Source organism: Dermacentor variabilis, chromosome 3 (assembly GCF_050947875.1).
Source record: "Dermacentor variabilis isolate Ectoservices chromosome 3, ASM5094787v1, whole genome shotgun sequence".
NCBI classification, from domain to species: Eukaryota; Metazoa; Arthropoda; class Arachnida; order Ixodida; family Ixodidae; genus Dermacentor; species Dermacentor variabilis.
Genome location: NC_134570.1, coordinates 91,980,282 through 92,123,798, shown reverse-complemented (window position 1 = coordinate 92,123,798; position 143,517 = coordinate 91,980,282). Strand labels below are relative to the sequence as shown.

General features: G+C 46.4%; 6 protein-coding genes and 1 long non-coding RNA gene across 10 annotated transcripts in view; 4 read left to right on the top strand and 3 right to left on the bottom strand.

The window, feature by feature from the left end:
• LOC142574623 (retinal-specific phospholipid-transporting ATPase ABCA4-like) overlaps positions 1 to 6,604 on the bottom strand; it is an 18,709-nt gene extending 12,105 nt beyond the window's left edge. The window contains exons 1-4 of the mRNA XM_075683664.1: positions 6,442 to 6,604; positions 5,421 to 5,732; positions 1,168 to 1,442; positions 280 to 564 (exon numbers count right to left, since the gene is read on the bottom strand). Coding sequence (XP_075539779.1) covers positions 280 to 564; positions 1,168 to 1,442; positions 5,421 to 5,732; positions 6,442 to 6,604 — 1,035 coding nt within the window. The remainder of the gene's footprint in view (positions 1 to 279; positions 565 to 1,167; positions 1,443 to 5,420; positions 5,733 to 6,441) is intronic.
• A 1,796-nt stretch (positions 6,605 to 8,400) lies between these two features.
• Positions 8,401 to 12,065, top strand: LOC142576044 (uncharacterized). Of its 2 annotated transcripts, XR_012826761.1 has the most exons (3): positions 8,401 to 8,686; positions 9,227 to 9,300; positions 9,910 to 12,065. It is a non-coding gene; the product is annotated as an uncharacterized LOC142576044 (long non-coding RNA). The 2 variants fall into 2 exon arrangements; XR_012826760.1 differs by having other exon boundaries at positions 9,227 to 12,065.
• On the bottom strand, positions 11,788 to 16,057 carry LOC142576042 (uncharacterized). 3 transcript variants are annotated; one of them, XM_075685948.1, is made up of 5 exons: positions 15,733 to 16,057; positions 15,523 to 15,651; positions 15,116 to 15,211; positions 14,488 to 14,547; positions 11,788 to 14,430 (listed from the first exon to the last, which is right to left on the bottom strand). In XM_075685948.1, the coding sequence occupies exons 3-5, from the start codon at positions 15,167 to 15,169 to the stop codon at positions 14,371 to 14,373; spliced, it is 174 nt and encodes a 57-aa protein (XP_075542063.1). In that variant the 5' UTR covers positions 15,170 to 15,211; positions 15,523 to 15,651; positions 15,733 to 16,057; the 3' UTR covers positions 11,788 to 14,370. The 3 variants fall into 3 exon arrangements, with proteins under 3 accessions (XP_075542063.1, XP_075542062.1, XP_075542061.1); XM_075685947.1 differs by having other exon boundaries at positions 11,788 to 14,547; XM_075685946.1 differs by lacking the exon at positions 15,733 to 16,057 and having other exon boundaries at positions 15,523 to 15,725.
• Positions 16,058 to 16,389: 332 nt separating this feature from the next.
• On the bottom strand, positions 16,390 to 45,646 carry LOC142574622 (phospholipid-transporting ATPase ABCA3-like). The gene is made up of 14 exons (XM_075683663.1): positions 45,443 to 45,646; positions 42,650 to 42,898; positions 40,380 to 40,486; positions 37,873 to 38,001; positions 35,333 to 35,555; positions 32,337 to 32,701; positions 27,297 to 27,431; positions 25,449 to 25,892; positions 23,773 to 23,983; positions 22,267 to 22,516; positions 21,521 to 21,591; positions 19,819 to 20,037; positions 16,888 to 17,232; positions 16,390 to 16,421 (listed from the first exon to the last, which is right to left on the bottom strand). The coding sequence occupies exons 2-14, from the start codon at positions 42,894 to 42,896 to the stop codon at positions 16,390 to 16,392; spliced, it is 2,778 nt and encodes a 925-aa protein (XP_075539778.1). The 5' UTR covers positions 42,897 to 42,898; positions 45,443 to 45,646.
• A 36,438-nt stretch (positions 45,647 to 82,084) lies between these two features.
• LOC142574052 (protein D1-like) lies at positions 82,085 to 83,011 on the top strand. Its single transcript, XM_075683229.1, has one exon. It carries the CDS (start codon positions 82,178 to 82,180, stop codon positions 82,823 to 82,825), a length of 648 nt encoding a protein of 215 aa, XP_075539344.1. The 5' UTR covers positions 82,085 to 82,177; the 3' UTR covers positions 82,826 to 83,011.
• A 6,564-nt stretch (positions 83,012 to 89,575) lies between these two features.
• On the top strand, positions 89,576 to 93,465 carry LOC142574621 (solute carrier family 22 member 7-like). The gene is made up of 2 exons (XM_075683662.1): positions 89,576 to 89,896; positions 92,470 to 93,465. Exons 1-2 carry the CDS (start codon positions 89,576 to 89,578, stop codon positions 93,463 to 93,465), a joined length of 1,317 nt encoding a protein of 438 aa, XP_075539777.1.
• Positions 93,466 to 104,954: 11,489 nt separating this feature from the next.
• On the top strand, positions 104,955 to 142,885 carry LOC142576041 (switch-associated protein 70-like). The gene is made up of 10 exons (XM_075685945.1): positions 104,955 to 105,293; positions 106,876 to 107,042; positions 108,341 to 108,527; positions 109,332 to 109,535; positions 111,385 to 111,531; positions 115,045 to 115,156; positions 117,398 to 117,555; positions 118,544 to 118,689; positions 126,541 to 126,739; positions 140,618 to 142,885. Exons 1-10 carry the CDS (start codon positions 105,162 to 105,164, stop codon positions 140,765 to 140,767), a joined length of 1,602 nt encoding a protein of 533 aa, XP_075542060.1. The 5' UTR covers positions 104,955 to 105,161; the 3' UTR covers positions 140,768 to 142,885.
• Positions 142,886 to 143,517: the final 632 nt, after the last annotated feature.

Below are 143,517 nucleotides of genomic sequence, written 5' to 3'. Positions count from 1 at the left end.
GTTATAAATTACGCAAGCACACCCCTTGCTGCTTCACCACCAAGGCGACGCCACAAGGCGCGCCTCCCTTATGCATTACTTATATATATATATATATATATATATATATATATATATATATATATATATATATGTCTGACTAGCTATTTATCAATCTGTTTACGATCCATCTATACATCCATATATTCCATTCAGCCATTCGGCAATTCATCCCAATCAATCCTCATCTAATCCAATCTCGCCCCCAATCCAGTGCAATCCATCCATACATCCGTCTACCTCGGCTTTGTTAACGGTCGCCGAAGCTCCGTTGAACAGCAGCGTGCCCTTGGTGAGCGCCTCTTCTCCGGCGATGGCTGCCAAGAGGGAGGAACGGCCGGACCCCTCCATGCCGATGATGCCAAACACCTCGCCCTGCTCCACGTGGAACGACAGTGGACCCAAGTCGCCAGTCTTGAGGCATAGCTCGCTGACCAGTAGTCCCGTCACGTGGTGCGGATTGTCTCCCGTTTTTTCCTGCACCAGCAGCAACCGCTTGAAAGAGGCCGCACAAGTTCCGCGTTCCTAAGAGTACAATCTCAGGTTCACCTGGTGCCTGCATAAATCATATTTATTTTAATCAAGCAGACGCGAAATGCAAGAATTTTTGTTATTAGGCAGCGACTGAAAATTTTAATAAAACCCGTTACATTGAAAACAAAAGGTTAAAAAAAGGTGTGAACGAAATCCGGTGCATTTAAAAGAAAAGGTCAAATTGTAGTGAGCCATCGCCGTATAGAGTGATCGCCGTTTACTTCTATAATGGTTCTTCGCATTTACCATCCATCCATCCATCCATCCATCCATCCATCCATCCATCCATCCATCCATCCATCCATCCATCCATCCATCCATCCATCCGTCTGTCCGTCCGTCTGTCTGCCTGCCTAGCTAGTTACCAGTCTGTGTATATATTTATTTTTCTTCGTCGTCATCATCTTCACTATTATCATCATTATCGGCCTATTTTTTATGTCCCCTGCAGGACGAAGGCCTCGCTCAGCAATCTTCACTTACCCTTCTCTTGCGCTAGCCGATTCCAAGTTATGCCTGTGTAATTTACTATTCATCACTTATTCACTAATTGACTCGTCGACTGATTGGGTGGATCGATTCGCGTGTGCGCACCCCTGCGATCAGCTTCTTTACGATCCCAGCTTCCTCGGTGACGGACGGGTGGTGCGTTTGGACGTTGGCCAGCTGGGTCGGGGCGTGGTGCCTGAGGTGCGGCTCGGGCTTCAGGTAGTGGGGCAGACCCAGGTGCATCTCCAAGCTCACCGCTGCGGCCAAGTAGAGTATACCGCTCAGGAACATCATAAGCAGGTCCCAGCCCGAAGACAGCACGTTCCACGACGACCGAAGCGGCTCCATGGTGACGCACTCCGAACCATTGCGACAGTCGGCTGCGCAGCGACGGAGTATATGTAGGAGTGTAGACTGTTGGGCTAGTTGGTCGTCCACATTTGAAGTAGTAGCTTAGCGCGAAAAAAACCACGGACACAAGAAAGACGGACAAGGACAAGCGCTTGTCCTTCTCCGTCTTTCTTGTGTCCGTGGTTTTTCTTTTTTTTTTTTGCGCTAAGCTACTACTTCAAGTATATGTAGGGTTCGCGCGGAACGGCTGAAGACTGGTGCGGCGGCGTAGCCGCATACTGAAGCCAAACTGTTTATAATACAAACAAGGGGTAAGGCGTGCAGATATAAGAGAAGAGAAGTGGACAACACTAACGCCGACTATCGACTAAAGGAAGCCCTGAAGCGAAAGAAAAAAAGTTAGAAGACACAAAACTCATCTGCGCATGCTCTGGCATGGTAGCACCACGTGTCAATTGGGTACACGGTCTACGTGAGAAATAACTGTTAAGGTAATTGATCTCTTGCTTATGTAAGGTACTCGACGGCTGGCTTACGCACACACTTCCACCATTACTGATATCCCATGCCTCGACCATAAGACGCGTATCTTCATTCCTACGCCTGTACAATATCGCGCATTCATATAACGCAGGTGGGCACTTACAATCTTGGCAATGTAAGGAAAGATTAGAAGCCGATCCACCGGTTAACGACCTTTTATGTTCCATTAGCCTCTGACTGATACACCGCCCCGTTTGCCCTACGTAGAAAAGGCCACAGCTGAAGGGAACATTATACACCACACCCGTGCGACAGTCAGTAAAATTGTTGTTCTTGGTGTGCTTTACTGGACAAATATCTGTCCTTTTCTGCCTTTCACCTGCTCCTTTTTTCTCTGCACGGCAGCGCATATCCTACCTAGCTTATTGGGAGCAGTAAAAACAACATTAACACCGTATCTACTTGCAACTTGTTAAAGCCTGTGCTATACTTAATGAACGTAAAAAATAGCCGCTACTTTTTGCTAGCTATTACTGCTTTCTGTAATCGCGTCCTTCCCTGTGGCTGAACGCCTAAATAAGTCGATATCGACTCCGGGAGGCCAGGGCCGCCGCGCGCGCCCACCCGGGCCGCCGTATCTTGAAAGCCACCTGCGGCGGGGACTGAGTCCGCCGCGCGCTCTGTTTTCGCGGCTTATAGTTCGCGCTGATGCGAGACGAAGCACGAAGATCAATGCGCTCGCTGTTGCTGCCGCGGTTCCTCACTCCAGCGTTTTGAGAACGAGTTTCCGTGGTCATCGATTGAGATGTGTTCATGTTTTCTTGTGCGCGCATGACATCGTGCTTGTTAATTTAGTTAGTATGACTATGTTTGCAAGCTTATACGGCCGACAAAATTACTATCCTTACTTCGTATAGCTTACTGGTCACTCATTTGTTATCGTAATCGATGCTTCGCCTTTATGGCGAAACTGCGACTTTTTTTTATTGAGGTCTCAGAAAGCACTTCGGGGTTACTTTCAAGACGCTAGAGTAGCGATAATATGGATTATATTGCTGTAAAAAAAAATGAAGTGTGCATTCCGCCATACACCCATTGGGAGAAAGGGTGCAATTCTAAAAAATCCCCCTTTCATATGGGTCCATTTGTTTGACACTCAAACACCATTTTCTAAGGGCGTAAAGGGTTAAGTTAGAGGCACAAATACACCCTTAAGGGCGCAAATTTTCTTGGTGTGCAGTTATAGCCCATTAAAAGATACAAAAGGGCTTTTCGGTTACGAGAAGCATATCAATAGGAAAGTGGACGGAGCATCCTCTGTCAGGCGCTTTACCAATTCTTGTAACAACGTTTCTTCTTTGTTAATACATTTGATTTCACAGTATTAAGCTCACCTGACTACATCGAGAAGCACACTCGAGGTGGGTGCTTTCTTTTCGTTGTTGGCAAATTTTGCACTCGGTCCGTCGTTTCCGTTTTGTTTTACCACAAGTGCGGTCACTCGAGGTACGACTTGTTTATTCCTTTTGTTTCTTTATTCAACGCAGGAACTTGTGTCCTTTCTTCAGTCTGCTTTAGCTGAGAATAAGCATTCGTCTGTCTCTCTCGACCTTGCCTGAGCCTTTACAGCCGCCGACTCGGCTCAATTGCGATGCTATTATGCATGCGAGCACGAAGTTGAAGTCTCGATTACGTGCTACGAACGAGGTCGAATTTATACGGCGTAATTATGCGAAGACGCTCGTGTACAGAATTTTCAGTGCACTTTAAAGGATTACACGCAATCGAAACTATTAGGTAAACCTTGAGAGCCAACTCACGGCCGCTGCGTCACTACGGGTGTGTTAGAGTATCAGTATTTTGTACCGCCTCATTACGTAACTTTGCGATAGGATGACGCCCTGCCGATAGTCTTCATTTCGTTTATGTCTCGCAACCCTGCTTTGCAAACTGAGATTGTGCTATACAAATAGACAGGACACAAAGGAGCACAGACAACCTACACGGGCACTTTTTCTTTACGTCCTGCCAATTCGAAAGAACTAGGTTTTCAAGTACAATGCTCCAACTTGGCTACGAACTAATTATTTCGCAAGCGTTAATAAAAAACGTTTTCTTTGTGTTGCAGTCGAAAGACTTCTAAATAATGTCCGTGAAGTACCTGTGCAACGAAATGATGGTCTTGAAATTGAAGTTTAACTTACGGCTGCACAGACATTAAAACTATGGGAGATGCTGAAAATGTCAACCGCCGCTTTAAGCCACCTCGACACGCGACGCTATGTCGTATTGTTAAAACACTCGCTAGGAGGTTTCCTGGAGTTATCCGTGTAACGAATGTCTGAGTAATGTCTGCCGGTATTAGCTCCTGCAGTGTGTGTGAGGATTGTGGCCGTACGCTGGTCCTTTCAAGTGCATCCCACAGACGTTAATCATATGAACTACACGGGCCGTATAACGTAAAACTATTCCAATATCTTTTTGTTCCAATCTTCTGACGTCAAAATTGCGTAACCGCCGACGCAAGCATCGGGCGGTCATCCGCAGGGTTGTCTGAACTAACCAATCAAATGCTGCCCTCGTTCACAGGAGGTCACTTTTGTTTGCTTGAAAAACGAATAACATTGCCTGCACTGAGCGGCTTGTCTTATCTAATTGGCTCACAAGAGGCGAGGAGCATGCTCAAGTGGAGAGGGATTCGATGGGGTCGAGTCACTGCACCGAATATCGATAACCGGATGCAGAGGGTGGTGCCGACGTCTGCGATTGGTCCGCTTTCTCTTACTTAGCTTGCGGTGGCTCGTCGACAATAGCGGCGGCATGCAACGGAAGGTTAAGAATGAAGCTAAACCGGTTCCTCAGCAAAGAATAGTTGGCAGAACGAGGTCGTAAACGTGCCGAAAGTGCTCGAAAACGTTACACAGCCACGCAAAAAGCTTTATTACACGCAAGTAAACCCATGCTCTCCGGCAGGTGCGAGTAGCCAGTGCCTGGGCCATCGGCGGCAGCCATCTTTTATTCCTTTCGGAACGGGACAGCCTGCGGCTATGCAGAAGAAAATTCAGTTTTGTTCGGCATATTAATGCATCTTTAACGCGTACGCGTCACTTTGACGCCGTAAGTTTTTGCGGTTTTGGGACGTCGCGTGAGAGGCAGGTGAGGTCCATGGGTGCAGCCCGAAAACGTTTGACCAATAGCCGAGCGCTAATGGCAGAACGGCGTCGAGTCAGAAATAACTATTTTTCTTTTGTTTGGTCAAATTATGCATAATCAGTGTGTACACGTAATATGAGATGGGGAGCCATCGCGGTTTTCGTGACGTCGCGTGACAGACAGGTGAAGTGCGGGTGGTCCAAAAAAGGTTTCTGACCAATCGCGGTGGGATGATTGCAGAATTGGAATGCAAAAGTTTGGAATAGTTTTACGTTATGGGTGCCCCTGGTCTCCCACTGTCGTATCGCACGTGAAAACTGCGATGTCACCTGCAATCGTCATCGCACGTATTGTTTATTCTCTCCCTGCACACTTAGTGCGCATGGCGGACGCACCCTGGCAGCAGTACATTATGCGGCTGGCGAATGGCCGCTGCGCCTCTGGGTAGCTGGTCAGCGGCACGGTGCAGATGTACCACAGCAGCGCGCGATGCAGCCTGCAGCAGGCGGCGTGCTCTGAGAAGGCCGCCTGCACCTCGCCGGCGCCGTGGCCCACCGCGTACTGGGGCAGCAGGCGCAGGGGCACCATCAGCAGTTCGGCCATTTCCGAGGTCCAGCCCGAGGGTCGGAAGTTCGACACCGTGCCGGGCCCCACTATGTCCATGTAGCTGTTCGTCACCGAACCTGCGCGTAGCAAGCAACCGGTGCCCAGGACGCGTCGGGCGCTTGGCAGAGGCGGTTCCCAAGTTTGCCTCGAGGGGGAAAACGGGAGCAATGGCACACTTTCCGCTCTGCCATATTGCAGCAGCATTCCCCAAGTTCTACGATGGAGTACTCCTTGTGTCCGTTCAGACAAGATCACTGGGGGGGGGGGGGGGACGAATACTCTCGAAAATGGACTTAGATTTAGGATAAGCAACTACTCCCGCAGAAGGAGTTGCCTATAGCTCTTTTTGTTAGCACAGGGCTTCCATGCACAAGGCTTCCAAGTGCACTGTAACCTATATGAAGATTGAGAAGGATCCCTTTGGGTCTGCGTGTGGTATGATTGCCTCTGGGATATGTAGTCCTGCTAGAAAATAGCATCCGTTATAACTGTAATTACTTTGCAGAGCAGTCCGAAACAGCGACAACTTCTCACGTCCTCCCCCTCCTCCCCCATCTTTCCTTTTTTTCTTTCCCTTGTTTTTGCTAAAGCGCGACGTGTGCGAAGCGCGTGCGCACAACAGCTTGAAGACTCTTACGGTAGCGGTCAGCGACTAAATGCTTTCAGTATGCCGCTCCCGATCCATTCCGAATTTGTGAGCCTATAGCAACAGCTCAAAGCACTGATGCTGTAGGACCCCCTGCCTTCCCTTAATTGTTTCGGAGGTTATTCAACTCGGCCCCTCACCGAAGAAGAAGGCGCTGAACACGAGCATGACGTAGCCGGCGATCTTCTGGTCCGTCATGAAGCTGGTCAGGTAGGTCATCGGCACGAACGACCAGCCGAACATGAAGAAGAGCGAGAAGAAGGGCCCTGGGCACGCAGAGGTGAACGACACCACTTGACGCATCCAACAACCGTGCCTACACGAGTGTGGTTTGCTAACAGTCAACACGCACTGGTGCGGCGCAAGTTTTTGCAACTTGAACTCAGTGGGCTTTGAGGACAATTTACCCGCAAGGAAATATTTACCGCTTGAATCATCTTTCATGGGTTTTTCTCTTTATTTTGCCCGAACGACCAGCAATACGATTTTGAAATCACCTTAACGGCATAATGAGAAAAGTATAAAATTCAGAATACTTTTCGGTTAAGTATCCTCAGGGGCGTACGTTTCCCGTGTTTGATGCATCCGGTGACAGGCCGATCTAAATATTGCGCCCAGAAACGAAGCCGCGGGCACAGCAAGGAATACCGCCGGGCCACGATATGCACCCCCTACCGTACGTGGGGGTTGTAGGAAATTGCCGAGAAAGACAAGCTGCGTATTATTAGCTCGTCACAATCGTATAGTGTGTCCTGTGTAAACGGTTCGGACTAGTTAAATGTAAACCACGTGACGAGGAGAACGCAAATGTAGGGTTATATATTGACAAGTGTTTCGCGGATATCCTTAGATCGGTCAACGATATGGTGGCGCTGCAGAACAAAGGTTGGCACTTAAAAAGCGCAATAAAAAAGCTACACAGAGCACAGAAAATGACACACAGACTTCCTTGTCGTTGCAGTCATTTACCTAGTCCTTGCGCCGTTTATACATCATTATACATACCTAAAAACCCACCCAGCTTTCGTCCATCCACGAAAACGACTAAAGCAAACTACCTTTCAACCAAATGTACATTGTTATGTCTCATTTCATCAATAAGTAGCCTGAAGTAGAGAAGCAGACGTTATTGTGATGCAGAACATGTATATAAAAATGAAACAAAAGCTTCTGCCCGGGCCAGGTAATACAAGAACGGACTTCAAAGGATATTTATAACTTCTGCAAAATGACAAATTTCGAGCTTAATAAATTAGATACAACGTTCTGCCTATTCCTTTTTTTATTAATAATAATATAGTGATTAACTAACACATAAATGTGGTGTACTAAGTGCAATAAAATGACGTTCGATTTCTTGTTTGAGGTTTTCGTTTGCGTGTCATATTTTTTTTTCATATATCGCATTTTATGGTGATTGTAAAAAAGCGCTAAAAAAAGACGAGCCTAAGGAAAGGTAGACCATTACCTTTTTTTTTATCCTCGTCTTTCTTAAACGGTGTTTTACAGTGACTTTACCAACCCTGTCCAACTTGATACCAAAATCAAAACCTTAAGATCGTTTGTATTTCTTGACAATGCTTGCGGTAAAGGACAATGCGTTATACTCATGGTTATTTTATAGTCAAATACAATTGTACAGTCGCAATAAATGTGGGTCACCTGCTGAACAAAGCGGGCCCCTGGACAGCTAGATGAGACTCACGGTAGAAATACAGATAGATTATTGGATTCCGCGAGCGATCCTTCGTACTACCGCATCCAGCAAGTTTATAATAACACGCTTGAACAGTCGGAGCAGCCTTCTTTCAGCTTTGTCTCACGTCGTATCAGACGTTGTACCATACCATATGTAAGTGGGAAACGCATATGCATAATGACCATCAGATCTAGTGTAGCCACGAGCAAAACTCGGGAGATCAGGAATTTCTGTTTCATTCGCAGTCTAGGCACGCAGGCTGAACTCACGTTCAGCTTGTTCCACCAAAGTAACGCATTGAGATAAATTCACGTTGCGTGGATGTGCGAGCAGAAATTTCATCTTTATTCGCACTTTCCAGCGACTATAGGGGGCGCGGAGAACGTTTCAATATGGCGGGGATAGAGGTGATGGAGCCGACACGAAAGCGTGCGCGTCTACAGGTGCAGGCGGCTCACGGGCCTCTAGTATCTCTAAGCGCGATCCTTGATCTTGCAAAGGAAACGCAGAGATGTGTTGTAGAAGGAGAGGCTGCGTTTAACGCTGGCCATATAATATGCTGCGGTATACGAGCGACGACAAGCGCGGCTGTCGAGGTCGAGTCACTATGCCTGCAGACAAGCGCCGTGAGAGGCCCCCCGCATACTATAAAAGTTCAAGTCTGCAATGAAACCGGCGCCGTAAAGGTCAGTATTTCACCTTACGTTTTTTTTAAAGATATACGTGATGTACGAGAATTGACACCAAGCAGTTAATTGGTGGCGCTCGGATGTAAACAAAGCGCAGTACCCCTCATGCCGCTGCATAATATAAACGTTGTGTGCATTGATGACGTTATGTGCATTCATGGCTCCCTGCAATGGCTTATTTGTGGAATGCTTGTTAAAAATGCCAGGTAACACGGAAACATTTCAGTAGTGCCGATTTAGAAGCTATGAGCGAGACAATGAGGTGTGCCAGCGCGCCCCGTTTCCAGCATGATTAGCGTTTTCGCGTGCTGTACGGCGATTTCGCCAAAGTGCAACGCGTTAAATGCAATTATTTTTTTACTTACTTCTCGGGCTTAAACGCGCAATTTCGTCGTTCTAGTGTCATAAAAGCACCAATGTGTTGTTTTCGGCTTCCAGAATTCAATGTGCATGTGGGAGCCTACGCATTTGCCCTGTAAATAATTAGCGCGGTTTTAAGGTCGTTTGCGTGCTTAACATTGGTTTGATTGTTTTCAGGGAGAATGCACGTGCAAGGCCGGTCTCTCTGGTCAATGCAAACATTTGTTTGCCACTTTGATATATTTGAACAGGTAAAACTTTATACATCATGTGTTTATTTATTTTCATTAGTTGGCTTGCCTGTAATGTGCATCAAGTGACAGTGAATATGTTTACCTTATGTCGAACTAAGAGCCACATTGTAAAAGGCGAACATAGAAGTCAGTGGCAATGATGCCTTTTCAATGCCATCTGGGGCTTGTTGTTGCACTAGGAACAGAGTTTCAAGAACATGCACACAGCAATCAATTGAGTATGTGTTGCTTCAGTCACTTCAGGTGGGCACAGGCTGTATTAATAACCACAGAATGCCCAGAAATGTTTTAAACGTTCTGGGCTTTTTTATTTGTTTACTGTAGGATTTTGATTCTGAATCTGCTGTAAAATATTGTTGATGTAACTTACTAACACGGAAACAAAGGATGAAACAAAATGGAACCAATGTACACAAGCGCTAACTCAAAACTGAAATGGTTCCCGTCTGTCTCATTTTTTTTTCCGCACTACCAAGTTGCATCATAGAATTCCAACTAGCCCCATCGCGACACTGTTAGGAAACATTTTCTTGAATCATATGAAAGATGCAGAAAAAAGCCAATACACAGAGTATTTCAGCAAGGTATGTTTATTTTGATGTACAGGACAAGTGCCACTTCCCTGGATGCATTGTCATGCACGGATGTGCAACAACAGTGGGGACGTGCCAGTGCCGCCAGCATCTACAAACCAAGGCCAATTAGTTTGTTTTGCCACGTCGAGCAGCTTCAACCAATAAGTGTCCCTGAAGATGTTCAAGCCCTGATTAGGAAAGAACTTATCGATGCAGTACCAAATTCTGCACTGGCAAAACACAAAACTCGTGCAAGAAAGTCAATCCCTTTCACTAGCAATTTGAACATAGTCCGCGCCATCGACACAATTTTCACACAAGGTTGCTACTTGAGAGAGCACACAAAATTTTCATTTTTTGAATCGGTGCTAGATGGTGAAAAAACAGTACTGAAAAGGTTTACTCTTGAACATCTCAATGAAAATGAAAAGAGTTTCTATCTTCAAAATGTGTGCCTCTCCTATGCCAAAGCTAGGGAAATATGCCGCGAGACAACTGATCAGTCATCCACTCTGTGGCACAGCGAAAGAAAAAAAAGAATTACTGGAAGCATCTGCAGAGAACTCTACACGTTTGAAGAAAGAGGTACACGCAGTTGGGAAGCAAAGCTGGACAGGCTGTACTGCAGGGAGCCTTTCAAGGGAAATGAAGCCACAATGTATGGAAAAGACAACGAGCCTCTTGCACTTGAAGAGTACGAGAAGACTCATAACGAAAGCGTGAGCAAGCTGGGACTCGTCGTCATTCCAGATGTTCCTTGGCTTGGCTACAGCCCGGATGGAATAAGTGAGCAGAGGGGAACGAACATCTTGCTGGAAGTGAAGTGTCCTGTTCTAGGCAAGCACTCTAGCATACAAGACCTTGTAAATGCTAAGAAGCTGGCATTTATTGTGTGTGATGGAGAAAATTATGCATTGAGACGTGCTCACAAGTATTATTCCCAGGTTCAACTGGGCATGCTCCTCCTTAACATGAATCTGTGTCATTTTATAGTATATTCGAAAGTTGAGAGCCTTGTCATTCATGTGCCGAGAGACACCGAGCATATTCAGGCACTTGTAGACAGGCTGCAGTATGTCTACTTCAAAAGGGTACTACCTAAGCTTGTGCAGATTAGCAAGGCTTGAAAGTATGTTGGTGTTCATAGGTTTTTTTCGTTGTTGATCACTTCCATTCAGTGGGAGGGGGGATACTTAGAAGAAAAGCTATTCAGTACTTTGTAATATTTACGAATTGCAATATATTAAAAAATTAAATTATGGGGTTTTACGTGTCAAAACCACTTTCTGATTACGAGGCACGCCGTAGTGGAGGACTCCGGAAATTTCAACCACCTGGGGTTCTTTAACGTGCACGAAAATCTAAGTACACGGGTGCTTTCGCATTTCGCTTCCATCGAAATGCGGCCGCCGTGAATTGCAATATATGTAGCAGCAATTAAGCAATTGTTAATTATATTTACTGTTCAATGTCTGCTAAGGAAAGTATAGCAAATTGTGAGAACTGAAATGGCAAGAGTTTTTGAAGCATCGAAGAAGCAAAATGAGGAGTTCAAGTTTGGTTCTAGGTTTTGCAGCATATGCATAAATGGCCAGCTGCAAATTTTGCTTGTATTCTGTCATTTAGTGCTTTTGGATGTCTAGTCATGGAGTTTCATTTTTTACTCTACAACCTGTGATGTTTTCTCTGCAAATGACACCTTTACAAGTGTCTACAGTGCACATGTTGCAAAAAAGAGAAGAAAGCTGTTGATCCTTTTTTTAAGCAACTATTTATTTTGCATTCTTCGAAAAGCTAGTCACACAGCAGCTCATAATTCCTGAAGAGCTTGTTTGCAGTCACTCTAAAGTACTTGAGCGAATACAAGTAGTTTTTTACTTGAAAATTAGTGCTTCTGTGTTTATAACTGGTCCTTTGTACCTGATATACTTGGCTGCTTTTTTTTTTTACTTGTCAGTACACGTATCACACCTATAAACATACCACAATAAACATTCCTCCTGTAAATGTGTGTCTGCGTTTTGCTATGTGATATTCAATATTTACTATTTGTTAGAAAATGTTGATATTCGCCCTCCTCTCAACTTTCATATGTCTCTTAACTGAATGTGTACACATCACTTCCATTTGTATAGGTTGTCTGCAAATAAATGTATGCCACATGCGAGGCTCTCGCATGCTCGTATATTTGCCACCTGCTCTCGGTTCACATTCTTCACGTCTTTGTGGTTGCAATGCCCACAAGTTCACAGCTGTACTTAGTCACACATTGCAATGTACACGACAAAGTGATGAAAAAATAAAAAAAAAATAACCATCACGCCTATTTGACCCAACAGCGCATACTATAGACAGTATGTATAATTGAACAGCTGATGATGTCGCACAAATTAAGTGGAAAATACACCAAAAGAGATTGTTCTGTTAAAGTAACATTAACATTCGCCAGTTTGTGTTCCGTTAACCATAGCAATATGTGTCTGATCAACACTGATAGGTTAGTGAGGGCTAGGATTCACCTCAATTTGAACAGGGAAAGATTAAAATTGGTCAAGAAGAAACAAGCCAATCTAGATGCAGTAAGGGTAAAAGCAGACCAATTCAGGCTGGTAGTTGCAAACAAATATGCAGCCTTAGAACAGAGATGAAGATGACATAGAGCTAATGAATGAAACCGTTACGAGGATGGCTTCAGAGGCAGCAATTGAAGTGGGAGGCAAGGCACCAAGGCAACCAGTAGGCAAGCTCTCCCAAGTAACAAAGGACCTAATAAAGAAGCGACAAAGAATGAAAGTGTCCAACTCAAGAGATAAGATAGAATTTGCGAAACTGTCAAAACTGATCAACAAGGCGAAAATAATTGATTCGAAATTATAACGCGATAAAGACTGAAAAAAGCCGTAAAAGATGGACGCAGCATGAAATCGGTGAAGGAAGCTTGGCGTAGGTCAAACCAAGATGTATGCACTAAAAGATAAGCAGGGTAATGGCACCAGCAATCTCGAAGTTATAGTAAAAGCAGCAAAAGAATACAAATGGGTTGGAGCACATGCCAGATCCTGGCTGGAAGCTTACCATTATCATTAAAAAGAAAGGTATACAATCAGCGCATTCTACCGGTGCTAACATATGGGCAGAAACGTGAAGACTGACAAAGAAGCTTGCGAACAAGTTGAGGAACGCGCAAAGAGCGATGGAACGAAGAATGTTAGGCATATAGTTAAGAGACAGGAAGATAGTGGTGTGGATCAGAGAGCAAACAAAGATACCGAATATACTTATTGACATTATTAGAAAAATTTGAGCTGGGCACATCATGTAATGCGTAGGTTAGAAAACCGGTAGACCATTAGGGTTGCAGAATGGGTGCGAAGAGAAAGGAAGCTCAGTCGAGTACGGGAGAAGTATAGCTGGGGTGATGAAATTAAGAAATTCGCAGGCACTAGTTGAAATCGGCTGGCACAGGACAGGGATAATTGAAAAGTCGCAGGGATAGACCTTCGTCCTGCAGTGGACATAAAATAGGATTGCAATGATGAGGATGAATTGTGTCAGCTTTGCAAGCGTGCTTACTGAAATTTATCATCAGCCAGTATTGGTGCGCACAAGTTAGTTAGCCCACACGCAACTGTGAACAGCTCATTGATATAAGGCAGCATTTCCCAGGACAGAGTTGAGTTGAAGAGCTTAAATATTTTAACTCGTTGTATTGCTCGTTCTACATGAACCCGTGCCCTAGCAATATCAGCTGTCCTAAGGGCATCATTGCGGTCAAACTGGCAGTCCTTTTTAGCAAAAGGTGGCCGAATTACGCCAATTGCACGGGCAGTGCACAAGTCATCAATGAAAAAACCCCTATCGACCATAATGTCATCTGTGAATGACTCGAACTTCTCCAGTATTGCACACTCAGCTGTAATGGCTTTGTCTGAGGCTCGTCCACCAAATGCTTCACTGATGAATGTTATTGTGCCAGCTGGACTTACACATATGAGAAATTTTACAGTGTAAGTCGACTTGTATTGTGAATATGTCAGTAGCTGACATTTCACACAGCGAGATCTTTCAACTGGGATTTCTGTGCAATCTACAACACCTCGCACTCTCGGATACTGTTTAAAGTGCGAAGGCATATTGTTTAAAATTTCCTCCTTTGAAGGCCACTCAATGGCAGCTTTCAGCACTGCAGCAGCAAGAGGCAGTGTGTGCACAAAATATCTGTGTATGGACGAAATGCTGCATTGAAAAAGTACACTGAGACAGGAAAATGACATAGCCTGTTTCAGAACTATGAACACCAAAATAACTCTGTCCCTCACAGAAGCTTCCATCCTATTTGCCGCCTCATACTTCTCTACGAGTGAAACAATCTTGTTTAGAAGTGCATGAGAAGGTACGCCAGTCAAAGTGTTTAGGTGAGCATCAGAAAGAAGCACGTCCGAAATCCTAAATTTTTGTGTGAAGTCCAGTGAGTTCACTTGAACGGATTTGTTTAGCTCAGGTGTGTGGCCCAGCTCTTGAAGTTCAACAAGTGCCCTTGCAGCGTCTCGTTCTGTAACGCAAGAAAAAATTTAGAGCGAAATTGGTACAGTTTTAAGCAAAAAGTTACCTGCTGTTGTTCGTGAGCAAGAGCTTGAAAGGGGGGGAAGCCAATCCTGCACAGGTGGGTCTGCAATACAATGATGGTGAACTAAATCCTTCATAAAACCATGTGAAGTGTCCTACAACACGGTGTATTCAGTCCTACGGCAAAATAAAACAAGATGCATTGCACTGGCTTGCCTTTGCTCTAAAATTCAAGAGCAGAGAGAGAAAGTATCAGATGCGAAAGGCGGGGAGGTTGGCAGGGAGGTTACCTGGAAGGTAAACATCCACTTTGCTAACCTGGTGCACAGGTGAAAGGGTAAGGGGGGTGCCGAAATATTACAAAGAAAAGCACAAAAAGTGAGAAAGATCATAGAAAAAAACACATTCACACACACAGAACACTATTGCATCAGAGTCACTCCAGTAGGTTACTTGCCTAAGGTGACATTAGAAAAGCCTTAGTCTCTTAATAGTAGAACGTGTATTTATCTAGGTGCCCAAAATCTTTCGGCGATACCACTCTCGATATATTGCCCTTTGCAGTTGCACAACCGGACTCGCCTTGTTTGGTGAAACGGCAAACTTAAACATGCGGTAACGCCTATGCATCATCAAAACTTGGGTGCGAAGGTCGGAAAAAAAATTCTCACCATTGTATTCACTTTCTTCCAAATTATCAGGAAGCTCGCATGCGCAATCTTCATTAATGACGACTTCAGATACGTCGTCCTGTTGGCCCTCGTTTCCTGCAACATTGTTAGGTCAATAGAAGAGATGCTTTAAGACCAAGCAAAACAAATACAAGATCACAAACGCTTGCGCAGTACCTCCGATCGGTACACAACTTTCACTACAGCCAAAAAAAGTAGCGAACGCCTTGCACATTGACCGCCTGTTTGATTTTCACACAGAACGACTAAGAACAGATGCAGAATACGTTCGCTAGTGTGAAATGCTCACTACGCAGCGTCAGGCACCGTCGAGGAATATTTACCGAAACAGCGCGAGTGCAGGCAGAACATTTAATAAACGGTGACACTTGCGTACTTAAACTTACCTTGAGAATCTGTGGGGGGCTTTCTTCGGGGAACCCTAGGCCTCACACTTGCTTCGTGGGAGCGCATAGGGATCTTTTGCGAAGGCACGGCGTTTCTTTTCAGCCGCTTTCGTAAGGGCTTCAACCCGTCTTTAAGGCAAAATTTCACAATCAGCTCACCACAAGAATAAAATGAAATCATTGAGAGCATCGCAACAGTCAATTACTCACCAAGGTGGCCCCAAAAGAAGTCGTCTTTGTTAAAATGATCGCTACATACGACCATTTCTTCGCTCACTTGCTTCCCGATGCGGAGCTTGATCGCCCACAACTTCCTCCGTTTTTTATCTTTTGGAAAGTGGTGCAGGCTCACTTTTCCGGAAATTGCACGATTTGTGCATTGCGGCACACTGCACATGCGGTTGCTCTTCGCTCGTCGACTGTTTTCTTCCATAACGAAGAGCACAAGTACGCCAACGCAGCTGCAGAAACCGCGTGAGCGAGAAATCCATCACCCCCTCCCGGCTTCCGAAAAGATCCGCGCGGCGGCGCTAGCGTTTCTGGAAAGCGCGAATAGAATGCAGCTCTTAGGCGCCCGTTCCTGCGTCGAGAGTAGACCTCCTCGTTCTACGTCGTAACCGAGCGAACGAGCACAGCGAAACCTGACAGCGAACGCAGAGTGCAGCGGGAGATGAAAAGAAGCGGTGGGAGCAAGGAGTGGGAGCGCCTTGTCCTGTCGTCTTTCTTGTGTCTGTCTTTTTGCGCTTAACAAATGTATTCATGGGAGCAAAGAGGGCGCGCGAGGAGGAATGCGGAGCAGGAGGGTGTGGCGAAAGCGTGAGAAGGAAATCGTAGTACCGCTCACGAGGGGCTTCGTGGTGACGACGGCTACGAGATGCCGCCAGAGGAGCGCGTGTCGTCTGTATGGAAACAAAGCGTTGCATTCGCGGAGGTTGTCCGCGCGGCGCCTGCTGTGAATCGCGACCACGCGCCACCCACGCGCTTCCTCTCGCTATCTCCCGAAGAAGGAGGCAGTCGCGCCACGCTTAGCTCCGTTTGCAACCTGCCGCGTGAGACAGATTGTCCGCACGCCAGCCAATATATAGTGAAATGAAAACACGTATACAGCGTGCGCTCAAATTTTGCATCGGGAAAGCATTTTTTTTTCTTTTGCTTCTGATGCCGTGGTCTCTGGACATTTTCCCCCGGACTGTACTTTACGCGTGATTCTTGCGCCTGGGCTTTACGCGTGATGGCTATTCGAAGCAAGGGAACCTGTTGGAAGATTAGTGGGTGCGGTCGTTGATACGATCGATCGGGCGCGTTGAACGGAGTTTATACCCAGACGCGTCTCGCACATTGCCAATCCGGTCTCGCCGCACCTACCCATGTAGGTGAACGTCTGACACACGGTGTCGCTGCGTGCTGGTATGAAGAAGGGCGTAAGCAGAAGCAGGGTGGTGAGCACGTGGAACACCATGTCGATGAGGAAAGTGATGGTCCAGTAGCGCGCCGGACTCAGGCCCGTCATCAACTGCAGGTGCTTGGCTTCTGACTTGCGCTCCTGCAGCGGCAGCAAAAGCCGCAGCGCAGTCGACAGGGACATGGCCACGGGCAACAACGCGCCGATCATCAGTCGCACCTTGAGGATCACGGCATGCATCTCCTGGCTCAGCCGATCAAAGTCCAGCGCGAGGAAGTACGCGCGGCCTTTAGGCGCCGATATCACGCCTGCGACAGTGTCGACGCCGAGCACGTAGTGGTCAGATCGATACAACAACGCAAAAAAACATTTCAGACTCATTAGAGAGACGCGCAGTCGTCATGGCATCGTTTGACAACTTTTCCCGCTGGAACACGGCCGACATATAAGCGCTGAATACGGGATAGGGGGGGGGGGAAGGGAAGGGGTTGCTAAGAGACCCGAGCCCCTCTCCCTCACCAACGATGCCAAAGCCTATACCTTCTCACCCCCCACACAGAGACACACCTAAACTGTCATTATCAAAGTTTTGTCACCCACATATTTTTAGGTTTCTTTTTACTTAATTGCCTCGACCTGCTCACTTAAACATTTTTTACTGCTAATAGCTTACTGCATGATTGTTGGCGCGGGCGTGCACGGCTTTTAATTCATAATTTCATTTTATTTCTGCAAATCCTGAAAATAGGAGGACACGCGCATTAGAAGCACTAGCGGAGGCTCCTCACCGGAATTTTCTCAGTTCAACATTGTTTTAAATTTACGCTGTAAACACCATGCACATACACAATATATTTAAATATACACACAGGACAAAGTTTATTATATTTTTGAAAGAGAAGGAGGTCGCCAATTAAAAAATATTTCTAAAGGTACATATAGTCTATGCCTAGAGAATGAATATGTTGCTGTATGTTCACCTGGCTTCAAATTGTTTTCCGTGTTTTTTTTTTTTACCCTAAAGAAAACCTGCAGACTTCAGTGACCCCTTAGGCAGAGACTTTTATCCACGGCGTGTGGAATGCACGTGAGTGATATGTCTCCGTATTGCTTCTCTTTCCAGTAAGCAATGCTAACGGCTCATAAAAAAACACTTCTAATAATCTACAAGATTTATTTAGTGATGGAAACATCGTCCCTTGCACGCAGAGGTCAGCGTGTCCTAATTAACTACACTGTAAAAACGTTTACACCATTAAGGTTTTTTTTTTTTTGTCGCACTGGTAACACCCTCAGCTTTAGGAACTTAAAAAATTTATAGAGGACGACAACGGAGCTCTAAGTAGACGTGCGATGACAAAAGACGTAGTTGAGAACTATGTAATCATTCTGACAGTCTTGGGCGCACAGAAATATCTGGCAGGAGAGTTTCATATCTCGCCCTGTGAAATTCTCTTCTCGGAAGCTGATTGGGTTCATCCTGCCGCTCGCCCCTCTCCGCCCCCCCCCCCCCCCACCTACCCATCAGCAAAATTAAAACTTTCCGCCCATGGGCCGAAATATCCGAAAGAGGACTTATTAAATGTTAATATTTAATATTTTTGTTATATCCTAAATATATATTAAGTTTAAGATATCTTTCTATACTTGTACCGTTACTTTTATGAAAATAACTTCAGACGTTTGGAAGTTATCGAAAGAAAAAAAAAGCGTTATGCAGGATAGATGGTTGAAGTAGTCGGTATTTCGTCATTGAGAAATCAGAACGTTGGGAAGACAACACACGTGTTTCTTACGTCCCAGAGCACTATAGTTTCCCATTTAAGAAATACATGATGACCCAACCCCAAATTTCAGTTTGTCACCCCTACTAAAAGCTTCCCATGCATATTCTAAGGAGCCCTATGTATCTCTATGGATATATTTATTTTATTTTATTTTGTTTGCTTTACATTTTTCCTAACCGCTTAAAAGTTACGAATCATCTACATTCACATTATCATAACAATTAAATGCCTTGACTTTGCAATTGACGCATTTTTGTGCAGATACAAGGCATTACACTTTTCGCATGACAGGGCTGTGGAGCTCGCTAAAGAATGTTTACACATTAAAAAGCTCTAGTTTCGGGCCTCTCTCCCCGCGTAGCTTCCTCGCGCCTGTTCATAAAGAGCAAAGCAATGGCATGTCATTGTTATACGTGCGACTTCAGACGCCCGAAAAAACCCATGATTCACTTTGAGCTTTATCGTCGACCGGGTGCTATCAGGAACTGTTCTCAGTTGCTCTTAACGTCGCAGACCTAAAGTATCCATGTCTTGATGGGTTTTTCTACAGCCTGTCCTTGTTCAGTCGCTGGAATTTGCCCACCTATGCGACAGGATTGCTTGAGTGCGTCCATTCACCCACTGAAATCCGGCGTTAGCCCTTTCCTAGACTATCCTTAAGCTGACATTAGCAATTCCTTTGAGTATTTCTGAGCCAACATTAGCACTTCCCTAGAGTATCCTTAAACCTATATTAGCACTTCCCTATAAGGTATCCCTCAGCAGACACTGGCACTTAAGAGTATCCATTTACATATGAGAGTTCCTCCTGAAAACATATTACAAGGATCTGAAGGAATAAGGAACAGACACATTCCAGAAAGCAGAACGGAGCTACGAAGCAAACAAACTGACACTATCTTCTCATGAAACTATTAGCGATTTGCTTCGCGATTTCTGCAGCAAAGCTAATTCCTCAGCCGTTTTCTATATAGGTAGCTTCGTGACATTCTTGGGTGGGCGCCAACTATACCGCTATTGAAGCTTCGACCATAATTGAATGTTTCTAGGGAACACAATCGATTTACAACGGTCTGTAGAAGAGAGAGGTTTCCGGACATTGCGTACGTATTTTATCGAGAGCGCTGCCGACCGTGCCCAGGCGATGCATCTGGACGAAAGGGTACTGGGAGGAGAGGTAGGCGACCATGGATGCCACAATGATGAGCTGTGCGGCCACCAAGGCCACGTGCGCGCCCAGAATGCGGCGCCCGCTGGCGAACTTCTTTCTCGCCAGGGCATCCACTTGGCGTATGAACAGTGTCGAGGCAACGGCCTGCGTCCGACCTGCACGATCCAGGCACACCATCGGCTTTGCGGTGAGCGTATGAGCAGCTTACTCGCCACCACGGCTGATCAGCGCCCCCTTCGTTGTTTTTCGCATCCCCAAAAAGTGGGGGCCTGGCCCTATCTCGATGCACAGCCGCCCGGTATATGGCGGCGGCTTTACGGTGCGTCTTCTCATGACGCCAGAAATGAAAAGTTGCCCGCTCGCGGGATATTTTTGAGGATGAACAGTTGGCCTCATGGGTGAGAGCGCCGGTCTAAGGGGAGAATATAAAAGGCTAACCATTTGTAACGTTCCGCAAGAGAATGTGTATAAAGAGCGACTGTTGGTATCCTCGAGAAAAACTGCAGGGCGCTAGCTAGCTCCTACGCTTAGTTCCTGAGACGAATAGCTTGATTCACTAAAAACTATTCACTAGAGACTAATCCCTACCATTTTAGTCCTTTTACAGCGTAGTTCTTTATGACTAAAAACTATTCACTAGAGACTAATCCCCACCATTTTAGTTCTATTACAGCGTAGTTCTTTATGGCTAGGTTCTGGCGGATCTCGTCTCCGTGGGCATAGGCAAACAATATTTTAGACGTGAGCCGATCCCAAAGATAGTCAAATGCCGGGTCTACCCGCGGCGGAGGTGAAGCAGGCATTAAGCACTACCCATACGTGGGACGATCCCACAGATAGTGCAATTCCTGGCCGACACGTGGCGTAGGTGAAGCAGGCGTTAAGCACTCCCCATACGTGGGCCAATCCCGAAGACAGTGCATTATCAGGCCAACCCACGGCGGTGGTGAAACCCGCCATTAAGGGGCCCACATTCACAGCTTCGTTGGTCATCTTTCTTAACAGAGTGGAAGGACACTGAATTTTTGTATTAGGGTATGCGATGATCCGTTAAAATAATCATATTGCCCAAGAATGTAGTGCTTTTTTTACCACATAGCTGGAATTTGCTAAAGGTGTTTCTCAATGGGTGTTATCATATATCAATCAAGTCCAAATTGATAAGTACGTTTTCTTTAGGATGAAGCAGCCAGTCGGTGTAATTTTCTGTTCTGGCGGCCTCATTTCCTTTACTTACTTTTATTAATTTATTTATGAGTCGACGAACACTTATGCTACATTATTAGAGCGCATTGCGCATCAGGGAGTAACCATAAAATAAGCAAGGTTGATCGACTAGCCAGATATAAAATACAGAAACCAAAGCAAACAGCAATGTTGTCCCTGAACCAGAAATCTACTCTCCACAACGGCGTCCGTCATAGCCCTAGACGTTACGTTGAACAGAGCCAGCCCAATCAATCAATCAATCAATCAATCAATCAATCAATCAATCAATCAATCAATCAATCAATCAATCAATCAATCAATCAATCAATCAATCAATCAATCAATCAATCAATCAATCAATACCTGTGTGCAAAGAACGATAAAGAAAGTGGCGTCCGTTAGTTTATGTGCATCTCATTATTCACTCACCTTGCATATCAAGCCTGCTGATGGTTGAATGCGCGACATCACTCAAGAATTCTGACTGCTCGCTGTGGACCCTGCGCGGACGAAGCAATGTTTGTGTTGCCCTAGGGATTCAATATACATGTTATTAAAAAGTAAACTAAAGAAAATACAACGTGGCTACATTTTTTTCTTTTTCTCGCTCCCAATTAGGCCAAGCTCTTCCTAAGGGGTGTGGTGTCATAAGGGTGCCTTAACAAAAACTTTCGAGCTCTTCTTTGGGGACAAATTTACACCCTTAAGGACGTCTATATGTTTTCTGTGATGTATACTCATCTACACCGCGTGGGGCGGCGCGGTTGGTGGCACGCTCGCTGGGAGTCAAAACTGTGGCCGAATCGCTGTCACACTGCATTGATAGTTACTCACGAGTTTAAAAAGAATTAAAATTATGGGGTTTTACGGGCCAAAACCACAATCTGATTATGAGGCACAACATAGTCAGAGACGCCGGAATAATTTGGACCACCTGGAGTTATTTAACGTGACGGGTGTTCTCCCATTTCGCCCCCGTCCAAATACGGCCGCCGTGGCCGGGACTTCATCCCGCGACCTCGTGCTCAGCAGCCCAACACCGTACGTGTTAACTAAGCAATAACGGCGGCTTACTGATAAGTTACAGTAACGCGATCGCGACGTCCGAGACGGCCGTCAAGCAAGCTTGCCAAAGCGGCCCCTGTATAGCTTTAACGAAGTCTCCCGAACGGGACCTGAGCATGACGTCTTCGAGCGAGGCCGTGTTGACGCCGATGCGCGTGATGCCCAGCTTCTTCTGGTTCGCCTCGAGCTCGCGCAGTAGGTCGATGAGGGACGGGGTGCCCGGGTAGCCGATGGTGTAGACCACCGCGCGACGCCGCTCCATGTATAGCTTGGCCGATGGACGGAGGCGCTGAATGAAGGCCGTCAGCTCGGCCACGTCGCTGTCTTCGTCCACCAGCATGGGGAACCGGTAGCCGGAGCCTGCGCTCCGGCGAGCGCCTCGGCTCCATTACAAACTCTCAACGACAAATGCACATCCAAAACACGTTGTGGGATCTATGTGAAGCGAAGCGATCAGTTAAGTACTACCACAAAAAAAAAAAAAAAACTAAGTGTTGATGCGTACGATTGTCTCTATCGCCATCCTATGCAGCGTGAAATCTCATGCAATGCTTGTGTCTACTCGTCGCGTAGGTCGCAAACATTAATGGAGCGCAATCTTCACATTTGCGCATTACATCGTTTACAAGCTATGCCCAAATGCAAAATGCGATTCATACGTCACAGCAAGGTGAAGACTTGGATGTGATCAGCAGTGGTCGACCAAGCAATGCCTCTGAAACCAGATTTTTGGCGAGGTGAGCGACGGCGACAAGTCTCCTTGTGAAAATGTCGGCTCCGGCGACATCCTTTGCTCGCCCATTGTTGATCACTTCGGGAAATTGGGAGTGACAAAAATGAAAAGATGGACGCAAGTGTCATTTCCTAGCCCGTGGTCAACATACTATGCGGGATCATATTATTTATTTACCCTCAGGACAAAACCGCATTACAGAGATGACGTTTCAGTCAGTACCATAAAGAACGTGCAAATAAAAGACAGTAAAAGAAATAGTGTGTACAGTAAAACTGCTTCGTTATACAGTGTTAGCTAAGCAATCCTTGCAAGTGTTCTTGTCCGCTCTACGTGAAAGCGCTCGGAGGGGCTCTCAAGTTCAAGACAAGAGAGCGATCGAACGTGGTCAAAATTGTGGTCACGCGGCTCCTCCGATTGCTATGGAGCATCAAAACGTCCGCCTTGGGCAGGCATTGTGTGTTTACAATGTCGAGCTGGCTTCGCATCGCTGAAAACCGAGTCAGACCGTGGTTGAAGACGGTCAAATGTATCATACTGGCATCTTCATCACATATTTGACGACTCAAGTTCAAACATCCTTTATTTTTACCTATAAGCACTGGACAGTTGTTAAAGGCCTCTCATATACAGTATATTACCGCATGCAGTCATAGGCTCGCTTTCGTTGATCGTAAAAAGCAATAGCTATTTAAATGCGCACGTGCCTGGTTGGCTCCTTCGTGCGAGCTCGCGAAAGGTAGCCAACGGCGCTCGCATATTTCTATTACATCAATGGTCCTTAAAAGTGCGCGTGTAAGCGCCTACGGGAAACAGCGGACGCATCGTCGACTGACAACAACGAGCCCGAGAATCCTGCAGCGCTCGAGGAACGCATCGATACCGTGACGCTTGCGCAGGTAAATCGAAGAGCCGCAGCAGGCGACGGCGCCATGCGAGATGATCGCGATGCGGTCGCCCAGTAGTTCGGCTTCTTCGATGGAGTTTGTGACGAGCAGGATGCCGCAACGCTGCCGCGCCTTTAGGATTATCTCCCACAAGCTGTGCTTCGTCTCCAGGTCCACGCCCACTGTCGGTTCGTCCAGCAGGAGGTACTGTGCGGAAAGCAGAGCACATGCTGGAAGATGGGCGCGAAAATGCAAACAAGAAGTAGAACGAAAACAAGCAAGTCGACACGGGTAGCGCTCCCTTATACAATTATAGCTTGTACTCTGGAAGGCACACAAGTTTGCACACCTTGCTATTCTGACACGCGCAGAAGCCAGTGCTGGATGGTCAGTGCATGTCTGTTTCGAAGTGTTGTTTAATCGGACCACATTCACTTTTTTTTTTTTTACAGCTTAACAGATATGTGGCAAATGCATTCTGAACCACTTCGTCGAAAGTGATAGTTCGTGAACTGCTTGAGGACTATCACATTCGACGAAGTGTATAGACTTGAAGTTTGAAGTTCATTCTGATAAAAAGCATGGTTCATAAAGCGTTATATAGCGAAACATCTGCTAGTCCGATCAATTGTTTGCTTCCGCGCATGTCAGAACGGCAAGACGTATATAGTTATGCACCTACAAAAAAAACTATAGTTGTAAGTGAGCAATCGTTCTGTCGCACTTTCGCTTTTTCATCCTACTTCGTGCTCGTCTTTTCGTATTCATGAACATGTAGCACCAGCTCGCCCAACAACTTACCTTGCAGATACCGAGAACATCTATAGTGCGCCCCAACGGCAGCACGAGATTGTGTTCACATCGGGATCTGACGTCACGGCAATGACGTGCATGCACTACGGGATGCAATGCCGCGCGGTCTCTAATCGTTTAAGCTGGCGAATGTAGCGCATTACATCACTCCTTAGCACAGATTACTGTGAAGCAGTGCTCACGGACTGATTCACAGATGTTACATTAGCGAAATATGGAAGCCAAAGTGCCTTACTCAGACATCTCTGCAGGACTGATTAATGTCTCCTCTGGCCGGGTTACCCTTCAGCATAACATATCATTGGTAGACTAACTCGGACAATGAGCAAGACGCTATCTAGAGATTGAGAGAACGAAGTGCAGTCTGAAAGCGCCCACTTCTTCTCTACAAAGGTCTTGCGCTTTCCCCACTGGCAAAAACAAAAGAAAGAAAGAAGGATTTTCACTCCCCGATAACGCATCTCTTTTAGTGGAGCCATTTGACTTCCGCGTGTTCACGCTATCCTAAGCGAGAAGACTTTTATCCTTTAGGGTGTTTTGATAACGTATTTCGATTTCAAACCGTTATTATGGACACTGTCCGCGTGACAGAAATATAAGGCTGGTGACGATGATAGAAATATAACAAAAAATTGCCTACGTCGCACGACTGTCAGTTGCTTTTTTGCTTCTGTTAGGAAGGAGGCGAACGCCCGCGACTCTCAGCCTCTTAGGCAAAACAGTCTTTCTGAGAAGACCACAGCCAACCTACAGGGTGCTTAGGTTTACACTTTGTGTAAAGACAGTGATCCCCAGCTGCCGAGCACCTCCAACATCCCTTTGGATCTCGTCAGACGCTCCGGCGGAGGCTTCGACTCACCGCGGGCGACCCGACCATGGCTATGGCGAGCTGCAGGCGGCGTCTGTCGCTGAAGTTGAGGCTTCTCACCCTCTCCTTGCGCCGGTTGAATAGCTGGAACTCGTAGAGCGAGATCTGCGCCTCGCTGGCTGCCTTGCGCCTGCCCATGCGGCGCAGGCGCGCGAAGAAGAACAGGTTCTCCTCGATGCTGAGCTCGTCCAGCAGCGCGTCGGTTTGCGGGCAGTAGCCCAGCAGGTGGCGGACGTGCCACAAGTCCTGGCGCACGTCGTAGCCGCTGCCCACGTACACACTGCCCCCGCTGGGCCTCGACAGACCGCTGACGATCTTCAGGATGAGCGACTTGCCACTGCCGTTGGTTCCCAGGAGCACGGTGACGTGTTCGGCGTACAACTTTATGCTCACCGTATTCAGGACCGTCACCGACCGGAACAGCGTGACGATGTTCTGCGGGGAAACGGAGTGGCGTGGAAGCCAGAAGAGATGGGTTGCACTTTTCGATAAATTGTCTGAGATTAACTGATCGAGCGCAAGGGAAAATGCCGCTTTTGTGATGCCGCTTGCACTTGCTCTGCGCAACCGGTTCCCTGCCCGCGTGCGAGGCCTTGGAAATAGCGCAAGGTAAAAGACATCAGGTAAGGTGGCATCGTGTCTCTCTGCTTTACACCTGTCCATAGGACGCGACTGATTTGTAGATGGATTTGTTGATTGTTTGATTGTAATTAAGCCATGAGAGTCCCACGCCATCTTGGCAAAATTGCGACGCGTCTTTCGGATTTGGCCCAGTATGTTGCGTGCCCACTCGAACACGTTTTACCACAGTAGCATTCTATGGATCATTACGGGTTTTCAGCAGGAGAGAATGCCATCGAGCTTCCCCGGTGGGTGCCACGCCCGTTGAAGTAAGGAAGAGAAACAGTCGAAAATTTCCAGAGGAATGGAGCGCCGCGACTAGGTGGCCCGAGCGCTGAGGTGCCTTGCTTTCGTTGTCAAGGTGCGAAGGTTAAGTGACAGCGTCGGCAGCAACAGGCACGCAAGGACAGCTCGCCCGCGCTACCGCATGCATCTCACTCAAGTGTAACATAAAAATCCCCTCTACCTCCCAATTTTTTTTTCAATGAAATCTGTTCGGAAGATTGCTGATATTAGTTTTTATACATACACACTTTTTCCTGTAACATTATTTCGACGAAATTCCTCGTGATCGGGATTCGCTCCGCTCGCTATATACACTGAGCAGGCACGGGCGGTGGTATTTCTCCCACCTTATTTACTCAGCATATATAGTAGGTCTATACCACATAATGCGGTAGCTGCAAATAAGCAATGTATTTCCCATCTGGGCATCCGCAGCCAACATCGAGTAACGCACCGAGTTGGTAGCTATATACAACTCCAGATGGCAGCTAGCAAAAATTTTCCCACTTAAAGAACAGCTTTCCTTAAAAACGAAAACATAAAAAATGCGATTTAATGTTCCGACAACGGCATAGTGGTGGTTTATCAATTTTGACCACCTGTGTTGGTTGACGCACACTTAAATCGAACTGCTCGGGCGTTTTTTGCCGCGCCAATCAAAATGAGGCAGCTCAGGCCGGAAACCGAACCCGCGTTGTAACCCTGCACTCAGCTGCACGGGCCACCGAAGTGGCCTTAACAAAAAAAAACTTAATAACGAAGGCGTGTCCTACAAATTTTGAGTGTCCATTTGAACAAGACCGCGCGAGTCCGCAAATGTTCTGCGAAGCTTAGATTCCTTTGGTGAAGCGGCAAATCCAGCTCGACCCACTCCTGTGCGACTGGACATTCACCTAACGTACGCGGTACTAAAGTGGCGGTCACGATGCTCACTTTGGTCAGCTTGTTGACAACCACGAAAGGCTGCAAATCCAGTGGCACTGGTTCCGTGGTGTACATCTCGGCGCACATACGCCGGACCCGCGGCGTAGAACCGAACAGATGGTACTTGATGCCCCAATAGTCGGGCTACCTCGGAAAACATAATACCGCAAGATAAGAGTCCAGCACAATAAGATAAGAGTCGCACTGTATATAAAAGTCGCACTGTAGAAAAAAAGGACGAATAAACGGGCGCAGGCGGGTATTCCGAAATAATAAGTTGGAACGAAGGGCAGCTCTCTGTCTGGTTTCTTCTCGTCTCGTTAGTTTCCTACATTTTGGTGCCGAAAAGTACTGCGATGCAGATTCGACAGCGTTACTGGGTTATAGGTGCTACGAAGAGGCATAAGGTGACGGAGGCATATGGTAGAATTTATAACAAAATAGAATCGGTAAAAAGATATCGATGCATACAAGGATTCAAATATTGGCACAACACGAAGAAATTTGCATATTACAGAAACCAAAGAGATGTCAGAAAAAGAAGAAAAAGGAATGAACGGATAAGCATTGCATAAAAGCAGCAAGGAGTTGCATAAGATAACAGCAATAACAGCAAGAAGAATTGCATAAAAGCATCAAGTTACATTGCGTTGGGACGTTATACAAAGAGTAATATTCTTGTTTGCTTTAAGTACCCATGTACTAACTGAACCTTACGCGCAGCGTGCAGAAAAATATGTTTGGCCAAATTACTGCAAAAGGCGTCATTATTTCTGAGCGAAGCAATGCTATACGGAAGGTTGCTCCAGAGACGGATAGCCCGAGCAGTATTGAAAAGTTAAAAGCTTGCGTCACGCCATGTATGCGGCCATAGGTGAAATTATTTCGCAATGTGCGCTATGTAAAGACGCGGTGTTTCAATCATGGCACAGGGACGATCCGTCAGATGGAATAAATTTACGAAATAATGACGTCAATGCAACACCACGGCGAGTGCTCAACGTCTGCAACGATAGTTCGGCTTTGATCTGCGTTATGCTAGACTGGGCGCTGCAATTATAAGTAAGAAAGCGACTTGCCATATTCTGAATTATTTCCGGCGCTTCAATTAGGCATTTATGATGCGGTGACCAAATGGGAGACGCGTACTCAAGCTGGGGTTGCACGAATGTTAAATAAGCCAGTTTACGAAAGGCAGATGGAACAGTGCTGAAGTTCCGGCGCGAAGACCCTAATGATTTGGATGCATTGGCAGAGGCACGCGTAATGTTCTTAGACCATGATAGATTAGGTTTAAGGCGCACGCCCAGATACTTATATTGTGCAGTCGGGGATATATTACTATTGTTAATGTGGTAGATAAAAAGCGAATTAAGAGATTGACGGGTGAAAGACATTGTTTTGCACTTTGACACGTTGATATGAATGGGATCTCTACAAGCGCCTTTTTCCTAGCGTTCCGTAAGCTTTTGGCTCGTAGAAGAGTGCCCGTAACATTGTACTCTGATTACGCTCTCGCATTTAGGAGAGCATCGCGAGACCCATGGGACATTTGGAACACCATGAAGAGCTCTCCATATGCAACTTTGCTCTTGACGCATCGCATAGTGCGGAAGATTATTATGCCAGGTGCGCCTTTGTGGGGTGGCTGGTGGGAGAGACTAATGCGATCAGTCATCTCCACGCAAAGTGCTGGGAAAAAGCAAGCTCAACAGCGAACAAACTGAGACTGTGCTGCTAGAGGTAGAAGCGGTTATCAGTTCAACGCCGCTAACCCATACGCATACGGGCGATAGAGAGCCCTCTCCAATGTGTCCTGCTCATTTTCTGGTCGGACGTTCTTTTTTTTTTGCCTCTCCAGAGCGAACCAACTGTGCAGCTCAAAGTGCTCAGGCTACTCCACGTGACCTCAGCAAGAAGTAGCGATACCGCCAGAAGCTCGTCGAACCACACACAAGTGGACGGAAGCATCAACCGGCCAGCAGTTGAGATCAGCAAGAGACGTTTAGAGCTTGGGTGAAAAAAAAAATAAGCTGGGAAGAAATGGATACGACCGGATCCGTTACAGGCATAAGTATGGTACAACGTATATAGAGAAGTTTTGAGGAAGAGAAAAAAAGATTAGAGATGTATACAAAAATTTTACCATGAAGAGAATGTATAGCATACCTGAGAAACTTAAGCAATCTAAGTTACTATTTGACACCGCCCCGTTTCAAAGGGGATGACAACAAATCATCATCATCGTCATTCAGATTGAATGACTGATGCGATTAACGTTCTTAAACAGCACACTGGGGATTAGAGACCCCGTTGTGGAAGGATTTATTTGATATGCAATAACGGGACGATCGTTTTAGCATTCCACTTTTATCGGAGGGTGGTCTGTGCGATGGATGGGTGGATGGATGGATGGATGGATCTTATGAGCGTCCCCTTTGGAACGGGGCGGTGGGTTGCGCCACCAAGCTCTTGCTGTTATACTGCCTAATGTCCTATACCTAGGTAAAACAATAAAATAAGAAAGAAAACACTATGGACTCCCACAACCAAATTTTCTGATCCCCTATTGCGAGTGCGACGCAAGGCCGCCACCTGGTGTTCGACAGCGAAGCGCCACAGCCACGCACATGTACACCATAGCTGAGAACCCTGCGATCAGGAACTAAGCTCCTGCACAGACTACCTCGCAAATAGAAAATACTGCTCATGCGTTGCGAGAGCCGAACCAACCGTCTGCTCCAATCAGTGTCCGAAGTTATGAACAGCGCTTCAATTCGTTAAAACGATTCCCAGCTGTCCAGGTCCGTTTCGCTGGCCTAGCTCAGCAGCCAATGGCAGGAATGTACCGGTCCCGGTAACCTGTGCTTTTGAAACCACTGCTTGCTATTTTGGAGACTGCCAAATTTATCCATATTGCAGAATTCGCCCTCTTGTCAGCCCTTATTAGCTGCAGGGTATGATGATATAAGCCATCTCTCATTGGTTCAAAACTCCAACACGTTGGAACTTGACAATATGGCGAAATTCGAGACTGCGTCCGGAAGGACAAACCAGGAAAAAAAGGCGTCTGCGAATTCACTCCCTTCACTCACTCACGACTGTCTTATCCGTAGTGCTTTCACAACCACTGCACACCGTTCTAAGAGACAAGTACATGCAATGAACCTACTGCGCTGCATCGCCCGGGGTCCCAGCGTCTATTGCACAACGCGCGCATACTATGCGCTTTTACCGCGACTGATATGCGTACAGGAAATATTCCGGTTTCAACATCCCATACGAAGCAGATTGGGGCCGGTGTTGTGCGATTATCGAGCGGTGCGGTACAATAATCGCGATGAAGTGGATGAGATGATACGGTGAAGTGGATGAGCTGATGTCGTTTTAGTCCCCAAGCTGGAAATGCGTCTGAAGCACCTATCGTGTCGTTACCGCTTTGGAGAGACGAATTGTGCACTTCGTTCTTGGCAACTACGGTCATAAGTGCAGACCAGCAAAATAGCTGCTTGTTTCCTGTGTAGAGTTCCCCACAAAAAAAATTCCTATATAGCGAACGCTGGGCATGGCTTTGTGACTTTGCAAATTGATCATATTCAACAAAAAATATTGGGTTATAAATGCATCGATTAAGTTTGTTTACGCGCGTCGGTAAAGGTTAATTGCATTGCCGTGTTTAGAAAACTGCAAGAGCTTGAATATTTCGAACATAAAGCGGCATGAATAACGCGGCACGAAAGTTTGTAGGCACAAGCGTAGATTAGACAGATATCGTAGTAACCATAATTCTCGTGGTAGCTGAATAATAGTAGCGCCATCTGGTAATTTTTACAGGAAAAGCCATGGTTTCCAGTAGTGCGTTCGGAAACTACAGCTGCAAGTCATGGTCCCTTCCTTGGGGCCATCTAGCACCAATCGTCCTGTGTTTTGTTAAATTTATTACATTTATTGGAATAGGGACGAGAGGTGGTACAACATTAAAGCAACTATTATTGTTTCTAACGTTCAGCACGCAAGGATATGTGTTGTACACGTGGTTGAAATATGTATAGAGAAACACGAAATAAAGTGACGCATGTTCTTTATTAACAGGCATAAAAAACTTGTATACAAACATGAGAATACCATTATTGAACTAGGCAATTTGAGTTAGGTGGAGGATAATGAATTTAAAAGTGCGCTATCTCGTAGCCTATGCTTTAACCGCAGTGTTTTTTTACGATTTTTTTTTTGTAGATTCCTCAAAATCGGCGTACACAACAACAATTTACAGATAACGCTACCTATACACTTCTACCGCTTCTGTAAACAACTTGAGCAGTACTGCAAGCGTCTTGAAAATGACTCCTAACTTGCGATATCCTATGGTAGTGGCATGTCATATTGCCAGAATTGTCATGTCAAATCACGCAGTTTCCGGACATCCAATGCCGGAAGTGACATCACACAGGCTACTGGAGCAACGCTGCACATTTGTGATTACCCGGAAGTGCCTGATGCGTCCTCGTCTTGCAAGTGTTCAGGGCGGGGTCGAATAGCCCCCTCCCAAGAAAGAGCTATGCCAGATTTTAAGAATCGAAGGGTGTCGAGTTCACGTAGGGCCAGGTTACCTTTTACTCAAACACTTTTTCTGATATACAAACTCCAAGACGTCGCGTAAAAGGAAAAGTGGAAACTTTATTTCGCTCTTCCTTGAAGACGAAGCTCACCCCCCCCCCCCTTGCTGCCTTGTAAATTAGTCAGGACACTTAAAGCTTCTATCGCACACCAGCACGTTTCTTGGTCTGGGAGTAGCAGGTATATAAGAGCGACATAGTAAAATTAAGCGTAAGTTTCCGTGAGGATTGTCTGAATGACATATTTAGAACCTAAGCACGCTAACTGTACAACCAGTTTTCCCGAGACGTCAACGGGCAGGTACACCTGTTGAAAATGAAGAGGCCTCTCTTGAAATACGGAAGCGCGAGCTTATATATCTGCCCGCGGGACGGCGCTGTCTTCGAAACCCGCAGAACTGTTCATCCGCCCCGCAGCGGTGCATGCACTCACGTCGGCGAAGAACAGCGGCCTCTCGGGCAAGCTCTCTCCGCCGGGCCAGACCCTGTCGACGTACATGGTGAGCACGAGGCAGCCGCCCAGGGTGGCCACCATGGCGTGCACCATCTTGTAGAGCGACACGTCGCGCAGCATGAAGTTCCTCATGTTTTCGAGCGTTATGAAGTGGCCTCCCAGCTCCTTGTTGATGTGCATCATGGTGAAGGCGTACGTCAGGGCCACGTCCGGGATGAGGCAGCTCAGCAGTTGCAGCAAGCGCGTCATGTTGATGTACTCGACCGAGTAGCCCACCAGGGACACCACGGGCAGCAGGGTCGTCGTCAGCGTCATCACCACCACCGACAAGGCGGCCACGCCGGCTGCGAACGGGAACTTACGTATACGCTACGAAAATGGTTTACACCCCTAAGGATGTTGGGCTTGTCCCACGGCTACGCTCTAAGAAAAGTTTACACCCTTTGAGTCATATCTTTCCACACAACAATAAACGTCGTCTGTCTTGTCCGCGTTTCCTTTCGTTAACGCTGCGAGCCCGGCACTTCCCAGTAACGAGCGGCGTGCGCGTTATGAACATGACATAGCATTCCCGACAGGAAAGTATCGGGCGGGGCGTTTTCAAGAAAGGAAACGCAAGCAAGGCAGATGACGATTATCGTTGTGTGGCAGATATACACCGCCAAAGGATGTATCCTCTTTTTAGAGTGTAAAACATCCTTACACTCTTAGAACGGTTGCACCCTTTGGGGTGTGTATTTGTCCCACAACAATAATCGTCATCTGCCTTGCTGGCGTTTCCGTTCTTGAAAACTCGGCTCTGGCTACTTTCCTGTCGAGAATGCTGCGTCACACTGATAACGCGCATGCCGTTCGTGACTGGGAAGTACCGGGCTCGCAGCGTTAAAGAAAGGAAACGCGGGCAAGACAGATGGCGATTATTGTTGTGGGACAAGATACGCCCCAAAGGGTGTAAATTTTTCTAAGAGTGTACCTTTACACTATTAAAGAAGTTTAACCCTTTGGAGTTTATCTTGTGCCGCAACAATAATCGTCATCTGCCTTGCTTGCGTTTCCTATCTTGAAAACTCGACGCTGGCTACTCGAAAACGCTATCTCACGCTGATAACGAGCGCGCCGTTCGTGACTTGGAAGTACCGGGCTCGCAGCCTTAAAGAAAAGGAATGCGGGCAAGACAGACGACGCTTGTTGTTGTGGGCCAAAATGCGACCCAAAGGGTGTAAACTCTTTTTAAGAGTGTAGAGTTGTAAAAAAGAAATATATTGCACATGACAGCGAGCACTATAACTACACGAGCGATGTGAAAGAAAGGGGAGCGCGGAGATACCTGACACAACAGTTCGACATCTATTAGCGGCGAAAGCTTATTTATAGCCCTTTTCGAGTCGTCTGTCGCGGCTATCGCCATTCTTACTCGCCACAAAAAGTACACGAGAAAACTTGAAAGGAATCCGCCAACGACTCGATCTTACTCCTTAAATGTATGACGATGAGCAAAACGTGAACAAGGTGAATGCAGGAGCCAGCGTTTCGACAAGTGGACTTGTCTTCTTCAAGGCGACGTACGCGACGACCTTAAATGTATGTTAGCCGTACACTCTAAGAAAAGTTTGCACCCTTTGGAGTGTATGTCTGCCACACAACAATAATCGTCGTCTGCCTTGATGCGTTTCCTCTCTTGAAGATGCTGCGCCCGCTACTTTCCTGTCGGAAATGCTGTGTCATGCTGATGACGCGCATGCCGTTCAGTACTGGAAAGTACCGGGCTCGCAGCGTTAAAGAAAGGAAACGCAAGGCAGACGACGATTATTGTTGTGTGGCAGATATACACCCCAAAGGGTGCAAAGTTTCTTTAGAGTGTATGGGACAACGAGGCACCCTTCGCACACCTATAAGGGTGTTAAATGCTTAGTGCGTAAGTGCCACGATCATCTCGGGCTCCAGCTGTACCACCCGCGATGGCAAAATTGATTCGCACGTTAGTGCTTTGCGTAGGTTGCGAATCGCGTCAGCGTAATTATCTACGAGGAAATGCGATAAGATGGCTGCACTTCCAACGAAGCCGAGAACGGTTGACAGTCGCGTTATTCACGTTGCAAGAGAATATTTGCATCTGTTTTCTGCACGAGGGGACAGGTATACAGCCTGGTGAAGAAGCAAAGTCGCCTGTCTCACAAGAAATTACGGAACGATGTCTACCAAGGCGACAATAGTGAGCCCAGCGGGCTCACGCTGGCGCGTGTCTCGTAGGTTCAAACCTGCACTCGTCGCGAGATGCGGCAGACGCAGGTCGCGCTGGCTCGAGGTTTCGCGAGCCGGCAAGCGTACGAGTAGTTCGGCCTCATAGCCTTGGCTGCATTGTGTCGCACAGAGCCCACACCTCGAACAAGCACTGAAATGTGACAAGGGGAGCTTGCACCTCACTCCGAAGGCTTCTGAATTTGCGCACCTCACAGGGCCAACTACGGACATCACAAAATCGGTTGTGGGCGTGAATTAAGTGGCTTCGTTTCTTTTCACAAAGGATGGAAGTTGGTGCATACAGGGGCGCTCGTTGAGCAGCGTGACGGATGTGGCGATGAGCATGAGCATGCGCTCTTGAACGTCGTCGTTCTTTCAAGAAAGGCTGTGCCCGTCGAATCTGTCTGGATGAGTGTACGCGTGCACTAACAGTGTGACTATTGTGGCGCGTTGTAAAATTTGCGCCGCGAGCGCCTCTAGGAGGTTCAAACGAGGCATTCTAACATGCGGCCAAACATATTGGAGCAAACGACTACCGACCGCTCATCCCGTTTCGCCTCCGCCGAGTTGTTCGTTTTGATGTCGCCAGTTCGCCTCCACAAACTGTTAGGTCATCGTCAATGCATGTCTGTGCTGCATGTCTGCTCGCCTGTCGGCGTTCCACCGTACACCAAAGCGACAATATTGTCATACATGCGCATGAAGAGGGGAAAGGGGGCTATGAAGGTTCTCACGCCTCGTAGCGAAGCTTGCGATCAGCAGGCAGAGAGCGAGCGACGAGGCAAAGAAGAACGCGAGGAGGAGGAGCTGCACGTTCGCAGCGGTGCCCTTGAACAGCTCCGTGTAGCTCCAGAGGAACGTGAGAGACACGGCGATGAGCATCAGCTTGACCAGCTCCACCAGCAGGTTGCCCAGCCAGTAGACGCCGCTGCTGACGCCGTAAGCCTCCATCAGCTCCTGTAACGAGGCGGGATCAGTTGTCACCCTTCAAGATTCATCTTTCGTCAAAATCGGTGCTCGAAGAAGTCGGGAAAATTCAAGAAGTGCAAATGAGTTTAGAATAAGCAAAGCGGCCTCCAGTAGACTTCCGGTTAAACACTCCGAAGTAACGGAAGTTATAATAGCCTAAAAAATTACAGGACCCTACATCTGGCACCAGTTTTGCTGCAGAGTAGGAGTGTTTGACAAGCGAACTGCCGTGTTAAATGCAACAAAAAACGCCTATACAAGAGCTCGACATGCGGCGCACGTGTTTTATATCTGAAAACATCAAGAATATGTGCCTACATTATATTATGTGACAAAATACTTTTTCTTTTTGGCTAACTGGACTGTCGAAAATGGCTGACCGGAAGTTCTGTGGGCTCATGAACGCACTGCTGCCACATCGCGGATGAAACAGCCCATCTTGCAAGTTGTTTATATTTATGAATTGCCTTCCGGGATTTTTCGCTCATGGCCAACGCCGCCGACACCGGCTTTTCTGCGACACGAGCTCCTTAACGCTGTCGCGTTAGAAGGTCTATACGGGCCCGTATACGTGTTGTAAGTAAGGGCAACGCGAACTTGCCGTCTCGCTCAGCGTTTCAACAAAACGGTTAAGCGTGAAAACTCTTAGCTAAAAACGGGCGCTCCACTCTCCGCCTGTAATCGCCTTGCGCGTGATCGACGATTGATCAGCTGTTGATCGCCGTGAAGCTTGCGCTCGAGCGCAAGCTTCACGGACGGACGGATCAGCGCCGCACAATGGGCGACCTCCGCTATTTCCTCAGAACCGGCTGTCGTTACTGATCATCTCACAACACTGATCTGCTGAGCACAACTTTCTTTTTACAAGATTACCGTCGTACTCGATCACTGTATACTGACTTGCGATTCAATGCCACGGTATCACGGCTGGGTTGGTCAGCCTCTCCCAAAGCATCATACTGCAATACTTGATCGTTGTATACGTTACAGAAAAAAAAATGTAACCGATTACGACTACAATTACTTCCTCAAATAATGTAATTGATTGCCGTTACGAATAACTCCCCAACTAAAGTAATTGATAAATTAAGCAATAGTAATCGATTACGTTACTTTCCTCGGAATTCTTAACATTGCATACATAGGTACTAGTAAACAGAACGAGCTGGCCTGACTCTTTCAGTGTGTCCTCCGCAGCCCTTCATACATTACTTATCTGCGCTAACAGTTGCTTTTTATAAAATTTCGCCTGTCATCGTCCCTTGTTTTTGTTGAGCAAACATCAGCCGCAACACCGAAAACTGGCTCGAGGAGGAAGAAGAGGGAAAGACGGGAAGCTTAGCCAGTTCGCTCTATGTGTGCGCGGCGGAGAAGGGGCGATGTCGTAACGCATACGAGTCTGGCGCAAAACACCTGTGGTTGCTCAGCACCTGAGTCCTCTATGAGGCGCAGCGCATCATTGTTGCTGGGACGTGGAGAAAACGCTCGCGCTTGGGCAAATGAAAAGCTGAAAAAAAAAACACTTATGCATGCGATTTTCTGGTGTTAACGTCCGAAGTGGCCTTCACTGTTGAGACATATAGCAGTAACTGTTCGATTCGTCGGTCAACATCTGATGGAGCGTTAAGCTCAGGAAACAAGTACGGATAAAAAGCGCTTCAAATTATGACGTTCAGCGAGACAGCCGAATGCCGCGATTTATGCAATGCGTATATTTCTGGGTGCTTCAATATCGCCCAAAAAGCAGGGACGCAGAAATATTTGCCTCTGTGACATTTTATGGTGCGCTTGTTGACAACGTGTTCACAAGCGTGTCCAAACCCGACGTTCCACTCCAAGACTACCACGCTGCCAGCTCGGATTAATAACGTTCTTCGGGCGTATAATAGAACCCAAAACCGCTTGATTACAAAATTTCTGCTGAGCGATCTCCAAGGAGCGATACCCTATGACTTCATTCGAGAGGCGTCGTTGCCCTGCCACTCGAATGATTCGAGCCCTTTCATCATCCCCTATGACACGGTCTCCTCAATAGGGAGATTTAGAAATAGGGGCCACACTATATCGATCGGCCGTATATACAAAAGGTCGCAAATATAGAGTACCAAGAGAACGAGCCGGGTCCAAAAAGTAATTTAGGTTTTTGGAGTATATGAAAGGCCGCGCGGGAAAGCTATTTCTAAGGTCTCCTGACGTTCCTAAAACTCAGGCGCTATGTGCAAGAATGGCCTCCGAAATCTCGTGGCGCGAGCTTCGCCCGCGGGTCTCGGAGGTTATGGTGCGTCGAAAGGGTGCACCCGCATACCTTGACGCCGCTGTTGAGCTCCATGGAGACCCTGTACGCGAAACCCGGCAGAGGCATTCCCAGCACCAGCACGAAGGGCAGAGAGGCGAGCACGTGGCCGGAAAGACCTTCCTTGTACAGCAGGTTCACCTGCGACCGTAAACGAGGGCGGCGAGCTACCTTTTTAGTCCTAGCCAACCTCTCCTCCTTTCTATCACTATAGAAGCCGCTCTCGGCGCCTTAGTATGTGGAATTGGTCAACTTGGAGGATAACTATATATAATGAGAACCTAAGTTGCGTCAGCGCAGGGACGTTATCAAGACGTTAAAGATAACCTTTTAAGTAAGTGCGTCTTCGTAAACTCCGATTGTCGGCTTCGATGTGTTTGTGCGTGGGCGTGTTTACACTCATGTGTTCGTGCGCATGCGCGCAGTGTATGTGGTGGGCGTACGGATTCCAGTCTATGTAAGCGTGTGCGAAAAATATGCGCAATGTAATTTCGCTTTGTGCTCGTGTGGGTGCGCTGATGCGTCTTCCTGCGTTCGATGGTATTAATCAAGACCGCGAGCAACAAGTATGTGCCGCTTGACACATTCATAAAGTTGAAAACGTCAGCATCATTTCTTTCTTTTCTTTTGTGCCAGATGTACACCCTGTTTCTATGCATTTAAATTATGTTTGCAATGTAACGTCCCCAAACAGGGCACAGTTGGTTAGGGAGGGGCGCTTTATAGCAGAACACTTCCGATTAATTTTGGCCACCACGTTTTAATCTGTGACATGCACCAGAAGCACGGTACATGAGCACTTTCACATCCCATCCTCGCCGGAATGTGTCCACTGCGATCGGGACTCGAACCCGCGACCTCGCGCTCAGCAGTGCAAAGCCATACAGTCACTGAGCCACCCAGGCCGGTGCATTTTTAAATTTAAGTAAGTCAAACATTATACCCAATACATTCTAATTTCTGCTGGCCTCACGACGTGCGAAGGAGGACTCGGAAAATACACAGAGATGAGCACGCGATTGCTTGTATATATATATATATATATATATATATATATATATATATATATATATATATATATATATATATATATATATATATATATATATATATATATATATATATATATATATATATAGTTATCAGGGGTGCCTCAAGCTTTAGGCCCAAATTTGTCACTGCACTCTATATGCACCGCTTGTGGACTATAGCGCGGGAAATACGGTGGAATTAAATAAGTCATTTACCTCACAAAGTGTCCGAAACACAAATTAAAACTGCTTCTAAACGTCCAGTTATGAATGCTTCTGTGAACTGCTACCCAACTCCGTTTCCTTAAGCGTCCCGAATGTGACTGCCTTCCTGAATTCAAGTATACCCCTTATTAAATAACATTAACCTTAATTGCCGACTAAGGAAGTTCTTAGCGTGCGTAGAATAATTGCGCTCTGGAGCAATGAAGGAGGCGTATAGACCTGTCTTATCCGTATTGTGGCAGTAGTGCACTTATGACGCCGCAAAACTTCCGGCCACGTGCTTCCTTTTCTTTTGTACCCGAATTTTCTAAGAGAAATAAAGTATTCAGTCCTTTGAATTCAGGTGTTTTACCTGCCAAAACCACTATTTTATTATGATGCACGCATTAGAGGGGGACTCCGGACTAATTTTGACCACCAGGGGATCTCTACCGCGTCCCCAATGCACGGGACTACACGCGTTTTTGCATTTCGCCCCCCATCGATCATGCGGCCGCCGCAGGAGAGATTTGATCCCGTCACCTCGCGCTTGGCAGCACAACACCATATCCGCTAAGCCAACGCCGCGAGGAGTATTCCAGTCCCGTAATCAACTACAGGTAGGCCTTGATGTGTACGCATACAGAAGAAACGCACCTTGTGCATCGAACTCACGCATATATAGGTATGGCTTTGCAGAATGGTCGAAAACTGCAGCTTGCGGGTGCATACCTACGAGAGTACTCGGGAACAGTGCGATAAGATTAGACAACACGGATCCAGCGTTGTCTAATGTTGTCTTATCTAATCTACGATCGTGTTGTTAAATCGTGTCCCGTCTCTTTTTTTTTTTTTTTTTTTTTTTGCTGTTCACAAGCATTCTATAGTAAGCAGATTTCTTGTGTGTTTCGCATCAAAATTTATATATATCACACAGTTTAAATAGCGTAAAAGATCGGCGCCATCTGTTGCTGCCTATATATTTGCAGGCTGCTGGAACTTTTCTAGTTACCTGCTAAATTTAGCTAGCTATTCCAGAGGATAGTGGAAGGCTAAAGCGCGAGAACCGACGGAGACAAAGGAAGCGCACAAAGTACACAAATACAGCGCTGTGTCTGTTTACTTTGAGTGCCTCCTTTGTATCCGTCGGTTCTCGCGCTGTAGCCTTCCACCATGTTCAACCAACAAGCCCAACTAGTTACTCTGCTCAACTTTATTCCAGAGGGTTAAGCCGGAACTAATTTGTGACCTGTGGTGTGCGAACAATATGTAAGGGTGAAAAACCTTCTCGTCCGTCGTGTTCTGGCTCGGCGCTGGAGGCTTGGGAGCTGCCTCGGTCTTCTGGATCATATCGGCGGGAAAGTAAGGCTCCGGAGCAGACGACCAGTACACTGCGAAAATGAAAGCGAAGGAACCGTGGCGCGTCAAGTTAATCGCGCTGGGATAAGAAACGAGTAGCGATTGAAGAAAGTGCGAGACGTGTTAGCGCGACCTGCGTGCGCGTAAACTATACTGACGAGCACCATTTGACTGTAACGATATCGTACGCGCATCTTCGCGTGTTGTCCTCCTTGCCTGCCGTTTCGAAGATTACAGACACCAGTACTGGCTTTCTCGTATGCTATGGACAAACGACAGAAGTGCACGTGCATTGAAAGCGTTGTGTTCTAACACCTCTGACGGTGTTCTAACTATACGCGGCAAATCAGTTCTGGGAGAAGCCCGCAACGAGGAGGAAGGATCATGAATGAAAAATGAAGTTATGAAAGGGTATTTTCCCCCTTTCATAATTATACAAAGGTGCGACATGTTGGGGCGACACCAGCACGGAAGGCAGCTCCTGCTGGGAAGAAGGAACAGCGCCCCAACAGCTACCGGGCGTCTCATAACGCTGGCGGGATGATCACCGCCAAGGGGGCGTTGCAGGCATCGCGCGTCTAGTGCATATTCGATTTGCCGGCTCTATGCAAAGGCCCAGCCATATCTGACCGCGATCATCACCGACGGTGCCCGAGATGAGACCGGCGGGATACCTTGAGCGTTAGTGAGCTCTCAGTGAGATGATACATAGCTAACCTTAGCTTGGCGTTTACTTCTCAGACCAGAGAATACACACAGCAGCTCGGCAAGAATGCTATATGTAGCGGGCAACTTCTTCTGGCGATGAAGCTGGCGCACCCAAGCATATAAAGGTGCTCTTGAATCTATAGCCCCACGTTCAAACACACACACGCACGCGCGCGTGCGTGTGTGTGTTTCCGAAATATTTGGCGCAGTAACACGCGTGCGGAAGCTCCGCCCGCACAGCTTCCCATTCGCTGCCACAACGCTCGTGCCAACGGCGGAATGCGGGACGCTGACCTTGTTCCTCCGCCGAGGTGATTGAGCGTATATATAGTGTTGACGGCACGTCCACTTCGCTTCGTCGTTTTAGCAGTCAGACGCACTCTGCGTTTCCGGAGACCCTTCAATCCTGTGCGCGTGAGCCGCGTATGCGCCGTCAATGGGGCGGCATGACGTATACGCAGCGCTGACGGCCTGAATGCGCTTCGAGCGTTCGAACAATTGCTGTCGAAACAAGGAAGCTTGAGGAAACTATGGCGCTAGCGTCTATAGGTAGTTGAGTGAGCGTGGAAATGATGGTTATACGTGGATTTGCCTAAACTTACTCGTTGTTGCTTCAATCGACTTTGTGATTTTGCAAATCGATCGTCTAGGACAGAAAGAAAAAAAATCAGTGGAGATTTAGCGGTAAATGCGACAGAAATGCGTTAGAATTACGTCCCGCCTCTTGGAAGCCCCTGATCCTGGATTTAAACCGCGTTCACCACATTGCAAACCGTTGTTCAGGAGCTCACTCGACACACGTCCTGGCTCTTCGAAGAGCGAAGTGCAAATAACTGACCATGGTTCGGAGCAGTACACCGTAAGTTGCGATATATATATATATATATATATATATATATATATATATATATATATATATATATATATATATATATATATACAGATAACTTCAATTCCCTGCACCTCTCACTGTGCCTGCAGCACAAGATGGTTGAAGGCACCATATATACAAACCTATGCATAGTCACCCTCGTCGATTAGAGTTAAGAAAATTCCATTCAGTGAACCTGCGTATTTGTTTTAATGGTCTTCATAGACTTATCACGGCCGTTCTAGAGCGCCCTTAACCACGCAGGACCAGTGACGATGTCTAGGCGACCAAAAAATAGAAGATAAAATCAAGTAAAGAGAAAACAAGCAACAGGAAGTAACAACGTATTCGAATGAGAATGTCAAAGTAACTTAATGAATGTCTCGTAAGCGCTCAGGCCTTCGCCTTCACCCTCTTTAGCCAAAGTGATTAACTTTTTTGCAAAATTTTTTGAGAGTGTGCGGCTCTCTCACGCTTGCCAAAGTTATTTTTTATGTATGTTGTAGAGGGGCTTATGATATTCATTCAAAGCAAAAGAATGACAATCCTAAATTTTCGTGTCGGTACCCTTTTAAAGCGCACTCGATCGGCCAGAGTCAGACACGTCCGCGCGTACCGAGGAAGGCGTCCCGGAGCGTCCGCCGTCGCGTACCGTCCTCCTTGGCGGGCAACGCGTTCGAGAAGTCCAGCTCGAGAACGCCGTACAAGTACGACAGCAGTAACGGCAGCAGCAGCTCGACCGCCGTGACGACGTAGTGGTGGCAGAGCTGCGTCACCAGCAGGTTCTTCCACAGCAGCAGGTGCAGCTGCCACACCACGTGCGCCGGAGCCTCGCCCCAACGTGGCGGTAGTGCCGAACTCATCCCTGCGGGAATGCCGCACCACTCGGCTTCGTCAGCAGCACGCGCCTTCTTCCGGCGACCAGGGACCCGGGGAGCGGCCGCTTATGATAAACGTCCAAAATGTTACGTTGGCATGTCGTGTATTGGTGCCAACACTTCCCTACACTTGAAAGGTACTGTACCAGTACACGCTCGTCTGCCTTTCGGTGTGACGTCCGCGCCTTCGATTTTCCAAAGAAAAACGATGTTTTCTGCAAAGTCGGACTCATGTCGTTGCATATTTCGATTACATCCTCGTGACTTGATTCGACGACTAAGGTCACTTATCCAACTTGAATAGAGTTCTTGAGGCGGTTAAAGGAAGCTGGAATCGAACTTAAGCTGGAATAACTGCAAGTTCCTGACACGGACAAAGCAAAATAGCTAGGATAGCACATTGCGGCAGCAGAAGTTCAGCCTAACTCAGCATAGATCGAAACAGCCGCTCAGTGTTTCGGAACCTACGGACGTGAAGCCGCGGCAGCATCGCTTTGGTATCCAACTTTTATGGTCGGTTCCTTGCCTAACCTATCGACTGCTACACCCACTGAATCAACTTATCGTAACTAAGGTGCCTTGGACATGGCATGCTGTACAAGAGAACGGTTTTCAACTCAGTAAAAAATCATTGCAGTTTGCTGTAGTATTAGCACTTTATGACCCCAAAAAGCCGTTGGTCCTTGGTTGCAGTGTGCCACCATATATGGCCTTCGAACTGGCTTGGCACATTAGGCATGATCTGGTGTTGGATGACCATTTGCGTCTCAACCAATATAGCACCAAAAGAAGGACTGGCCGTAATATTTGGTGTGGCTTAGTCTCACCCATACCTGCAACCCGTGATTCCTTGGCAACTCCCAGAGAAGTCATCGTCTCGTTTACATCTGGACTTTGGTGGACCGCTGAGAGGGTGAGCGTTTTATGTTTAATATTGTGTGCACCTATTGCGAATGGATTGAAGCTGTACCTGTGACCAGCCCTCCAACAGAAGCAATAATCACATGCCGGCGAGTCACCTTTTCGATTTATGAATGCGGTGTGCCCCGACGTGAACGCGGCCCCGCAAATACCCAACACCACACCCGAGCAGTGGGAGGCCTAGCTGACTATTTCGGACCCTCGTAACCTGCAGCAACTGGTGCGGCGAGCCCGGGAGACAGCAAGAGCCGCAGGAGTCCTAGACTAAGGGCGCCTCCCGCACAAGCAGAAAGACACCTGCTTGTCCTTTGCTTTTTTTTTAAATAAATGTTTCGCCTTCTCCTCCTCCCCGATCGCGTCGCTTTCTTTTACGACTTTTTACTATGGAACGATATCAAGTACCATATCACCTTGCAGATCCATTTGCAGAGAGGGCAGTGCAGACTTGCAAGTCTATGGGCTGAAGAAAGCGGTAGATTGTAGCTTTTACTGGTCCTGGGATTCTATTGAAATACAGTAAAATTCCCCATGAATCAATACGATGCGCACTTGCTGAGATGCGTATCAGACGTAAGCTGAAAACTGCATTTTCATTCCCCATCCCAACCTAAGGTGAGCCGTTGTTTTAAAGCAACCAAAGCAGAAGAAATCATACGAAGAAAACGGGCATAAAACCAGAGAAACCGTAGCTTTCTCAAGATCATCACCAAGATCACCACCATGCAAGTACACCAAGGCTTAAGTAGGCGCGTCCACGTTGTCCAATGGGAGCCTGTACAACATTAATTCGAAAACACCCGTGTACTTAGATTTAGGTGCACGTTAAATAACCCCAGGTGGTCGAAATTTCCGGAGTCCCCCACTACGGCGTGCCTCACAATCAGAAAGTGGTTTTGGCACGTAAAACCCCATAAAGAACATCAATCACCAGCTAGCACACCCTTACGGAAGAGTAGCTGCATTCTCAAGCCACCTGGCTGGTTTTCTCCCTGAGCTACTGAAAGCATTGACTGCTGTGATATTTCCGTTGTGGGCTGTAACAGTGTGAATTCTTTGTTAGTGAGAGGAAGAATAAGCGGCGCCACAAACATATCAACTTTCGCTACATTTTTCGGATGCATCCACTTGTATTGAAAACGTAAAAATATTCACCTTGGCTGCTTTATATTCACACTGTTTGAAGCTACGCATTTACGCGATTCAAAATTTTGCTGCACTTGAGAGGAACTGCACTGCTGCGGATAATGTTACGGTCTCAATTAAGAGAGACACGAATGGGTCATCTTCGCGGGAATTCTTTCGTTATCACGCCGATCGCTGTCATGTCTGGTGGGCGCTCGAACACTAGCTAACAAGTAAGTGCTCTTACGTAAGACAAGATTTGCGAATACGGGCCTTGATCTACGCTTGAGTCATTCTGCTGCAGAGTAAAGGTCATCGACACTGGGCTAGCTCTCCGTAGGTAAAACAGGTACTCGTTGGCGCGTGAGATCGGGAAATTAGTGAATTCATCACTTCGTGCACGTCGCTACACCTGCGGGAAAGGTCTAGCTTCACGCGTACCGGTGCCTCAATAAACGTAGTTATGGCAGCGGCCAAATATGTCTTACCCCGTGATTGCAACGACCTTGCTTGCTTGCTCCGTGCTTGATGTGATGCTGCGACTCGGCCGTGCTTCCCTCCCGCTTTGATCCGACGACGGCGGTAGACTGCTGCGTTCTGACGTTGCGGAACTGGTAGCAATGATCTCAACTTATGTACTTTATAAAAGAGCTATGTTAAAGCCGCTGCTTGCGAGATCAAGACTCGAACGACAGCACGTGCAAGGCTAATTCTTCTTCTTCTTCTTCGCCAGCTGGCACGTGCCCACGAACGGCGACTGCAAATTGCTGATGTTGATACCCTTTCAACGAAGCATGCGCTGACCAGAATCAGACCTTCGTTTACTTTTTACATATAAAGATAGGAAAACAAGCGAATAGAGAGAGAGAGAGTGAGATCGCCTTGTATGCTCTTTGGAAGAGTGGATAACCAAATCAGCTGTGATGACTCGCGCCTCAGTCAGGTCGCTGTGATCCTTCGCCCTAAAAACTGGCATCTACCGAGAGACGTAGAATACGTCCCTACTATCCCTTCCCAGAACAGGCCATAGTGTCAGCCCTTCTAGCAAATTTACATTAGTTATAGTTCATATTGATTGTATGCAGAGACCGTGCGAGACAGATGTTCTCATGAAAATGGAGGCTTTAGCTGATTAACTATGGTTGAGCAAGAAATCGCGCTGTAGCCAACGTTTCGACAAGGGAACTCGTTTTCGTCAGGGTGAGAACTGCTTTTCTTAGCAGCATTTATGCACACGCAGCTTACTCTCCCCCCTCTAAATGGGGAAGGAGGAGGAGGATAAGCTGCTGCAAGAATAAGTTGTGGTCCTTTGCTCAGAAGACAGGCATCCAGCGCGAGTTTTGAACTCTACCCTACCCTTATCCTCCTTTTACCCGACTAAACTCAAGCGTCAACCTCTATCAATAACATTCATTGCTTTAAAAATGCTTCATGTCATGGAACTTAACTCGGTTGACATGGCCGACTCGACCCCCGACCCTGTCGCCGGGGGTCAAGGCACAATTGCTTATTCTTCTTAATATCCACATTGCAGTGGAAGCTTTTGAAGTTGTATGTTCAATATGATGGTGCCAATTAAGATTGCCATCATAAATAATTCCAAGGTACTTGACTTTTTCCACTTGTGGAATAGGGGAATGGCGGTATGAAAGAGATATTATAACTGGATCTTGTAGAGGAAAGACCAGAATGTCACTCTTACTTACATTTAGGGACAAGCGAATACTGTCCAGCCATGCTTCTAGCTCGCATAAATAATCCTGTAAGCACTCGTATAAGGACTGAATATCACTTGCTGAAGCAAAAAAACGCTATATCACCAACGTAAACGTACGTGCTTACATTCTGATGATAAGGAATGGAGCTGAGTAGGATGTTAAACAATATCGGGGATAAAACTGCGCCTTGAGGAACCCCGCCCGTTTGTCCGAATTTTCCCGATGAAATTCCACTTTGTGAGCTGTAAAGCTCCCTGCCCTGCAAGAACTCAGCAGTCCATGTCACGAAGTATTCAGGCAATCCAATATCCTGCATCATCTTTATTAATATAGGATATTCCACGCTATCGTATGCTTTAGAGATGTTTAGAAAACTAGAGCTGCATGTTGTTTTTGGTAGCGAGTCAACTGAATTCGGCTCTCCAGGTCGACATGTGCGCACCAAAATGACATCCCTAGTCTAAATCCAATTTAGCAGGGGCTCAATAATGCTCTTGTGGTCACAAATTTAACCATACGTGCGTTTATTAATCTTTCTATTAATTTTACAAAACTTTATGCTAGAGAAATAGTCCGAATATTGTCTAGAACATACCCTTTTGTTTGGTCTTTCAGCAAAGGTATCACCTTCGCAATTCTCCACAAAGGAGGGATCCATGCATATTGTATTGAGTAGTTTACGGCATCTAACAGCCGTTATAAGCGACTTAAAAGAGAAGTTTAATCCTCTTAGTAGTGAGTCCATCGGGGCCTGGGGTTGCAGCTGGTTAACAGGAAACTGCTTGGGTCAATTCTGACATAGAAAACTCGTCGAATTGTCCAAGGGATGTTTCTTGTTGTTGTTGTCATCGTTGTCGTCATCGTCGTCGTTCTTGTTGTTGTTGAGCGATCGAAGGGGGGATAAACTTTTATTGTAGAACCAGCACTTTATGATGACCGGGCCTAAGCCTCCCATGAGGGGACGTCGAGGGCTTGCCTCGCAGCCGCCTCACGAGCCTGCTGGGTAGCCCAGGTTTGGTCGTCGAGGGCGGAGCTCCGCAAAGCCTCATGCAACCTCGAAGAAAAGGACGTTGTGTTAATGTGTGTGTACTGTGCTGGGCACTCCCACAGCATATTATTTTTTCTTTATTGCCGACTTCGACGTTGTAAATCAATGTTTACAAAGGCTAAAACGTGTGAACCACATTTTGACTGACACGGTACTAAAATCTTTTCAACAATGCTAATTCATCAAATACAGAGATCCATTGTGCTGGATCAGGCAGTGCTTTGAAAGCATCTCTACACACACAACACCCTCAATGAAGTTTTCCCGAGCAGGTCGAACAACAATTTCTCCGTTTTAAAATTGCAGTCTAGTTTTCCACATAGCGTGGAGACTCAGGATCATAATAAGGTCATACGGGACATTCTCGGTGTTGTCAATCGGTAAGAAGCGTATTCAGTATGGGTCAAGGGGTAAGTGTTTCTTCAAAGTTCTCTACAGAACATCCCAGTAAAAGATGGCGTCCCAGCAATCAAGGAATGCATGTTCTATTGTTTCCGGTTTTTTACATAATAAGCAGCCGGTACTCCAGGGGATGAAAATACCCTTTTCATGAAGCCAGGTATTAACGAGAAGTATGTTTATAATTTGAAGAAGAAATATTTTGCTGACGGCCGTATTGGCACTTTTTCACTCTCTTTAGAACGTATTGTCCTGCGCCTCCACGGTGGGGAAAACGGTACAAAGGTGCAGGGAACATCGTGCCCACGATATCTCTGTATGATTTTTTCTTTGTAACGATGGACAGGTATTGCTGTGCAAAACGTACATTGAACATCCTATATGACCATACCACTTCACGCAGGTAGTCACGGCTCCTGGCATACTGTGAACCGTTGAAACAACGAATCCTGGAAATTGTCTTCACATCCGTAGCTGTGTGCACTCCCACAGCACATGCGGAAGCGTAGCCAGGTGAATACCACAGCACTGGCAGTTGGGGGTAGTGTAAATGTCTGGGAATATAAGGTGGTGGCGGGCGGGTGAAGGGGGGAAATAAAATTTATATATCTTATTCAAATACCCAGAAATGTTTGAATGACAGTTTGCAGAACACAAGCACCCCTACAAGAGTTCTCAAAGAAAAAAAAAGCGAAATTGCGAGGAACTCTCGCACTCCTATAGCCTTTAGCCACGGGGGTCGACGCGCTGCAGCTCCGCTGAGCTTACCCACCACTGCTATTGAAAGCACCTGCCGCACCTAACTGGTAGCTCTCTGAGGTGCGGAGCGGGGTTCCGGCCCTGACCTGATTCCACAGGCCAACCTGGGTCATGGGGCCACAATTTCCTCCCGCGGTTAGAAATCACGGATGTGCCGACATGGGCCAAGTGTCCTAAACAATCCGCCACGATGTCGGTGCTTACCATATACATACTGAATCTGTTGCGTTGGTACTCCGGGCCACAACACGATGTCCTGACATCACGCAGTAAATATAATATTCAACATTCAGAACGCCCCTTTTTATTGCACTAACGCGGCAGGAAGTAGGACGCCTCAAGCCTCAGGCTTGAGTAACGCTGTAGTTTCCGACCGAAGAGAATCGGCGATGCCGTCTCGGGATCCCTGTCGAATGAAGATGGTCGCGGACGCCGAGCTGCGGCTGTTTCTAGGGGTGCGTAGCCACATTCGGGGCTGAATAAGAGCGGTAACGTGCGAGCGCAGCTTCACGTAGCCCGTGATGCCTGTTGGGATCTACCGGCGCAAGCTCGGTCTCCTGGAACAGCGTGGGGAAGAGGACTTGCCTTACGCGCTCGCACATTGCCAGAGAGGCGGGGAGACTCCATGAATACAGTATCCGCTTGCCGCTGACCACGCTGGCAGAAAAAAAAGCGTTGGAGCGGCTATACTCATGGATTTTAAATTCGTCGCACCTGTTGTTCCACGGCCCCGGGCTGTAGCGGCAACTTGACCAACTGGTCAATCAAGGAAATGAAATAGGGCGGCTCCACAGCCGCATGCTTTGCTTTTGTTATCATTGTTGCAAGCTAAACCTACATGTCACTTACTCTGCATGCTGACATGGTGGTGGTGGTTGTGGTGGTAGTGATGATGATGACCTCGAACTTGGGCGCATATCCACTAAGGTACACTTGCCAAGAATCGAGTGGAGCAGGCAACTCGATTAATGCATGAATTGAATAGACCATGAAAGTTCGATAGATTAACTGGTCAGCGCCGAAAATAAGACGTTATGAAATTCAGACCCGGACAAAGTAATTTCTGTGATGATGCTTCCAGCGATGGCCGCGTACTGTAGCGAAGCTTCTAAGGCCTTACTTTATTTTATGACCTTTTACGTGCAAAAACCACTTTGATTCAGCCACCTGGGGTTCTTTAACGTGCGCTTAAATCAAAGTACACGGGCGTTTTCGCATTTCGCCCCCATCGAAATGCGGCCGCCTTGACCGGGATTCCATCGCGCGACCTCGTGCTTAGCAGCCTAACACCATAGCCACTAAGCAACCACGGCGGGTCGCCTTACTTCCGCTGGCATTTGCTAAAGATGCCACGCACGCAACAAGAGGGTGTACAGGCCGGGAAGCGGGTGACAGACTTAAACTAAAGGAGAGATGCAGGGAAAACAAAACCAAGTGGTTTCACGTGAGGAACACCATTAAAAACAGAAGATTTCAACTGGCAGATTAAGGCACCGAAAAAAAAAGATGTTGAAAACTTATTAGCCAACGCGCAACGCTGTCTTATTGTTCTCTGTTACATCGGCCTCGTTAAATGTGTCTGGCCGTAGTGCCTTGTGCGATTATGCTGCACCGTAGCCTGAACCGGGCGCAACCGTAGCACGTATATGCTGCGGTAGATAATGCTCCGTAATCGCCCTTGAGCAGAAGGCGGGGCACTAGGGCGCGTCCCAGTGCTTTCGGGTGTCTAGAACGATCTAAGTCCAGTTTACAAAGTCGCCCTTTCTGCATTTATGTAGGTTCTCGGTCTTCCTTTTCCTATACAGATCTGAAATTGCAGAGACCGAATTGTGAGCGGGATATGCTGGCTTTTCCGCAGCGGTACGCCCTACGAGTGGGCCAGCTCTGTCCAGCCGACTTCTTTCCTTTTGTGCATCGCATTCAGCGCGGCTCTTTCTTTAAATTAGCAGGCGCTCTCAACTTTACTATTCCTTCACATTTTATGAAAGTGTACCTGCTTCCTCACCGTCACTACTTCGCCCCGTAATGTAACAATTGTCAAGGAAAAGAACAAACAGAAATCCACCTGGCCTATGTCAAAGCGTGCACCACATCACTTGCAACGTTCTGCGGTGTTGCCTTGGAAAGCAGAAGGCTCATTTATTTTTCTTCGTTGCCCTAGAGAAACAGTTGCCTCATCAACAAGCTAGCGATTGGAAACGTTGGTTGCGCTTTTTAGACAATCACAAGGAAGGGAGACAGGACAGGGACAGGCGCCTGTCCTGTCTCCCTTCCTTGTGATTGTCTAAAAAGCGCAACCAACGTTTCCAATTACAATGAACCAACTTGCCCAACAACGCATTCTGTTAAGCTAGCGATCGCGCAACCTGTGCTTCTGTAATTTACGAAATCGCGAGCGCAAGTCTGAAAATTTTCATGGTGCAATAGCCATCTTGTCTGGTCATATTCATGCACGCAAAACAGTGATGAGAGCCTTACACCGTGCCCTAGTGCGAAAAGCACGTCACGTGACGATTTTAGCCGTCATAGAGAGTGCGAATAAGATGCGAATTGCCTCATAAATAATTGCTCTATGGCGAAAAACTTGTATATTTAGGTCTAATGCAGATTGAGTTCTGCTCATGTTTCCCAAGTTACCGGCTAGCGGGACAAACAGTACATGGCAATCTGTTCAGAACCACTACTTCAGGCAGACGGAATTCACTATCATTTATATTAGCTGAATTCTATAGTGCTGTTTTTAATACTTTTGGAGAGTATTGATGGTGGGACTCAGCTTCTTCGCCCGCGCGCTTTACACTCACACTGAGGGAGCCACGCCTTTTTGAGCCAGCTCTTCCAGCGTTTGTAGCTGCAGCGTCAATTTGGTCATCTAGTCTGAATAAGTTCTTTGCAGCTTATGAATGTTCAGATTAAAAACAGGAACAGCGCCACACAGGACGAGCGAGTAAAGACCACAGGACAGAGCGCTGACTAGCAACCAAATGCTCTATTTGCAGAAGCAGCCTATAAGAGACACCAGTCAATGTGACATAAAGAAAAAGAGGGATAAGAAGCATCTAAGCGTCAGCCTTGTAAATAATCCAGTATTTTGTTGAGAGCTTGAGGGACGCAGAACTGAAGCACGCGCCGCCACGTGTGAATATGCAAATGCCTCAAAGATTTCACGCGCGCCTTTTTCACTTATCTGCCAATTATTTCGCACTTAAACAACACGTGTTACAGTGGGCAGCCAGATGACTGTACGGGTTTCCTTTTAGTGAAGCGGCACGCTCGCGCAGGCCATCATTAATGCACCTCCCCGTTTTCCCTATACAGCAACGTTTACAACCGAGCGCCATTTTATAGACGACATGCGTTGTACAGTCAGTGAAGCCGCGAACATCCTTCTTATCGCAACTTTTGCGCGCGACGGAATCTACCCCGTTGACTAAATTGAAAAACCCGCTAAGTTTATAAGGGGTATTTCACACCACCCTCACTCCTGCTTTGGCTGCAATATTCATATCGTTATGGGAAACGCGGTGTAAATAAGGAATGACGCCAAGCCTATGACTCAGCCTTATTCTGTTCAGCCATACGGCTGCCATTCCGTATGGCAGCCAATCAGCCATACGGACGGGAAGGGGAATGTACACTGCTGGCTGACAGGAAAATGAGGGAAGACGATGTCTTGCGTGCACTGATGCCTTGAGTATGAAAGATATTACCCGTATCTTTGCTGTAACAAGCATGCAGGGTTGCCAGTAGGAAAGACTAGAAATTGCTTGAAAAATGCCATTGCAAATGCCCTCGTCGTTCTCAATTTCTTATTTATGAAAATACACTGGCCCATACCCGCTTTGAGGATTGTTGTTGTTGTTGTTGTTACCTCAAAAGATGGCTCGTTCCCACGAGGGGGATTCGCCACGCTGTATAGAATGAAATGAATAACCAAGAAAATAGAAAAAGGGCTAAAGGGGACAATTTAGTACGAATCATTTGGCAATTAGCTGACAAAAGCGATCTTGTGAGTATATATATATATATATATATAAATAAGCAAGAAAGAAATTAAACTGAGAAGCTGAGGAAAAATAATAAAAATAAAATGGAATGTACCACGGTCGGTACCCTAGCAGCGTAACCTTACGGATGCTTCAATGAACTTCTGCAGAGCACTAATCAACGAACCATGGCTTGTGCCTAATTCGCAGGCAACAAAAAACTATGTGGTTGGTGCTGTAAATGCTAAACCTAGTATTCTAGTTGGAAAAATCAACATATTGCCGAAGAAGGAGAAGGGGCGCCAAGAAATGAAGAAATGGTCAATACTTTCTGGTTCGTTGCAAAAAGAACAGAAGTTAGTTACGGATAGACCAGATCTATGAAGGTAAAAATTTAGGCGGGGATCTCGACAGTGGAAACTTGCCAACGTCACCTCGCATTGGCGTGAAAAGCATTTGCTCGTGTTTCACTCTAATTTTAGATGTTCAAAATTATGTGCAGAAAGCATGGATGATTCATCACAAGTCAACAATAAAAGGCGTTTGAAGCTGGCTCCAGTTATAAAAGAGAAATCAGGAAGGACATTTAAGACCGGACCATTCAGCGATAACCATGAGAGCGAGTCGGCTGATTCATTTAAAAAGATTCCCCTATTTCCGGAGACCCAGACAAAGTGGAGTTCAGACAAATTGTCTGGGACAAGAGTCGAAAATATAATCAACAGATGTGACTGATTAGTGGAAGTTGAATATGTAATGACCAAAAGCACGGGTGTAACCACTATTATCTTAGATATCTGTGGACCTAATTTTCGGATGGCCAGAATTATCGCCAGGAATTCAGCAAGGAATTTTGGAGTGTAATCGGCGAGACAGAGAGCAAAAGACCAGTTAAGCTGAATTGAAAAGATTACAACACCGGCCTTCGCTAAATTTTGGGATGCGTCCGTTGAAATTATTAAGTGAGACGGAAATTGATTAAGATGATATTGAAGGAGACCTTCAAGTATGCGCCGGAAGAAGTTTTGCGTGTTTTCGGGAAATATCATATATTTCCAGGTTTTACCTGGAACGAAATTGATTTGGGAGAAATTAGGTTCGGCAGACGAACTTGAACCTTCGACAACAACCCCTGAAGAAAAAGAACTTGTGGCTGTTGGTAACGCTGCCAACCTGTTGTGAAAAATAATTCGGGAGAATTGATAAAAGCGGCTTGCAAATGAAGGAGGGACGGATCTTAAAGCTTCAGGAAGGTCAGGATAGTAAGTTGCTTAAATCTGGATTCAAGCGGAATAATTCCAGACTCCAACTAATGTACATCGTTAGCCACGAAACATGGTAGCCCAAGTCAGAGGCGTAGCGCTTGCCTTTCTATTCAAGGTCGTAGTTTGTATGCTGCACATCCTGTAAAAAGAAGACAGCCAAATTCGAGAATAGGGCGGCCGTAAAGTTTATAAATCATAAGCTACGTAGCTCTAAGCATCCCTGTGTTTTTATTACTGAACCAGCGCAACAATGGCATTGCACGTTGCCCTTTTCTAGCATTTGTTTCGATTTGTTGCTCCCAGTTGAGCTTACCATCGTAATTTAACCCTCAGTACTTCAAAGCTGCAACTTGCGGTATCGGTTCATTTCGGTGATGAAGAGAAATAAAAACGGGATTTGACAATGGAAACACAACTAACTAACATTTCTTGATGTTAAGCAAAAAAGACAGTCCATCCAGCCAGGACTCTAGTTCAGACAAATATGATTGCAAAATTTGGTATGACTTATTTATATCCCATGATGCGCAGAAAAATGCAATGTCATCAGCATTGAGATAGAGTTGCACATATTGATGAACTAGGACAAAAGCTAACAAAATATTACACAAAAGTGGTGAAAGAACTGTTCACGGTGGAACGCCTCTCGTCTGTTTATAGGTACCCGATGTCACTCCATCCTTGGCACAAAATAATTCTCTATCCCAAACTAACTAAACTCCAGGCCACTAAGTAGACTGGAAGAGCGCATCTTACTAATCTAGAAATTAAAATTCCATGTTGGACACTGTCATATGCTTTGTCAATATCTAAAGTTACCAATGCTGATACATATCCTGATAGCCCTGCGAGTCGAATGCGGCTTTCTAAATCAACGTGAGCTGACCATATGTAACGTTGAGGCCTAAATCCTATTTGTCTCAAGCTCACAATGCCCTGAGAAGAAGGGAAGTAATCGAGGCGGACATGGATTGCTTTTTCAACAATTTTGACTATATTCGAAGTAAGGGCAATTGGCCGAATGTTGTCCAATATATATGCGAGGCTTTGTTTTTTAAGTAATACCCCGATTTTGCAATCTTCTAAGAGGTCGAGGTCCATGTATAATGTAGGTAACAGTTAATGATATTTAAGAGTTAATTTGGGAAAGAGTTAAGTAATACTTTAATCATAGCAGTTGTGATGCCGTCTGGTCCAGGAGCTGATTGATATGTAGTTAAGATGGCATCGGATAATTCTGACATGCAAACTTTTACAAACTCAGATGCCAAACCTTTAAACCTCGTTGGTCTGGGACACTGTGAATAAAAGCGTGTTTCAAGCCCTTTCGCAATCTCATTTAGTGAATCCGCTGCTTCTTTGGGTGAAAGAATAGAATAGTACCATACGGACTGTTAAACAAATTTTTTGTTTCGTAAAAACCTAAAAAGTGCGGATCTTCTTTCTGGCTTCGACAAAGTGGAATGTAGCGCATTTTTGTTCTTTTTAGCTATATCGCCACAGTCCTTTTGAACAAAGATGCATAGAATTTATTGTCCATCAAATTTTTCGTTGAATGATTGTATTGCAGAATTTTCTAGGCTATTTTTCTTCATCTATAATCCCGTGTGCAAGCTTCATTCCACCAAGATGAGGTTGACGGCAAGCTGCCAGACATAACCACAAACTCAGTGGGCTGAACAGCAGAATTCAAAAGTGATACCACAGTCAGCTCTCCGTTGCTCATCACAAATGGTCAGCGCTGATAAACCTGCATTTATAGCGGATTCGTAAGTTTTATATTTCATGAGCCGTCTTTGCCATACAATAGGAGCCTGAGGTGAAAGCAAAATTTCAAAAGTAATGAGCAAGTGATCGCTACTTGTTTCGTTATCAAAGGTGTCCCAAGATGAAATAGACATATGAGCAGAAGAGAAAGTAAAATCTAACGACGAAGAGAACAGCCCCACGTAGAAAATAATTCAACCTGAATTATGACATTGAAAATTGTTGTCATGCATGCAATTCCACAATCTCTTTCCACAAGCATCCACTTTAAGTCCCCGAGAATAATGATGCGAATTAAAGTCTCCTGCCAGGAGCATTGGATTAGAACATTTTCGGCACAGCGTGTCCAGGTGATCAGTGCCTCGACTCTGTTCGGGAAATAAGCATTAGCCACTGTAAACGCAACCCAACCAGGGCGTAAGAAATCTAATCCTAAAATTTCGCAGTCTGGACAGATGTTCAAAAGTGACAGTTACCTTATGGTACATTTTTGATGAGATTAATGCTAGCAGCCCACCGCCTCTATCTGGGCGATCTAAACAGAATGTTCGAAAATTATTAGTAGAAAATCTTTGGTGTGACAAAAGCCATGCTTCTCGAAGTAAAATAACATCTGGAATTGGTTTGTGTGCTAGATAAAGAAGGTCAAAGTAACCGGAGGATACAGAACGGCGATTCCATTGAAAGACTTTTAATGAAGCTATGGCGATTCTAAAATGGATTACTCTACAGCACAACGCAACGCGTCCCGCTCTTGGTGATCACTGTTTTTTTCCTTTTTCGGCATAGAATAATGAGAATCAGTGGGAGAAAGTGGGAGAAAGTGGGGAAATCTTACGTCGACTGCTGATGGTGCCAATCGTAATGTGCCCAAATGAATGGCTACATCCCGCAGATAATGGTAGTGGAGAACACACGGAGATATGATATGAAACTTCTGCCAGACTATCAAAGTTTGTTTCGTTTGAATGTTGCGCAGTAATACTAGCTGAAAGGGGCGGGCTGCAGTGGCAAGGTGTTATTGGAGGAGGCAGTTGTATGTGGCACTCATGATCTCGGTTATAACTTCGACAAAGGTGTTAAAAAGTCGCTCCATAGCTAATAGGATTGCCTTGTCAATAGCTGCTGCCACTGCGGCAGAAACTGTGACTTCTAGTCATGTGGACTGACGGGATGCAGCGGCTGCGTAACCCACTTCACGCTCTTTAGTCGCTGCTTTCGCTTTCGCGCGTTAACGGTGAAGTTTCGCCGTGATCTCAAGCACCTGCATTTCGTGGCCACGCGCGGGTCAGGTAGCATCCGTAGCACCATGAGAACCATCGCATAAGCAACACCTCGGAGCATCTACATCGCAGGCTCACGTGGAGTGCGAGCGGCCACAATTACAGCATCTCACTGAAGATCTACAGGCATAAGCAATGCGCGCAAATTTCGAACAGTTTCGGCACTGAAGTGGTTTAGCAGTCAAAGGCTCCACGCGGAGCAAGTACGGCCGAGCCTTCACTTCAGACGGGCGTGTTAAACAGGCGAACGAAACGATAACGCTTTCAATTGCAACTTGGTGGTCATCTACTGACCTATTGCATCTGTGAACCGAAACAACACCGGAGACAGCATATTCAAGAAGGCCTCAGGGCCCTCGAACAATGCCCTTCACGCATGCGAGATGTGGAAGCACGAAAGCACGAACCGCAGCTTTAGCGAATCTCGTGCAGGTAAGCAAGTCACCGAGGCACTGAACATTAGATGGAGTTACACAGAATGCCATTCTTGCCAAAACGCCTTGCCTCCGAGATGTCAATGAAGTGTTCGGTTATACCGCGCAGCTCCTCCTGGAAAACTTCTGATGCGGTCAACCGAATGAATCGATCGTCTGTGGGAACAATCGCCACGGGCAAGTAATTGAATCCGTTGCGAAGAAAACACTCCAGGGGCAACGACTCAGAAGGACGACCAGCCAACCATGGCGAACCCTGGCCGGGACCAGAGATTGTCATTCACGGTCCCTGAAAAAAAAACGCACCTATATAAGAAACCAAACACTACAAGCACTTAAGTGTGACCAATCCCCTTTCGGATATGAGACGAGAGGCTTGGAAGCCTGGCCGTGGATATCGAACCGCCCTGTGAGGATTGTCTCGTCTCGTCTCGTCACCCAAACAATGGCGCACACCCACTATGGGGGTTGTCCAAGGATTGTTCTTCTCGTTGGTGTTGTCGTTGATGTCGTTGTCATCTTTGTTGTTTGGTGAATAGAAGTTGGTGAAACAAAAACGATATATTTTTATTATATCACCAGAAATGTTTTAATGACAGTTTGCCAAATCCAATCACACCTTCAAGAGTTATCAAAGAAGAAAAATGCAAAATTGTGGCGAACCCTCACTTTCCTATAGCCTTTAGCCACGGGGGTCGAGCCCCCACAACTCCCCTGAGATTACCCACCCCGGCTACTGAAAGCATCCGCCGCACCCAAATGGTAGCTCTCTGAGGTGCGGAGCCGGGTTCCGGCCCTGACCTGATGCCACAGGCCAACCTGGGTCGTGATACCACAATTTCCACCCGCGGTTAGAAACCACGGATGTGCCGACACGGGCCAAGTGTTCTAAACACTCGGCTACGATGTCGGTGCTTACCTGATGGTTTTGGGAAGTTATATACCTACTGAATCTGCTGCGTCGGTACTATGGGTCATGACACGATTTCGTGATATCGCGCAATAAATGTTATATTCAGGATTCAGAACGGCCTTTTTATTGCGCTGAGGCGGCTGCAAGCTGGACGCCTCAGGTTCCGTGGTCTTGAGTAACGCTGGAGTTTCCGACTGAAGAGAGACGGCGACGCCGTCTCGTGGTCCCTGTCGAAGGAATGTGGTCGCTGACGCCGAGCTGCGGCTGTTTTTAGGGGTGTGTAGCGACAATCGGGGCTGCAATCGGGGCTGTAACGTACGAGTGCAGCTTCGCGTAGCCCGTGGTACCTGTAGGTATTTACCGGCGCAAGCTCGGTCTTCTGGAACGGCGTGGGGAAGAGGACTTGCCTTGCAGGCTCGCACATTGTCATAGTGGCGGGGAGACGCCATGAAAACAGTATCCGCTTGCCGCGGACCGAGCTGGAAGAAAAAAAAAGCGTTGGAGCGACTATACTCATGGATTTTAAATTCATCGCGCCTGTTCCACGGCCCCGTGCTGTGGTGGCAGCATGTCCGACTGGTCGATCGGGTGAACGACGTTGGGCGGGCCGAATGCTTTGCTTTCATTATCATTGTTGTAAGCTAAACCTACACGGAGCTTACTCTGCGTGCCGACATGGTGGTGGCGGTGGTAATGATGATGACGACTTTAGCTGTGGCGCATACCCACAAAGGCAGACTTGCCAAGAATCGAGTGGAGCAGGCGCATCTATTAATCCATGAATTAAATAGGCGTTGAAAGTTCACTAGGTTAACTGAAAAGATGTCAAAGTGAGGCGCTCAATCATTTAGACGCTGACGAAGTAATTTCCATGATGATGCCTCCAGCGCAGGCCGCGTACTGTAGCGAAGCTTCCACAGCCCGACTTCTGCTGCTCTTTGCTAAAAATGCCACGCACCCAACAAGAGGATGTACAGGCCGGAAAGCGGATGACAGACGTAAAATAAAACAGAGATGCAGTACAAAATAATTATAGTGGTTTCACGTGAAGAGCACCATTAAAACAGAAGATTTCAACTGTCGGATTAAGGCACGAAAGAAAAATGTGTTTGAAAACTTATTAGCCAACTCGCAAAGTTAACTTATCTGTTACCCTGTTAGGTAGGGTTTGTTCTGCCCCTAGCGCCTTGTGCGATTATATGCCACCGTAGCCTGAATCGGGCGCAACAGGGGACAGTTTTAGTACTGCGTTATGACGATACGTAGGCAGCACGCAAGTGTGCTACGGGACGTAGCAGCGCCTGTCGTGTTAGGGCTTTTAGTACTCAGAAATGCCTACGTACGTAAGCGGGCGAGCGTTAGACGCCGGGCGCGTCGGAACGCATTGGTCGCGTCCGCCAGTACGTCGAACCGTCAGTCGAACTAGACGCTGTTGATCTCGCTAACGTGATGTAACGTGTGGGCGCTTTCCCGCTTCGTCGAACTATATATTTACGCCTTTGAGAGACTCTACTTTTAATACGGATGAACTATACGAAGTATATCGAGAAAAATAAAACCGAGTACTTGCCTTCTGAGCCACGCACGGTCATTTGCGAGGAACAGCTCCAAAAGCAGGGCGAGCCTTTCGAGGCAACAGCACGCGCTGAACACTTTTTAAAAAACAAAGTTCATATTTTTGCTATGCATTCCCACCGTGCAGGATCCGGAAATGGCTTCTGCGCGTTCACTTCACGGAGCAAAGCCAAATCGTTTAGCCATTGAAAAGTACAGCCTTCCGCTGGTCGCCTTTAATGGTGCCATTTTGGGAAACTCTTTTGTCTCGCGCTCTCCCGAGAAAACGAGAACCACGAGAGTAGCACGCAAAGCTCCCTCTATATGTACGCACGCAAGAATCGGATGCGTGCGTATGCAGCGGCCGCGCGCGCATCACGCATCACGTCGCGTTCTGCACATGCGCACTTTGCAGAACGTAGGGATCTTACGTACGCAACGCCGCTGCGTACGCTACGTGCGCAGTACTAAAACTGTGTAGTAGGACGTAATGCTGCGGTATATAATACGTAATTGCCCTTGAGCAGAACGCAGGCCACTAGGGCGCGTCCCAGTGCTTCCGGGTGTGGTTAACTAGCTAATCTCAGTATACGAAGTCGCCTTTTCTGCATTTACGTAGGTTCTCTGTCTTCCTTCTTTATATTAAGGTCTGAAATTGCAGAGAGAGAGTTGTGAATGGGATATTGTGGCTTTGACGCACCGGTACGCCGTACGAGTGGGCCAGCTCTGTCCAACCGACTTCTTTTCTTTTGTGCATAGCATTCAGCGCGGCTCTTTCTTCAAATTAGCAGGCGCTCTCAACTTTACTATTCCTTCACATTTTATGAAAGCGTACCTGCTTCCTCACCGTCACTACTTCGCCCCGTAATGCAACAATTGTCAAGGAAAAGAACAAACAGAAATCCACCTGGCCTATGTCAAGCGTGCACCACATCACATGCAACGTTCTGCTGTGTTGCCTTGGAAAGCAGAAGGCTCATTTATTTTTCTTCGTTGCCCTAGAGAAACAGTTGCCTGATCAACAAGCTAGCGATTGGATACGTTGGTTGCGCTTTTTAGACAATCACAAGGAAGGGAGACAGGACAGGGACAGGCGCCTGTCCTGTCTCCCTTCCTTGTGATTGTCTAAAAAGCGCAACCAACGTTTCCAATTACAATGAACCAACTTGCCCAACAACGCATTCTGCTAAGCTAGCGATCGCACAACCTGTGCTTCTGTAATTTACGAAATCGCGAGCGCAAGTCTGAAAATTTTCATGGTGCAATAGCCATCTTGTCTGGTCATATTCATGCACGCAAAACAGTGATGAGCGCCTTACACTGTGCCCTAGTGCGAAACGCACGTCACGCGACGATTTTAGCCGTCACAGAGAGTGCGAATGAGATGTAAATTGCCTCATAAATAATTGCTCTATGGCGAAACACTTGTAAATTTAGACATAATGTAGATATAGTTGTGCTGATAATGTTTACCAAATTACAGGCGAGCGGGACAAACTACGTGGCGACCTGTTTGAGAACCACTGCTTCAGACTGACGGAATTCGCTATCCTTTATATTAGCTGAATTCTATAGTGCTGTATTTAATACATTTGGAGAGTATTCATGATGGAACTCACCTTCTGCGACAGCACGCTTTACACTCACATTGAGGGAGCCATGCCTTTTTGAGCCAGCTCTTCCAGCGTTTGTAGCTGCAGCGTCAATTTGGTCAATCTAGTCTGAATAAGTTCTTTGCGGCTTATAAATGTTAAGATTAAAATCAGGAACAGCGCCACACAGGACGAGCGAGTAAAGAGCACAGGACCGAGCGCCGACTAGCAACCAAATGCTCTATTTGCAGAAGCAGCATATAAAGACACCAGTAAATGTGACAAAGAAAAGAAAAAGAGGGATAAGAAGGGTAAGCGTCAGCCATGGAAATAATCCGGCATTTTATTGAGAGCTTGAAGGACGCAGAACTGACGCATGCGTCGACACTTGTGAATATTCAAAATGCCTCAAAGATTTCCCACGCGCGTTTTTCACTATATCTGCCAATTATTTCGTACTTAACGATCGAGGTGCAATCACACCTGTTACAGTGGGCAGCCAGATGGCTGTACGGGTTTCCTTTTAGTGAATCGGCATGCTTGCGCAGGCCATCATTAATGCACTTCCCCGTTTGCCCGATATAGCAACGTTTACAATCGAGCAGCATTTTATAGACGACATGCGTTGTACAGTCAATGAAGCCGCGAACATGATTCTTATCGCAACTTTTGCGTGCAACAGAATCTACCCCGTTGAATAATTTGAAGAACCCGCTAAGCTTAAAAGGGGCATTGCACACCACCCTCACTCCTGCCTTGGCTGCAATATTCATCTCATTGTGGTAAACATGGTTTACATAAGGTATGACGGCAAGCCTATGACTCCATGAAAGTGGTTTCAAAACCACTTTCACGGAATCAACCATACGGACGTGAAGGGGAATGTACACCGCTCGCTGACTTGAAATAGAGGCAACACGATGTCTTGCGTGCACTGATGCCTTGAGAACGAAAGACGTTACCCGTATCTTTTCTGTAACAAACATACAGCGTTGCCAATAGGAACGACTAGAAACTGCTTGAAATATAGAAATAGAATACACTGGCCCATACCCGTTGTGAGGATTCTTATTCTTGTTGCGTCAAAAGATGGCTCGTACCCACGAGTGGGATTGGCCACACTGTACAGAATGAAAAGAGCACCCAACAACGTACCAAAAGGGCTAAAGGGGGACATTTATTACGAATCATTTGGCAATTAGCTGACAACACCGATTTTGTGAGTACCTATATGTAAGAAAATAGAAAAAAAACTAATCTGAGAAGCTAAGGAAATATAATAACAATAAAATGGAATGTCCCATGGTTGGTACCTTAGGAGCGTAACCTTCCGGAGGCTTTAATGAACTTGTGCAGAGGACTAATCATCGAACCATGGCTTGTGCCTGATTCACAGGCAACAAAAGACTAAATGCTTGGTGCTGTAAGTGGTAAACCTAGTTTTCTAGTTGGAAAAATGAACATATTGCCAAAGGAGGAGAACGGGCGGCAGGAAATGAAGAAAAGAAGATCAATACTTTCTGGTTAGTTGCAAAAATAACAGAGGTTAGTTATGAATAGACCACGTATATGAAGGTAAAAATTTAGGCGGGGATCTCGACCGTGGAAACTTGCCAACATCACCTCGCATTTGCATGAAAAGCATTTGCTCGTATTCCACTGGAATTTTAGATGTTGAAAATTAAGTGCAGAAAGTATGAATGACTCATCACAAGTCATCAATAAAAGGCGTTTGAAGCTGGCTCCTGTTATAAAAGAGAAATCAGGAAGAACATTTTATACTGGACAATTGAGCGATGACCATGAGAGGGAGTCGGCTGATTCATATAAAAAGATTCCCCTATTTGCGGGGACCCAGACAAAGTGGACTTGAGACAAATTGTCTGGCACAATAGTCGAAAATATACTCAACAGATGTGACCAATTAGTCTAAGTTGAATATCTACAGACCAAAAGCGCGTCTGTAACCACTATTAGCTTAGATATCTATGGGCGGAATTTTTGTATGGCCAGAATTATCGCCAGGAATTCAGCAAGGAATTTTGGAGTGTAATCGGCGAGACAGAGAGCAAAAGACCAGTTAAGTTGAATTGAAAAGATTACAACACCGGCCTTCTCTAAATTTTGGGATGCGTCCGTTGAAATTATTAAGTGAGACGGAAATTGATTAAAATGATCTTGAAGGAGACCTTCAAGTATGCGCGCCGGAAGAAGTTTTGCGTGTTTTCGGGAAATATCATATATTTCCAGGTTTTCCCTGGAACGAAATTGATTTGGGAGAAATTAGGTTCGGCAGACGAACTTGAACCTTCGACAACAACCCCTGAAGAAAAAGAACTTGTGGCTGTTGGTAACGCTGCCAACCTGTTGTGAAAGATAATTCGGGAGAATTGATAAAAACGGCTTGCAAATGAAGGAGGGACGGACCTTAAAGCTTCAGGAAGGTCAGGATAGTAAGTTGCTTAAATCTGGATTCAAGCGAAATAATTCCAGACTTCAACTAATGTACATTGTTAGCCACGAAACATGGTAGCCCAAGTCAGAGGCGTAGCTCTTGCCTTTCTATTCAAGGTCGTAGTTTGTATGCTGCACATCCTGTAAAAAGAAGACAGCCAAATTCGAGAATAGGGCGGCCGTAAAGTTTATAAGTCATAAACTACGTAGCTCTAAGCATCCCTGTGTTTTTATTACTGAACCAGCGCAACAATGGCATTGCACGTTGCCCTTTTCTAGCATTTGTTTCGATTTGTTGCTCCCAGCTGAGCTTACCATCGTAATTTAACCCTAAGTACTTCAAAGCTGCAACTTGCGGTATAGGTTCATTTCGGTGATGAAGAGGAATAAAAACGGGATTTGACAATGGAAACACAACTAACTAACATTTCTTGACGTTAAGCAAAAAGGACAGTCCATCCAGCCAGGACTCTAGTTCAGACAAATATGATTGCGAAATTTGGTATAACTTATTTATATCCTATGATGCGCAGAAAAATGCAATGTCATCAGCATTGAGATAGAGTTGCACATATTGATGAACTATGACAGAAGCTAACAAAATATTACACAAAAGTGGTGAAAGAACTGTTCACTGTGGTACGCCTCTCGTCGGTTTATAGGTACCCGATGTCACTCCATCCTTGGCACAAAATAATTCTCTACCCCAAACTAACTAAACTCCAGGCCACTAAATAGTCTGGAAGAGCGCATCTTACTAATCTAGAAATTAAAATTCCATGTTCGACACTGTCATATGCTTTGTCAATATCTAAAGTTACCAATGCTGATACATCTCCTGATAGCCCTGTGAGTCGAATGCGGCTTTCTAAATCAACGTGAGCTGACCATATGGAACCATGGGGCCTAAATCCTATTTGTCTCGAACTCACACTGCCCTGAGAAGAAGGGAAGTAATTGAGGCGGACATGGATCACTTTTTCTACAATGTTGACTAGATTCAAAGTAAGGGCAACTGGCCGAATGTTGTCCAATATATATGCGCTGTTTTGCTCTTTAAGTAATATTAAGATTTTCAATTTTCCAAGAAGTTGAGGTCCATGTATATTGTAGGTTACAGTTAATTATACTCAAGAGTTCATCTGGGAAAGAGTTAAGCAATAATTTAATCATAGCAGTTGTGATACCGCCTGGACCTGTGCCTGATTGATGTGTCGTTAAGATGACATTGAATAATTATGACATGAAAACTTTTAAAAACCCAGATGCCGAACCTTTAAATCTCCTACGTCATGGACACTGTGAAGAAAGGCGTGCTTCAAGCCCTTCCGCCATCTCATTTAGTGAATCCGCCCCTGCTTTGGGTGATAGAATAGAAGAATGGGACCATACGGACTCTTGAACAGATTTTTGTTTCCTAAAAACCTAAAGGTGCCGATCTTTTTTCTGGCTTCGACAAAGTTTAATGTAGCGCATTTTTTTGTTCGCCTTTAGCTATCGCCACAGTTTTTTTTAACACAACTGCAAAGAATTTATTGTCCATCCAATTTTTCGTTGAATGATTATGTTGGAGACTTTTCCGTGCTACATTTCTTCGTCTATATTCCCCTGTGAAAGCTTCATTATACACCAAGATGAGAATGACGGCTAGCTGCCAGAGATCTGCTGTGCAAGTTCTTTTCTTCGAAGGTTCAGACGGTTCACTGAGCCTAGGCCTATGAGAATCCAATTGAGGACATAGCCGTTTGTTTAAAAACACACACACACATCTTTTAATAAAACTATAATCAGGATGAAAAGCCATAAAATAAACACTCAAGGAGATAACATGGCAGGAAACGCGTTTAGGGCTAGGATGGTATTAACAGTACGCTAGTCCGGGCTGACTACGACTGTGAGGGCGCATAGTAGTCTCGACGTGAAGAAGCGGACTCAGGATGACGAGAGAAGTGGTGTCTGTCTCACCAAAGGTCGTCGTGTTGGGCCATTGACCAAGCGACCAGAGAGCGGCAGCTTTGGCTTGGAGACGGAAGGCATGCGGCTTGGCGGCACGAGCAGTTGGCGGCGGCGTTCTGGCCAAGCAGCTGGGCGTAGAACTCGGGCCCGTAGCCCAACTGCTTTCGTTCTTCCCACGGGCGTAGAAGCGCTCCGGCCTTGGGCAGCAGTTCACGATCGAGTAGAATGGCGACGCACATGAACGGGTTGGCAGGAGGCCCCGGTCGGGTGAAGTCCTGGAGCTCGGGTCTGGAACCGGACGGCCTGTCTTCAACTGCTGGCCCGGTTGCCGACCTTTTTCTGACGTCGCTTCCTGGAACTCTCTCCCCCTTCTGCCAGCGTGCCTCGCTTTTCTGTCGCTCTGGCCGATTCGTCGTATGCTCACTGGTTGCTTGAAGCTCTGCGGTTTCTTCTGATTCTATTGGCTTTCTTTATTTTAGTTTCTTTTCTTTCGCCGCGTGCTCACGTGTGGAACGCACATCCAGCACGAAATTCGCCTCGGCGCACGCACTACCTGTCTTGTTCTTGTCCTCTCCAACCACCGCACCGTGTCGCGCACTACGCCCATCACAGACGCAAACTCAGCGGGCTGAACAGCAGAATTCAAAAGTGATACCACAGAGTCAGCTCTCCGTTGCTCATCACAAGTGTTCAGCGCTGATGAACATGCATTTATAGCACATTTATAAGTTTTATCAATAATAAGCCATCTTTGTCATACAATAGGAGCCTGGCGTGAAAGCAAAATTTTAAAAAGTAATAAGTAAGTTATTGCTACTTGTTCCATTATCAAAGGCGTCCAAGATGAAATACACATATGAGCTGAAGAGAAAGTCAAGACTAATGAAGGAGAGAATCGCCCACGTAGAATATAATTCGACTTGAATTGTGACATCGAAAATTGTTGTCATGCATCCAGTTCCACAAGCATCCGCTTTAAGTCCCCGAGAAGTAGGATGCAATTAAAGTCTCATGCCAGGAGCATTGCATTAGAACATTTTCGGCACAGCGACTCCAGGTGATCAGTGCCCTCGACTCCATTCGGGGAATACGCATTAGCCGCCGTAAACGCAGCACAACCACGCCGTAAGAAATCTAATCCTAAAATTTCGCATTCTGGACACATATTAAAAAGTGACAGTTACTTTATCGTACATTTTTGGATGAGATTAAAGCTAGCAGCCCACCGCCTCTACCTGGGCGATCTAAACGAAATATTCGGAAATATTATTAGTAAATCTTTGGTGTGACGAAAGCCATGATTCTCGAAGTAAAATAACATCTGAAATTGGTTTGTGTGCTAGATATAGAAGGTCAAAGTAACCGGAGGATACAAAGCGGCAATTCCATTGAAGGACGTTTAATGAAGCTATGGCGATCCTAAAATGGATGACTCCACAGCAGAACAAAACGGGTCCCGCTCGTGGTGATCACTGTTTTTCCATTTTTCGGTCTAGATTAATGAGAATCAGTGGGAGAAAGTGGGGAAATCTTACGTCGACTGCTGATGGTCCCAAGCCTCATATGCCCAAATGAATGGCTACGTCCAGCAGATACTGATAGTGGAGAACACACGGAGATATGATATGCAACTTCTACCTGACTATCAGAGTTTGTTTTGTTTGGTTGTTGCGCAGTAATAGTAGCTGAAAGGTTGGGGGCTGCAGCAGCAAAGTGCGATTGGAGGAGGCAGTCGAATTTGACACTCATGATCTCGGTTATAACTTCGGCAAAGGTGTTAAACGTCGCTCCATAACTAATGGGATCGCCTTGTCAATAGCTGCTGCTACTGCGGCTGAAACTATGGCTTCTAATGATGTGGACTGACTGGATGCTGCGGCTGTGTAACCGAATTCCCGCTCTTTAACCGCTGCTATCGCTTTCGCGTGTCAACAATGAAGTTTCGCCGTGATCTCGAGCACCTGCATCTCGTGGCCTCGCGCTGGTCAGGTAGCATCCGTAGAACCATGACAGCCGTCGCATAAGCAACACCTCCGAGCATCTACATCGCAGGCTAAGGTGGAGTGAGAGCTGCCACAATTGCAGCATCTCACTGAAGATCTGCAGGCATTAGCAATGCGCCGAAATTTCCAGCAGTTTCGGCACTGAAGTGGTTCGCGAGTCAAGGCCTCCACGCGGAACAAGTACGGCCAAACCTCCATTTCAGACGGGCGTGTTGAACAGGCGAACGAAACAATAACTCTTTCAATTGTAACTCGGTCATCACCTACTGACCTATTGCATCTGTGAACCGAAACAACACCAGTCGGAGAGGGCATATTCGAGAAGGCCTCAGGGGTGATATCGGTGGGGGGCCCTTGAACAATGCCCTTCACGCATGCGAGATGTGTAGGCACGAAAGCATGAACCGCAGTGCTAGCGAATCTCGTGCAGTTAAAAAAATCGTCGAGGTGCTGAACATTAGATGAGTTACACAGAATGCCATTATTGCCAAAACGCCTTGCCTCGGAGATGTCAATGAAGTGTTCGGTTATACCGCGCAGCTCCTCCTGGAAAACTTCTGATGCGGTCAACGGAATGAATCCATCATCTGTGGGAACAATCGCCACGGCAAGTAATTGACTCCGTTACGAAGAAAACACTCCGGGGGCAACGACTCAGAGGGACGACCAGCCAACCATGGCGAACCCTGGCCGGCACCAGAGCTTGTCATTCACGGTCCCTGAAAAAAAAAACACGCCTATATAAGAAACCAAACACTACAAGCACTTAAAATGTGACCAATCCCCTTTCGGATACGAGACGAGAGGCTTGGAAGCCTGGCCGTGGATATCGAACCGCCCTGTGAGGATTGTCTCCTCTCGTCTCGTCTCCCAAACAATGGCGCATACCCACTATCGGGGATTGTCCAAGGATTGTTCTTGTCGTTGATGTTGTCGTTGATGCCGTCATCATCCTTGTTGTTGTTGTTGTTGTTGTTGAGGAATAGAAGCTGTTGAAACAATAACTACATATTTTTATTAGATCAACAGAAACGTTTTAATGACAGTTTGCCAAACCGAATCACCCCTACAAGAATTATCAAAGAAAAAAAAAAGAAAAATTGTGGCGAACCCTCACTTTCCAATAGCCTTTACCCATGGGGGTCGAGCCCCCACAGCTCCGCTGAGATTACCCACCGCGGCTATTGAAAGCATCCGCCGCACCCAAATGGTGGCTCTCTGAGGTGCGGAGCCGGGTTCCGGCCCTGACCTGATGCCACAGGCCAACCTGGGTCGTGATACCACAATTTCCACCCGCAGTTCAGAAACCACGGATGTGCCGACACGGGTCAAGTGTCCTAAACACTCGGCCACGATGTCGGTGCTTACCTTATAGATTGGGGACGCTATATACCTACTGACTCCGCTACGTTGGTACTCCGGGCCACAGCATGATTCTGACTTCGCGCAGTAAATATTATATCCAGGATTCAGAACGACCTTTTTTATTGCACTGACGCGGCAGGAAGCTGGTCGTCACAGGTTCCGTGGTCTTGAGTAGGACACGAGTTTCCGACCGATGAGAGAGAAGGAGACTGTCTCGGGGTCACGGTCGAATGAAGGTGGTCGCGGACGCCGAGCTGCGGCTGTTCTTCGGGGTGCGTAGCGACATTCGGGGCTGTAATCGTGACTGTAACGAGCGAGTACACCTTCGAGTAGCCCGTGATGCCTATTGGGATCTACCGGCGCACGCTCGCTCATCTGGAACGGCGTGGCGAACAGGACTTGCCTTACACGCTCGCACATTGCCACAGAGGCGGGGAGATGTCATGAATGCAGTATCCGCTTGCCGCTGACCGAGCTGGAACAAATCAAAAAACGTCGGAGCGACTATGGATTTTAAATTCGTCGCACCTGCTCCAAGGCCCCGGGCTGCAGCGGCAGTATGTCTGTCTGGTCGATCGGGTGAATGACGTAGGGCGCCTGGGCAGCCGAATGCTTTGCTTTTGTTATCATTGTTGTAATCTAAACCTATATGGCACTTACTTCGCGTGCTGACATGTTGTTGGTGGTGGTAATAATGATAATAACCTCGAGCTCTGGTGCATGCCCACTAAGGTAGACTTGCAAAGAGTCGAGTGGAGGAGGCAACTCGGTTAGTGCATGGATTGAATGGAGCTCGAAAGTTATTTTCTCTGATCATGCCTCCAGCGCCGTCCGCTTACTGTAGCGAAGCTTCCACAGCATGACTTTTGCTCTGTTCTGCTAAAAATGCCGCGCACCCAACAAAAGGGTGTACAGGCCGGGAAGAGCGGGTGACATACGTAAAATAAAAGAGAGAAACAGTAAAAAAAAATGAAGTGGTTTCTCGTAAAGGATACCATTAAAAACAGAAGATTTCAAATGGCGGATTAAGGCAACGATTAAAAAGATGTTGTTGAAAACTTATTAGCCAACGCGCAATGCTGTCTAATTGTTCTCTGTTACATCATCCTTGTTTGATCTGGCTGCGCGTAGTGCCTTTTGCGATTATGCTGCTCCGTAGCCTCAACCAGGCACAACCGTAGCACGTAATGATATGGTGCATAATGCAACGTAATCGCCCTTGAGTAGACGTCGGGTAACTAGCGCGCGTACGCTTTAATCAGGTAAGCAGGTACACGTTATGAAAGCGTACCTGCTTCCTCACCGTCGCGACTCCGCCACCTAACGCTACAAACATCAAGGAAAAGAACTAACAGAACTTGGCCTATGTCAAGCGCGCACAACAGACCATGCAACGTTCTACGGTGTTGCCTTGGAAAGGGGAAGGCTTATTTAATTTCTTCGTTGCTCTAGAAGCAGTTGCATATCAACAAGCTAGCGGTCACACAACCGATATTTGTGAAATTTACGTAATCCCGAGAGCATGTCTGCAAGTTTTGATGGTGCAATAGCCATCTTTTTTGGTCATATTCATGCAAGAGAAACAGTGATGAGCGCCTTACGTCGTATCCTAGTGTGAAGGGCACGTCACGTGACGTTTTCTTTAATCGTCAGAGTGACTGCGAATGAGATGTAAATTGCCCCAGAAATAATTACTCTATGGCGAAAAACTTGTAAATTTAGATATAATGTAGGTTGAGTTGTACTCATAATGTTTCCCAAATTACCAGCTAAAGCAGGACAAGGAGTACCTGGCAACCAATGTTTGAGAACCACTGCATCAGGCTAACGGAATTCGCTATCGTTTATATTAGCTGAATTCTATACCTCTGATTTTAATACTTTTGGATTGTATTCATGATGGAACTCACCTTTTACGCCTGCACTTTACACTCTCACTGAGGCAGCCACGCCTTTTTTGAGCGAGCTCTTCCAGCGATTGTAGCTGCATCTTCAATTAGCCAATCTAGTCTGAATAAGTGTCTTGTGGCTAATAAATGTTTCAAAACAACTTAAACAAAATTATCCATATTTACGTGACGGGAAATGTACATTACTGGCTTACTTGAAAATGAGGGAAGACGATGTCGTGCGTGCACTCATGCCTCGAGGAAGGACATTAACCGTATCTTCGCTGTAAAAATCATGCAGCTTTGCTAATAGGAATGACAAGAAAGTGCGTGAATCAAACCATTGCACAGGCCCGCGTCGTTTTCAATTTCTTATTTCTGAGACTATTCTGGCCCATACATACCCACTGTGAGAATTGCCCTAAGTATGTTTCTTTGTTTTGTTGTCTCAAAACATGGCTCGTAAACACTAGAGGGATTGACTACAAATGATGGATTGGAACATACGGTCCCGGGTTCGAGTCCCGGACCAGGACGAATTTTTCTTCAACTCTGAGGTTTTTCTTTCGAGGAACCCGTATGGGTTTCCTTTGTAGCAATTGCTACGAACGGCTGGACGTCTGATTTTCCCTGTATAATTACGCCCCACAACATACGAAAAGGGCCAAAGGCGAACATTCAGAACGAAGCATTCGGCGATTCACTGGTAACACAAGAGTTTGAAAGTACCTACACATAACCTAAATAAATAAAAATAAGCTAATGAACTAAAAAGTACAAATAAAATGTCCTATGGTCGGTACCTTAGCAGAGTAACCTCCCAGATGCTTTAATGAACACAAAACATCAAACATTTTGTCTTCTGGTGCCTAATTGAGAGGTACCAGAAGACAAAATGTTTGGTGTTGCATGTGCTCAACCCAGTTTACTAGTTGGAAATATGAGGAACATTCTGCGAAGGGAGGAGAAGCGACGGCATGAAAGAAAGAAATGCCCAGTAGTTTCTTATTCATTAGAGAAAGTGCATAGATTAGTTATGAATAAACCAGATCTAGGAAGATGAAAACATAGGCGGGGAACTCTACAGTGCAAGCACGATAACGTCACCTCGCATTGGCGTGAAATGCATTTGCTGGTGTTCCACCGAAATTTGTATGTCGATAAACATCTGCGGAAAGTATGGATGATTGATTACAATTCAGCAATAAAGGTGTTTAAATCTAGCTCCTGTTAATTAAGAAGAATCAGGAGAAACATATAGCGATGATAATGCGAGCGAGTCAGCTGATTCATGTAAAACATTTATTGCAGTCGTCGTCGTCGTGCTTGTTGTTGTTGAATGACCGAACGCGGTGGAACAACAACTGTATTTAATTGGATTCATAGAAATGTTTTAATTCCATCATTTAATGACGCTTTGCACAACCCAAAAACCACAACAGAAGCTATAAAAAAAAATGTGGGGAACCCTCACTTTCGAATAGCCTTTAGCCTGGGGGTCGATACCCCACAGCTCCGATGAGTGTACCCACCGCGGCTATTGAAAGCACCCGCCGCACCTAACTACTGGCTTTCTGAGGTGCGGAGCCGGGTCCCGGCCCTGACCTGATGCCACAGGCCAAACTGGGTCGTGATACCACAATTTCCACCCGCGGTTAGAAACCACGGATGTGCCGATACGGGCAAGTGTCCTAAACACTCGGCCACGATGTCGGTGCTTACCTTATGGTTTTAGGACGCTATATACCTACTGAATCTGCTACGTCGGTACTCCGGGCCACAGCACGATGTCCTGGCATCGCGTAATAAATATTGTATTCAGGATTCAGAACGGCCTTTTTTTGTTTGACTGCTGAGCACAAGGTCGCGGGATCGGATCCCTCCCATGGCGGCCGCATTTCTATGGAGGCGAAATGCGAAAACACCCGTGGTACTTAGGTTTAGGTTCACGTTAAAGATCCCCATGTGGTGGAAATTTCCGGAGACCTCCACTACGGCGCACCTCATAATCGGAAAGCGCTTTTGGCATGTAAAACCCCATAGTATATATTTTTTTTAATTAACGGCCTTTTTATTGGACTGACGCAGCAGGAAGCTGGACGCATCAGGTAACGTGGTCTTGAGTAACGCTGGAGTTTCCGACCGAAGAGAGACGGCGACGCCTCCTCGGGGTCCGTGTCGAATGAAGGTGGTCGCGGACGCCGAGCTGCGGCTGTTTCTAAAGATGCGCAGCGGCATTCGGGGCTGTATTCGGGGCTGTAACGTGCGAGTGCAGCTTCGCGGAGCCCGTGGTGCCTGTTGGGATCTACCGGCGCAAGGTCGGTCTTCTGGAACGGTGTGGGGAAGAGGACTTGCCTTGCAGGCTCGCACATTGCCAAAGAGGCGGTGAGACGCCATGAATACAGGATCTGCTTACCTGCGGCATTAGTGCACGTCGATTACATAGAATGGGGGCGAACAAAGTTGTATTGCCGCGCTCCAAGAAGCCCCTGACCGAGCTGCGAAAAAAAAAACGGCGGATCCACTACATGGATTTTAAATTCGTAGCGCGTGTTCCAAGGCCCAGAGCTGTATCGGCAGCGTGTCCGACTGGTAGATCGGGTAAACGACGTAGGCCGGCTGGAGAGTCGAATGCTTTGCTTTTGTTGTTATTGTAGACTAAACGTACATGGCACTTACTCCGTGTGCTGACGTGGTGGTGCTGGTGGTAATGATGATGATGACCTCGAACTGTGGCGCATACCCACTATGGTGTAGACTTGCCAAGAATCGAGTGGAGCAGGCAACTTGATTAATTTATGACTTCAATAGACCTTAATAGTTCAATAAGTTAACTATTAAGAGCCGAAAATAAAACTCAAATATTTAGACGCTGACGAAGTAATTTCTCTGACGACTCCTCCAGAGCTGGCCGCGTACTGTAGCAAAACTTCCCAGCCTGACTTCTGCTGCTGTATTCTAAAATTTCCACGCACGCGACAAGAGGATGTACAGACCGGGAAACAGGTGACAGACGTAAAGTAAAATAGAGATGCCGTAAAAAAATTCAGGAGGTTTCACAGGAACAACGCCATTAAAGACGAAAATTTTCAACTGTCGGATTAAGAGGAAGCTTTAGTTCGGGTGCTCCTATCTAAATGCATTTGAAAGGAGAATTTGTTTTTCTGATCTACATCTTTGCCATATCTGACGAGCTTTGTCGCATCTAAAGGAAAAACTTGAGATCTAGTGACTGTTTGTTTCGTATTCTTGATTTCAGTCGTCAATTTAGAACTCTGTAACACAGCAATGAAAAATGATATCATAATTATGTTAATTGCATCTAACAGTACATCTAAAGCGGACCAAATCGATATGTTACATATGAATGTCAAAAAATTTAGTAATATGGAAATACAGCTTTTGCAGAACCCTCGTACACAACATAAGAAATTCACCTAAGATATAAAGTGGCGTACCAAATGTGTCCGATTTCAATGATCTAGTGCATGCCGTTTACAAAACCGTGATATGTGTTCTTGATGCAGAGCTGTTAACTTGTAAACTTCGTGCTTCTATTTTTTTCAGACTTTCGCATTTTTAAAAATCTTTTTAACAAAATTCACGCCCTAAATCGAAGTTCCACTTCGAACAGTCACTAGAATTAAATTTTCTCTACCAAATGCAACTAATTTCATTAAAATCGGTCGAGAGGCTACTTCAGAAAAACGTTGTTGCATTTTACATGTATTTGAATAGGCCGCTTTGGAGTTGGGCCCGAAATAAGGCTTCCTCTTAAGGTGTAAAAAAAATGTTTTTGAAGACCTATTAGCCAACGCTCAATGTTATTGTTCTCTGTTACATCGGGCTTGGTAAATTTGGCTTCCTTTGGTGCCTTGTGTGATTATGCTGCACCGTAGCCTGAACCAGGCACAACCGGAGCATGCAATGCTACGTAATAGCCCTTAAGCAGTAGCCTGGCAACTAGCGCGCGTTCCAGTGCTTTCTTGGTGTCGATAACTATTTAAGTCCAGTATACAAAGTCACATTTTCTGCATTTAAGTAGGTTCTCTGTCTCCCTTTTTTATATGCAGGTCTGAACTGGCAGAGACAGAGCTGTGAGTGGGATATTCTGCTTTGACGCAGCGGTACGGCCCACGAGGGGGCCAGCTCTGTCCAGCCGACTTCTTTTCTTTTGTGCATTGAATTCACCGCGGCTCTCCTTCTTCAATTTAGCAGGTGCGTTCTACGTTACTATTTATTCCCACTTTATGAAAGTGTACCTGCCTAATCACCGGTAGTACTTCGCCACGTAATGCAACAAATGTCAAGGAAAAGATCTAACAGAAGTCCATCAGCCCTATGTCATGCGCGCCCCAAATTCATTGCAGCGTTCTGCGGTGTTGCTTTGGAAACCAGAAGGCTCTATTAACGTCTTCATTGCTCTAGAAACATTTGCCTGATCAACAAGCTAGCGATCACACAACCTATATTTGTAAAGGTTACGAAAACACGAGCGCATGTCTGCAAATTTTGATGGTGCAACAGCCATCTACTTTTGTCACACTCATGCAAGCAAAACTGTGATGAGCGCCTTACGGCGTGCCCTATTGTGAAAGGCACGTCACGCCATGTTTTTTAACCGTCACAGAGAGTATGAATGAGACACAAATTGCCTAAGAAATAATTTCTCTATGGCGCAATACTTGTAATTTAGCCATAATGTAGATTGAGGTGTACTCATAATGTTTCCCAAATAACCAGCTAGCGGGACAAGCGACCTACGCTTGAGAACCACCGCTTCCGGCTGGCTGACTTTGCTATGATTTATGTTAGCTGGATTAAATGGTGCTGTTTTTAATACTTTTGGATAGTATTCATGGTGGAACTCACCTTCTGCGGCAGCACGCTTTACACTCACACTGAGGTAGCCACGTCTTTAAGAGCGCAGCTCTTTGGCGTCCGTTCCTGGGTTTCGCGTCGTCGTCGGCGTTGTCGTCGGCCTCGTAACCAGCTCCGCCCCCCTTTCATCCCCCCAGCGCTAGCAGCGACCGACTGATACCGCTGGATGCCGCTGACGCCGCTAGAGAGTCAAGATAACGTGACTGCATAGAACACCGTCGCCGCCATGCAGAAAGAGGAGGAAAGGGTCCCCCCCCCCTGTTCTTGTGTGGCGGATAGGGTGCTCTTCAGTTGCCGACGCGCCGGTTATTTCACGTAGGCCCCGGCACGTCGACGAATACGTGACCACCTTCCCACGGCTAGACCTGGTTCTTAGCGCTGCGGAAGCGAGGGTATCATATTGTTTGTGTCGGCATCGGCGGCGTTGTCCCTGAAACCAACTCCGCAGCTGGGGTTGACTCACTATCGGCGTCAGCGGCATCAGTCAGTCGCTGCTATCTCTTCCCTCCTCCCTTTATCGTGTTGTCCGCTTGCTGCGCGCGCTTCTGCCCCCATCGTTTGCCGCTGGGTGTACACGCCGCCCCTCTCCCCCCTCTTCCTGCGAGTCTCCGGTTGTCAAAGCGCCGGCTCGAACTTAATTCCTTTCTTCGCTCCTCCTCCAATGCAACCCCTGTGCGGTGGCAATCAGAGAGCCAGATCGGTGGCGGCGGATCTGTATATGTGCACCGCCCGAGCCGAAATTGCCGCTGCCGTTCGCCCTGTGCGGTGGCAATCAGAGAGCCAGATCGGTGGCGGCGGATCGGTATATGTGCACCGCCAGAGCCGAAATTGCCGCTGCCGTTCGCCACTGCGAAATTATCTGCCAGTTCTTTCTGAGCCATGAGCGAGACGACCGATGGAAGTCCTCCGTCTGCTGCTGCTGCTGCTGCTGCTGCTGCTGCTAAACGAGCTGCCAGAGCAGAGGCCCAGCGCCGTCGCCGTCCAGAGGTGCGTGCCGCCGAAGCAGAAGCTTACCTAGTGGAGTCTTTGTTAAAGGAATACGTGTGAAAAATAAAAAAAAAATTCTGTGATAGCGCATACATGTGTTGCTCGATTTCTTTGCCTCAATCTATCGAAAAGGTGAAACAGCTTATTTGCTGCGCTCAAATTTCGCATTAGGAAGTAACGTAATCGTCGGTAATTTTTTGAGCAAGCTCTGCCAGCGCTTGTTGCGGCAGCTCCAACTTGGTCATTCTAGTCTTGATTAGTTCTTTGCGGCTTATAAATGTTCCAGACCACTTTCACGAAATTAGCCATACGGATGTGAAGGAAATCGTACATTGCTGGCTGACTTGAAAATGAGGGAAGACGATGTCTTGCGCGCACTGATGCCTTGAGGATGAAATACATTACACGGATCTTCGCTGTAGCAAGCATGCAACGTTGCCAATAGGAACAACTAGAAACTGCCTGAAATATGCCATTGGACGGGCCCGCGTCATTTTCAATTTCCTTTTTAAATGAGAATACACTAACCCATACCCACGATGATGATGATGATGACGACGACGACGACGACGACGACGACGACGACGACGACGACGACGACGACGGTTCTGATGAGTTTGGCGCATACCCACTCGCGGGGATTGGTCAAGAGTCGTGCAGATTTTGCTTATGTGCTCAGGTATTGAATTTAAAAATCTATAATATTGTTGCATAAATTGAAGCTAGGAAAAATTCAAAACGGTTCAGTAGACTGTCATTCCATGAGGAGAAAAGAAATTATATATATAATATAAATGAGGCAATAAAGGAGGAATGAAAAGAATAATACGGTCAACAATGAAATCGGTTTGATTCGAGAATGAATTTTTCTAAGGCGATGCACACATTCCTTTGTGAGTGCCTTAGCAAAGACGCTCCAAAAGACAGCAGTACCGGAGTGTTCAATGGCAGGCTCAGCTGTCGCACTGTAATTTCTAATGTCATTTTCCTCATGGAGGAGAAACGCCGGCATTCCAGTAAGTAGTGCTCAATAGTCTCTACTGAGTTGCAAAAGTGGCACAATGGGGATATTGCCAGACCAGATCGGTGCATGTAAAAAATTTAGAGATGGGACTCGACGACGCAGTCTCGGTAATGTCACTTCCGTTTGTCTTGTTTTGCAAACTCTCCTGCTCCTAGGGAATTGTAAGTGGTGTAGTTCCGAGGATGATTTAAGATTTGATTTTGCTGTTAAAAGGATGTATCTTCTGAACCTGACAGACGTGATAAAACCCATTGTTGGAAGAAGGGTAAGCCCCGAGCCGCTGATAGAAGCCTTGGCCAAGTTGTCTGCCACTTCATTCATAAATATACCTTTGTGCCCAGGTACCCATAATAATCGTAAACTCCGCAAATGACTTGCAGCGAGTGAGTATAAAGTTTTTTATATATGCGACTCGCCGAGGGCAGTAAGTGAGGCGCACAGCGACAAAGAATCTGTGATGATTACCGCGGTTGTCCTGGAAGATTGTAGCTTACGTAAGGCTAGGACAACAGCTAGGAATTCCGCTAGATATATTGGATTGAAGTCGGGAAACCGAATGGAAAAAGACCAATCCAGTGATGATGAAAAAATTCCAACTCCTGTCTTTTCGTCACTCTGTGAAGCATCTGTTGCTATAATTACGCTAGTGTGAAGCTGATTCAAGTGATCCTGGAGTAAGCCGTTAAGAATGTGCGAGGGAAGTTGCTTTGCATTATTTGGGTATAAATCACCATAAGTAATAACCAATGAATTTGAGATGCTCTTTGCCGTGATTACATCATTTATATTTACATCTGGGACCTTTTTAGTGGGGATCCATAGAGCCTTATGAATGTTTGAACGGTTAGTATCTTAAATCTCATTTCAAGGGAAGGTAATCGTGATTCTTTGTATAGCACAGCGTTGGCTACAAACTTTGGTAGCCCCAGACATAAGCGAGGCGTTTCCCCTTCCAGCAAAACTAGTGAGCGTAGCTTGTAAGCCGCGGCGCCGGAGAATAACACACAGCCGAACTCTAGTATAGGTCGGATATGCATGCGGTAAATCATTATGAGTGTGTCTCTGCGCACGCCCCATCGATTAGTGTCTGCTGATTAGCAGGGTGTCTACCAACCGGGAAAACCGGGAATTCTCGGGGATTTTGAGTTGTCGGGAAAAACTAAGGGAAACTCAGGGAATCTGCACCTCTATCAGGGAAAATTAGCTGTAACTTTATTGAAAGGGTCGAAAGTCGCGGTAATGCTGGCTCGAGTAACAGGTATGAATCGTAATGAATCGTATTTGACGTCCTGTCGTCGGCAGGAGGAGTCGCCAGTGTACAGTCAACAGCCGACTTTCCACATTGCCGATAATTTGGACGGCTTCGCGGCACCACCACGTACGCCATATAGTCAATGTATCAGAACGTCTGAAATTTCGGATGCAAGAACTCTTCGACGTGCCATTTTCCGGACGTTTTGCCGTGACCGCAGGTACGAAACGGCATTAATCAAAGCCACCACTGCTGCCATTTTAATTACCTCGCCGCCTCAAACCGGCGCTCTCACACGCAGATCCGCGGGCAGCCGTAACTGCGGCAACGCTAGGCCTAGCTGCTTCGACGTTCGCTATGAAGCTTCTTGCCGTTGGGTGCCGTGTTTTTTATTGAAAGAATTCGCTGCTCTCCGCAATGGCACGGACTCCGCCTTTGCGGTCCTCGCGATTGGCTTAGAAGCTTGGAAAGCACGGTGCGTTGCATAATGCCGGTTCCCGAAAGTCAGCTTCACCTCCGTACATTAATTTTACTTGGTGAAGCATACGCAAAATTATTACAGTGAAGGATAACATGCGTGGGAAGGGACTATTGCCACGGAACAGAGTATGTATTCCTTAATTATACACGCGTGCACCCGGTATTTCCTGTCACAGTACGAGCACCGATATGCCTAATACGTGTACCGACAGGCTTTCAGAGCGTTTTCGAATGTGCCTGTGGCGGTTTCAGCCCTTAAGGGCAATAAATGACGTACATTTATTTTTTTCCAACTGGCCAATATTTCGGACGTTTTCGCGGCCCCTAAGGAGTTCGAAAACTCGGACATGAACTATGCAACGACCAAGAAGATGCTTCAAATGGTCCGTGAGGCGAACGAGTGGCGGAAGGAGTACAAGAACAGAAAGGACCTAGGCATTGAGGAATGAACAGGAAAGGAAGCGTACTGCCGCCGTTTTGAAGGAGCTTGAGCTCAAAAAACAAAGTGTTGGTTGATACCGAGATGCAAGTGTCCCTCATCCAAACCAAAATAAACTCTTTAAAGCAGTGAAACACAACACTGAGGCATCGTGCGCGGGCTGAGAGTATGTCAGGACAGTTGAGGTTGACTTACGAGCTTTTGAGAGAGAATTTCAATTGTGACACAGTTCGGGCCTCATACTACTGAGCTTGCTAAGAGTTGATGGAAATAGCTCAGATTCGAAAATATTTGCTTTTGTATGCATCTCCTTTTTTATTAGTATTTGAGAATGTCCGAGTCGATTGGCAATTGTTTTCGAAGACATCTTATTTGCTGTGCATTTTACTAACCCCTCCCTTCTATTCTCTTTTTGAATAACATAAACACTACTCTAGTCTTCAAATTGGATTAAGTCGTTTTTTTATTTTTATTTCATATGCTTACTAGAGAGTGACAGCATCGGGTGATATTTTTTCAGCTCGTTTTGAAATAAAACATAGTTCTGCATCACTCAGGTAATTTTGCGAAGGCACTTAGGGAAAACCTGGAAAACTCAGGGAATTTGGAAATGTCAACTTGGTAGACACCCTGAACTTATATCTTCACTGAATGTCGTCAGCCGAAGGGCTGACTACAGCCAGTGAAGATAGGGGCCCACTCTAGGTCTTTCTTTCGATGTCAGGGTTGCCGACCATGTAGCTTCCATTGCTCTCAACTGCACTCCCATAAATTAGTGCCGTACATTATGCTAGCACATCATTCGATCCTCGCTACTTCAGCGAAGAATGCTGCCAACGCTAAGCACCAACATTTCATACCCCGCGTAGCCCGTCATGCCAATGTCTTTGTACCATTATTTATTATGCCGAGAAGACTATAACAGTCGCACATGAACAAGCGCTGCTAGTAGTAATATGCGAATTTCTTCAGATGATGCTCCACTCAAACGTCGGTGTTGTCACAAGGCCGGTATAGCGAGACATCGAAGTGTACTCGCTGAAAGACACCCAGGTAGGTTTAAGTTACTCCGTAATCAACCACCGCTACGTGCCTCTGATAGCCTTTGTGATAGTTTTGGGAAACAAGCGAGTTAGGCAGCGATTACCATTCATGCAGAGTCTACAGCACGCGTGCGCCTCGAGCGATGACGAAAGCAGATATTCGTCATAATGTCTTCTTTCACCGCTTCTTAAGGTGGCAAAAGCGATGAAAGACGCCGTTCCCGGAAGACTCGGACCACGAGAGCCTGTAAAAAACGGAAAAGCTAATCAAAATCGCCGATTCGCAACAAGCGAGCACCTCGGCAGTCCAAAGACGTCGGCAAAGACCCACCATACAAAACACGAGTGGCCCGGCGCGAGGGTGCCGGCGCCGCGTCGCCGACGCAGCTGTTCTTTGAAAAGCCTCGGAGGAAACAAAAAACCGTACGAACTAATACAGCGAATAGCAAAGCATGCGGCACGCGCAACGGAAGGCTGGCTTCGTTTGCAACGGCTGTTGCGAGAAAGCAGGCAGTGTGTGTGTGTGTGTGTGTGTGTGTGTGTGTGTGTGTGTGTGTGTGTGTGTGTGTGTGTGTGTGTGTGTGTGTGTGTGTGTGTGTGTGTGTGTGTGTGTGTGTGTGTGTAGATATATATATGAACGGCTGCTCCACAGCAGAGGGACGTGCGCCCGAAACTCGCCTCACAGAGGGCGAGTTCAGAAGCCGAGCAACGCCGATCGCGAGAGCAGGACCGATGACGTTCGTCCAGCTGTCGTCGGCGTCGCTTTTTTTCCTTACGCTCTGGAGCTGCAGACAAGGAGGAGCGTACGCCGCGCCAGAGTCATCGCCGCCCTCCGGACAACGACGGCCGACGGATCCGTGGACGGCCGCGGGACTGGTGAACGACCTCTCCCTAGGCGATGCCCCGGCAGGCTTGCTAAAAGTCGATTACGGAAAGGATTCGGTGACGATTAACGGCTCGCTGACGCCGGAGCAGACCTCCAGCGCTCCTAAGGTTGCCCTGGCTGGTGCCGTCAACTGCACGCCGCCGTTCTCTCTGGTCATGCTTGACCCCGACGCGCCGAGCCGCAGCGGTGCGACGGAACGCAGCTGGTTGCACTGGATGGTGGTCAACGCCAAGAGCACGACGAAGCTGCACGAGGGCGAGCAGCTGATGCCGTACGAAGGTCCCACTCCGCCCCGGGGTACAGGGCTGCATCGATACGTCTTTCTGGCCTACTGCCAAGGCGGGTCAAGCTTGAACAGCGCGAAACTGAAGCCCACGCACAGGAACAAGTTCCAATTGAAAGACTTCCGGAAGAAAGTGGGTGGCATGGTGCCGTTTGCAGGCACCTTCTTTTACGCCGAGAACACTGCGAAGACGAAGGGTACTCCGCCGTAGCATCTCAAGGAGGTATTGGCCATGCACTCGGAATGAAAAAAAGTTCAAGCAAGGAATCAATTCTCCGGCCGCTTCAGGCTTATTGTTGCTGCTGTTCCAATTACCAAGGCTTATTTCTTTGTACGATAATGACGCCGTGTTTTCGGACGAGATACTTCTGACAATAAAGTTTCTCTCTTTCCTGAAGTGATGACAATTAGGCGCTACGGCGGGCTGGCAATTAGAGGAGCCAGTGATAAGCGGGAACAAAAAGATGACAGCTGAAAACCCAAACAAGTGAAAGTGACAAAGCTTATATCTTAAGCAAACTATAACGCAGAAACTTGCAACAGTAAAATGAAACGATCGCATTTCAGGAGGCAAAATTTTATCATTCAAACAATTTCGACGGGAAATGTCTTTAAAATCGGTCACTTGCTAAAACCCGTCGCTTGCCAAAACCGCATGTAACGAAGACATGTTACAGCACTACAGACAATATCTTTGCTGCTGTACTTCCCACGCGCCTTATACTTTGGTAACGTTCTGTAGAAAAAAGAAGACATCGCTCGATCACGTGTGAGTCGTCTTCACAGATGACGCCGTTATCGTACCAAGCATGGCGCAATCGGAGCTAAATTTAGCCTCACGCGAGGCTGTGAGAGAGGCGCCCTGTCCCGTTCTCTTCTCTTGTGTGTGTCTCTTTATTTGGCGTCTTCATATCTTATAATGAACAGCTACCAATTAGCCCAACAAGAAGTGCTTTTATGCGAGAGAGGCACAGCTTGGCAGTACGTTTGTCAAACCGAGTTGGAGCGGTCGTGTTTGAGAGAGCTCACTAGGATAGGTATAGTCTATCGAACTCAAACCTTTGCTAATCAGCAATTATGCGGCCTACAAGTGGACGATTGGTTGCAGAAATTTCGTGCTTGCTGGGCCATGGCCCCCCTGCGTTCGGCACGTAGGGTCCAGAAATGACGTGGAGAGACTCGGGCAGAAAGACAGGGGGATACCTAACCCCTTTGACAACGACGGATGATGTCCGTCTCCACAGGAAGTACGAGCACAGGAGACTGAGGAAAGCGCGGGGAGCTCCGACCTTCTACGAGTGAGCGGGCTCGAGCTGGGCAGGGCAGTCTCTGGAGCCACCAGTAGGGGGTTCGTTTCTTTACTCGTCCCTTTACCCTCTGCAGAACAAACCGGCCCATGCACTCCGAATAGGGTGCAAGCATGATTACAAAATTAGACCGTAAGACTCTCACATAACTGTAACATGACATAGGCATGTAATCTTTCTAATGCGTGAACAAATGTAACTTGCGCATTTGGTTACGCACGTCATTTCTGTAGCTTTGTGCCTATATGCACCCTTACAGCAGACACAAGGCGTTTCACGTGCCCCACTACGGCTGCGTCCCTGACACAGCCTACCCGAATTTTTCTTTTTGTGCACAAGTTGAACATCTTGAAAATTGTCAAATTAGTAGTTTCAAGAGATTATCATCGCAATCTTCTCGCGCTATGGTCATAAATACCCATGTAACATTTCCTGTAGCTGAAGTTGAACGCCGAGACTTCGAAAGAACTTAAGAGAAGTCGAACTTATGGAAAGTTAAACATAAGGAAAGACAAAGTTGACATAGCGCCGCAGTGGATTCTTCCATACTTTACAAACCATGCGGCGCAACAGAAAAAGAAATGTTGTGGACTCACGGTTCATTGCGGACACGGCAAAAAGGAGGTGCCGCCAGACTACCCCCGCTGAAATAAAAATATGATGGTGCAATAAGGAAGCTCAACTTTGTGAAAGTTCTAGCTGAAAATCATTGCCACAAGAGAAAGGCACATGACAAGAGTGCTGCATTCGCAGCCTCACAAAGCAACTGAGCCAACAACCTATCCGACTGTCACGAATTTCAGCGCTCCAGAGAAAGACAGGAGATAACGTGGACGTGACAGAAAAGCATTTATTACAAAAGACGAGAAAGAAGACACAACAAAGAAATACTACAAAAAATATCATTCTATAAACAAAGCTGAATCTCGATCATAGCTACTCAGACGCAACAAGCCAACTCTTAAGCTTATAGTCTCTCAGTTCATAATAAGCTAACGAACAGTCTGTCCCTCACGAGGTGGGAGGAATCGATCCGACGTGACGCAGACATCAGCTTCCATAGCTGTCGCTTGACGGGGCTGGTTTCCACAGCAGCAGCAATAAACCCGTGTATCACGTGGCACAGGACGTGGTCGTAGTCGCTAGTCCGCCGGGTCGCGGACGTGAACATTACCTCCATGGCACCGGACGGTGGCAGGTGACAGCTTCACGGGGCTGGACCGAGACCATGGAGAATTGTCACGGCGCCGTAGACGGAGCTCGGGAGCTCGGACTGTCACCGGTCAACTCACTACGTTAAGTCAAACACAAACTACATTAATGACAAGTCAATAGCCTAACACATTTTATATGGCTGCAATACATTCATTCATGACATGACGTGAGGAATGGGATCGGCTAATTGCCGCAAGTGTTACCGGCAACCTGTGGCGTCGAACAATTGCCATCGATTCAGGAATACGTTAGACTGAATCCTTGACAGCAAGCTCTCGGTGACGCAGCTCCTTTCCTCTGCATCATCAATGTCCAGTGAGCCCACCCGTCTGGCCCTAATCATATGCTGGCGCTATTCGTTTTGAAAAGTAAGCCACAATGTCTAATGCAGACGGGAACAAACCTCTACTATATCGAGGCAAGGCCTTTCTCTGTGCCAGCCAGACAATTTTGATTTTGAGAACGTGCCTGCCTCAGAGGTGGCGCAGGCTACACATTCGCTTTCGGTCCTAATGTCTCAGCAAAGAACCTGGAATAACATGCATGGGACTAGGCAGGCAGGTGGCAACACCTTGTACAGGACAACAATAAAGTTTTTTCCTCCTCCTCCTCCATAATTCAAGTCCCATCAGTACAGTTCAAGTATATCTCACGTGCGAAGGAGAACAAAGGAGAACGGAAGAAGATCAAAGAAAGAACAAGATGCATGAAGTGGTTCTTATATGCATAAAGTGACACCCAGTCTGGAAAAAAAAAAAAGATAACGAGCGGGCTCGGTGCTAGGGGGGGGGGGGGGAGGGGGCGATGATGTACTCGGCACGTAACAAGCTTGCGAAGTTGTGCCCTCACATCAGTGCAAGTGATTAACTGGCTGCAAGACGCTACCAGAAAAATCATGTGAGGCCCCATGACCGTTTAGCGTGACTTCGGCGTGGTATGCTAAATATCCTTCACATGCGGTGGGAGCTATATCGGACAACAATTCGGTGGTCCCTTGTTCGAGTCCCTGACGAGGACAAATTTTTCTTCAACTGCGAGGTTATTCTTTCGAGGGACCCGTATGGGTTTCCTTTGTAGCAACTGCTACGATTGAGTAGATGTCTCACTTTCCCTTTATTAATTACTTCTCTCCATCTTGCGTGTTTCCGCCGAACTATTATGTCAAATAAGAGGGGGACGTTTATCCCTGCATGGTATAAGGAGATAATCGGGCGGAGCAAATGCCGACATGCCTTTGCAAGGCTAAATCAGCCCGTAGCTTGCGTCCGCGTGCTCCTCCTATTCTCATAAGAGCTTTTCCACTACTTTCTGGCATTCGAACACGGCCCAACAGCTAAGCCACTTGGTTTACACCATAGCATGGGTTCAAGTTCTCAAGCTCGCAGGTTTCAGAATGGATGAATGCCTGTAATGTTCCTTAGCCGAACTCCTTACTGCACTATCACGATAAGTAATCAGACCAATGCTAAAATTGGTGTGCCTAATGCATGGGTAGAAAGAGAGAAAGAGAGGGGGATAGGTAAATGTAAAGGAAAGACAGGGAGGTTAACCAGAAGATGTCTCCAGTTGGCTACCACATACTGGGAAAGGGGAAATGGTACAAAAGATGAGAGAACAGCCGCACTTTCGCTTGAAAGCCGAGACATTGGTAGCAACAGCAATGTATTAGACACCTACACGAAGTGAGGTTTGCAGTCTTATCGGCCCCCGTGTGAATTCTAGTAAACATTCATTTTCTAGTTAAATTTACAAGCATGGCGTCATGCATGAACAGGTAAACATGCACAGATCTCCCTTTATGACCATAAACACTCGCTGTCACAACGCTGGCGTGATGAAGAGCGCAAACAGAGGGGGCCTCTCGCTTCTGCTGCCTCTGGCTGCAACCCTTTTCCGAAACTTAATATTGAGTGACCTCCAGCACTAGGTGCACTCGGGAAGACTGTGCACATATAGCCACCAGCCATCATGGCTCGCCAATCTTTGCACCCCTCGCACATTACCTCCAATGTAGGGCGACCAGGTCGTTTATACTCTCAGCCACGCGGGCAATCATATGCAGCCACGGCCGGAATAGCGGAGGAGACGCACGCTCACCTGCTCCTCCTCCTCGCGCTGCCTCGATCACTGTACCTCGCCTGTAGGTTCCCCTTCATTGCCACAGAAAGTCTGCCATGAATATAGTACTCTGCAGGCTCTCTCGTGTAACTGTACTTGCGAAAGGTACAGCTGAAGGAATTCCTGCAGTTCTTTCTCTTTTTTTTTGCTATCATTTATTTAAGGCACTACCACTATCGATTTCTACCACTTCCCCACATTGTCTCCTGTTTTTTGAAAATTTAAGTGGCATCACAGTTACCTCTTTAAAGCTACCCCACCTGCTAGGGAAACTGAACATGTTCTATACTCTCTGCGAGAAATACTTTTCTTCCATCTGAACTGAGTTCTTTGCAGATCTCGTACTCGTCTGCATGCTGGGCGATGTTTTAACTTTGTTCACATTCTGTCTGCCCAACGCTTATTTTCACTGCATGAGAAATGGTGTGGAAATAATATTGCGCAAGTATATCATAACATTGTCGCCGCTCACGCGTGTGAGTCGGCATTCTTTAGACCCTCGATGAAGTTTGTGTTCCAAACGTAAGACGCATCCGTGTGATTCACGCTGTTCGCCTTTATTCAATTCTCTGAAGCGCCGCTAACACGCCTACTCGAAACCCCACCCCCTTTATTTCCCGGTGCCGATTTTTTTTCCGCAAAGGTGGGCACTCTAGGTAAAACTATGGCAATCGCACCGGAGAAGCGCTAGTCCCATGTCTGATCGCAGTGTCAAAACAAAATTTTCTTCGAGCGGCGAAGCTTTAATGTTGAGAAGACCGTATGGGTTTCTGTTGTAGCTTCTTGCTACTGTCGGGCAGATCACTTTTTTTTCAGGCTTACGACAGTGATCCAATTCTCACCTATGCTCAAACATCGTTGGATTTGCAGCTGTTCTTCTGCTTCTCTCCAGGTTAATTTCCTTATGTATAAGGACAGGTGTGTGTGCTAATGCGCCTCTTAAATGGAACACAAAACATCTTGATGTGGCACTTGAGAAGGTTTGTACGATTTTTTCGCAGGCAGATAGGAGACACAGGCACAGAAAGTCAATTTACGACCTCAAATGTGCAGTGCGTACACGCGGAAGAAAATCCAACATCGCATAAATAGGCTGCTAGCTGGACCAACGGAGGAACACGTTTTGCGAATCGCTCGACCATTGCAAACCACTGATCCCTCATGTGGATGATAGTGCGTGGCGTTGGTTTTTGCCCTAAAGAACGACATCCATTCTGCGCTTTGGTCTTCCACCGAGGTCGTTCCGTGGTCGATGTGGCAGAAGACATCTGTGCAAAGTTTGCGGGCGATGTGGTGACGAAATGTGAGACGAAAACGAGTGACGAAATTCTGAGCAGCATCGCCGTGATGCGCGTCCCTCGAATGGATGTGCCTGTATCCCTCGAGAAAATGGGCTCAGGCTGCTCTGCTAGGCCTGTAGGCGTTCGTCGTCACAGGAGCCGGGAGGGCGTCACACCCACCTGTCAAGATGCCCGCGGCGAGCGTGTCAACTACATTCACGCGTGCACGGCACACGCGTGTGTGGCGGTTCCGACAATTTCCCCGACAAACATCAAACATCGCCTTCGTCCTCGTTACATTCACTGCCGTCGACGTCTCACAATACGCATCCACATGAACTGATGCTTTCATTTCGGTGTAGCTTGGTGTAGTGCATTAGGATAAAAGGACATGACATTTAAGTTGCGACGTGTACGGTGCACAAACGTAAAGACTGCTTGAGATTACGCGTTGCATAGAATTACAACAAAGACAATTGAACGCACCACATTTAGCTTTATGACATTTGATTAACCACTTCATGAAAGCTTCGTTTCACATAGATGCCAACGTTTGCGTTTCATCTACATAATATTTCTGAAGCGTGGAGGGAGTGTCCTTTCCTGCATTCATGACTTATCATTTACTATAGCTTTATAGCCATTCAGGCATTGTTTAATTTTTAGGAGCATACGTTCGGAACTTGGGATTTCACAGGAACTCTCCGCTATAGGCTTCTCCTTTCATTTGTCCTCATCATCATCATCATCTTTAATTCCCTCTTCTTTTTTCCCCATAGCGCAGAGTAGCTGGCTACATGTCGTTACGTAACAAATATCGCGACTCGCTCAAGGCTGTAAGGAAAATTTTATTTTATTCGGATATCATTTTCTTCATCGCCATCATCGTTAACAGAGTGGGGCCAATTTGCAGGTCCTTTTCTCACGAGCAGAAGAAGAAGAAGGAGAATCCATCGAAAAAGCTCTCGAACGCCTCCGTGTCTTGTCAGGGGACGTCTGGATAAACCAGCCACTCAGGGGATGAACAAGCTACCACGCGTCATGAATACGGCGTCCCCCACTGTGGGCGCCTGCGCTGCCACCGGGCAGAGTCACTCGTACAGCGTCTGCCCCCTGTCCAACGTGACGATCCAAGTGCACGAAGTCATTAGCGGCCTGCACGATGTGATAGGTCATGGTGCCTTCCAGTGGCGCGTGCTCCTGTTCGGCATTCTGTCCACACTGGTGCTGCTGTGCCACGCGCTCTCGTACCGGCTGGTCGCCCGACCCGTGGACCACTGGTGTCGGCCACCCAACGATCTGGCTGGGCAGCTGCCTGACGGCGCCTGGAAGAACGTCGCCATATACCGCTGCTCGCCGACGGCAGCTTCAGCCAGTGCGCCGTCTACGATCCGCCACTCCCGGTGGGGTTGCCGCGTTTTCTATGAACAGATTTAAGGGAAACTGCTGTATCATGTGCGTTATACAATCTAGACTGGTATAAATTGCAATAGACGCCATAACCGCAGGTCCAGGCGTAGGAAAAAAAGAATGTGGGCAGCTTGCACTAGTGGTGCAAGGCTAGGTGACAGCTGAGCTAGTTCCGGCTTTTGCTAAGTTTTGCGAGGGTATACATGGCTCGGGTAGGTTGACACTAAGTGTTGCTAGGTTCTGCTAAGTTTTGCGATGTTATGCATGGCTTGGCTAGGCTCATACCAAGCATTGCTAGAGTTTGCTGACTTACGAGGTTATGCATGGCTTAACTATGCTCATACTATGTGTCGCCAAGATTTGCTAAGGTCCGCCAAGTTCTTGCGAGATTATATACGGCCAGACAGGTAAGCCACACAAGCCCCAACAAGTCGCACGCATACAAGCCACAGTACGTGCATCCCAATATATTACGTACAGTGCTTCAGTACCAGTCGTCATCATCGTCGATCCGGTCCTCGTCCTCGACGTCCGACCGTCGTCGGGGTCTGTGGCGTCGGGGAAGGCTTTGCGAAGCACTTGCAAGGCATAGCTGTTCTGCTTAACGCTCTGCACCGAGCTCACTGTGGAGAGATTCACGTCGAACCATGAGCCGGTCACAGACGAGGCAGCTGTGCCCGAACTCTATGCCGAGGAATTCGCGCTGGAAGCGGCCGTTCGCACCTCCCATGAATTTGCGGGCTTGGCGTTGGGAAGTTCTCGGTGACGCGCAGGCCCCTTCATTACCGCAACTCTCGCCTAGCCCTCCCTCCCCCTCACAAATCCCTTTCTAAGCTCCAACAGAGTACGTGGCGCCATTTACAGGCCCACACTTTCCTCTCTCCTGCTCGACTTGCCCTTATTCACCCCGGGGCCTTCTCACCCGAATGCACGCTCTGCAGACACCCACGAGCAGACTATGCTCATATTCTCTATTCATGGCCGAAACACTCTCCTCCTGTCTCTTGGCATGTATCTAGTCCGCAGCTGTGGGAGACTGCTTTGGCCTGCTCGGAGCCGGATGTCCAGCTACGGCTAACGATCTGGGCAGCGGAAGTCGCCGTCAGGCATGATCTGGTGGCCACAACCGGCAGCCTGAAGGCCACCCACGGAACGGCGGCATCTTAATTTTCTTTTCTTTTTTTTTTTGGCCTTCATTAAATAAAATTTATACCACCACCACCAGGCCCGGAACCGGTTCCCGGCGGTGCCGAGCATTCAGTCGGCAGCGTTCGTTGTCTCTGGCCCGAAACTCGGTATCCTCGGCTCGGCGACGGCGTTTGTAGGCGGCGGCCTTGCGCGATGGGCAGGATCGGCTATCCTTGGTCGATCGTAGTTCCGCTGAGTCGCGCGCCGAGCTTCCTTGTAGGTCACAAACGCGACAGCTGTGCCCAAACTCTATGCCCATGAATTCGCGCTGAAATCGACCGTTCGCACCCCTCGCGTTTCAGCGGGCTTGACGCTGGAAATTTTCGAGCAGTCGCATGCAGGGATCGCTTTCTCGGCGACTTCAAGCGTACAGGTGCCGATTCTCGCGTTCTTTGGACTGAAACTCGGGATCCTCGACTCAGGGTCGCCTCTTCTCAGCCGCAGCTTCGGCGCGGTGCTCCGGATCAGCTCGGCGGCAACGCATCGCTTCTCGCTTGGCAGTACGGCGGTCTTCCTGGTAAGCCGCTTCTTCTTGGGCGTCCGGGCTTTCCGCGGTCTTCCCATGGCATGCAGCACTACACACGGAGTAGAGTAGGCGAGAGGCGTGTCGCCGCGCCGGCTGTTCCGAGTTTTGATTCACCTGTGACGTCACGACTCCGCCCTACGCGCGTGGGTTGCGAGGAGGTTACGTGGCTCGGTGCTCTCGCAGGTGGTTTCTAGGCAACGCGAGGAGGCGCACTGCTGGGCTGAGTTTCCTCAGCGGAACCAAAGCTTAAACAGCCAGATCAAGCTTAAAAGGCTTGATTGAGGTTTGTTTGACGTGTTACGTGATGACCGCTGAGATTACCACACTGCAGTGAACTCGAACGTCTCGATCGAGTCACGGGAGTTTCGCCATCGAATTTGGCGACAGACCTTGTCATTCTTGGAGGTACTAATCCGAAACTTCCACCAAGCACTACACAGCCCCAGGCGGGGTATTGACAGGTAAAACAATTGACACTATTGCACAAAGACACAGAGACACAAGAACACTACTATCAAGCTACAGATTTATGCCTTACTAATCCGTGTGGTTCCTCAGCCGCTATTACTACGTTTCCAGGGCACTCCCATCGGAGGGGAATGCGAAAACGCTCGTGTACACTTGTTAACATGTACGCTGGGACACATGTTAAAGAACACCATGTGGTCAAAATTAACTCCAATGTATCTGTGCACTACTGCGTCTCTCACAGACCGTGAGTTGTTTTGAGACGTTCAACCTCAGAATTTATTTTTGTTTTGCCCGCCTGTTTTACTGCTACTCATTTCGTGTGGGTTGTTATTCTGTGCAGCACCTGATGAACTACACGCGCAAGGAGGTGCAGTGCGATGCCTGGCAGTACGACACGACCAGCCAGCAGGACAGCATCGTCAGCCAGTGGGACCTGGTGTCAGGCGGACCCTGGTTGGTGCCCTTCTCCTCGGCCGTCTACATGTCGGTAGCCATAATGTGCGTGCCTGTCTCAGGCATAGCGGCTGACCGCTGGGGCCGCAAGCATGTCATCAACGCATGGGTGGCCACGCTCCTGGTCGCCGGCGTCGGATGCGTCGGCGCCACTTCGTACAGCCTCTTCGTGACCTCTCGTTTCGTCGTGTCGGCCGCCAAAGGTAGCATCATGGTGATCGCGTTGATCCTGCTCTACGAGGTGACCTGCAAGGAGCGACGGTTACTGTTCGTGGTCATGTTCGCAAGCTGCAGTACGGTGCTCCTGCCCATCGTCTACCAGCTCATCGAGCTCTGCCGCCTCAACTGGCGGACGATCCAGATGGTGCTCATGCTGCCCACGTCGCTGCTTGTCTTCTGCACCTACCTGCTCGAGGAATCGCCCAGCTGGCTGCTGGCCAGCTGGAAGGCACGAGCAGCAGAGCAGGTCGTCCTCCAGGCCGCCGCGGTCAACGGCGTGCCGGCGCAAAAGACGTCGGAGGCGTTCCACGCGCTCCGCGAGAGACTCGAGAGGCTGGACGTGGCGCGAGAGTCGACCTTCGTGCTCTTGCCGAGCGCTTTCGTCCAGGAGGCCCTGCTTTGCTGCACCACGCTGCCCGTCGAACTCTGCTGGTTCACCACGTTCTTCGGCTTCTACGGAATTAACCTCCGAGGCGTCAGCGCGGTTGCCTCGACGGCGATGGAGGACGAACTGTTCGTCGCGCTGCATACTCCTCATGGTCGCGGCCGTCTACTGCAGCATGCAGCGCGCGGGACTCCGCATCACGCTCTGCGTGTTCCTGTGCCTGACGAGCGTTGCCTGCGCGGCGCATGGCGTCGTACGCCCTACCTCGGCTGCCGTTGACCTCACTGGCGAAGTACGTCGAGTCCTGGCCACCTGGCCCAGCTGTTTCCCGCGCAGAGCATCTGTGCGGGCATATGCATGCGCGTCGTACGCCGTCGGCCAGTTCGGAGCACTTGGCGGGTCACTCCTGGTGAACACGAACGAAACGACGTTCGACACGTCCCTGGGCGTGACGGCCTTCGCCGCCTTCTGCGTCCTGTCCGCGTCGGTCGCGGCGCCTTCGATGGTTGCTCCGAAAGCTTCGAGGCCCTTGACATTGTCGCAAAGGCCCAGCGCTTTTCACCGCCCTGGTGCTGAAGCGGCGAACAACAGAGAGGCCCAGGAGACAGCACAACCGCGCAGGAAGGCCTCCTTTGTTTCTTTTGCCGCCGCGGAGGGCAAGTCGGTCTCCAGATCGTCCTTGTCGGCGACCTCCGGACGTAAATCGTTGTCAAAATAGGAATATCTTTGTTTATTATCTTCTTACTTAATATTGCTCGATGTCCAGTTTTTCTGTTGTTGTTTTTTTTTGTGTGTGTGTTTGGAGAAGTATTGAAAAGCAGGCATTAAAGTAACGAAGATTTCGTTCCACTGTTAGTATATGTACTTTGGAAGGGGAGAGTTCCAGTTTAATGAAATCAACGATAAAAAGCAGAGTTTCTGATCGCGACTTACACAACGCTTTGTTATGAACAACTTGCGGTCATAAGCGTGTGCGTTGCTGGCGCCTTACGTACGTGCACTGGCGTCCGGGCTTGCGAAATTTGCTGAAAGACGTAGTCGACTCTCTCGTGAGGCTTCCAGTTGTTTCGTAATTGTCAAGTATACCCAGCTCTTCCTGAATGTGTTATAGTCTGGCACATCATTGGACACAAAATATACTGCGTTCGTTTTAAGCTGCATATTATAAAATATAATAATACAAGTACAGCGTTTAAATGCAAATGAGACTGCTGCCTTTTCCATCATTGTCTATTTCACGCACCAACTAGTCTAACAACAACTGCACGTATGTTGTGTTTTGTTTTTGTTTTACGGTTACGCGCAGAATTATGACGCCTGAGGAATGTATGCCTATATCGTTTGTGGATGTTGTGCTTTCAACGGCATGTATTGATTTATTTCATTAGTGGTGCCGACTTCCTTGCTGGCTCCGCAAGGCCGCCGTGGTTAGCCTCCTTTCTCCTTCGCTAATTCGTTAACTAAGCCATGGGATGTAGTTCACTGGTAAGCTTTGTATACTTCTGAAAGGGAACGATAGTCTTCCACCCGTAGGTAAATTGAAGCTCCAAGCGAAACACATTCATGTTTCACGAAAAGCAAGGCTTCGTTGTTGAAGAAGAATATTCGTCCTTGAGCGAGAATCGAACCTGTCACAAGCGCCTTTCCAGGGTGGTCTATCCACGAGATCAGTAGCGAACCAACTATTTTTTGAGCGGAGGGAGGGGGGGGGAGGAGCAAGCCTCTTCATATCTATCTATCTATCTATCTATCTATCTATCTATCTATCTATCTATCTATCTATCTATCTATCTATCTATCTATCTATCTGTAGTGTGTGTGTGTGTGTGCGTGTGTGTGTGCGTGTGCGTGTGCGTGTGCGTGCGTGTGTGTGTGTGTGTGTGTGTGTGTGTGTGTGTGTGCGCGCGTGTGCGTGTGCGTGTGCGTGTGCGTGCGTGTGTGTGTGTGTGTGTGTGTGTGTGTGTGTGTGTGTGTGTGTGTGTGTGTGCGTGCGCGTGTGCGTGTGCGTGTGCGTGCGTGCGTGCGTGTGTGTGTGTGTGTGTGTGTGTGTGTGTGTGTGTGTGTGTGTGTGTGTGTGTGTGTGTGTGTGTGTGTGTGTGTGTGTGTGTGTGTGTGTGTGTGTGTGTGTGTGTGTGTGTGTGTGTGTGTGTGTGTGTGTGTGTTTTCGCGACGCAGACTAGACCGCGACCGAGACGGTGGGAAAAAATAAACATTTCGCGCGCATTCGTGCGCTCTTCTTGTGTGCATTTGAAAGACTTCGATCATCCAGAGAGACATTCACTTAATGCAGATAAGCATTATATAGTTCAAAAAAAAGTTATTCGGTACTGCAGAGTTGCTTCAGGAAATTCATGTTGAAAAACAAATTTGTATTCGACATTTTGGCCGGGGACCAAGCCAAAAGGTCGACAATGGATTTCTTCAAAAAATATGAGGGAGATTAGACGATTATCATTGCAATAAAAGAGGCTAAAAAACGCATCAGCGACAGTTATCGCTGTCATTCACAGACCTGATAATCATCACACAAATAACCATTACAATCTAGTATATCCAAAATTTCTTGAAGCGTTTCACTGAAGTGAAACAAAAAAGCCATTAAAGTTTCCTTGAACTCCCAGCAATTTAAGCGACGTACGCATTTTAAGACATCATAATACAAGCTAGCGCGTGAAGTAAATCATTTACCTTGACGTTTCCCTTTTGTCTAATGTCCATGCAGGTGACTGACAAAGAATTTACCTACAGTGCGTAGAGGGTATTTATTTATTTATTTATTTATTTATTTTTTATTCGTACTGCAATCCCTCTGGGGGTGTTGACAAAATAGGTTATAAAATAAAACTGATTGCAGAATTTGCAAGTATGTGACACGTACCAGACCTGCCGGCCTTAAAACGTAAGAAATACTACCGCCGAAGCCAATAAAATATTCTGAAAAATAGTAAAACTTGTTTCATTTGTCAATACGCGCACAGTTTATTCAAAATACCTGCTTTGTACTGTGGGGACGGTTCTCTGTATTTGCATTTAAAAATAATTTGCATCACAGAAAAGGAGTAATGTTCATTAATTTCTTCATGAAATATCCATGTAATGGTGGCCATAATATCACCTGGAATTTTATTGGTGGCGCTGCTGTCGTTAGGTCGGAATAATCGAGCGGGTCCGAAAAGTAGGGCCCCCAAAAGTCGCTAGACTACTACACCGCATGATTTAGGTTAAGGTTACCAGAATTCTTAATAATCGCCTGTGGGATTTATTACAACTATTTATTGAGCTGGAATACTCGCAGAGCTATGCTTTACTTACTACAGAAATTGATACGCATAATTGACTAAATAAACAAAATCCTTAGTTAACTTTTCAACAAGTTAGTTTTGCGCATATACTGCAATGCACGAATTGAAGCCCCTTATTTCACAAGGCACATCCACTCTGAGCTCATTTGAAACTATCGCCGGTTTTGAGATATAGGCGCCGTCAAACTTGCGGTAAAAATGCACTGTTGTTCCACTTACTATCAAACCGCCTTTTTTATGCGTTGAAGTTCAAAAGTTAGTGGAACACGAATGCATTTCGTCGTAAACTTTGGGAACGCGTGTCCCCAAACTGCACTGCATCATCCTCAGAATTCGTTCCAAGTAAATACGACTTTAAAAGTCCCCGGCTCCAAACCGCAAATTGTAATATGCCGTGTTAATTTACTGTAAAACTTAGGCAAAATTTGTTCGTAAGTCAAATTTTCGTTCTCGTTTTTTTTTTTTTTTTTTGTAGTAGAAATAATATCTGCCTCTGAGATTATTCCAGCTCAAGAAGTACAATTGTACTGGCGTGTCACGGTTGCGTATTAAAAAGCTTGCTAGCCATAAAAAAGAACGCCCCGTATATTTGCATTCTTTTGAGATAAACACAGCCTAAAGAAGACGCAAACAAAAATTACACGTTAAATTACACGACCATCGTAAAACAAGGTATGTAAATCTGTCATTTTACTATAAAATCATAAAAGTTGGCAGGTATGAAATACAGACACTAATCGCGGCGTACAAAAAAGAAACACTATTTCACGACTATAGTTTCGAAACAAAACAGTCAACACTTGGTGAATAACTTCATTATTAGTTAGGCTGTGTCACTTGTTAACAACTCTGGGAAGGAAGGAGTACGGGAAGCATTTAACGCATGTGCGAAAGGGAGACACTGTTCAACTGTTCCTTTCTTTGGTGGCACATCCAGATGATGACGAAGAGATTACTTCTGATGCATCTCTGTTGCAGTGCTCATCAAATAGTTCGTAAAAAAATTAAGACGGGAACAGCGATTCCTCTGGGGCAAGGTAAGTAAGTTAGCCTTGATCAATGCGTTGGCGGGCTAGTTGGTGCAAATGCTGTCTTGTCGTCTTTCTTGTGTCTGTTGTTTTGCGCTAAACAAAGTATTCATAGCCTTGATCAAAAGAGCTGTTATAGAAAATCATTCAAAACTGTTATATGTAAAGCGGACAGGCTTTTTTATTTCCTCTGTTTTGTCAATACCAGTTTTAGTAAAAGTGTTCCCGATTTTGTAGAAGCATAGTCTAAAGTGGTCGGTCAAACATTTTATAGCCTAGCAACAGAACAGCAGGTATTGATAATTTTGAAGCTCTTTGGATGCATAATAGTTTCCGGTTTGGGTTAGCTGTAACGTGGTCAATGTTGTTTGACTAATGAAGGGCGTTATTGATCAAATGTCCGAATTACTTCGAGTGATTTGTTTCAACAAGAAGCAGATTATTTCTAGAATAGCCAAATGTTAAAGATCTTTTGTTTTAGAATAATAGTCATAGAAGGAGTCTTTTCAAAATTGTTTTTCATTTGCCAGAATTGAGCCACTCAGTAATCTTCTGGACGTCCTGATTAGACTTATGTTGGTCAGAAGCACTTTTGATCGAGTAAATATTACAGTTACCAGCGTACAATTTAGTTTTAACTGAAATATTTGTTACTATGTTAATTATGAATACGCGAAATAAAAACAGCTCAAGCATGAATCCCCTCTGGGATGCTGCAGAGTCTACTAAAAGTCATTCTGAAGGGTAGTCCTTGCAAACAACATGTTGCTGCCGGTTTCTTAGGTAGGCTGACAAGAACGTTATAAACTGCATATTTTTGAGGACTTCAGTTAGTTTGTAAAGTAACTTTTTGTCGCAAATACTGTCGAAGGCTTTGCTGTAATCCATAAAAACTGCGTCAGTTTGGTTGCCATCATTTTACTGCTAAATCATGGACGGTTTCAGTTAGTTAGATGAGTATATCTAGAATAGCCTCTTCTAAACCCGTGTTGGTATCTTACTAATATGTTTACGTAACGGATGATGACAGCTGAAATGCTGCGTTTATTTTCATATTGTGTTGCAAATGCAGCACGATTGAAAAGAAGAAAAAAGATAACCAAGTTTTTCTAGCACGAAAAGGCGCTCGCTCTACATTAGCCCTCGTTTATTTATTTATTTATTTATTTATTTATTTATTCGATGTTCGTGCTGGGAGAACTAAATTCTTCGATTCTTCGACGCATGTTCTTATAACATGGCGATGACAATTACCCGAGCTTTTTACGCGTCAAATACTACGCTTGTATGGTTCCAATTTGTTCCAATTCGCTTGAACAAGCTCAGCCGCCCCGATATTTATGCCTTTCTATACAGTCAATCTGTCTTATTCACCAGCTGTTTTCTAAGGCTGAACATAAAATTTATTCCGATTGGTCTCGGTAAATTAATTTACCGCAGCATTTGCGGACGTCCACCAATAGAATGCGTGTAGCGATGATGCAGAACGCGCAGCGTTTGAACACCTTCACATCGGTTTCGTAAAGAATTTAACAAAAAACATCAATTTTGTGAACACAATGTGAAGTCTGTAATGACCACTATGCTGCAAAGCACAATTGCAATGTGATTCATCGTGAAACTTTGCACTACACAAACGGGAATGACTATATAGCGGTGATGACTAGCAATGCGAAGACGACCGTTACTTCATCATTACCGCGGAGTCTGTGCGTCGTAAAGCGAGTTTAGGCCAATACAAATACCTTTTGTATGTTACACTGCCAACTAGAAGGCCATTCTATAAGCAACTTTTCTCACTTCGAAATGACTCAACGATATACTCAATTCTTCGTTGAAGTCGCCAATAAATCACCTGTCGCTAAATAAAAAAACGTTGTCGCTAAACAGACAAGGAAGTCGCTTAACCTAGAAAAAAAAACCATCGCTAAAATGAAACAATAATTACAGATCGGTGTATTACAAAAGAAAGCAAAGCTGATTTTGTGTTTTTAAAGATAGTTTAGACGGCCCCGACAAGCACAGGTTGATGCAAGCCGTAGAAGGTGAAACTTAACTGCGGACTGCACGGTGACAATCTCCTCTACAATGCAGGTGGGCAAGGCACATCCCGCAGGCGGCTTGCACAGCGAAGAACCGTATCCTCTGCTAAATGCGGCCGGTCGAGCGTCATCTGATACAGCACGTGGCGGCGAGACCCGAAAGATAAGCCTCACTGACTAAGCAGAGGATACACAGGTAAGAAAGCACATTTACACGGGTGCTATTCTGAAATAAAAGTTGGCCTCAGCTGTTGTTTTGTTGGATTTGCCAGTGTTTAGCCGGCCGTGAAAGTTTCCGAAAATGGCGGGAGGGGGGCCAAATGGCCTACTTCGACCCCCCACTTTTGCCAGAGAGGTGGGCGGACGGGACACGTGCCCCTCTGCGCCCCCCCCCCGGTAGATACGCCTGTCCACAATATGCGGAATATTTTTTTCATCATTTAAGAGGATACATCCCATCGCAGTGCTATGCCCAATTTAATCTATAGCTATAAGGGACACTGAAATATCTGCGGATCCCACGCCCTGTTGGAAACGGTTTAAGCGTAACTTTCATTGCTGTTTCTGCAGAGCGATATTCCTGCTAAGCGATTACTTGCAATAGGGTCCACACAACCAGACTGCTACGTGACGAAACAAGTATAGTTACTAGTAATCAAGTACGTTTAAAGCGATAGCTTTGAGAGGTAGCTTTAGCTCCGGCGCTCCTATCTAAATACATGTAAAAGGAGAATTCGTTTTTCTCTGCAACCACGGCACCAAATTTGACGAGGTTTGTTGCACGTAAAAGAAAAACTTAACTTCTAGTGACTGTTGGTCTCGAATTTTTTATTTAGACAGGCAATTTTTTATTAAAAATTGGCAAAAATCGTAAATTTTCAAAAACGAAACTATGAAGTTTACAACTCTGTAACTCAGCAATGAAAAACGATAACACAATTCTGTAAATTATATCTAATAGTACATCTAAAGCGGACAAAATTGATGTGTGACGCATGAATGTCGAAAAATTCAGTAATATGGAAATACAGCTTTTGCCGAACCCTCGTACACAATGTAACAAGTTCACGTAAGATATAGAATCACGTACCGAATTTGTCCGCTTTCAATGATCTAATGGATGCCGTTTACAGAACCGCGATACCTGTTTATGATGTAGAGCTATGAATTTGTATACTTCGTGCTTCTATTTTTTTCGAGCTATCGAATTTTTGAAATTTTTTAAAACAAAATACAGAGCATAAATCGAAATTCCGCTTCCAACAGTCACTAGAATTTAATTTTCTCTCTCAAATGCAATAAATTTCATTAAAATCGGCCCAGGGGTCATCTCAGAAAAACGTTTTTGCGTTTTACATGTATTTGAATAGGCCGCGTCGGAGTTGGGCCTGAGCTAAAGCTTCCTCTTAAGCTTGGGTCCTGTGCCGCAGGAAATGCGGCGTCGACGTCCCGCTTCCTCAGTCCAGCGTCGACCGCCTTTTCACCAAAAATTATTCCGACTCACGCAGACTCAATCACGCAGGCCCCCTGTGTAGTGCAGAGACGTTGCTGTACTGATTGAATTTTTCAAAGTAAAATGCGTCAGAAGAAGTGTGAAGGATGACTTACACACACCCTACATACATGATAGCGTCGGATTGTAATTTGAATACACAAGAAAACATAATTCTGTTACGCGGAAACTCAAACACGAACTCCCTTTCCAGCGTTTATCATTCATAGAGCGGCGCGCCCGGTTCCTTGCTACACGTCCAGGCGGCGCTCGCCTCCGCGCATCCGCCGCCCAGTCAAGAGGCCGCGTTTCTACCAGAACGCTCGCCTTTGTGCGTAGCGTTCGCCGACAGCGTTTTCCGGTAAACATTACGGTTGGCTGCAGTTGCCGGGAAGCGTGAGAAGCAGTCGGGGATCTTTCAATGCTATCGCGTTCCACTCTTAAAGGCGAAGCTTAAGCATCCTCCAAATTTTTCTGGTAATTTTGTAATTTAATTATTCGTTTGTTTACTCGGTAATGTCCACTGTTATTCAATTACTTTTTTCAGTGACTAATTACATGTAAAAAAATTACATTTTTGACCACATAAGCTATAGTAGGCGACGCAGCTTTGAGCACTTGAATTTGGCGGGAACTAAGTATCCAAAGGGATGAAAACATGTACAAGGATTTCTTCCTTCCCGCAATCAGCGTCTTGCATCTATGCCTTGATGACCTCAACACGGCAGGCACGCATATTTGTACACCTTTCTTGGAAGTCCGACCTCTGCACTTTTCTCTCGTAATAAATTTATCTCTCTCACTCTCTCTTTTTCTCCTTAAAGCACTTTTAAGCTGACTTCATAAGCGGTAAGAGCTGCTTAATTCTTATACGGTTGGTGCAGCCAATGACTTTGGCCGTTAAAGCTGTTAGCCATTAAACGCATACGCTTCTATCTGTCTTACACGCGACTCGTACACCTATTGCAGTTGTAACACACGAACAGTATATTTAGGGCTGAATAATATACAGGCTTATTTTGAACCACATCATATGTTTGTCCACCTTTTCAAGGAACGTGAATGTTTGTTGGCATCCGTTTCAATTAATTGTTTAGGTCTAAATGGCTAACGAGTGCAGGACACCGAGAGGAAGTACACCATGATGTTGGCCGACAAACTGAAACGACGCTTCTATGGTTTGCTAGCGATGACCTCTTAGGACGTTGACGCTAGAGAATCCCCTATGAACGACCTTTCAGCCTTTCGCTCGCCCTATCGAGAGCGCCTTCCCCCTGTCCCAGCTATATACAATGAAGTGCTACACTTCATAGATGACCCAGATCTGAGCATCATGACATTGAGTAAGCATAATTTTGCGGGCAAGGTGTCTGTACGTTACAACACAACCCTTCTCTCCAGCGGGCACTTAAAGCAAGTTTTCTGTGTCGTTGCAGATGTCTTCACAAAAAAAAAAGAGGGAATATTACCGAAGATAATTTTGAAAAGCACTTATTAGTGAAAATAAGCAACATGTGAAGGGCTGCACAGGACGCGTTGAAAGATCTAGGCCTGCTCATTCTATTTACTGCATTTGTACAATTTTGAATAAAAGTAGGGCGGAAAGTTGCTTTAGTGTATCGATTAATTTTTATTAATTGCTCACCTGTTTTTTGAGGGCAATGATTGGCAACTGTAATCGATTACATTTTCGAAAGAAGTAACTTTATTGGGCTACTTATTTATGTAAGGCGTACAAGTCTGCAGACGACCCAGCTGGACACATTATCACTGGGGACCGTCTCGCTGAACAATGAACTTGTTGCACTTGATGATACACGTGTCATGCATGACGACAAGGGAATGATGATGACGGAACGACTACGACAGTATGAAGATAGCTGTATGACGACGACGCAGTGACGACGATGAAATAGAGATGCGTGGCATGATGACAATGACACGAGGACACTGGAATCACTACGACAAAATGAATCCCATTGCCGTCGTCGTCGTACCATTCTTATCGTTAAAAGCATCGTCATCCTATTGTCATGCCATCGTCGGCATAGCATTGGCATCGTTTCAGCACCGGCTTCACGTTGTCGTCACGCCGGCCGTTATACCTTCGTCGCCACTCTAGCGTCTTCATCCAATGGTCACCATGCTGTCGTATTTCGCGTCGTTTTCATCATACCGTGGTCGTCATGCCGTTAGCGTCATCGCAAGATCATCATGCCGTCTTGTTCGTTCGACTGTCGTCGTGCCGTCGTCGACACGCCCTATAGTCATTCCAGCATCGCCAATGCCATTGTCGTCGTATTATTGAAATCATTTTAGCACGGCCGGCTATCCTGTTGTCATCATGCTGTCGTCTTCATTCGAACTGCACCCGCCGTGGTGGCTTACTGGCTTTGGCGTTGCGTTGCTGAGCACGAGGTCGCGGGATCGAATCCCGGCCGCGGTGGGTGCATTTCAACGGGAGTGAAATGCGAAAAAACGCCCGTGTACCGTGCATTTGGTGCACCTTAAAGAACCCCGGGTGGCCAAAATTAATCCGAAGTTGATCACTATGGCATGCCTCTTAATCAGATCGTAGTTTTGCCACGTAAAACCCCAGAATTTTTTCCAGCTCCGTAATTTCCTTCGTCACACTGTCGTCGCCCTGCCATTGCCATCATTCTATCTATAACATCCGCATCATGTCGTCGTTAGGCCGCCGGCGGACGGAGAAACATTGCGGAGAAATGCATTGGCGTTCCAGTTAATTTGTTGACAAAACGTTGTTTCATGCACTGAAGCACAGAAGTAACAGGAACGCTAATGCATTTCTCCGCAAAGTTCGGGAATTTATATGTCGAAACTGGTGTCGTCCTGAAAATTCGTTCCAAATGGATCCGCCTTCGGAAGTCCACTGCTAGAATTTGTAAATTGCAAGATGGGTCATAAGATAATTAGATAGAACGTTAATTAGCGAATTCTTGTTAATTAGTCGATCTTGCAGTTCAATTTTTTGTTTTGCAAGTGGGGTCCGCTGCTTCTAGTAGACCGGCTCATATACTAGAATTGAGCTATCTTCCACAGGCAACCTTTAAAAAATGTTCGAAGTGTTCGCTGAAACACCCTTGATATTTAGTATATAACTGAGCGCGGCGATGGAAGACACTACGTTGACAAAGAAAGACGTACACCGACCAAGTAAAACTTATTAAAAGACAAAACGTTTCGGCTTCCATACGGAAGCCTTGTTCACAATTGGGCGAACAAGGCTTCCCTTTCTTTCTTATCCTTTTCCTTCTTATCGAAAACATACTGCTCGCATGCGTCTTTGAATGTTTACTCGAACCGATACCAGAAATAACAGTGCAATACTTACTGCGCATAATATTTCGCCCAGCTATCGCGTCACGGCTTCGCATTATAGGCGAAACTGCATTTATTATTTTACTTATTAAATGGTCGAATTGCCCGAAGACACACCACTAGAGTATTTATTCACCACGTCAATGCATTTGTGAATGTGAGGTAAAAAGCTGCGAAAGAGCAGCTTGACTAGCCATACATACCCGTAAATAAGGTAGTGACAGGATATGTGCAGTCGGAGTTAACAGCTTACGGACCACGGAATCTACGAGAACGCCTCATATACCCGCACGCAAAGAGGCACGCAGCCTCTTTACAGCCTACAGTGAGAAACTGCTCTTCTACTGTTATTTATCTTTTGTACAACGAAGGAATCAAATTTCCTATTTATAACTTGCTCGTTGTGCACTTCTATCTGTTCACACTTCTATGCCACCATTTCACTGACCCAAGTACACGCAAGATAAATTTGAATTCAGCGCCAAATCATTTGTGTTCTGCCCTCTGGCGGATGCGACCAGCGGGCACTGGCGGTGTTTTGTAAGCCGCGCTTTGCTCCAAATCGCAGTGTACGCAGACATTTCTAATCTGTAACAACGTACTCAACTCTCATTCAAACCAAGCAATCTCTACTGACCTCGGATGCTGCCATTGCCAGTGTGACTCAACAGGTGGTGCAGGGGTCGCGTGGTCCAGCCGCAGCCGCCCGCCCGTATGCGCCCGTCGCCTGTCACCCACTCCCGCAGCTGAATGCGTGTGCTTTCAGATTATGGCGAAGCCGAGTGCTGTTGACAGCAACGGCATGGGTCAGCTGGAAGCGGACGTGACCAACGCGATATGGCACGCTTTCGACACGCTCGGCGATGGCAACTCGGGCAAAGTGGCGAAGTCTCGCCTCAAGGTAGGCAATTATCGAACGAGTGTGCGTGCCGTAATGCAATGTGCCTGTGACTCACGAAAACACGACAAAAAGACGCCCACACCGCGTCTTTTGTCGCATTCCCGTTATTGTGAGAAACCCAAGATTCTCGTTTTCTATGCGGCTCTTCGTTATTGTGCCAATATAACCGTTCAAACCCCCGTGGTAGAGCGCGCTGTCCAGTGAACCGTGCCGAACCGTTAGACGCGACCATGCATTGCGCTACCGCGCTGCTCCGGATTTGCTTCATTGACAGCAATAAAAAAAAAACTGAATGCCTTGGGTGGCGGATGTCGCTAGCGGGTTACCACACACGCTGCCCGGCTCGGTGTCGCTGATGTCATTTCTTGATATAACGTTTCTAGCAACGGTGGCTAAAGTGACCGGGTATACGACATGCACGTTGGCGACATTGAAAAGGAAGATGAAACGATTAGAACGAGACCGTCCGTGCGTGTGATACAAATCACGGGTGGGAGGTCGCACGCAGCCTACGAGATTCTCGCGCTGCTTTCATTGCCCCAGTTTAAACCGGCGAGATGCGTTGGTTGACGCGCGGTTTCAATCTGTGCTCTCGCTTTCTAAAGTGCGGGCGGCAGTGCACGCTTGCCGCGCACCAACATGCGTTGGTTGGTCGCTGAAGGCAGGTAATGCCTGCAGGTTGAACACCTGTGTATGACCGAACGAGGACCTCACGTCACCTCGCGTAGTTTTGTTTTCATTGTCAGGCGACGGATGGCAAGCGCTGCGATGCCGCGAGCATCGTTAAAAATATCGTTTGGGCTTGGCAGGCCAAACTGCTCGTGCTTTCATGTTGAGGCATCTGTGCGTCCACCGAAATGAAGACTGTTGTTGAACTAAACAGTTGTAAATACAGCACGCTAGATCAGCAGTGACGCGAATTTTGTATTTCTGTGAGGTATCAGTCGAAGTTGTTTGTGGGGTCCAGCGAATGACTTCAACAATGGAATAGATGTCAACACCTAACTTGCGTAAACTTGGATCGCACATGCGACTTGTGAACATGAAGTGTGTTTGCCGCACAAATTTTGCCCTGTACTTCGTGTTGTGATGCCACCTGTGTTTACATACTGCTGTGTCGGCGACTCTGGCGAGCGGATGCACATTCCTTTTTTCTGCAGTAACAAAACAAAGAGCAGGATAGATGTACGTGTAGCAACCTGTATTGAATCACTGCTGGCTTGTCTGACAGGCAGGATGTATGGGGCCATAAGGGAAGTGGAAGTGTTCAAATTGCCTTACTTAGCTTCAAAGGAAGGCATTCCGTCGCACAAGCCAGTTGCACTATCAGACGACCTAACAGTTTTTTAGCTGAAGCAAATTCTGAAACTCTAACCTTGGGCAATCAGTAACAACAACAACAAAAAAATAGTCGGGAGTGTCGCGCATTAAAGCCGCGTAATGTTGCCTTTTTCTTGATTTAAACTCTACAAAGACTTAATTCTCACTTTAGAAACTGAATTGTCCGAAATGTTTTTATTACGAGGTTTTAAGTAATCTCTTGGCATCCCCCTTTTCTTTTTCATCAACTTTTCTAAATTAGGTGTTTACATCAAGTTTGGGAACAGTCCTTGGTTACACAAGGGCAGAGGCAGCGCTGGAAGAATACTGCAGCACACGAGAACTGCAGTTCGAACAGTACATGGTGTATTTACTGAAGGAGCTGTTTCAAGGTCTGCCCAGTACTCTTGACCTCAAGACAATTAAAAAGTAAGTTAAGGAGCAGCACTGGGTACCAACAAGTTGTACTTGTAGAGAGTCGTCTTGTTGGTTACCGGAATTCTATTTAAGGATTGTGCATTCACTGTAGCATTGTTGATTTGCTTCTTACCAATTTTGAGAATGTGAAGTTGGACAAGTAGGCTGTCGATCTTGTTTCAGAACTTGGTCTTTTCCTGAATGCCCTTAATTCAGGACTCGTCTTGAGCTGAACGGCCTATAGTTGTTACGAGATAGAACACTGGACACATTTTCATTTTAATTACAGCTGGAAATGTCAGTTTCAGGATTTTCAAAAATATTTGTCCTGGAAATCCAGCATGCTTATTGCTAGGCTGCTGGAATGGTTATTATATGACTGCTGTGCAGTGAATTCAGTGTTGTCCATCCTTTCTTTGGAGGCACTGGCAGTCAAAAAGCATACATGCATAACTGGAGTAACTTCTGTGGAGATTCTATGGCTACCATAATTCTCAAGAAAAGTGGAAGAATGTAAGGATATAGAATGTTCCCATTTAAGATACTGTACTGGGAAAGATTAGGAGTTAAGGCTAACAGGGAATATACCAGTTGCGTAGCCAGAAATTTTTTTTCTGTGGGGTGGGGGGGGGGCGAGGAGAGGATGCTATCTAGCGTGACTGTCCTCCTCCTTCGGTTGTTAGACGTGTGTGCAATCTCCAGCCTGTCAAAAATTGATTTGCACTTGGATTGAGAGCACTGTGGTGCCGTAGCTGGAAGTGCCAGCTATGGCACTTCCAGCAGTCCACAGTTCTGTTGTTGTTAGCTCAGCCTTTAAGTGACACATAGCCCTGTTTAGCCAGCATGAGCAGAATTGTTCGATAAAGAAATCTTGTACACCGCATTCTTCATGTCGTCTTGCATGCGATTCGGTCACCTATATATGTTTGTAGTCTGCACTTGAGGTGTCTTGCGTTTGTGTATACCTTAGTGTAGTTTTTTTCATAACTTTTTGCACATATACCTGAGAGTGTGTGTATTCAGATCTGACGTCTGTGAAAAGTAGGTTTTCCGTTGAACATTTAGGCTCATTGAACACTTTTATGTGGGGTGTGCATGTTTAACAGCTGCAGCCTACTGAAAGCAACTTGTATTTTCACTATTGGATTGCTTGAGCGGGTACATGATTAAGTGAAATATTTGTAGGTCGCCAGAAACCATTAGAATAATTCAGTTCCTGTGTCTTGGGCTTCTTTGCAGTTGCCCCCTAAAATCCAAGTACAGTACACGCTGTTGTCGTTTGTTTAACATTTCTCGTTACTGTCTTCCAGATACCGGGACCACATTGAGGATGTGTGCTGGCTCGTCTGCAAGAAAAAGTACCTTGATCGGGAGTTTGTGGCATTCCCTGAGAAATGTGTTGCACAGCTGTTTCGGGTGTTCTGCTTTTTGGGAGAGCTGCGGACGTCTCAGAAGGACATGACAGAGGTCATCATGGTTGCAGAGGAAGTTGAAGAGGTTAGTTCTACAATGCAACATCATGCAGAAGTGCTGTTTCTTCAAAGTCAAGTATGCCTGAGTGTGTCTGTCAAGAGGATGGAAATGTTTTTTGTAATCATTCGTTCACGGTGTTGTGGGCCTGTATGCTTGCACAAAAATGAAGGGGCTCACTTTTCATGTAGATTCTGTTCTTTTAGTACCAGATATGTGTGCATTTGTCTTTATATTTACAGTTCATATCTGTGTGTTGTTTGATGTGTTGATGTATACGAATTGTTGATTCAGTGTTGCACGTATAAGTTGTTTGTGCCCCTGCATGTGTGTCTACTCACTTGGTTGCAATTCAGACAAGGCTTTGATGAAAAATTGTCTGGCGAAAGAAGTTCATTGTTGAAGAAAACATATTACACCTGTCCATCCAGAAATGCAACATATACTGATATTTTTGTGCCTTGTATGGGTGCCTTGAGCACAAAAATGAAGTGCACAACAACCATAATGATTTGTGTACTGAATGACATCATATCTGTTAATTAATGACAGGAAAGGGGCCCTTGTTCTGGCAATGGCTACAATTTTGTGTGCAACATTGTTATAATCAATTCTCTTGCAAAATATTATGATACAGAAAAACTGACAGCACTCAAAAGCTGACAAGTCACCTGTAGTGCATCACCAGTGCAATGCTATAGTATATGCAAGCTGTCATGACTTACTGTGATTACGGAGACCAGCAGTGACTGAATGTAACCAGTGCAAGTCATGCATGTTTGTTGCTTTATGTATGCGGGTACCAAGCAAAGCATTGTTTAATGTTTTCAGGTGACAAGCACATTTGTGAAGGCCTTGGGAAAAGAATGGGACTCTCAAGATTTTCGCCAGCTCGCCACTCTGCTCCCCGTTTTCCACTTCCAATCTTTTCTCGCATTTCTTGAGACGCGTTACACGGCAGGGTCTGAGCCTTGCGGTCTTGTGGAAGCTTCTGCAGAGGTCTACGACATCTACGTGGGAGATGTCATCAAAAAGGTGACCCATGGCTTGGAAGCTTGGGGCCTACAATGCATCACTTCTATTCCTGTGACTGTTAGCAGCATGCTCTAGTAAATAGTTGTGGCAGAAGCTTCAAAGTGATACTGTAGAGCAATGTCAGGTTACGCTAAGCATTGTACATTGCCTGAGTTGTATATGAGTCAGTCTAGTCCAAGGGTGGGAATCCTGTGCTAATTGAACCATTTTTATACTTGATCAAATTGCTGCTCCAATTTGCACCGAAAGTGTAAAAATGACAAATTGCAACACATTGTGCCAAAACAGCTCTGGCTCTGGCAGGCATCAGACAAATATTGCTGGTGTAGTGCAGGACATTGTGTGGTTGGTCTCGGAGGCCTTGTAAAAGTGGCTTTCATGTCGTGTTCGTATTCTGGGCACCAACAGGCACACCAGATTATTAGGTCCCCTGAATACAAGTAAAGGCAGCAACATTCTTTTACTTTGCCGCCTGAACTAGCAAGTGAGGGCAAGCGACAAAATGGGGGCTTATCCGTGCCTCCCTGTTGGTGAAGCAGATTTACATGGTTATACTGGCGCTGTTACCACGGAAAGTAACGCAGAAGCATCTGCGCATTTCTAGCCACACCTTCTGTTTTCTTAGTCCTTCTTGTTTTTGTTTTTACTCATGTCGGCGCACCATGACACTCGCTGTTGATCACACTGAGCAGCCCAGCTATTGCAAATACTGATATTGCAGTGACCACTAATGCTGCAGCATGATCGCCGCAATAAAATACTAGGGCAAACTGAGGATGCGAGCAGCAAGGGAAGGCATGTGGTGATGAGGGAGAAGGAGAGGTCAGCACATGAGGAATGTTGTTACATTTAGCTTAATGCTCCTGACACAAGGGTGAACTCAAGTCCTTTAAAGTAAACCCTATTACTTTTGACACACCTACCACGTGCAACGGTTGTGCAAATACACAACCGTCGCAAAATAAGTCAACTTCAGCACTCAGCGGTGTGTTTTGTTCAATTTAGCTGTTGTAAATGAGGTGTTGGTTTTCTTTTTGCCAGCTCAAACTAGTGGATGAAAATGTGGAATTTTTCAGAAGCGCTCTCACTTGTGTGTGCTCTGCACCCATAGCTTTTCATTCATTACCACAGAAGGTTGTCTGCAAGTATAGAGCCGGCTACGGTTCGTTAGATGCATTTGATAGTGACAACGCTGTGACTACAAGCACCACTTCACATGGCACGTGCCATAACGCACAGCACATGTCAGTTGCTGCAATGCCCACATATTCTAGTTTACTGTAACGCTGCGCCAACAAAACTGGATAGCAGGAAAAATATGCGTACAAAGCTTCCTGAGGTGACTACTGCAAATACAATGATTTAACAGTGACGGCTTTTGCAATGAGGTCAGTTGCACGAGTTCAAAAGTGTGGCTGCAATGAATGTTCACGACTGAGTAAAGGTTCAGCGACTGAGTAAATATTTCACTAATGTAATAAAAGATTGTGTTGCATTTGACTGTCAACAAATGGAGCAAATGGCAAGTCTTGGAATTGTTTTCTTCATGTAACTATAACTATGTGATAAAATCAAATCTGTAACCTAACAGTGACATCATAAGTGTTGCAGCTTGGTGTGAGATTCAGAAGTTTTGCGCTTGTTTTCACAGCTAATAATACCATAACTTTTTTCACTGAATAAACAGTTTTGGTAATATTCTCTACCAGTCTTAGCAGACTATTTGGTGTTTCTGTTAGTGCCCCTTTAAAATCAACTATGGCATTCTTGCATCATGCACAAGATTTTGTAAACTTTAGTGTTAGATGGCAAAGGTTCTGTTGTGTACAAAAACATTTATCTCTTACAGGGCTTGCTCAAAAAGAAAATGTCTACCTTGGGCCTGTGGTGGGAGATGTACTTTGTGCTACGTCCTCACAGTTTCACCTACTTTGGCACCAAGGAAGGGAGCCGCAAGAGTGGAGAGATCTGCATCACGTCACGCACACGCGCTGAGGTATGGGGACACACTTCTTGTTGGAAATCTGTCACTGTCAATTCAATATTTCAGACTGCCTGATTACTTATACATTTTCATGGCGTTGTCTCTATCCGAAAAATCAGTGGGCTTGTCCATAGTCGGCCACCAGTGGTCACCTTATTCTGCATAGCAGTCTGAGCGCAGTTTGAAGCTTTAGTGAATAGCCATAACCCTGCCTCGCCTAAGGCCCACGCCTCGTAAAAAATCAAATAGTGCGGGCATTTGTGGTGGTCTCATACCTCACAGGAGTACCGACTAATGTGGGTTTGGGCTCAGCGAGACACAGGGCCACGTCAGCCGCCGTCTCACATAATCTAGCACGCCACGATGCGTGCACTCAGGCTGCAAAAGCGGGGCACTGAGTGCTGTGCACGCAAAGAAAACACGGCATTGCACTAAATTTATAGAAGCAGTTTATTTGTCTCCAGTGACACCCAGTACTGCACAAACAAGCAGACCTGGGCTGGCGCAGGAATCAAAGGCGTTCCCAAGCCAAAGGCCAAATATACAGAAAGGGGCACTGCTAGCAGATTGCTGCAGGAGAAAGCCTGCCCGCAACACGCTGATAGGAAAAAATTGTCCCCACGGCTATGCTGCTTGCCTGCTCTTGCAATAACCAATGGGCCCACTCGCAAGAGCTAGGGCAATCATTGTCATCTTGGGCCTCCAGTAAATGCGGCTCGGCATAGTAATATGACCATGCATTTCTTAAGGCACTGCTCTTCGCCATAGAGTTCAGAAAAGGAGCAACACAAGGCAAGCGCTCGCTGTTGGTGCAAGAACTGCAGATGAGCTCAAGTCCGAATGGTGCCTGAACAAAGGGGCTGGTGCACGAAAGGAAAAATGTAAAACTGGGTGATGGCCCAGAGAGGTCCATCTCACGCTCGCTCTGCTGACCGTGCCCGTTGTGCCACCGCTACTGCCGCAGCCGGCATTGCGAAGTGCCACTTTCGCAAACCGGTTCATGAGAAAAGCCACCCCCCGACACTCCTGACGGGTGCAAAAGGAGAGGTGTAGGGACGACAGAACAGGTGACAGCCCGCACAAAGGCACTGGAGCACACTTCCATCCCCCCACCTTACACAAGTATATACAGCAAAAGCTTGTTAATTCACTACTCGTTAATTCGAAATTTCGAAGTAGTAGCCGCGGTCCGTCCAACAATGTATTAAAAGCAATATGTAACACATCCTGCTTATTCACACTGAAATCCGCACCCCCACCGATAATTCGAACTCCACATCATCGTGGATGGGGAGAGTGCTAGTGCGCGGGAGCACGCTGGAGTCGCCACGCGGGTCGCGCAGCTTTGCTTTTTCGATCAACGGCAAGGATGATAACACCGTCGCCGTGCGCCATGTTCTCTGTGTACGAGCTTGCGAGGGTGAGTCGGCGAACGCGGCTCAATCTCGCGTGCACGAGAGAGGAAGGTGGGGCAGAGCGCGCCCTCTCTTGTCGCGCGCAAGGCAGTGGGGTGAGGCGAGGGAGAGACGGGGGTATGATCTTCGGCGGTTGCTGCTTACGGTGCGGCCATGCGGGCGCCACATCTTAAAAGCGATCTGCGATGTTTACAGCGTGCGCGTAGTGCCGGTAGCTTCATATGCGATGCGCTTTCTACGTTTCGTTCGCGTTGAAGCAATGGCTATACGAATGTCAATTCGCTCGCTGCTACTGCTGCATGACCTCACTCCAGCGTTTTTCAGCGAGTTTCCGCGGTCATCGAGCAAGATGCGTTCATGCTTACCTGTGCGCGCGTGACACAGTGCTTGTTAATTTATTTAGTAAGCGAATGCTTACAAGTTTATACGGCCATTAAAACTATTATCCTTACTTCATATAGCTATCTACTAATTTTCTATCGCAATCGATGCTTCGCTGTTCGCACGAGACTGCGAGATTTTTTTTTTCTTTTCTCCGCCCCAGTCAGTGCGACGAACGCGCGGATGGAGCAAGAACCATCTCGACGTCGGACCATGCTGGCCGCGTTCGGTTACGTTGGCTGCGCCAGTGCTTCAAAGTATAGACGTTGTTCACGCCAACGTGACGTAGCATGTGCGCACATGCTCACGCCACGTCAAACTATATACGTGCCTTAACCGAGCGATTTTTTTTCTCTGACTTTCATTAGTTCGAATTTGTATAATTCGAATTTTCATAGCGTCCCCACGGAATTCGAATTAATGTGCTTTTACTGTACAGTATACATGACAGAACCTCGTTCATACATATTGCAAAAAAATGTGTGAAAAAATGTACTAACCGGGAAAACGTACGACTTGAAGTAACTAAAAAAGTTGACTGACTCAACTATTATTGATGTCTACGTAGTGCGAAACGTTGCATGAATTGTTGCAGCACGAGGCGCTGACGCGAGTCAATGTGGTGGTGCTCTGGCAGCTCGAAACGTGTTTTGTTTTCCTGTTGTGTGGTGTTTTAAGAGGGGATTTTTTTTCTTCTCATGAGTACATTACGTGCATTGAAACAGTTTTTTTCTGTATCAGTAATGAATAATATATTGTTAATATCGGCAAGTTCGCGGCAATAATGTAGCCATGTCCACTTTGAGGGGACAGAAACAGACGGTCGCGCTTAGCTGCCAGTGACATAGAAACACACGGCGGGCATGCTGCGAGAACTGCAGCATTTGTCTTCAGTACTATTCTAATACGGCACGTTTCTGCTAAGGGTGGGCGAATATCTTAGCTGTGTTACAAGTGGTCGGTGTATGAATAGGGCATGCAGAAAGTGATAAAGGGAATTAAATGAAGCATCTGCTTAAGAATGTTTGGTGCGTGCAGACTGCTTGGTATGTGTTGAAGAGTCGTTCACGTAGCATTCAACAGCATTCGACAGATGGTAAGCATGATCATCATTAGCTGGACTTGGCACACGACATATCGCTGCTGCAACTTTGGAGTGCGATCATTACACGGGAAAGAAACAAAATAAATTTTGACGACAAAATTCAGGAGTGCAATCATTACGCCACTGCGATCATTATGAAAGTAAATACGGTACCGTTCTCGATCGTCCGTGTATTGCATATTTTCTTATTTACACGGGATCTAGCGGCCGGAAAACGTTATCATACGATTGTAGTTCTGCGACGTACTGAACATTGGTGCCGAAAAATCTTGTTTTCTGGGAACGTATGAACCGGTAAAAAATGAATGGAACTCTGTTAAATCATTTTTTTATGTTCTCAATTGCGAACGTTGGCGTCGGGAAAATGCACGTGATGGGAACATATCAGCAAGGTTCTGCTGTACTTATTATGCATGGATGACACAGAGAAAATATGTTTTTGGGCAGGTTTATGGAAGTTGCACATGTTATTGCATTTCACAAAGGAAACTGTTTCTGACATAACTGAGGCATTGATCTAAGTAGAATGTGAGGCTTATGTGCATATGAATTTTGTCCAGCCTTGCATCTGCAGTTGAAGTGTTTATGCCAGGACCAACACGCTGTGATGTGTTTTCTATGCAGCCAGTTGGTGACACCTCTGCTAGAAAAGGGCATCGGTTCATGGTCACCACAGATGACAAAGTCGTTGAGCTCTCTGCATCCGATTACAAGTCAAAGCTGCAATGGATGTCAGGTATCCATTGCTCGATGTATTGCATCTTGCCATTCACTTTACTGAAGTCTGCTATCTTGTAGGATCTTCTGCAGTCAGACATTTACCCTTGCTTGAAGCAGCCTTATTTCAAGCTTAATCCTCATCCTAGACCCTGATTGTTGCCTAGAAGCAATTCGTGGTGCATTCCACTGGTTTACCTAGAACAGTTACTATAATCCTAGAGATAGCCGACTAGTCTTTTCCCCTTTCAAATTTCAGTATGCCTGCAAAAAACTGTTTCATGCCAAATTGTCCAGCTAGAATGTTGCCACGCGCACCCAATTCTGGAAATTATGTCATTTCCGTTGAGTAGGTTTTGGGATTGGCAATGTACTGGGGCGACTTCAGCATTTCTCAGCATCTATTGTGTGTAGGCCTTGAAGTGCTAGGAAAATGCAATCTTCAAGCAGAAAACCTCGTTACGTATGATGTTTACACAAGATGGCACAACTAGATTCGCTCAATTTGCCCAACCAACCGAAGTGATGCAGCATGCCCATGAATCCTCTGTTGAATCCATGCCCCTATGGTGGAGTCCATCTGAAATTGCCAGTTTAGCATGCAAACATACTCCAGGTAGATCAGTGGAATTCATCCCCATAGAGCAAACAACTTACTTTGAATCAGCCAGGGTAACTCATCGTTAGCCACAAATCAGTACCAATAAACAAATAGATATAGATAGATGCAGATAGTACTTTGTTGCAGTTGATTGTCTTGTGTTACACCTTACATACTCCAGCAATCCACCAACTAGCCTAACTAGTAGTTCTAGTCCACAGTTACGAATGTACAGTTAAACCTCAGTATAACAAAGTATTTCACTTTTTATAACCTCTTGTCCATAGAACATCATGTAATTAGGACCTCAATACAACAAAGTGTTTGTATGCGATTTAAATGTAACAAAATTTCACTTCCACAGCAAAGGAATGCCGAGACAATAAATGGGAACTTCCGTTGATGCAGATCATCAAATAATTGAAATACAAGAGGCTGCTTGCAAACGCACCTCTCAAATCACGCGGCGCCACAAGAGTGACTGCCGAAGTGAAGCCGCATCATGTTCCGTATAAAGTCAAAATTGCGAAAAGATCTGATCTCATTCTGTGCACTTTGTGCTTTAGATGAGAGTGAAAGTGTGCGAGGGTGAGAAAGAAAGATGGTGGCTTCACGCAGGAAGTGAAGCTCGCTTGTGAAAACGCGATCAAGCACGTGCGAGGGGAGGGGTGGTGTAAGTTGGTGCGTGTTGCGATTTCTGGCGCATGCATCTCGGCTGGGGCTACACATGGCTGTAAGCGTAAGGAGTACGTTCACCTAGGTCAATTAGTCACAGGGGACCCTGATCATGAGAAGGGAATTCAAAGGCGAATGCGTGGCTGAGCGTATATGCAGCCGCGCACCCTGCTTTATAGGTAATCTGCCGCGTGTGCAAAGAGTGGGCGTGCCGAGACAGCGTGTCATCATGTAAGCTGTCTTCCAGCATGTTTAGTATTGAAGGTTGCGTAATCTCAAGTTTCGGTGACCCATTGGAGCGAGAGGAAGACGAAGCATTCGCTGCCCGCTGCTGGCATTTTTCATAATGGCGCCGTCCCAGTGCGGGCGATGCTGTCAGCCATTTGGGTGAATTGTGCCGAAAGCGTGCCTAGCTTCTCTTAATTCGTACCGCCAATGTGAAGATATCATTGACGTGGCATGAAACTGTATCATTCGTCGCTGACTCCCAAATTGATCAAAATGACTGGTTTTCTCATTCAAATTTGCTTTCTTTTTCGATTGCCCGATAGTTCAGAAAACTCTGAGGCCCCTTTCCATGTAATAAAATCAATCGGTGGCCATACTTACTTGCATAAAAGGTTGAATTTCAATACAACAAAATTTCTATATAACGAAGTGAATTGCCGATTTTATCTACTTCATTGTATCGAGGTTTAACTGTATTTGTAGATAAACAAGGCATACAGGCTGTTTTCTCTGAAGGCAGGTTCTTGCTACATTCACAAGTGCGGTAAGACTTCTTGGGCTAGTTGGGTGATGTGCATCGAAGCCATTGTGTTGCATAGAAACACAAAGAAGAGGACTGTGGTCTTCTTCTTTTGTGTCCATGGCATCCTGTCCTTTTCTCTCTCCATGTTTCTTTGCGCTACAATAGCTTCAATCCACAAGTGCTGTGAGGCTACACTAAAAAATTATTGACATCCGTCCGTTTGCTACATGCAGCCATCCAGACGGCAGCGCAGCACTCATACACGTACCGCTCATACCAGCGCCACCTGGCTATCAAGCGCCGGAATGAGCGGCAGGCCTGTCACACCAGGAAGCAGGAAGAAGAGCGCCAGCGACTGCAGCATCTCGCTCAACTTGAGAAGGAGAAAGAGGTAGTATCTCTTGGCCTGCTGTTTATTAGGCTGCATTTGACCAATGCGCCTCTCCGAGCTGCTCTGGTCCAAATGTGCCGTCACTTGCAGGAACAAAAGTAGCCTGCACTTGTTGCTTTGGCTCATAAGCTATGCAGCACACTCGTGCATGGTCAGCCAGACAAGGGCAGTCAGGTGTTGAAAATACCAAGTGATGAATACTGCCAGAGCTTATGAAATGTGTCAGTGCTGAAGGTACCGTATTTATTTGAATATAAGGCGAGGTTATTTCCCAGAATCTTTAGCATCAAAATCAACCCCTCCTCCCTTATATGCCAGGCTGATAGATTCAATTACTGCTTTAATATGACAGTGGCAGTGCCACATTTATGGTGATATGGATTTTAAACAGTAGTGCAAAATGTAAAAACTAATTTGGCCGGTGGGGCTGTGTCGTATTATTGTGCATATAGACTGCAGAAAAAAGATGAGAAAAATTTAACAGTAAAGGTGGAGTGCAAGTTATATGTGAATTTTGCCTAGAGGTGTGGCTTTAAGGCAGTGCGAATTTTGCTTTATATTGTGGCTTCATGGCATCATGACGTGCATTGCCATAAAGCTCCACCTCAAGGAAAAGTTCTCACCAGTCCAGTTTTGTTATCTACCAGGGAACCTCACCCTCTGTGGAGCTTGTTGAGGTGCATAATATGAACATTTTTGGGCCTCGATAGGCACAGCACCGAGAAACTGTGCGACATTAGATTGACATCGTTGCTGCTACAGCTTGGGTGTAGAGTTCACAAACATATGTTGTACAATCATTTGCTCTACTAAAAATCCACCTTTTAAGGTTAGTGATCAAATATATTTTTTTAACGAATACCGTACCGCTGTAAGGCCGTGTAGTGTTTCTCGTCCCTGTTCTAAGCATGTTATGTTCAACTTCTGTGCTTTCACATTTCACAGACTGTCTGAACATCTCTCACGCGCTTGCCGTCGTTTCTCGCAGGCTCGCCGGAAGGCAGAGGAGCAGCTCAAAAGTGAGCACCAGAAGCGACAGGAGTTGGAAGCAGCCCAGCAGGAACTCGAACGCAAGCTCGAGGAAGAGCGGCAGGCCAAGAGGGATGAAGAGATTGTGAGGACCCTGCAGTCGAGGTATTCATCAGCACAGTCTTTCTCTATATGCTGCTGCCCATGAATTCGCACTGCCTCTTTAATTCATGCTCTGTTTTTTCAGCCATTGCTTGGAAGAAATTTGTACCTTTAGATGGTAAAACAACACGAGTGCACACATCTCGGAAAGAACTCTCATAGCATACCTACCAACTCTTCCTAATTTTCCATAATATGTACGAATTCGGACTAGCTTACGATTTTACTGCGGAGCTGTTAGCCTCTAGTTGGTTGGAATTTTTCACATCGTCCTCACGAGGAAAAAAAAAGAAAAGAGAAAACCTTCAGTGATTGAAGGGAAAGGTCTGTACATTCTATACAGCACAGCATTTGTTTCAGTAAAGAACAAGCACGAAGCAAGCATCCAAACGACATAATTGATAAGGCGCTCCTGCTGACAATGCGAAACAAGTAGCACTCCCCAACGTTTATAGGTACTTTCCCAATTTCGCAACTCCTCCTTTCGAGCCATGCACGACTTGTTCCTAGCGACTGTGACGGCGCTGCAGTCGAGCTTTGCGCCAAGTGAGCTGCGCTTCTCTGCTGACGTGCACGCTGGTTGCGGGTGTTTGCGCTGCTTCTTGCGCTGGTAGCCGATTTTATTTTCTCACTGTGTGTGCCTTGTCACTGTTCTCGTGCATGTGGCCGGCGGTCAAGGCCTTTTGCATCCGGTCCAAGTTCTGCGCTCGCGGAGACACGAGTGCCTGCGACATGCGGGTCTCCGAGTGTTGTTATTGCGCACACACTTTAGTTTGTAGGCCCACTTTTTTTTTTTTTTTTTCTCCTGAGGTAAACCTTACTCCTGGTGCCATATTTGACTCACGTTATGGAACTTCACAACATGCCAACACGTTTCGTGTCTGTTTCCGTCAGCAGGCACAGGAAAGCTCCTACAAATGACACCCAATTCTCCCGCAGTCAGATCCGCGTTGTTACTTTAGAATTGGAAAAGAGCCATTTCCCGTGTGGAGAAAGGTTTGGGGGAAATCATGCAAGGTATCTGATGTACAGTTTAAGGATAAGGACATAATCAAGTCGCATGTTCCACGCTGTAAGCGGTGGGGTCATTAAAAGTGGGCGCGATGCATGGGAGTGCATAAAGTGCATAATTCCTTGCTTGTTTCCAAACGTTCCAGTCTGCTTTTGCTCTCACCGAAAACATCAAAGGTTTTCAAGCACGCTGAGAAAGTTGTAGAATCACGTTGTGGCCTGTCAGAAAATATCCGCAAGTCGCCCCTTCCTTCGGATGTACGCCTTTGGCTATGGTGCCTAGAATATTATACTTCAGCTTAAACAGCAGAAAGAGAGAAAGAAAGAAAATGGTCAAGAGCAGCCCCCCCCCCCTTTATTATATTTAGGCTTTATAATGGTTTTAGTCAACAACAACAAAAAAGTTGCCTTTTGATTCCTCTCCTCTGCACTCGTGGGCACACAACAAATCGCATGTCAGTGATAGTAGCGACGTTCACATTGATACGTTAAAAGTGTACCCTATTCATACGCTGGCACTTGTAACACAGGTGATATATTCGTCCACCCTTAGCGGTAACAGGCTGTATTAGGATTGTAGTGAGGACAAATGCTGCTGTTTGCCCGCCATGTGTTTCTATGTCACTGGCAGCTAAGCGCACCCATCTCTGTTTCTGTCCCCTCAAAGTGGACATGGCTACGTTATTGCCGCAAACGTGCTGATATTAATATTATTCATTACTGATAAGGAAGAAACTTTCAATGCACGTAATGTACTTGCGAAAAGAAAAAATGTCATTCGGGTTGCTCTGCCGGCTGCCATTTTTGTTTTGGTGTCCCGCACTGTTACAGCAGCAGCTGCCTGTTTGTTAACCTGTTGTCATCCCGCAGCAAATGTGGGAGGGAAAAAAAAAAAATTTTTTTTTTGTTCTTTTCACAGAAAATTTACCCTGCGTAATGATCGCACTCCGAATTTGCATCAGTTTTATTTACAAATAAGTGCGATCATTATGCAAGTAAATACGATATTTTCCATTCTGAGTATTCCTTAACTTGTATGGGAATGAAGTAAGGTGGGATGCCTTACTTTTTTTTTTTTTTGTAACGTGAACTTTGGAACTAAGCAGCTTACTACTAGGCATGTATAGTAGAGCCTCATTCATATGTTCTGGAAAAAAAAAACTAAAAAAAAAAGGTACTAACTGAGAAAACATATCGTATTTACTCAAATCTAATGCGCACTTATTTTTCTACAAAACGGATCCAAAAATTGCATGCACGTTAGAATCGAGTACGACCCTAAATCTGTGTTACTATATCGTCATTGTCATTTCGAAATGGCCTCCTCGTGCACACTTCAAGCCTAGCTTGCTCCTTGGTTTGCTGTATCAGCATGGAAGTGCCGAATGCAAAGACATGCTAACTTCATACGATCACGTGTGTGGAGACTGGAGACGGATGGAAATCTAGCCACATCACGGGCGTTCGGAGTTGCTGAAACTTGCGGGTGGGACTGACGCAAACAGAAGAGGCGTCCTTCTCTGGCAGCTGCTGCGGACAGTTTGGCCGCGCTGCTTCTATCTTGAAAGTGATCTGCGATGGAAACAGTCAACGCATCTAGACACACCACGCTGTGTGCTCGTCGCTTATTTGTGTTGAAGCAAGAGGCCGCACAAAGGTCAATTCGCTCACTCCTGCTACCACACTTCCTCACTTCAGCATTTTGATAAAGAGTTTCCGCAGTTGTTGAGTGAGACGTGTTCATGTTTGCTTGTGCGTGCGGGACACCATGTTTGTTAATTTAGATAGTAAGCAAATGCTTAAAAGTTGACACGGCTGATAAAACTCCTTACTTTTGCTCTTGCTGTCTACTAATTTGCTATCGTAATTGATGCTTCACCTTTTGGGCGGAACTGCAACTTTCTTTATTTTATCGCAACTTTAGTGCATTGGGAGTAAATCCTTGTTTTTCCAAATGCGAGAAAGTTGTATTTCTGTATGAAACAATCAGATGCATTGTACTGTATAGGAATTTTCTTTTGGTAGGTCACGGTAAATGGGTGCGCATTACAATCGAGGGCTCTTTTTTTTCCTTTATGTTTTTGGTCATGGAAAGCAGGTACGTGTTACAATTGAGGGCGCATTAGAATTGACTAAATACAGTACTATCCGAAGTAACTAAAAAAATTTGACGGAGTCAACTATTCTTGACATCTGTGTTGCAACGCCAGCGCATGTTGACCTGGTAGTGCTCTGGCGGCCCGCCCGAGACGCATTTTGTTGTTTCCCTATTGCATGGTGTTTTAAGAGGGCGACGAGAAACTGAAACAAAATCGAGCTGGTGGGCAGGGCTGGATGCTGCCGAAGCGAAACGTGATGCCCACATCAGGCCTCTTGCCTCAGGGAATGACGACGCCTTTGGATTATCGCCTACTAAAAGTGTGCAGTACGCTAGCAGTGGCGCTACACGTGCTATAAAACACGCAGGTGAAGATGCTTATTGCGATAGGTTTGGCAGCGATAGCTGCGAATGTGGCGTGTGACGACCAGGGCGAAGATTTGCTGGTACCGGAACAAGAAACTGCATGATCCCTCGTTTTCATGTGAGATGGGCGGCTGTATACTGTTTTCGATCGCACGCGCCTTGCGCCTTTTCTTGTTCACATGGAATCTAGCGGCCAGAAAACGTATGCAATCGCAGTCTGCAGCAAGGAACGACTGCATGCTTCGGTTATCGCCTATTAGAAGCATGCGCTTCGCTTCCGATGGCACCGCGCGGTGGGAAAAGAGACAGGCAAAGATGCTGATCGCAAAAGGATTGGCAGTGATCGTATTCCTAGGGGCGGGCAGTGCAGCGTGACCCGGACAATGGACAAAAGGAAGTGAACGATAAGAATGCGCTCGTATCGTCCACTTCCTTTTGTCCTTCAACCCAGTCATGCTACCCTCCTCTTGGAGTATGTTCACTCACCAACTCGCTCAGCTTGCCATATTAATTTTGCAGTGATAGCCGTGAATGCCACATGCAACGACCCTGGAGATGATTTGCTGGTACCGAAGTGAGAAACTTATTGCGGGCCGGCGTTTTCACTTGAGACAGGCGTGCGAGTATTGCGGTGAAGCTGCCACGGCAGGCAGCTGTGTACTGTTGTCGATCGCGTGTGCCTCGCGCATTTTCTTGTTTACATGGTATCTAGTGGGCAGAAAACGTTATCATACGATTGCAGTTTGATGACGTACTGAACGTTGGTGCCAAAAATTGTTTTTTGGGAACGTATGAACCGGTCAAAAATGACCATAACCCTATTGCGTCATATTTTGTGTTCTTGACTGCGAATGTTGACGCCGGGAAATTGTACATAGCAGGAACGTTTCAATAAAGTTCTACTGTAACTGTCGCAACAAGGCTATTAAGACGACATTTAAAAGATTTGAAGCACATTCAGATCGCGGGGTTAACTTTTACAGTATTTTACGATAGGTGAGTACACCAAGAAGATGTGGCACATGTACCAGCCTTCAAATTTCAACGGTGAGAAGCAAAACTCCTCTGCTTGGCTATAGCCAGCTGATGTCTGAACAGGGCAGCAGTTGGTGCAAGTGGGCATGCCTTCCTTTAACTCGTGCTGTGTCGTGTCGCGTTTTGAACAGAAATTGCTGCTTATAAGCGTGCACATACATACATACATACACACACACAAACACACACACACACCCGCCGTGGTTGCTCAGTGGCTATGGTGTTGGGCTGCTGAGCACGAGGTCACAGGATCGAATCCCGGCCACGGTGGCTGCATTTCGATGGGGACAAAATGCGAAAACACCCATGTACTTAGATTTAGATGCAGGTTAAAGAACCCCAGGTGGTCGAAATTTCCGGAGTCCTCCACTACGGCGTGCCTCATAATTTAATACATACATACATGCACACATACATACATGTATGCATGTATGTAAATGTATGTCCCACATACATGTACATACATACATACATACATACATACATACATACAGGCTGTCCCACATAACTTGAGCCAAGAATTTAAACATGAAAGGCATGTCAGAAGCGAATTGAATCGAATGCCTATTTGCAATAGCCTATAGTAACTCAGACAATATTTTGTTTTCCCCATAACTCTTTAATTATTTAAGTTTAATTACCCAACTTTTTCATTATTGGTTGAGGACCCCAAGTATGATGCACAGATTTGTAGAGCACCTTCAGAAATCACCGATCGAGTTGGTTCATTTACAATATGTCTCGCGTAGTCCTTTTTTCCAGGTTGCAAAGAAATCCTGTGAAATATTAAAAAAAAACTGTGACATAGCGCTTTAGCAGAGGTATCGTGCTGCTCTCGAGCGTGCTTACGGTGAACAAGGTTGGCTCCTGTCGGATGACGGTGAAAATGCATGCTGCTGCTATGAGATAAAGAATGCCCTGCCACTTCCTCGTCGCCAGTCACGATACAGCAGACTTACAGCTACTATTGCTGTAACTAAATGTACAACATTTTGAATGTTTAAATATACATGTTCACAATTACGCTCCTGCTGAAAATTCACACCAGCAGCAAAATAGTATACACTTGGTTACTGCCACATTAGCTCTGCTGTGTGTTTATATGGTTGAGCTCTGTCGCCAGGTGGCTGCACCATGCAGGCCATTCAGGTTTGCACCTCCGCTCATCCAGTAAAACGCCCAGTCGGCTTGCACTTGCGTTTACCCAAATACCAGAAGCATTAAAAGTCTCTATTGTAGTAATCCTCTGGCATCAAGTGCCGGCTGCAAACACGTAGATGCTGGCGCCGATCGGATACTGACAGCCTGATGCGCTGTAGCCACTCTGCTAGCATGTTGCCTTGCAGAGGAACATGGGGTCGCAGCTTGGCATGTCGCCGATCGCTAGATTTGCAGCCCACTACGTAACAAGGACGATCCATGGTGCTCGCAAAAAGAAAGCTTGAGACAAGCATTGACCGTGTAGATCATGTCAACACTAAGAATATTGTAACACATGCAGACGACACTCGCTGTATGACAGAAGTGCTTCAGTGCAGTGATAAATTGTCAGTGTATTTTCTTTCTGTTTCTTTGTGCAAACAGATGAACCAACATTCCAACTAATTACAAACAACATTTGTTCGCCGTAACATTTGAAAAATTATCAATGACGTAACCTGGGTAGCCAATCAGATAGCTCACCCAACTGACACCAGTTGGGCTAACAAAGTCAATTAGGAGGGGGTGACTGAAAACTGAGGGGAGCGACAGGGTGGGCAATCGATAGCAATGCACATTCTGAAAACATTATAATAAATTACACGCTTTAAACGAAGCACTTTAATGCATCACTTAATGATCAGAAGGACCTACCCTAACAACTCAATACATTTGTACAAGATCATCAAAATCGTTTCAGGGTCTTTTTAAGGGGACATGGCTCTTGCTCCGCAAGAACTGGCCAATAACTGATTTTCGAAAAATCACATTTTCAGTTTTTGTCATGTCTCATAATCAGATGGTGGTTTTGGCACGCAAAGCTCCTGAACATAATTTTTAAAGGTATTCTCTATTTACCCTCCCAAGTACTTAAGCTTTCTGAGCTTCAGTTATCTCGGGAAAACCAGTGCGTTCATGACATGTTTGTGTTTTCTTTGGGTAGAAAAAAAGTCGCAGTTTCACTCTAAAGGTGGAGCATCGATTGTGATAGCAAATTAGTAGGCAGCTATACAAAGTAATAATAGTTTTATTGGCCATATAAACTTCGGAACATTTGCTTACTAAATGAGTTAACAAGCATGGGTCACTATCTTGTATGCATTCAAAAAAGCAGACGTTCAGTTTGGCTTCACACGTTTGGCCTGGGCCATGATATCAGCACGGCCTGGACAGTTGCGTGAGGCGAAGCCAAATGGTGGCTTTTCGAATGCGTACGAGATAGCGGCCATGGTGTCAGCGTGCACAGGCAAACATGAACACAGCACACTCAACGACAGCGGACACTCGCTGTCAAAACACTGGGGTGAGCAAGTGCGGAAGCAGTAGCAAGTATGCAGCACACACGAAGGTACGAGCCATCTGCAGATCGCTTTCAAGATGCGGCACATGCAACGGCACCAAATATGCAGTTGCTGGCGGAGTAGCAGCCGCTCCTCCCTCCCTCATGCACTGCCTCCCCGCTTTCCTCCCTTTCGCATGCGAGATCATCAGTTCCCCTTGTGCCCAGTCACCAAATACGCTGTTGCTGCCAGAACCCAACACTGCCACCTCCCTTTCCTCTCTCCCTCCCTCCCTCTCCCTCCCTCCTTCCATCCCCCAACTGCCTTTCGTGTGATGGAAGATGGCACATCTGCTCTCCACTTTCCTCCCTCGCATGCGCCAGATTGAGCTGCGATTGTCTGCTCCCCTTGTATGCTTTCACTTGCACATACAACGTACGGCACGTGGCAATGGTGTTATTGCCCTTGGACTTTATACGGAATGTCACGGCGACGCCGACAGCAAAAATGTGCCTGAAACATCCATATAATTGCTATCACAATAAAATCGGGATTCCATGCAAGATAAATGTTCCTCAGGGGCGGCTTAGTTTATTTCCTATTAAATTCTGTGGTTTTATGTGCCAGATTCACAATCTGATTAGGGGCACGTCGTAGTGGGAATAATTTTGACCACCTGGTATTTCGAAATGTGCACTCAATGCACGGTACAAGAGAATTTTTGCATTCCGCCTTCATCAGAATGCGGTTGCTGCAGCTGGGATCAAACCTTTAAGCTCGGCCTTGCTACACCGTAGCCACTGGGCTGACAGTGGGTTCAGGTGCGGCTGAAGTCGTGCAATCGACTTCTCTGCATTTCTGCAGGATCCTAGCCGAGGAATGGGAGAAGCGGGAGCAGCTGGAGCAGGAGAGAGCCGAGCAGCAGAAGCAACTGGAAGAGGAGAGTCAGCGCAGGGAGCACCTTGAGCAGCTGCGCCGCCAGAAAGACCGCGAGATCAACTCCATTGCTCAGAAGCTCTCAACACTCAAAACAGAAAAAGTAATGCTCAACTCACAGCTTGAGGTAAGGGCTCTTGCAATGCAGCACTCGTATCACTCTCGTTTTCTTTTCTTTTTTCTCTCATCACTTTACAGTCATTCTTTCTAGAGTTTGTGTGACAAATGTGGTTGCGGAAGTGATCGGAAAGCATAAATTTTCTGAAGTTTGACTGGAGTGAATTAGGTGGCATGCGCTTAATACAGTTGAAGCTTCTTTTTAAAAATGGACACTCAAAATTTTCGTTGTGCTAAAAGTGGCATACTTTGTTCATGATGGTTTGAGAAAGCCTCAACCATCACATATGCACTTTACTGATTATTGGAATGCAGAGAGTTTCACAATATGTTTGAGGAAAACGGGTTTACTAGAGGGAAAGTATGTTAATTTCCGCCATGGTCCTGCAAGTCGCCACAAAAGCCTTTCACCACGTCTTGATGCACGCCTCCGTTGGTGCATAACAAGTCAGTCCATATTTTGGCCACTGTCAACTGTAACTGAAAGGCAAACGAAAAAATTGTCAGTGCCTGCAACAAGGCCACGCATGACGGATGTGTTGTCACCAACATGTCACCCTTGGAGTCCTAATTCAACAGTGCAGACATTACAAGCAACCTTCAAGTTGTTCACCTTGGTGTAGGACAGGACAGCACTGTCGATGTCTGCTAGACATTCACATGTTGCAACAATTTAACATTTTTGGCCACGGTAGGAGCTCAGCATACTTCATTTACTGAGAGCCCTGGACATCCTAGGATCTTCTTTGGCAAAAAGGTGAGGCACTTCCTCACCTGATCTCCTCAGGCATCCCACATGTGAAGTGTCTGAAGGTAGTACCAGTAGGTATTTGGACCTGAAAGTGTGGCACCTCATCAGTTGGCAATATAAACGCAGAGCTTGCAAGTCCCAATGGCCTTCCTCGTCAGGACACTGCAAACTAGTGAGGAGAGGCATTGCGCACCTAACACCTAAAGAGACCCTGAAATGATTTAACGGTTATGTAAACGAAACATCAAGTCTCTAGGGTAGGTCCTTGTAGTCGCGAAGGGCCAAATTTAAGTGTTCTGGATAAACTGTGTTGCTTCACTAAAGTGCAGTGGCACCGCTTTCCATGTTTTCACCCGCCTCTCCCATTCTATTATAGAATGGCTGAGTGTTAGTTCCATTGAGTGATGGCACTAGGACAAGTGATTTGGTTGGCTTTCCAATGACATCATCTCATATTGAAAAGACTGCCTTCAAGTAAAGATGCATTTCTAACGTCCCCGTCCCCCTCGTTATCCTTTCTGCTGAACCTGCAACATGAAAGAAGTAGGCTTCGATTCCTTGCATCTCTGGAGTGAGCGAATCATTATCAAGAATTTTCAAAGATTGTAACGTCCACGTCTGTTCATGTTGCTGTAAGCAAAACTCGAGCTCCATTTTGTGGGAGTTAAGGGCCGCATTATAAAAGAATTTCCAGGCAGGTAGCATTGGTGAAACCAGAAACCTCAAGACAAGACTAAAGTAGCTCCAGAATGGTGTGGTCAAAGGGAAAACCATTGCTCAAATTCCCGGGCCATGCAATACGAAAAAGTAGTCCATAATATTAGCTGCAACTCAGTTTCTGTCATTACTAAAGAAAATAATTTGTCATCCCAGCTCCCTTTAGAATCATTACAATACGTGTGTATACCACAAATAGAACAAGGAGCCCTCTCCCTGGTTTCAGAACCCTTGACAGCTGACAAATGATAGTGATCCTGACATTGAAGAGGTGCCTGGTCTTTACCATATGACCAATCTGGCACAGTCTAACCGTGCAGCACCAACAATGGCTACGTACAAACCAGTGATTAGTAAGTCGCATGGCGCACAGTCCGCGCTTTTGCCTGACACGCAGTTTGACTTTATGAGCTGACGATAACCTGCAAAATCCAACTTCCCACAAATCTAAGAAAACACTGCTCTCTTTCAGAAGAAAATTGGAAAGGAAAGCTTCTAATGTAGTAAAGGATTGCCATAACACATAGGCCTGCTATTAAACTAAAAATCTCATATTAAGTACAGCATGACTATTTCTTCAGCTTTAGAGTGCAAAGAGCAGTTGATTCTATAGCAGGCGTTCTATTGATAAAAAATTATTTTCTAGGCTTATATACATCTATGTACAATGCTATGCAGTCAATGTCCGATTTTTTTTACTCCCTAGCGGCCGCAAAAACATGCGAAAAATCGGGCAGCTTGAAAAAATACACATGCCTCTCACTGTCCCCAAGCGCTCAAATCGCCACAGGCACGTCCAAAATAGCTACCGAAATATTCTGAAAAGGCATGCCACTACACTTGCTAAGTGCATCAGTGCTCGTACTGTGACAGGAGATGGCAGGTGCACGCGTGTATATTTAAGGAATACGTACTTGTCTCTTCCCACGCTTGGTATGCTTCACCGCAATACTACGCGTATGCTCCGCCACGTAACACCACTGTATTGAGCCGAAGCTGACTTTCAAGAACTAGCATTATGCAATGCATGATGGTTTCTGATCTTCGAAACCATTGGCGAGGATTACAAAGACTGAGTCAGTCCCACTGCAGACAGTGGCAAATTCTTTCAATGAAAAACGTGGTACCAAACAGCAGGAAGCTTGGTAGCAAACGTTGAAGCAGCTAGGCCTAGCGTTGCCATGGCTCAAGTGAGCTAGAAGAGGGTAGTGGGCACACTCGTCGGCCGACGTCATGCATTGCGGGGATGCCGGCTATGTCACCAGATTGTGCTTCAGCGCGCCTCCGCGATACAGCACCACTGCCACCTTCAATATAGCGAGCATCGGGGCCTCTCCACAGTTCGCAGTAGCCTTTGGAGTGCGCGGAATTTTGTTTCTTTCGAGAACCCATCACTCTCTGCACCCTCAATCTGCTGAGAGTTTTTCTATGGACAGTGATGTGGCCTGACAGCCAGTGACGGTCTTCTGTGACGAAAGTCCCACCTGACAGCAAAACCATTGTTTTGCACCAGGCTGTCGCACAGGTTACGTCTGCGTGAAGGGCGGCACGGAAACGTCTTTGTTCGACGTTCCGAAGGATGCAGTCCTCGGGAAGCAATGGGAAAAGAATCTGCATCCAGTGGGCAAAGCTCTAGATGACACATGTGCGGTCTGTGAACTGCACTTTGAGCTGCGGTATGTGCTATGGGGCTACATGCACAAAATTGAAGGGAAGGAAGTGCGTACTTCATGTGGAAAACCTTGCCTGAGGGAGAACGCTGTGCCTACAATCCTGCCTAAGTTGGCATCGTACTTGATGAAGTAGAAGCCGCGAGAAAGACTAACTCAAAAGAGAAAACATTCGGGAAGTGTTCCAGTCGAAAAGAAGCTATGTTCTCATATCATGGGTGGTGCAGTTGGTGGCTGCAGCAAAAACTCGACGGAAAGTCCTGCGGAATGTGCACCGCTTCTGGAAGCGTGTCCAGAAGAAAGCTCAGAGCATCTACAAGCTAGCATGAATGCAAATTTACTTGGCTGCGTGAGACTTTTTTCTGTGTTTTGGAGCAAGCACCACTTCCCAGGGAACGACAGCGTCGTCTACTGCACATCTGTGCTGACTGCAAAAAGCAAGGTACAGTCAGAAGGTAGTGATGTTCGATCACTGCTCGTCTGACTTCTAATGCAAGGTGTATGCTGGAGGTACTTTGCTGAAGGAGGTGCCAGTGCGAAGTGAAGTAGAGGCTGAAACTTATGTGGTGGTACTGTATCCCAAGAGAATTATGAAGATGCGTGGCTCACTCAAAAACTAAAGGACCAAGTTGTTTCACACCACGGATCCTCCATCGCTGCTTTGTCCATGGTACTGCAATCCAAATGCATGTCAAATATTTGAAGCATCCCACCTGTGTACAGAGTTTGGCACAGTCTAATCACACATTCACACTAGTAATGATGGTGACTGAGTCGCGGAAAAGACACTATTTTCTGCAGCCCTATTCGCACGAGTACTCGCCATGTGCAGTGTATTTTATTTAACAAGCTAACAGGCAGAACCACATGCCCAGTCTTCTGTGCAAATGCAGATCAATGCACGTGCCTCGCGCCAGTGTTTCCTTTTATTCTTTTTCTTTCTTTTTAAATCTCAATTACGTTAGAGTAACGCATTATACTGCACAGGTTCATGTGCAGTTCTATGTAAATACGATGACAGTGCACAAAAACAGCATGGTTTTAACTGCACAAGCACCTCCGTCAGGCAACGTACACAGAAGCTGCTGGTAGCGCCACCACAGAACACCTATACAAACTTAGAGAAGGGAAACTGTACCTTCCACAGTGCTACGGAAATAAGCGTAGCGGTGGCGTCGTGAACTAAAGTATGTGACCACAGGTGGCGCTGTACAACAGGAAACGGAAACGGGGTTTTGCACAGTATGGTCGCTTTACCTACTGGGTTCTGGCTGCTGCGCATCGATCGTGCTCTCGCCAGTTAGGTTGCTGTGTGGCAAACGTAGCGCCTACATATGTATGTAGGCGCTACGTTTGCCACACAGCAACCGAACTGGCGGGAGCACGATCAAGGCGCAGCAGAATATATGTAGCGCTGAGTCATATCGAGTTAAGGCACACTCTGAACTGACTTTTAAGGGCATCCCGAGCGGTTTTTCGTTTATTACGCCGCCGTTACACCGAGTTGTGCCGCCGCGCTCCAGCTGTTGCATTTCGTGTAGGGCTACTGACAGAGTGCGGTTTCCAGGTGGCACGATGGCCTCGACTGGAATAAACGCACACACCAAAGATTGAGTAAGCTTGAAAATATTTTATTTGCATTTTACAAGTACAACAAAAAGCACACTTCTGCGGATCCACACAAACGCGGTTACATAGTCAAGAACATAGTCAAGAAATGGCTCATTAATAAGGGTAGCACAAACGCACAAGAAAGAAGACCTAAGCTACAAAACGTACAGTCGGCTGCTAAACATAATAATTTCCCTGTCACCGCGTGTTACTTTTATACAGCATCTTTAGAGCACTACCAGGGCGGGTAATTTGGCGGAAAGAACGCAACAGCTTACGGCCGTCAGCTGCCTCTTCCTTATGGGTGTCATAATTAGCCTAATCTCCGCATCAACGTCGTGCAAGTCCGCATACAGGTATCTGTATCTGAACCATATGTGCCAGCTTAATACATGTGTAGTGAAAGTATAACCATTGCGTCTTATCAAACGTATTGGTTTTGCAAATGCGCATTACAGCTGACGGAACGACATACTGTAAGTGAAGCACAAGAGAACAAGGACAAAAGGAGGATGCAACACTTGAAGAAGAAGTGAAGAATTAGTAGGCGTACAGCAAACAAGCGATGACGGAGAACACACAATGATGCATCGGGTGTTCTGTGACATCGGTTTGCGTACTTACGGTGTTATGGAGATCAACGGCATAAAAACGTACCTTCAAGCGTATTCCGTCAACCTCCGCCGCATTCATTATGATAATCAACGCCTAAACAAAATGAGGCACTACTTTTTGCCAAGAGTAGACCTCTTTACAGCAAGTCTGTGTAATGACTCGCAAACGAAACCAGCATGCTTTCGAAAATGTTTTACCGCCGTAGTATTCGAACGCCAACGGCCAGGAAACACATCGATACCAATAGGCTGTCGGCTGTTGGTGGTTAATCAAGTACAAAAACCTTGACGCTATGACTAAAGAGCAGCTTCAAGAATCAAATTTTAAAAAAATGAACTACCTATTTGCCTGAGGTAAAAAAACATCCTTAGGCACCTCGATTGTTCATGTCAATGGTTTGTGTAAATGAAAAAATTCAGCATGTTCAGCGCCCCTAGCAGAGAAAGCACAAATTAAAGTATTCGACCAAATTACAGTAGCTCCACTTGCGCGCTTACGCTGAAACGCGCCTCGATTGATTTTTCGCCCTCTGTGGCCATTTGTTGAACTTGAGAGTGTGCGGGGCCTGGCGCCACCGTGTGTGTAACATACCTGACGGAGGGCAGGATACCTGGTAAGCTCACTACCCCTCTTCTAGCTCATTTTATCGTGGTGGTGGCTACGGCTGCCAGTGGGTCTGCATGCTAGGGCACTAGTTTGAGGTGGCAAGATACTGAGGTGGTGGTGGCTTGGATTATTGCCATTTCAGACCTGCGGTCATGGCAAGAAGTCCAACAAATAAGGCGGCGAATGGTTCTTGCATCTGAAATTTCATTCTTATACATTGACTCTATGGGATATGTGGCAAGGTCGTCCAAATTATTGGCCATGTCTGGAAAATCACTCGTTGACTCTGAAACTGAGCTTAAACTGGCGTACTAATTAAGGTGCTCCCTTTAAAGGAGTCCTCAACTAATTTTTGTCAAAGTCGAGAAATGCATTCGATGCAAAACAAACCATTTCAACCTTTTTGGCAGCAAAAATTATTTCGATGCATTCAGCAGAAGCAAAGTTATTGGCAATCAAAGATTGCCTGTGGTCCTATTTGTGGTGCTCCTGCTCCTTCTTCAGTGCCTTGCACTGCAAAGGCTACAGTGGAGAGGAGTGGTGCCCACAACGCTCCACCTACTGAACAACACCATGGCACACAGTTCAAATTCGATTTTGCATGTTTTATGTAGACGTCGCTACTTCTGATTTTGGCACCTATGATGTGCCAAACTCTGAGGCTATCCCTCAGCTTATGGTTGAACTCATCGTCTCTCATCCCTTTGCTGTGCTGCAGTATACTACAAGGACGAATCAGAAAGTCCTTGCTCCTATCTTTTTTTTTTTTTTTTTTTTTGCCAAATTACGGTTGTATATGTGAAGTCAGCATATCAATTCCCAGCGGTGGACCGGATTTTCTAAGGTTGAACCAACTTTATCTTCATGCTTGTTCATGCGAGCACAGTGGCAGTGCGCTCATTCGTAAAGCGATGAATGCCACACTCCGGACTCGCATTAGAAACTGTCTTAATGTAACGAACTTTGACCATGGTGGCCACACACCTCGAGGGAGTGCAACTCGAGAAGCAGACGGCCTGTTCTTCAGGTGTTGCCACTTGGGCCTTGAGTCACCACCCCCGCAGATACCAGTCAGAGCATGTTGTTTTCCTCAGCAGGCCGCAGCAAGCACACTCGTCGCAGCCCCTAGCGACTGCTGCAGTGTCTATGCTACACTGCAGATGCAGCTACATATAGCTGTAGTGGCTAACTACCGTATTTACTCAAATCTAGGCCGACTCCGTTTCTAAGCCGAGCCCCCCAAAGTCCGAAGCCAGAAAAAAAATTAACTTACCTCAAATGTAGGCCGAATGAAAAAGAACTCCGTTTCATCGGCAGAAAACCCAGCATTTTTATTGCATAAGCGCACACTCCGTAAGCACATACGTATAAAGTTTATTCGTTGTCGTCGTCATCATCGTCGTCCGCAACGTTGCTGTCCTCTTTGTTGCTGAGTTCATCCCAGAGGGCAACATCCTCGCTTCCGTCCACCGCGTTTGAAATACAACACTTTTTGAAAGCTCTAATGATTGTTTCATCTGGAATTTCATTCCACAATGCTGCGATCCAGTTCGCCAGCTGGCCAAGCGAAGCACACTTGATGCGCCCGGTTGGGGTGAGCTGATGTTGTTCCGACGTAAGCCAGTCGGTATACGCGTAGTGCACGCCAATGGGCGCACCACTGGTGGCGGCCTTGCGCAGAACACACGGGAGAGGCGCCAGTCGCACGCCGTACTATGTTGTCATTGAAAGTGCTTCTCTGTGTTATTTTTTCAGAGCAAAATAGGCAGCACCCTTCGCATGTGTGGGGCGGCCAAAGCTTAAAGTAATGTCCAAAAAGAATTGTTGAAGGGTGGGGAGCTGAAATACCGGCAAAAACGTGCCGTTGATAAGGTTCTAATCATTCCCTTCAAGCCTCATCAGCGGGAGCAACGGTAGCAATGAATCGTCATTTCGTCAGGAAATTTCTTGTTCTCATCCTTTCCTTTGTTGCGTCGGGGTTTTCTTCCGCTCGATCATATATGCGTAAGTGACAGTTCGTCTACAGTGCAGCATGCGGTTTAAAGACATTTCGCTACAGTTCAGAATGTCGTTTTCCGCTTAAATTTTTTCCGCTCCTTTACTGCGCTGCCCTAGCTAGGCAGCACAACTGTACGAGTGCATTGTGTTGTATGTTAAAGCTACTGAAGTTTGCAAGAGCTGAAATTGTTGGTTTCATGTGGCCCGGTAAATCTTCGCACCAGCTGTCGTGCACTTCATGTTTCTGCATCTATTTTATGCGTGGCTTCGCACATGTTTAACTGTTGCTAGTTGCTCCATGCATAACTCTTGTTGATTCTTTTGAGCTGTGAGGTTTTCACCCTGCCTCGATTGTAAAGGGTCTAAATCACGCTATGTCTTATCGGAATGATACCATGCAAGTGCTTCTTTAACAGCTTTATTCTTTGCGCCCGAGGGCACCTTAGATATTGTGATTTTTTGAGAAATGTGTTTAGAAAATAGGTAGTTCAAAGCGAGAATTGCTAATAGTTGCTGCATATAGTAGTTTTCTTCCATTTTTCGCTGAAATGTTTGCGACGTGTTTGGGAAGTCATCACACCTCAATGCTGTCTGAGCAGATGTAACACACCGAGTGATTTGTTTGCTTCACAACGTAGTCCCTTCTTGCATGTGAATTTTGTACTCAACTGAATTCTTTCTTATTATGCTTACACTGCAGAGGACTAAACCCGGCCTTGCCGCCAGCGCTCATCTACTTTGGCTAGCGCTGCTCTGCCTAATATATCACGTGGCACGTCTCTCTAGTAACATTAAAAACAAAATACTGAAAAGTTAGTTTTTGAAATTTAATTTTTCAAAAGCTACAGTGGGAACGGCAGTTCGCCGGCATGTGCAGCAGAATTTCATTGGCGGTAAAGCGCTAACACGCGCTTTTATCAACCCGTGCGTTTGGTGACTTCATTGACTAGTGTACGCGTTTCCATCAATAAATTCACAATTACTCGTAATTGAGCCAGCTTTGACTGCACTTATTCGGCGCTGTCACGTGTATTCATCGGCAGAAAAATCGCAACGGCAAATGCAGACAACACGCCGTGCGGATTTGTTTGATATAAGTCTGCACTAAAGACGGGTGCTTATTATTGAGGTACAGAAGCAGCATTACGGCAAGGGCAGAATTTAAAAGTAAAACGATCGAGACATCGCATTACTCAACAAAATTTATCTGCAAGTTAACATGAGCGCCACTTCATGTAAATGGAATTCATGGCATTTGTCTGCGGGACGCACCTGGAACGTATGTGGACCATGTTGCCCCAAACACCAGTAACATCGTGTTCATACCCGCTCCCACAGCGGTCAGCGTGTTCCCTACAGCTGTCACTGCCTTCCCTACAGCTGTCACTGCCTTCCCTACAGCTGTCACTGCAGAAGAAGCAGTCTGGCGCCTGAACAAAGGAGAAATCGCAGCCGCGAACTTCAGCGATCCTTGCTGCAAAGGGTTGTCGTCTGGTACTGTTCCTGCGCGTATTGTTGGAAGCACCCGCTAGGTGGCCATCAGTGGCGCCTCTATAAACGGTGCACTAGGCGTATAGTGCTTGCGAAGCCTATTATTAAAGGGCTTATTAATGTCAACATGAAGCGGTTGGAGTTGGCTAGTCATGCCACCAGGGATTATGGCGGTGTCTGTCCCAGCATGAGAAAGCGTGGTCTTCACGCTGTCAGTCAGATGGCGGCGGTAAGAATAGAGGACTAGAAGTGACTGCTTGCACAACGTGGCCCCTGGACGGCGTTCCCAAACAGTTTTCATCCAGTCCTCCATCAAGTCACTGAACATCCAAACTTTGTCGTGCACACGCACAACAACATTTCTGGGGAGCGTTTCGCCCCCTGGTAGAGTCTTGCGCTTGACTATTATGTATGGGGGGAGCTTTTGTTCATCGGCAGTGCAGCACAACATTACTGTCGTTCACTATTTTTCGTAACCCGCCGTCCTAAGTTTGACTTCCTTTGCACCCTTTTTGTTCACGGTCTGTGCCATTGGCATGTCGAAGAACACCGGGGTCCAGTCGGCGTTTGCAATTTGCCCCAGTTGGTAGCCCTTTTCCCGCCGTTTGTCCATCACGTAGCACTGAAACTTGACAAGCTTCTCCTCGAAGTCGGCGGGCAGCTTCTGACACACGGAGGTCCATCATCTCAGGCTGAACCCGAACCGTTTTATAAACCGCGTTGCCCAGCCCGTGCTTGCTTTAAAATTGGCTCATGCGACACCCTTCACGTTGGCAACTTCCCTGGCTTTCGCCTGGATAATCTCAATCGTCACGGGCATTCCCGCTTCCCTTTTTTCTGTGATAAAATCGGCGACAACTTCTTCCACCTCATGGTGTTGGCCCGTTTTTGGTCCAGTGAACGCCAAGCGGGTTGTTACACAGCTGAACAGTGGGGCCGTTGTTTGCGCCATCATCGCACATTCTTTTCATGCACGCCTGACTCGCGCTGCGCTTGCAGGTTGAAAGTTGTGTCCGCGTGCAAAACAACCTTTTGCTTAAAGGCCGCACTGTAGTGGCACCGCTTGGTTGGTGCCATCGCTTCTCAAGCACAGGTGGCGCAGGTGTTTCGCGAGCACGTGGTTAAGGCGCGACACTTCCAAAACTCAATCGAACACGACTGCACTGAACGATCGCTTTCAGAAAACTGCCAACTCCGTGCCCGCGCCACGCGGGAGGAAGAGAGAAGGGGGTGTCAAAGTGCATGGCAATTGCCGGCGCCGTAATCACATGATGCAATCCACCCTTGCCAGCTAAATTGCCTATATAAGAAAAGTACCGCCATCCACTCTCTCCTCCGCCGTCTCCTCTCCTTGTCTACACACGGCAGCCTGAGATCGGTGCATGGTGAGCCATCATGCCGCTGGCGTGGCCGGGCCTTTAGCGGTCAAACCGTGGTACTTGAATCTAAGCTGACCCCCCCACTTTCGCACATTGTTTTCTCAAAGAAAAAAACATCAGCCTAGATTCGAGTAAATACGGTATGTGCACCGCGGGGCTGGAGTGCACGCTCATGCTCATGTACTTTAGTCTGGCCATGCTACGTGGTGCGGACCAGTTTTTTTTCCTGCACCAGCTTAACCAATGGTTAGAAGCAGCATCCAAATTACGCTATCTGCAAAATAGCTCAATACGAAGCGAGGCCTGCCAAGGCGTCTAGCCAGGAGCAACCAGAAGTGAGTGCATGTTGGCAAGCATACATCTGGTCTGATCTGAAATTTCATGTGGTTAGAGGAAGTTGAGTGTTCAAAACTAATAGAAATTAGCGAGACTCAACAGCAGTGGCATTGATAAGCAAAGTGTCCAAAGTTTATTGCCTATGTGGGCAGGCGCAGCCGAGTGTTAGCAGGCAGTTGTTGGTGATAGTGTGGGGGGTCGTACTTCCGTATGTAACTTTATAGAAATTCAAAACGCAGATTTTCACTTACTTCAGCCTTTTTATTAAAGCGACACTAAAGACAAATACTAAGTCAACATGGACTGTCTAAATACCATTTCAGAAACCTCGCAATGCTTGTTTCATGCCATAAATAGACTTAGTGTACAAGAAAATTGCATCTTAAGGGTCCAAATGCCTTTTTTAAAATCCAAATGTTCCACCACCCAACCGGACGAGCAGTGACATTGAATATGCCATAGGATAGGATAGAAATAAACTTTATTTGTCCAACGGTTATTGGTGTTGGTGCCCGGGGCTAGGCTGCCAGGGGTCCATCGCCCGAAGAAAATCTTTCGAGATCTTTGGCAACGGCCCTGGCCCGCTGGACGGCCCACTCCTGGTCTTCAGGTGCCTCGCTGAGGAGGGCAGCTTGCCATCTCTCAGCGAGGCGCCCCGCTTCAGAGGGTTCTGCTGTTGTATTCCCCCTTCCTCCTTGTCCTTGTTCCACGTGATGTTGGCATTCCCAAAGCAAATGGGCCATATCAGCCCGTTCGTGCTCGCACCACGGGCAGCCGGGCGACGGGTGCAGCGGGGGCCACAGGCAGTGCAGGTGGTAGGGGTTGGTGAAAGTGCCCGTCTGCAACCGTCTCAGGTCGACCGCCTGGGACCTGTCTAGGCGCCCGTGGGGTTGTGGATATTTTCTTTGTTCTTCCCTATAGTGACCAAGCACCTCTCTGTACGTTGCCGGAAACTCCTTGACGTTGCAGTCGGCGTCCGCGTGATCCCCAGCTCTGTCCGCCGCGATTTGTGTTGTATTGGTAACGACAGCGGCCGCGCCAGACGGGGTGGCCGCCGCCGTTGCCGTCACTCCTCCGCTGGGGTCCCGCACAACAACGGCAGCGGCTGCCCTCTGGGTGACTGCGTCGCAGCAGGTAAGCTGCCTCGCGACGAGGTGGGCACGCTCGTTGTGGTTGGGTGGAGTGTCGGTGCATCTTCGGCCGTTAGCATTGTTGGTGTCATTATTGTCGTGGCAGTTGTTGTTGCTGCCAAGCTCCCCGACGTACGCGGGGAACCACTTGAAGGACTTGTTTGTAATCGTGCCAGATCCGAAGTCCCCGGCCCGGGCGTTTAGCATGCGCGCCACATCCGCGGACACCCAACCTTTGGTGTAGTTCCGAATCGCTGATTTGGAGCCGCTGATGATCAGGTTATCCTCCGCACCTCCGTGGAGTACCGCAAGGGCTATGGCCATCTCTTCCGCTGCTTCAGCCGACGGCAGCCTCGCTGATGCCGTGACTCGGATCGTTCCCTTTGTATGCCATTACCACCCTTTGCTGCTGTCCATGAGTAAAACAGTGCCCGACAGACGGTGGTGCTGAGTCAAGCACTGGTGGATTCGCCGCTGCAGCTGCTTTTTGGTCAAGTGACATAGACCAGTTAGGCATCCCGTGACATCACGTGGAAGTTGAATTCTCTGCTACTTCTAGTTCGTGCAAGTTTCGTGAGCCAGCAAAACAAACGCAGCACTACGCGATCAGGAAAGTACTGAAACATAGAAGCATGGGTGGTGCAGAGTCGAGCAAGAATGAAACCTTTCAACCGCCCGCGTAATTGTCAGCGGTAATTTCAATGAGTTCTTTTTCTAAACATGAAATAGAACTGGACAAGTAGCATTTTATTTCATCTTATAATACAATACAAGGATGTCTTCTGCAACGAGTAGTTGAGTACTAGTGACAGAATTGAACTGAGGAGTGCTTCTGTCATCGGGCAAGTGCTTGAATGTTCCGGGGGAGTCTCTAACCCTCTCCTGTACTTACCTCAATTTTTCGATTATTAAAGCTCTGTTCGAGATAATATTGACACCTTAGAGATTCTCGAGCACTAATCTATCATTTTAGCTTGACTTAGTGTTTGCCTTTAGTGTCCCTTCAAAGTGTTGCAATAAATATACGCGGTAACAGCAGGAAGAAGCACATTGATCCAAATGCCCTTCTTGATTGATGTCAGTTCATGGCCAATAGCAGCTGCATTTGAGAATATGCTACATGATGAAATATAGCAACCAGAAATGAGTGAGAAGAAAGGTTCTGTTGCAAAGAGAGTGTCTGAGAAAAAGGTGGCCTTGTGCTCCGCTGCGAGCTTCACATGGCTGAGATGTTCACAGCAGCATGTGCCACCCACAGACTGTGTGTTTTCACCAAGTGCAAGGGGTGGTTCAAGACCCTTTTAAAGAGTACACCATACTGTACATCATGGTTTCTATGCTATACGTAAGTTACTGATAGCTTGTGAATTCTTGTTATGCAATGCCAGTAGACTCCCGTGCTTGTGCAGCACCATTTGCTTACACAAAATTTGTAAGCTTTAAGCTTCGTGATAAATTTTCAGATATGCAATTCAATATTAGTTTTTTTTTGTTTCAATATTCAGTTCTAAATATTTATTCGGTATTTTCACACCTCTATTCCTTCTTCATTGTTTCTTCGATTGGACTTCTTTTTCTTTTTAGCAAACACAGAAGAAACTTTCGGAGGCAGAATTCGCAAGCAAGACGCTGGAACGGAGACTTCGAAAAGCGAAGAAGAATCAATCACCACTCAAGCGTGCTGTGTCCGTGGATCTGACAGACTTCGTGATGTCGCCAACCAACAAGGTTTAATTTGGACATGCTGCAAGACCTGCCTAATCCTGTGAATTGTTTGTTTGTGTTTGCCTCCAGGACTTGTGTCTTGTGACCAGCTCAGATGTCCTGAGTGATCCAGTGCCATTAGTATAGTGTTCCTGTTGCTGAACCTTCTGCCAAATGTGCAGATGCTTTTATGTTGCTCTTTAAGGTGGACCATACATGGTGAGATTTTAGTCATAACACAAGATATATATATATATATAATTGTGCACGGCTGCACTTCAGCGTTGAATTCGCAGCATAGTGTTAATGCATGTTAAAAGTGGCAGAGCACCTGGCTCTGCCTCACAAAGTGCGACTAATGCTAGAGTACAAGGCAGCTTCGAGCATGAAGGCTGTTGGTTTTTATCACGGCTTTTTTTTGTTGTTGTGTTGACGTACTTTTAAGGCAAGTTCACTCTACCATGAAAAACATACTGCCGATTTCAATGTCATTTTCAAGTGCTTCGTTCATTACCACCTTTCTAGCTTTTCCAACACAACTGGAACGTGAGAGGCTCGTTAAGGGCTTACACTGTACCAGGTAACAGGAAGTGCTGCGCGTACATTTGTTGTTTGTTCCTGTAGTGGAGCACCAATCAGTCACGTCAAACAAAAATTCATTACCTTCCAAAAGTATCTTGGACAATAGCGGCATGCCACTCGCAGCACATATCACCTAGAAAGCATGGTTTTGCTGTAAACAGCACGTTATTTCATGAAGGCAGCATTTATGATCATCTGTGATGGGCATGTAAAACATAATGCGCCATCTGAAAGCAATTTTTATGAAATACTTCATTTGCTACCCATTGCTGCACTTCTGAACTCATTTTAACCAAACCTTCACCAGCATAAGAGGCTGTACTACTCACTGCTGTGTACTGGTGTCTTGCACCCAAGCATGTTTTGCATGTTTTTATTAGGATCAAAGTGCTTATGTTGGCTGTTGTTGTTTTGACGTTTAACTGTCATGTGATAAATTCAAAGTATCTACTCTTGCGTAAATGTTTTCTTGCTTGACAAGTGAGCCTCTGTTCCTTTCCATAGCTGTCAGCATGCCACAAGTTATGGCTAGTTGCTACGAAAAGTGTTACAAAGGCTTTAATCTCACCTTTTCTATTTTCTCTGTGCTAAGTAAAGTAGCACATATTAGCTCATTTTTTTAATGTGGCGTATATACTTTCTGCTGCTCCACTGCTTTACGTCATTTTATCATCATGCTTCACTTTGCTATGAAATTGTAGTACTGTGCCAACCCCATTTAATATTTTACTGTGTAGTTGTGAAAGTTGTCAACGAACAAATACCGCACGAACAATCAATGAACAGTTCTTGCAACAGCCGAGTCTCCTTCGAATCTCCTTCACAAAACTCGGTGAGCAAGCACGAGAAACAGCTTCTGTGCCTTATGGTGTTGCGGGCCTAAGCTTGAAGGCCAAGATATTGCTCCTGAGCTAAATGCAAATTGTTAACAAAATGTTGTACTACAGGGTCAGAGTTAGGGCAGTTCTCCAGAAAAGCATGTCTCGAATGGAGCTTAGGAGTGACTGCCTGCGAGTAATGCTCAATAACCTCTGGTAATGCAAGAAATTGTTGGGGATTTTCTTTTTCTTTTTTTTCCTTTTGTTACAGATGCAAATAGGAAGCTAAGCTTTGCAATAAGTCTTATCCACATTAGTTCCTAAACTGCCAAGCTGAGCGGAAATGAATCTTACATATGTGTGTTTGGTTATGCTCACTGAGATCTGCATTGTGCTTGCAAATGTCTTTTATACAAGATTGTGTTGGTTTTCCTGCCAACTGAGTTTAACGTTTTTCGAGCTGCGCCTTCTAATTTTTTCTTCTACTTGGTGCAATGGCTGTGATAGTCCTTCATTGTTTTACAGCACAGGGCCCTGCTACGTACTGGTAGCTTTTGCTGTAAGGACTTTGTGTTTTGAGAAAATGTGTGTGCACACGTATGCTTCAACTGACAGTGTGTTTTTATTAGGTGTTCAGGCTGCTGTTTTGTCGTGTTTTACCAGACGTACTTGTTGTTCACTCGGAGATGTCAGAACTTGAGGTGGCTTTATACTCTTGCATATTGAAATAAATTATTTTGTCATGAAATATGTCCCTTTCTCGAAGTGCATCAAGGAAGAATCCAGCGCATTCATGCATGGAACCCTCTTGCGAAACACTGAACAAGAAAAAGTTTCGGCTTTTGTAAATAATGGACTTTGGCTCGTCGTGGATCTATGCTTTCAGAGCACTTTTTGGTGGCTTCTAGAAGGGCTACTGCCTGGGGCACAATTTGGGGTCAAGAGGCTGGAAGTGTGCACACTGGAGCACTTGGCTGGAAGTACTAGGGTGGTTTCACTGGCAGAAGTATTTAACCTCAGTTGCTATTCAGGTTAGCAGTGTCATGCTTGGTGGTCACTGGTTAGTTTAAGAACTTTTGTCTACACAAGTTCAGTCAGCACTTGAGGCCTTTTTCTAAGTGTGAGAAACAGAAGTGCCTATCGCCATGTAAATTTTCCTTTAGCCTGAGCTTTTTCATTTTTTGTTTGATGATATGAGGCTTAGATATGTCGCACCATTTGACTAGAAATGGTTAGTGCCAAAGAACTTCTGAAAGTATCTTGCATTAAAAATGATCTGTCGTATGATAACTGGCCAAACTGTACAGACAATGAAATGATGCCAATGTGTGAAATTTTAGTTCGTACGAACCGTCAGTTTCGCCGGAAGGGCCACTTGTA

Bases quoted from the DNA above. Each gene is read 5' to 3' on its own strand.
- LOC142576041 (XM_075685945.1), top strand. From the start codon at position 105,162: ATGGCGAAGCCGAGTGCTGTTGACAGCAACGGCATGGGTCAGCTGGAA. The intron at 107,043-108,340 runs GTAAGTTAAGGA...ACTGTCTTCCAG, and splicing joins GACCTCAAGACAATTAAAAA to ATACCGGGACCACATTGAGG. The intron at 115,157-117,397 runs GTATCCATTGCT...TGCTACATGCAG, and splicing joins AAAGCTGCAATGGATGTCAG to CCATCCAGACGGCAGCGCAG.
- LOC142576042 (XM_075685946.1), bottom strand. From the start codon at position 15,712: ATGCTCTCAATGATTTCATTTTATTCTTGTGGTGAGCTGATTGTGAAA. The intron at 15,212-15,522 runs GTAAGTTTAAGT...ACAATGTTGCAG, and splicing joins GCCCCCCACAGATTCTCAAG to GAAACGAGGGCCAACAGGAC. The intron at 14,548-15,115 runs GTGAGAATTTTT...ATTGTATTGCAG, and splicing joins GGAAGAAAGTGAATACAATG to ACCCACCTGTGCAGGATTGG.
- LOC142574621 (XM_075683662.1), top strand. From the start codon at position 89,576: ATGAATACGGCGTCCCCCACTGTGGGCGCCTGCGCTGCCACCGGGCAG. The intron at 89,897-92,469 runs GCAGCTTCAGCC...TATTCTGTGCAG, and splicing joins TATACCGCTGCTCGCCGACG to CACCTGATGAACTACACGCG.
- LOC142574052 (XM_075683229.1), top strand. From the start codon at position 82,178: ATGACGTTCGTCCAGCTGTCGTCGGCGTCGCTTTTTTTCCTTACGCTC.
- LOC142574622 (XM_075683663.1), bottom strand. From the start codon at position 42,896: ATGAGTTCGGCACTACCGCCACGTTGGGGCGAGGCTCCGGCGCACGTG. The intron at 38,002-40,379 runs GTTTTTCACCCT...TTACGGTCGCAG, and splicing joins AGAACACGACGGACGAGAAG to GTGAACCTGCTGTACAAGGA. The intron at 17,233-19,818 runs GTACGCAATGTC...ACACTGTCGCAG, and splicing joins CAGCGCTCTCGATAAAATAC to GCGTGATATCGGCGCCTAAA.